The sequence below is a fragment of the Mus musculus genome, chromosome 9, assembly GCF_000001635.26.
Source record: "Mus musculus strain C57BL/6J chromosome 9, GRCm38.p6 C57BL/6J".
In the NCBI taxonomy this organism is placed as follows: domain Eukaryota; kingdom Metazoa; phylum Chordata; class Mammalia; order Rodentia; family Muridae; genus Mus; species Mus musculus.
In genome coordinates, this window is record NC_000075.6 from 35,412,668 (window position 1) to 35,521,494 (window position 108,827).

General features: G+C 43.6%; 2 protein-coding genes and 1 non-coding gene across 14 annotated transcripts; 2 read left to right on the forward strand and 1 right to left on the reverse strand.

Moving 5' to 3' along the window:
* The first annotated feature begins 8,860 nt into the window (after nucleotides 1–8,860).
* On the forward strand, nucleotides 8,861–94,985 carry Cdon (cell adhesion molecule-related/down-regulated by oncogenes). Of its 11 annotated transcripts, none has more exons than XM_011242581.3 (21): nucleotides 9,064–9,148; nucleotides 18,071–18,193; nucleotides 39,378–39,510; nucleotides 39,994–40,266; nucleotides 41,636–41,782; nucleotides 42,656–42,799; nucleotides 43,781–44,068; nucleotides 44,730–44,999; nucleotides 51,208–51,561; nucleotides 57,198–57,487; nucleotides 58,318–58,492; nucleotides 60,767–60,898; nucleotides 64,210–64,413; nucleotides 65,284–65,465; nucleotides 65,917–66,022; nucleotides 70,431–70,553; nucleotides 74,083–74,304; nucleotides 76,308–76,573; nucleotides 79,178–79,257; nucleotides 90,493–90,752; nucleotides 91,390–94,985. In XM_011242581.3, the coding sequence occupies exons 3-21, from the start codon at nucleotides 39,438–39,440 to the stop codon at nucleotides 91,551–91,553; spliced, it is 3,753 nt and encodes a 1,250-aa protein (XP_011240883.1). In that variant the 5' UTR covers nucleotides 9,064–9,148; nucleotides 18,071–18,193; nucleotides 39,378–39,437; the 3' UTR covers nucleotides 91,554–94,985. The 11 variants fall into 11 exon arrangements, 10 of the variants coding, with proteins under 10 accessions (XP_006510574.1, XP_006510570.1, XP_006510575.1 ...); XM_006510508.3 differs by lacking the exon at nucleotides 9,064–9,148 and adding an exon at nucleotides 10,805–10,949; XM_006510511.4 differs by lacking the exons at nucleotides 9,064–9,148; nucleotides 18,071–18,193 and adding an exon at nucleotides 8,861–8,935.
* LOC115487300 lies at nucleotides 62,218–62,379 on the forward strand. Its single transcript, XR_003948502.1, has one exon. It is a non-coding gene; the product is annotated as a U1 spliceosomal RNA (small nuclear RNA).
* Nucleotides 94,986–96,554: 1,569 nt separating the features above from the next.
* On the reverse strand, nucleotides 96,555–105,602 carry Gm1113 (predicted gene 1113). Of its 2 annotated transcripts, NM_001378295.1 has the most exons (12): nucleotides 105,418–105,602; nucleotides 104,078–104,428; nucleotides 103,537–103,812; nucleotides 101,706–101,981; nucleotides 100,966–101,214; nucleotides 100,126–100,383; nucleotides 98,567–98,857; nucleotides 97,935–98,231; nucleotides 97,178–97,300; nucleotides 96,896–96,920; nucleotides 96,734–96,786; nucleotides 96,555–96,652 (listed from the first exon to the last, which is right to left on the reverse strand). In NM_001378295.1, exons 1-12 carry the CDS (start codon nucleotides 105,497–105,499, stop codon nucleotides 96,555–96,557), a joined length of 2,379 nt encoding a protein of 792 aa, NP_001365224.1. In that variant the 5' UTR covers nucleotides 105,500–105,602. The 2 variants fall into 2 exon arrangements, with proteins under 2 accessions (NP_001365224.1, XP_030100623.1); XM_030244763.1 differs by lacking the exon at nucleotides 105,418–105,602 and having other exon boundaries at nucleotides 104,078–104,483.
* Nucleotides 105,603–108,827: the final 3,225 nt, after the last annotated feature.

The window sequence follows — 108,827 nt, forward strand, 5'->3', positions numbered from 1 at the left end:
ACTGTGGGGTTTCGCTGTTGTTTTGAACTTTGGTACTTTCAGCAAAGAGTGAAAAAGGAAGGCCATAAACCAATTGACTTATGGTTATTTTCCCTTCCCCCTTTTCAGCTTTAAATTGATTAATGCTTTTTTTTCTTTATATAAATAAGATCAAGTAAAATCCAAAGTCATGGCCAAGAGCCAAACAAGAGAAATTGCTGTTTAGACAGTATACCGTTAACAGACTGAATCAATCCGGTAATGATCACCTCTGACCATACTTACTGCCACTAACTGGGGCACCTTCTGATAGTTGCCACCCCACCCCCATCATTTGTAGCCCAAGAATATTCCAAAGGCTCATGACATTAATCTGAGTTGGTATCAAATTTCAGAGAGTAAATTTTGTATTCCTACTAGATAAGAGGAACACATAACTAAGGTTTCATAAGCTATAAGATACAATATAAATGTAAAGATTAATTATTATGATTAGGACGCCAAGACTCCTGAGCTCTTACCCACAATTCAAAGCTCCACTCTTTCTTGCTAACTTGTTTTGTAACCTCTCCTCTGTGACCCTTTGCTCCAACCACAGGGCGACTCAGGGTCCTGAGCCTTCACCTCCGTCTGCCTGTACCCCTTGACTCCTATTCTTACTTCCAGTCCTCTCTCTTCGAAAAGTTCCCCACTTCCTTCCCTCCTTGGCTGAAGCTAAGTTCCCCTTCCTTCTTGAAGGCATTCCTCCTCCACTGAAGTCATTTGCCTGAGACCTGGCTGTGCTAGGAGCTGGACACGCCTCCTTCAACCTTGAAAGACAGGCTGCCTTAGTGTGGATCTTGAATGCCCAAAGGCTCATATAATGGAAGCTTGATCAGCAGCCAGTTAGCACTACTGAGAGGTGTTGGAGCCTTAGGAGGCAGGTCTAGTGGACAGGAGTTAGGTCACTGGGAAGTGACCTTAAAAGTGACATTAGAACTCCTGCCCTCTTCTTCCTGTCTTTCTCTTTGCTTCCCAGCCACCGAAAGGAAACCTATTCCACACCATGATGCAACTGTGTCACCACTGGTCCAAAACAACAGGGCCAAGTAGCATGCTTCATTGAAACCCCAAGACTGTGAGGCAAAACCAACTCTCTCTTTCATTAAAATGATGATTTCAGGTATTTCATTCATCTCTGTTTCTCTAAGACTGACTTTTAGATTTCACTTATCTGTTTGTACCTGGTTTCTTCCAGTTAGTTCTGCCCACATCCTTGTAAATGACAGGATACCTTTCTTTCTGAAAGTCTATTATGGCAGACGTGGTGAGCCCTCAGGAGGAAGAGGTAAGTGGATTTCTGTGCACTCTAGCGCAGCCAGTGCCACACGGTGAGATCCTTTCTCAAAACGAAGACAACACAAGAGGTCCATAAATTTAAAAAATGATAATATAAAGTACTGTGTTGTATTCTGTTGTGCATATTTGCCACAGATTTCTTACCCGTCCTTCAACTGGTGGACATTATGTTACTTCCATGTCTTAACTATTATGTTGAAATGAGCATGGAGTGTAGATACCCATCCAACATACTGATTTTAATCCTGTTGGATGCATGCCTGTGTGCATGTGCTCATGTGTGCATATCTCTGAAGCAGAGTTGCTAGATCTTTTCATCAGTATAATTAATTATAGAAAATGATGGATTTCATCTGACACTTTAATACACGATGCATGCCTACAATATATATAAATTCACCTCTATTACCTCTCTTTCTAATAATCCCTTCTGCTTTCATGTCATCCCTTCCCCACTAGAAGCCACAAACAAAAGGGAAAAAAAGAGACGAAAATCTGCAATATTTGTGTTTCTGAGTTTTGCTTGTTTTGCTTAATACAATGGCCTCCATTTCAATCCATTTTCCTAAAACCCATGCCTGAAGGAAGGGAGATAGTGTTGTTTCTTCTTATGGCTGAATAAAGTCCACCCCTCTGTGTGTGTGTGTGTTGTGTGTGTGTGTGTGTATGGTGTGTGTGTGTGTGTATGTTGTGTGTGTGTATGTGTATGTTGTGTGTGTGTGTGTGTGTGTGTGTAAAGGGGGCACTGTTTATTCATACATTTGGTACACAGCTATTGTGAATAGAGCTGTGCTCATTGGTGTGCTGTTTTCTCTGCTGTGTGGTAGTTCTGTCTGTTCATTGGTGTGCTGTTTTCTCTGCTGTGTGGTAGTTCTGTCTGTTCATTGGTGTGCTGTTTTCTCTGCTGTGTGGTAGTTCTGTCTGCTCATTGGTGTGCTGCTTTCTCGACTGTGTGGTAGTTCTGTCTGTTCATTGGTGTGCTGTTTTCTCGGCTGTGTGGTAGTTCTGTCTGTACTCTTTTGAAGATCCTTCACACATACTTATAGTCGTAACTAGTTAATCTGCTCTGGCTCCTGGCTGGTTGCATGTGGTTCGCATCTTCCCAAGAGCTCTGGATTCACTAATGAAGGACACACACACACAGAAAGAGAGAGAGAGAGAGAGAGAGAGAGAGAGAGAGAGAGAGAGAGAGAGAGAGAGCGTGCATGACATTTAATTCTAGCTCAATGGCTGAACACTTCCTGAACCTCCCTGCAGCCAGCACAGCTAGCACACACTCCCCTCCGGTAATCCTTAGTTAACATTTTCTAAATCTATATTTTATCTTTGCTGTCCCAGACCCAGTCAGGGGAGTGGTCCTTGTTGCCACTTGCCCTGATTCTTACATGTCAGTGGGACCTTAAGTCTGATCTCTCTGCTCCCCTATCATGGCTATTCTGTCTGCTATTCTTCCCCCTTTGTCGCTTGCCCTGGAAATCTAAAAGTCCTGCCTCCATCTCCCTGCCCAGCCATTAACTGTATGGCAATTCTTTATTACCAATCAAAGCCAGCTGGGGGCAGGGACCCTCAGCATCTAGAAGCATAGCTTTTGGGAGCTGAAAAAAGACACAGCATTAGAACCAATTCCCAACCAATACCTCCATATCCGTTGAATTGCTGCTACCAGCATATGTAAGGGCTCTTCCCTCCCACCCCTCCCATCCCCCCACCTCCTCGCCAACATTTGCGTTCATTTGTTTCCTTGACAATCATCATTCTCACTGGGATGAGATGGAATTTCTGTGCACTTGGATTTGCATATCCCTGAGGGCTAAGGATGCTGAATATTTTTGATATTCAATAAAAATTCTAATAAACAATTTAGCTGAGCTGATAGAAAAGGCATTCTTACTGTCATGAGCCACTAATTACTGTATGGTAGAAGACCAGCCTCTCAACCCTGATGTCCTAGGTCTGCATAACTGCTCTGACACTGACTAGCTGTGTGATGTAGTTAAGGGATCTCACATTTCTGTCTTGTTGTTCCAGTCTTATATGGAGCTAATATTTAAACTAATACTTGCCACCTACCAAAGTGTATAAACACCATAATGATTATATCTAACTTTTGAAGTCGTCATTGTAGTGTGTAGTTTCTACTACCTTGCTTTAAGCTCTGGGAGGATTGAGCTACCAACTCCCACCCAGGTTCCCTTGGATCCACAGATAAAGACACACACACACACACACACACACACACACACACACACACACACACACACACACAAGGTCATTTTAACCTGTCTTATAGCTCAGTGGCTGTGCTCTTCAAAGCCTCCCTCTGCTAGCATGACCTTCTCTTTACTTCTTACTCAACACCTCTGAATCTGTCCTTAGCTAGTTCCACGGTTACCTTTCCCTTGCTCAACACTCCTAAATGTGCTCTAGCTTAGTTATGCTTTGAATCTCCTGCCTGCTACCTCAGGCCCAATCGGGGAAGCCAGCAATGGCCATTTCACCAGAGATCTCATATGGCTGGTGGCTCTATCTCCCTCTGAAGAACTACAAATTCTTTTCCTACTCTCTTTCCCCCTCTCCTAGCCTGCCTGCCGGATCTGGGAGTCCCACCTCTTTCATCCAGCCATTGGCTGCTGCTATCTTTATTGATTGATCAAGAAAGAACTAATTTGGAGACAGGACCTTCAGCGTTCACACAGAGATTCCTGATCAAAGCATCAGAACGGCCCCCGACAGTCACTAGTATGTCTAGCTTTTATCAGCCAAGTAAGTGCTCTCTATTAAATGCTTTTCTAGGCTTCATCTCAATTTCCCATTAACTCTTGGTATTATTGCTATCCCTACTTGGCAAGCAATGAAATGATATTCTAAGAATTCAAGACTCTTTAGCAAAGGTTTTATCAAAGTCGAATGAGGTAGAGTCACTACCGAGATGGGTATTGCACCCCTTTAATCTCAGTGCTTGAGAGGCTGACACAGGAGGGTCACAAGTTCAAGGCCACCTAGGGTACATAGTAAGACCCTGTCTCAAAAGACAACAGAACACAAACAAGCAAACAAAACCCCAAAGCCCCAGAAAATAAGCAAATGAGGTAGAACTAAAATCTGATTGTAGTTAGTCTTTGTTGTCATCTTTGGGGAACTAAGTGGTTTGGTTTTAACATTTACTTGGTCTCACCAAAGCACCCGGGTCCGACTTAAATTCCCTGGATGCACAGCCTTAGCATCTGAATGCCTTCCCACCTAATTGCTCAGCACCCTGGTACATCTCTTACGTTCTTGTTGGTCTCATTAGCATTCTCCCGTCGCTTGATTCCAGTGTCCCCTGACTGTCCCATTTTGATGAACTTAACACTAAGTCATTTGACAATACCACTGATGTACTTCAATACGTGGCAAGCCTCTGCTTCTGAGATGTAAACTCTGATCATAACAAAGAACTTTTGTCCCTGCCCCTGCCCCCCAGTCCTGTAATAACTGCTTTTTTTTTTTTTTAAACCTGAAAGCAACAGCCATGTCTTTAATCTGCCATTTTCTTCCTGTCTTACATTCTTCCTTAACCTTTTCCAGCTCACAGTCTGGATTCTATGATTGATGATTTCATTATTTTCTTGCCCTTCCTCTGTAGTGTTCTCTTCCTACACACACCTCAGGAAAACTTTAAATTTGGACTGCTCTGTTTTCTCTGCCTGAGTAGTTAAACTTTGATGGAGAAAATCCACACAGGCATGTAGGCTGTCACTATAAATTCATAATCCTCACTGGCAACCATGGCTCCAGTATCAGTAGCCATCTTGTGACTGATTTTTGGATTTCATATTTCAATTCTTATTTATCCTAATGAATGTTCTGAGCCTTTGACACCTTCCTCAAACATTATTCCCACAGCTTGAGTTCACCAAACAACCTTTCCTTTAAATTCATTAGGGGGCTTTAGTTACTGAAGGTTTAAAGACCTATCACTGGCTAGAACTTTCTGGAACTCCATGTTAGTCCTGAGTGGTTTCTTAAACTTTTGTGATGTAAACACTACTCTATACTAGCTGTAGATCGGATATGGAGTGCCCCTCAAAGAATGGTAGTAGCACCTGTAAGAAGAGATAGGACCCAGTGACAAATTTTTGGTAACTGGAGCAAAACTTAAAAGAGAATTCTGGAACCCAAGTGTCTTCCCTTTCAAGTTTTGCTTCTTGGCCCATGAAGTGTTGCTGCCTTGGCACAAGACTGTAGCAATGGCTGGTTATAAACTCCTGTCATTGTTACTTTTCTATTGTGACCAAAACATCATGGCAGAGGCAACTTAAAGAAATAAAATTCTTAGTTTCAGAGGTTTAGAGACCATGATGGTGGAACAAAGGCATGGCAGCAGGAATAGCTAAGAGCTCCCAACTTGATCCACAAACAGGAGGCAGAGTGAAACATACTTTTTGTATCCTGAAAGCCCACTTGACATACCTCTTCCAACAAGACCACTAGTCCTAAACTTTCCCAAACAGTTCCACTAACTGAGGATCAGGTATTCAGACATATTGGTCCCTTCTCATTCCAACCATGCTGTGATCCAAATAAACTCCCCTACTCTTTTGAAGTTGATTAAGTAAGGTATTTGTTATAATAATGAAAAACTGCCTAAAGCATACTCATCACTTTCAAATTTGTCTCTAGCTTGGATTTAGCCACCCAGTAGAAACTTGTGCATGAGGGATCCACAGTGCTATGGTTTAAATGTTAAGTGTGTTCCACAGAGTCTTGTGTTTGAACACTCGATCCCTAGCTGGTAGCACTGTTTTGCAGAGGTTGGGGGGTCCACTGGAAACTGGCCTAGCTTGCAGAGGTGGATTGAAGTTATGCCTACCTCCAATTGTGACCCAAGCTAACTTCCCACTTAGCACTGGGTTAGAAAGTGCGGCTGCAATCCACCAAAGCTAGAAGACTATTGTCATCTTTGGGTTTTTCAGTTCTCAATGGTCCAAGTGACACCAAATTTATCGTGTTTTTAGACTCTATCCCCATTTCCATTATTATTATTACTTTAGTCCTAGTTCAGTCTCTTCTGATTGGCTGGTTCTAAAGCAGCACAATAGTCCATATTTGTTTTCTATTACTAATAACAAAGAGCCACAAACTGGGTCTTTTGGCTCATGGTTCTGGAGTGTGACCTCTAAGGGCTTTATCAGGTAGGCTCCTGAGGGGGGCATAGGAATGGAGTAGTCAGAGACAGAAATGTATGTATACATTTCTCTCTGGTCTCTCTCCCTGCATTCATAGTCACCAGGGTAATATCCAAACCTAACCACTCCCCAAAGCACCCACCTATAAATACCAGCTATAATACACCTTCATCCTAATACCTCACAAAAGGTATTAAACTACAACGCACAAAGCTTGGGGTCACTCACACCATAGCAGGAAGCTTCCAAACCCTCAAACCTGTGCCTGTATCAATGTTAGATGATCGCTTTAAATACAATCTGATTATATCTCTCCCTCACTCAAACCCTGCATTGAGTCCCTAATCCCTGGAAGTAAGCCCTGTATCCTTGGTATAGTCTTTGTGGTTTGCAACCTGGCTTGTGCTTCTTTCTGTACTGCCTTCATCCCTTCTTCCCTGGCTCCTTAAGTTAAAAGAGAGCTTGAATTGCCTGAGCTGCATTACTCTTGCTGCTTTTACCCCTTTACCACCGTGCTCCCTGCGGAGGTCATCCTTGTATTCTTTATCACTGTTACCTGGCCAGTTCCTTCTCCCTTTTGAGGCTAGGTCCAAGAGTCACTTCTTTTGGGAATCCCTTTTTTTTTTTTTTTCTTCTGGAAAGAGCCACACTCCCAAATTCTAGACAGAGTTGGCTACATTGCTCTTATATGCCACAGTTCATTGTGTGGAAGGCGTGTACTTGTCTGTTTATAAGATTGTGAGTTCTCTGAAGCTTGAGATATGTAATATTTTTCTATGTACTCTTGTGTCTATTGGTGGCATGGAGTTAGTACTTAATAATTTTAACATACATGTACAAATGAACAAGTGGTTCATTAAATGAACAGCCTACAAGCTTGTGGCTGTCTCTCAGGTTTGATTCTGAGTAGCAATGGGCATAGTGATATTTGAGCAGAACTGTTAGGTTTGGGGTGGGAGGTGCCCAAGGTGAACCCCAGAGAAGCTGAAAGTGTTTGTAGTGGAGCTAGTGTCTAGGAGATGAAGAGGATTTTTTTTCAGAACACTATTAGACCTCTACTCTATGTGTGTAGACTTTAGTTTAGTTAAATCTTCTCTTTTCTATAGGAAGGTGTCTTTGCCGAATAAAAATATTTTATTCTATACTTTACCCAAATAATCTAAAACTAAGGAAAAAGGAAGGATAAGCCAGATTTAAGGCTTTTTTATTTTTTTCTTTCTTATACTTGATTTTCTTTCCAAGGTATTCAGAAAGACCCTGCAACCCCAACCAAAGCACAAAATTAAGGGTTTCGAGTTCGAGGCCAGCCTGGTCTACAAAGCGAGTTCCAGGACAGCTAGGGCTACACAGACAAACCCTGTCTTGAAAAACAAACAAACAAAACAAACAAACAAAAAAAATTAAGGGTTTATTCTTTTGAAGCTCAGTACAGAGTAGCTGTGACCACCAAGTATCATCATTATTAAAACCTTTTGAAGTTAAACTGGACATGGGATTAAAATAACAAAAAACTACTAATACTAATTATTGTTAAAAGTTACAATCCCAAGATGCCCAGCGAGTGGTAGGTTATTCTCACAGAATATCATAATCACACATACATACAAACATAGGAATTGTTTCTCCCCCTTTTCTATTTGGACAACTAATGTTCACTGAACTCAGATAACTTGGGGAAAGGTCCAACATATGAGTTGGGACTAATACTTCGGGGCCAAAATGCAAGATGCTTACACCAGGCGACACAGCTTTTCCCGATCTTAGAACTTTGTCACCTGTCCCAGTGAGGGCAAAATGGGTGAGCTGGGGAATCCAAGGAAGCTCCCTAAAGAACTAAACCTAGGGATTTGTGAAAAGGCAAAGGGACGTGTTTGGGAGCTGGAATCGCAACCGCTGGGTCACTATGGAAGAGCAACACAAGGTGGTTTCTCAAAAGGTGGGCGGGCGGGGCGGGGCGGGGCATGGGCGGGAACCCGGGAACGTGCAGAGAGTGCACCGGCCAGGAATGCCGTCTCTCCGGGGCGAGCGAAGGTGAGGGGAGAGTGAGTGCAGATCTGACGGGAGCCTCGGTGTCTCGCTCAGGCAGTTCGTCCTCTCCGGGTCTGCAGCACCGGAGCCTTCGGCTGCACTTGCCTGCAGCGGTGTCGGTGCGGACCGGGCGGACAGGTGGCGCGCAGACGCCGGCGCTCGGGGCGTCCCCCCTCGGCGCAGTGGTACGGCCCTGCCCGCCGCTGATCTGGCAGGCTGCGCGCGCACCCCGCGGCGGGGCGCGGGCCGGGGAGTCCTGGCCTCTGCGGCCCGCCTCCGTCTCCGCCGGTGCCCTCCTCCCTCGGCTCTGGTGCCGGGCGTCCGCGCGCTCCGCTGGGAGGAGCGCGGCCGCGGGGGCGCGCCCCGGGACTCCGCCCCCCAGCTCCCCTCCCGGAGCCCGGGTGCCCGGCTCGCGCGGCTCGGTACGAGACGGGGACCTCGCGCCGCCCCAGTGCCCCCGCCCCGCGTGAGAGGCGCCGCGCCCTCCGGCCGTCCTGCCCGGTGCATGGAGGGGCCCGTTCGGATCGCAGCCACCGCCGCCGCCGCCGCCAGCGTGCGGGGGGATGACCTGGGGGTGGCTCTCGGAGCCGGCTGCTGTGCAGGAGGTCTCGGGGCTTAGCCAGCCCTGCGGAGAGGTGCGGGGGTCCCTCGGCAGAGTCCCCGAGGGTGGCCCGGGGAGAGCTCGGGGCCGCGCGGCTCGGGAGCGGGAGGTCCTGGGGAAGCGGAGGCCAGCTTGCCTGCAGAGCGCTGGGGTCTAGGGTGGAAAGGCAGCTCAGGGATGCCCCGCTGCCGGCTCACCGCCGCTTCCTTGGGCGCGCAGAGCCACCTCGCAAGAGGAGGCGGGGTGAGGTGTCAGTGACACGCTGAGGTCTTCTTCGGTGATCTGCCAGGGCAGGTGGGATGCAGCGTAGCGAGGAGCAGGGGGCGCCGGCGCTTTTCCCAAGGGAGTTTACTCTGTCTTCCCTCTCAATCCCCGCAGAGTGCTGGAGAGAGACAGTGATTTATGTGTAGCGAGAAGCAAGAGAAATTTCCTGCACAATGTATCTTTCTCTGCCTTCACAGACTCAGTGACTTCCCAGCCCCAGGGAGTGTATTTTTCCTTCTCTTCTATAAAGCTTTCTGTGGCTCGCATTATCATTTACTAAATACTTTAAATACGTCGCTCTTTATTTCAGCCTGCAGCTTCAGACCTTTGTTGCTTTCTCTCCACTTTTAGGAATTTCAGTAATAAATCACCGAGGGGGATAGATAGACTCCCTTGCCCTTCGCTTTATTGTTCTCCCCCAACACCACCAAATCAGGTGGAAGGCTCTCCAGAAAGGAACTCTCTGCAGAATGCCTGCCTTTCCTCAACGGGACCACAGAGGGTGGCAGGTGTTTTAAGGGCAGGCTGTTCCCCAGTTGGGCTGTCAAATTTAGGGAACCTCATTAACAGAAAGACAGCCTTTGTGTCCTAAACCAGACACCTTGGGAAACAGGAGGTTGGACTAAAAGGTAACGTGAGATTTTGTCTCAGGCCAATGCCAGGAATGATGAAAGAGGCTGAGTTAATTCAGAGCCCATTCCTCACTGATACTATACCCCTCCAATTCCCAGTAGACATTTAGCAGAGCTCAAGGACTGTAGTCACAAGGAGGTGGGTAGGTGGCTGGAGAAGAGGTGCCTTAATTTTAATATAATTCTAGACATTCTCTTACTTTCTAAATAACTCTAACTTTCCAGTCTCTTTTTAGATGAAAATGTGAGCTATAGATGGTTGAACTTTTAGGATAAGATGAAGGAAAACCTTCAGAAAAATATCAAATTAGTGTTAAACTCGAAATAGCACCTTAGAGAGGCACTGAATACTGTAGTCTCTGTTATGCACATGTTGAAGTAAACTGCCACATACTTTTAGTTATATGAGAAGGATGGAGAAAACCTGTTTCATTTTGTAAAGACGTGCCTTGGGTGTGTGTTTGGCAGTGTGCAAAGGAGAAACATTTATATTTCTATAAAACACACAAATGTATATTGTTTAACTTTCTTGCAAAAACTCGGATACAGTATTTGGAAAATCTTTCTTTGAATGGTTTAATCACCCAGCAAAATCAATTGCTGGAGGTGCTGCGCTATTGTTTGTGTAGTAACTCACTAGGGATGCTTTGATTGACTGCTGTGGTTCCCATCAGCCTCTGCTGTGCAAAGTACTTAAACAGTACTGACTTTCAAGCAGGAAGTACAAAGAACCGGAGGATCTGACATACACGAATCTAGCTTGTGTAGGTTGCTTCCTGCATCTCCCTTACCTCTGGCGGATTTTGCAGGTGGCTTGACTTTTTGTGGGAGGCTTTAAGTTCACTTTAAGATAGGACCTCCCCTATCCTCAGGGCATATATAAAGAGCAGTGCCCAGGGATAGAAACTTGTGTCATAGGGTGGTGCTCCACAGGATCAGGTAAAGTGTAGTAGCTGCTTCTTATGCTCCCCTCTTGTTTTCCCACTTTGTGTGTGCACTCTCGTGGCTCTCTAGACAGCCCCTTTCTGTTTTTCTTTTTAATGGCAGTAGGATTTTTGTTCTTTGGGGTGGTTTCTTTGGAGAACAAGTAGACTAAAATTTGATGACTGTTTCTAAGTAAAATACTAGGGAAGTGATGTCAGGAATTAAACGATATCTTTGTGAAATCAAAAATATAAAGGGTAATGAGTTAGAAAATTTGTTTTAACGTGTGTTATTAGTTAACATCATGTGATCAGCATCTCTACTATGTAGAATTATAGCTAGGACAGTACAGTTACCTACCAGATAGTCATTCTTTAGCTTAATGACATTAATACTTAATAAAAACCAATTCAAATAGGAATTTGAACTCTAACTGTACTTCTTTGAAAGAGTTGTTTTTAATATCCGGCTATTTTATTTGTTTATTTATTTATTTATTTATGACTGATGCTTTTTTCAAGAGATTTTTTTTTACTCACCTAGATTGAATTAGAAAATGTTACATTGTTTTTATTTACACTTTTATATTGTATCCAAACTTTTGTTGTGTAGGTGGCCTGCATCCACTATGCACAGGAGGGGAGGGCTGTAATTGTTTACTGTTAAAATTAAGGGACTGGGCACAAGAATATACTTAACGTCACTTTTAAATACTGGAATCCTGGGTTACATTGAAATGAAAAGCTGTGGGTTTTTTATTGTTGTTGTTTTTAAATCCTTCAAGTTTTCTCTCATTGTTTGGGCACTCTCCCTCCATTGTCAGGCTTAAAACATACAGTATCATTGTCATCTGTCCCTTGAATAATGGTCCTGAGGTGATATTATTAATGTGGCTTTTTAAAATCAAACTAATTATACTTGCCTAAAAGAGCCACATGTGTGTGATTCTAGCTGCCTGGTGCCTTTTGAGAGCCCTGGAGACAAGCTAGTGAATAGAGCTGAAAATTCATGCTGTATTTGATTAAATGGAACAGACTCGCTGCTCCTTACCCCAGCAGGGGCTGTGAGATCTCTTGATCCCCGAAGCGGCTCCTAGACCCTGGGAATTCCATTAGCGAGCACCTGAGGAATTTCTGCCCTGCAGTGCCTTTTTTGTATGTGTGTATGTGTATGCGTGGAGAGGGAGCAGCACTGAGTAGTGAATGGGAGGGGGAGTAGAGGGGGCGGAGAGCAGGCTGCATTAGAAGGCTCCATATGTTAGCAGATCTAAAATCAAGGCATGACTTAACAGCTTATCTTGTAAGAGAAAAGCCCAACCCAAAGGCAGACTGCTAGTGGGGACTTTATTACAGGCAGGGCTGTGGTGGTGTGCTTTAGCACTGAAGCGAACCCTAGTGTAAGCACAGAGAGGCGCTGCTTTCTGCTCTCCTTCTAAGTTCAAGCGTATACATATTTGCAGCCTTGGTAAGTTTTTTTTGACTGCTCTTTGGATGAATATGTGAAAGGGTATTACAGTGTGCTTTTGCCTGTAAGGGCTGGTGTATTGTGTAATAATTTAAAATTTGAGAGCAAAGTCAGGCTTTTAATGGCAAGTCAATTGCCTGTGCAGAAATGAAATGCTTGTTTGAATGGGCATATTTTAGTTTATAGCTTTGTTTCCATATGATCTTGTTATGCTTCTTCTTCTTATAGAGTTTAAAGTCATTTCGTCTCTCATTTCTGTTAGCATTTAAAACGATTCTGTTGGCTTTCTAGTATTTTGAGCCATTCCGACTTGCCAGCAGCCCCAAGTAAATGAAAATAGAATTTCCAGAACCATTCTGGAGCAGATTTGTGGAGAAGCTTTGGTGTATCTCCTTCTGCCCGCCTCTTGCTCTGCCCTCCATATACTTTGGGAACGACTTTTTTTCAGCTTCCTAGCCCAGTTCCTTTTTTGTGTACTTTTCACAGAGGACTGGTTTGGAGTTTGTGGGTAGTATCGTTAATTGATTCTCATCTTCTGGGAATGTGAATCACAGAGTGAACAGTTTTCAGCTCATTTTGAATGTGGGGGCATGCTTGATGGCTGCTGAGATATGTTTTATTGCTATCTAAAATCGTGTAGATAGTGCTGTTCTTTTCTTCCCGTTCCCATGTAGCCCTGTACCAGGTTCTTACAATACCACATGTTTAGAATATCAAGAATCCCCCCTTTGAGAACATGTTTACTTCTTTTCCTCTGTCACCCCGGACATGCCTTTTAAGAAGTAGATTAAACTCTGAAGTCAGCGCCTGTTTGCCTTCACGGTTTAGTTGCTGTATAATATATTTTGATAGCCAGGGATAATTAAAAAACAGACAAACAAAACACCATTATAGAACATTTTGTTCTGCTGTATATGAGTTGGAATATGAGTAGGCGCTTTCAATTCTTGAATGTCAAGGATGTGCCGTTGAATAGAGAAAATGAGTGTGTAAGCTGCTTACGTTATTGAACTTAGGTTACACATTCTGCTCCTTTCCTTGCTGGAAGCTGTGGAGTTGATCTTATTTTTATGGTACTGTAATAGAAATTGAATTAAGGGGTTGACATGGAACTTGCTTTTCAGCTACTCCTCTTATTGTTTATGTGAGCTTAGGCAATGGTCTTGACCTAGCCTTAGATCCTTTATCTGTAAAATGGGGATTAAGTGGATAGGATATCTTCCCTCAGTGGGATTAAATGAGTAAAGGAAAGTAAAACATTCGGCAGATAGTAAAACTTCTATAAATGTTAGCTGCTGTCATTTTTATAGATTCCTCCAGCGCCTGTTTGTGTGTTACTTTGGTCCAAAAATGATTCCTTTCAAGTTCTAAATAAGGAGGAAGTCTTGTAAGTTTGTAACAATGTGTCCCGTGTAATTGCTACAACCTCATCTGTTAAATAGTTCTTCAACTTCCACTTGAGACGTAGAAAGCAGGTGGAAACAATGTGTGGAGCTTTTTCCAATCTAGGCAGAGGTGTGCCCAAGGGTACACTCCTGTGTGCAGCAGGTAGCCAAATGAAGTTAGGTAAGTACATTAGGTAAGCACTGTCCCATCTCTAGCGCTCCAGTTGCATTCAGTTGTCTAGGGAGTTCTTCCTCAGCCTTCCTCTCCCCCTGCAGCCAACAGCTGTGCTGCTGATCAGTTTTGCCATAGGGTCAATTTGCCTGTACTTGAACTTGGTGAAAGAGTCATACAGTGGCTGCATTTCTGAACGAGTCTTTATCCCTGTGCAGTTTACCCATGCTGTTGTGTGCAGTACTTATTCATGTGTTTCAAATTGTTATAGTCTTTTGTGTGTTTTGAAATTTATTTTATTGGCACCTGGGGTATATGGTCACTGGCAGAAAAAAAAAAAAAGAAGAAAAATAGCTTTAGAAAAAAAAAAAAACCAAAAAACCATGACTTTTTTTTTTTTTTAATAAATGTAACACTGAGTTGGAGGTAACTCAGTTACCTTTGTTTCTAATTCCATATACCAAATCCTCTGATACTACATTCATTTTCTTTTCTTTCTTTCTTTCTTTTTCTATTTTCCTGGAGGTGAAGGAAGGAGCTTCAAGATAGAGAAGGGAGTATATGAGCTAGGGTATGGTTTTCCTGTTTAGGATGAAGTTCCTTGATCAATACTTAGAATTTAGCAGAAATAACCAACTCAACTATAGGGTCCTGCTCGTTGGGTTGGAAATGTAACAGCAGAATGTTTACACACACAGATGTGACTCTGTGTGCAGAGACTGCTTTTTGATTTAAAAGAAAGTCTATCAAAAATTGAGGGGAGTAGAGCTAAGATGCTCTGCCCCGGGAGACGTTGAAGAACAGGGCCACACAGTTCTGTTGTGGAGAAGAGTTCTATCCAGTCTGAACAATCTCCGTACGTTGAGACTCTGTTTATGCTCGTTGAAATTCCTTAATATGGGGAATGAAATTTATCTCACAAGCAGTAAAACAAAAAAGCAAAGTAGCAGCAATGGATATGAAGGGTTTTGTTTGTTTGTTTGTTTGTTTTGTTTTGTTTTTGTTTTTCTCCAAAACTTGTTGGGGACCTGTTGTTGAGGGAGCCGTTTGTACTATGTTATTAGAAATGTTGATTGAGGGTTCTCTGGATGTTTGCCTTGGACATTAGCCAATCTTTCCCCCTCAGGAGACATTGTATTTTTCAGCATTTGTGAGTTTATTAAATCTTTCTATTCATAGCTCCTTGACACGGGTCATGTTTTACAGACAGCCATGGGGTATGAAAGGATCCCCCTGACTCCCAAGGAGCCCGTTATGGCCAGGGTGTCATTAGATCTGGGGACAGCTGTAGTGGCCATGTGTGGCTCATTTATTTAAAATTGTGTTTCAGATTTATTTTAGTTTTTGGAATATGAATGTTTTGCTTGCATGCATGTATGCATGTGCCCTTGGAGGAGGTTGTCAGAGCTTTTGAACTATAGTTACCACTGGTGGCTGTGAACCACCATACGGGTGCTAGGAACAAACACAAGTCCTCTAGAGAAGTAGCAAGTGCTGTCTCTCCAGCCCACATCTTTTTTTATGTAGGCAATTACAGATGCAGATTATGTTCCAAAGGAAAGAAATGACCAACAAATAGAGCCACCTCATGTGCAGCATGTCATTTGAAAGGCTGTGGATCCTTCTGTTCTATTTGTATATGCTAATGATGATGTATAAAGAGTCTCTTTTGTGGGTGAGAGACTGGACCAGTGACCTCTAAGAGCCTTTGTGCCAGGGTTCCATGAAATATGTTTTCATAGTGCAGATGGGCCTCATACTTGACATAGTATGATTCCAACAGTGTGTGTGTGTGTGTGTATGTATGTGTATCCTGTTCCCAAGTCAGTATGTTTTCCAAACTAAGCCTGTTTCTACTTGGCCTGCTCTATGCATTTCAAGTAAGATTCCTAATGTATTAATAGTCATTATGTCAGTTATTCTTCCTGGCTTAAAAAAAAATTATTGTAAGGGACAATAGGGAACCACGGATGGTCGTGCACACCTGTAAGTCAGCCTAAGCAATATACAGAATCACGGTCTTTAAAAACAAGGCAAACAAAAGAGCAAAAATGAAGATCAAATTGGGTTTCATAATGTTTGGACTTGTCAGTATCAAAAATGATGGTACTTGGCAGGTATAGTATTTCTGTGTTTCTGTCCGTCTCGTTACATATTTACTCCAACAAATTGGATGTAAAGAGTATCATATCCCCTCTTGTCATCCAGAGTTTTCTAAACTTTAATTTCAAGAGAAAGAAAAATCTCATGGAGCGTAAAAGGCCAGCTCCAGTGATGTAACAACAACAAAACGATCTGGGTTCAGATCATGTACTTTTAACTGTGTGCATAACTCCTACCTACAAAACGGCATTTTATGTTAATAACGGGTGTTTAGGCTGGGCGGTGGTGGGAGTCAGAGGCAGCCGGATTTCTGAGTTTAAGGCCAGCCTGGCCTACAAAGTGAGTTCCAGGACAGCCAGGGCTATACAGAGAAACACTGTCTCAAAAAAACCAACAAAACAAAACAAACAAACAAACAAAACAAACAAGGTATTTAGAATAGTTGGCAATACTGTATGATCTTGAATCATCAAAGTAATATTTTTTTCTCTTATAAGACAGGAAAATATATTTGGTTTTTACTCTTAAATTAAATTGATGATGACAATGATGATTCTACGTGAGTATCTGTGAATTCTGGGATGGAACCTCAGTCTCCAGGTTTGCTCTGCCAGCATTTTGACCTGCTGAGCCAACTCCAGCTCAAGGACTTACAGTTCTATATTTATGTGTGCATATAGCTACCCTCCTTCCTCTTTAGTCACTGGAAGCAGGTCTCACTCATGGCCTTTTCTTTCTGGGTATGCCTTATTTTCCCAGTTTCCATACCAAAAATCAGCAGGGGAGATAAAAATTTAAGGGGACCCCCCCAACTAAGACCCCCAAAGAAATAAACTTCATGACCCTATCATAAACAGCTACTAGTTCATCACCACCTTCCTGTCATCAAACAATCTATCCTTTGCCTAATGATGCTCTTCAACCCTAAGTGCCTGCTCCCCTTAAAAATCTTCAAGTCTCTGACATTTTAAAAAGTTTTCCTTTATTATAATTACATGTCTTATTTTAATTATGAGTGGATATATGCATGGGAATGCAAGCGGACAGAAGAAAACATCAGGTCTCCTGGAGCTGGACTTACAGGTAGTTGTGAGCTGCCTGATAGCAGTGCTGGGATCTGAATTTAGAGCAAGAGCAGTGAGTTACCTGCTGATCCATTTCTCTGACCTTAAAGCCTTAGATGCTCACGAAGAAGGAAGTGCACACTGTTTCGAGAAGCACACAGTTTTGCTGAGATGGTGTGGGTAGATTAAGTGTCTTCCTAACTCAATTCTACACATGTGCATCTCTGAAACCTATTTTCAAGCTACATTCTGATTGGATTTTCTCTCATTTCTAAACCAGTGTAGTTTTATTTACAGTTATTGAAAAATACTACATTTAAAAGACAACACAAAATACTCATGGAAGCAAATACAAAATGTAGAGCAGAGACTGAAGGAAAGGCCATCCAGAGACTGCCCCACCTGGGGATCCATCCCATATACAGTCACCAAACCCAGACACTATTGTGGATGCCAAGAAGTGCTTGTTGACAGGAGCCTGATATAGCTGTCTCCTGAGAGGCTCTGCCAGAGCCTGACAAATACAGAGGCAGATGCTCCCAGCCAACCATTGGACTGAGCGCAGGGTCCCCAGTGGAGGTGTTAGAGCCAGCTGAAGGGGTTTGCAGCCCCTTAGGAGGCAACAATATGAACCAACCAGACCCCTCCCTCACCCCCCAGAACTCCCAGGGACTAAACTGCCAACTGAGAAATACACATGGCTCCAGCTGCATATGTAACAGAGGATGGCCTTGTCAGGCATTATTGGGAGGAGAGGAGGCCCTTGGTCTTGTGAAGATTTGATGCCCCAGTGTAGGGGAATGCCGGGGCAGGGAGGTTAATAAAATGGGTTCCTACAGAGAGGCCTATGAGGAGGCAGGGCCTTGCTGGAGGAAAGTAGGTCACTGGGACATGCCCGTGAAGAATGTAGTTCTTGGGTTCTTCTTTTCTCTCTCCCCTGCTTTCTAGCTGCGTGAGAGCACAGGCTCCTATGTCATGGGCATCCAGTGCCGTGCTCTGCTTCACGTGAGGCCCGTGGAGGTGGAGCTGCTCACCACCATGGACCAAACCCTCTGAAGTCACGCGCCAAAAGTGAGTCTTGCTTGTGTTCTGAGGTGTTTTGTGCAGTGGTGAGGAACACCATGTTGAGGAGTCGTGGGATGCTAGGCTCTTTCTTCCAGATCCTTGAGTGATTTCCACACAGAGTTCTTCTTATAAAAATCAAGTGAAAACATGGATTTTAAATGCCAAGTTCAAGGAAAGATCATATAGTTTCCATTTGGAGGTTGAAGAAAATTTCAGAAAATAACAAAATATAGGTAAATGTCAGGAACAACTGGTGATGCTCTGATTTAGTCAGTTATTCTGAACAGTTTAACTATTTTGTGTATTTAAAGCATGCTTCCTTCTGTGTAACATCATTAGTGCCTGGGAGCTGAGGTCATGTTTTGCTTGTTTGTGTTTTAACTGCTTATTATTACAGGGGTTCCTTTGAGTGTGTAAATAGCAAAACATACATCCTGGCTTCTGTCTATTTGCCAGGGAAATTTCTGACAGTTACTAAGCTTTTGTGGTATGAGAACAGCAGCAATTAGTATTCTCTGTTTTATAATAATTTGGTATCTGTTCAGCGAGTAATCATATACATTGCCTGGCTGGAGGTAAATCTGGCAAGGGAAACGAGTGTTTAATGGATAAAATACTACTTTTATCAGGCCAAGAGATTATTCTAGTGACATCAGAACTTGGCAGCCTCTTTTCAGTCCAATAAAAAGAAAAAGCAGCTTGATGGGGGGTGGGGGGGGGGAGACATCTTCCCCCTGCCCATTTCTTTTGGCTTCTCTTCCTGATTTTGGCCTCAGGGAGTGTGTATAACAAAATAACAACATGGTGAGTCACAGGTGGAAGGTCTAGGGAGTGAATGGTTTTAGCTGGAACCGAAGGACTTATCAGTCAGTACCCATGTTCCCGTCTTGATGGCGATGAGGAGGGCAGGACAGGAGCCCCAGGAACCCACACTCGTAAAACGGGTTCCTCTTCATGGATTGACAGACAGACCATATGTAGCTGGCAACTTGACGGCATTTGGTGCATGTGGCAGGGTGTGGAGAAGGGAAGGCTGGGCGCAGGGATGGAGATGATTTCCAGTTGTTGGTATCCTAGCATCTGAACGTTAGCTCCAGTCGACCTAGGGACTAGAAAACCCCAAGAAGAAACGTTTAGGTTCTTAATAACTTCTAAAAACTTGGCTGGCACCCCACTGAAGACTCACTACTGTGCGGAGGCCATGACTTACCTCACAGTTACAGCCTACTGAGCGACTGCCATTTTATTATTTTATTATCACAGTGTTTATTAGGTGGGCATGTGAGTGGTGCATGTCTGTTTCTGTGTCTGTGTGCGCAGTTATGTAGGAGCCGTGTCTGCGGCATGCCATGAGGCAGAGGGCAACTATTATCTCCTACCTTGTGGGATCTAGGATTGAACTCAGGTCTTCAGGCCTGTGTACAAACACCTCTACTGACCGAACCATTGGCCAGTTATTTTTGGGACAGGATCTTGTTGTATGAGCAGGCTAGCCTTTGACTTGGGGCAGTTCCCCCACCTTCTCCTGAGTGGTGGGATTCCTGGGGGCTCTAAGATTCCATTTTAAAGGAGATGTTCTAGTTTTCCTTAAAGCCTTAGATGCTCTTGAAGAAGGAAGTGCACACTGTTTTGAGAAGCACACAGTTTTGCTGAGATGGTGTGGGTAGATTAAGTGTCTTCCTAACTCAATTCTACACATGTGCATCTCTGAAACATATTTTCCAGCTACATTCTGATTGGATTTTCTCTCATTTCTAAACCAGTGTAGTTTTATTTATAGTTATTGAAAAATATTTAAAAGACAACACAAAATACTCATGGAAGCAAATACAAAATGTAGAGCAGAGACTGAAGGGAAGGCCATCCAGAGACTGCCCCACCTGGGGATCCATCCCATATACAGTCACCAAACCCAGACACTATTGTGGATGCCAAGAAGTGCTTGTTGACAGGAGCCTGATATAGCTGTCTCCTGAGAGGCTCTGCCAGAGCCTGACAAATACAGAGGCAGATGCTCCCAGCCAACCATTGGACTGAGCGCAGGGTCCCCAGTGGAGGTGTTAGAGCCAGCTGAAGGGGTTTGCAGCCCCTTAGGAGGAACAACAATATGAACCAACCAGACCCCTCCCTCGCCCCCCAGAACTCCCAGGGACTAAACTGCCAACTGAGAAATACACATGGCTCCAGCTGCATATGTAACAGAGGATGGCCTTGTCAGGCATTATTGGGAGGAGAGATGGCCCTTGGTCCTGTGAAGATTTGATGCCCCAGTGTAGGGGAATGCCGGGGCAGGGAGGTGGGAGTAGGTGGGTGGGGGAATACCCTCATTGAAGCAGGGGTATGGGGGATGGAATAGGGTGTTTCCTGGAGTGGGGGGACCAGGAAAGGGGATGACATTTGAAATGCAAATAAAGAAACTATCAAGAAAAAAAAAAGACAACACAAATCCCTTTTGAGGCTATAACAAAAATAAAACAGATCCATTTTCTCCCCAGTCCTGGTTCTAAGCTCTAGTTACCATATTTTAAATTATTTTGTATTTTAGTTGGATTTTGCCCAGAAAATAAATTTTATTAATCTTGCTCTGACTATCATTATCTATGGGTCTTTCATATAAATTTCATCATGTATTTGAGTTAAATTCTTTTTTTTTTTTCTGGATTTCCTGGCTAGCTAAAGTTAATTTTGAGTCATTGTAACCCTGGTTGTTAGCCACGGTTTCCTATTAAGCTAGCAAACACAATTGTCATGATTTGTTATTTCTTTTGTGTTTGAGGATGTATTTTAAAAAGAACTATTGTCATAGTGGTTAGGTCTTAGAATAATTTCCCATTTGTTGCTATGACAGCGGCCACAGTGGGGTTTTAAATTATACAGTGCAGCTTGCAGAGGTTTGCTATCAAGCCTTTGTGGCATCAAATAAATTTTAGCTCAGGGATTTGACTATGTGTATATTACTTATGTTAATAGGAATATTTTAGTTAACCCCCAAAGTGGGCTTCTTAAATGTGAACTTACCTCCCATGCCCTTGGAAATGATCATAAAGATTATTTGAAGGAGCCTCTCAGTGTGTTACTTCTTAATTTGAGATTTTTCTTCTCAATATAGTAGATTACTAGGGGAAAGATAAGGAAGTGGTTAGCCCCATAAGCAGAAACTAACATTTGGTTAATTTCTTGTTTTCTTAGCTAGCTGTACACACACACACACACACACACACACACACACAGAGTTGAGAGAGCATATTTCACTAGTTGGAATTATAGATTTTAGCAGGCATGGAACCAAAACAAGAAGGTCACACATACTAAAATTCTATAGCTCTTCAGCAACCCAGAGTGAGAAACTGTTCTGAGCAGTTCTTGTACAAATACGGTTCTTTTTTTTTTCTTTATGTTGAAATGTGAGGGTTTTGGGGGCTGGGGGTGGGAGTGGACTTTAACATTTAGTAGGCAAACAAGATCCCCACTTGCTTATAAAAGTTCTTTCTAACTCACTGAAAACTACTAGCATCTTTTGTGTCTCAGGTCACCTAGAGTGAACGCAGCCTGTGCACTCGGGGAATCTGACAATACATAAGACTGGGACAAAGGAGTGAAGCATTGCTTTTGCAGAGCAAGGCTCTTGTCTGTTGGGGTGCCCTGCAGACTCCTAAGAATGGTGCCTCCAGGAGATAGGGAAGGAGAGGTACTGACCTAGTCTGGTCATTGCACGCACAGACAGGCCCAAGAGGAGTCATAGACACCCTGTCCTCAGGACCCCTGATGAGCAATTGCAAACTCTTGTATTGTGGTTCTTTTTACTCCTTATATAGAATACCTTTCTCCTTCCCTGTGTTTCTGATGCTGACCATCACTTCTTAAATAATCTCAACAGAGCCCTTTCTACTTTACACAGCATCTCACGGCTGCCTTTTCTGCCTCTCTGCTTATCAGAAATGCGTGAGATAGAGTTTTTGTGAGCAAGGACATCATGAAGGCCATCTATGAGCACTGATATCAGATGTAAAAGTTGTAACCCAGCTCAGAGTCAGGTAGCCATTCAAACTCTCCCTACTGAGTGCCGGCAAAGTATTATTTGAAATTTCTAGCTTTCTTTTAAAGACTTATTTTAGGTCAATGTGTATGTCCTTGGTAGATGAAAATTGTTAAAATTCTGAGTCTTTCTTTTGCCGTTGATAATTCTAAGCCACAATTTCTACATCCTAGAGTCGATGGACCTCACAGGAAACACTGAAATGGATTTTGCTAAGCTGAAATCAACTCCTCAGTCAATGTCTTGTATTTTATGTCCCTGCCTGGACCCCAGCTTTCTAACCTTTTCTTTGGAGCAGGGGAACCACTTGGATGTTCATTCATTTACAATATTGTCTGGGCGGAGTGTGAAGCTTCAAAGGCTCTCCCTGTTACAGTAAAAGCAAATGCAAAGGAGACATGTGAGAAGTAAAGTTATTTTTTTTTTCTCTTTATTGTTTGGTTGTAGCACAAATACAATCTCTAGATTGCTATGTTCTGCCTCTGATCTTACTGGTTATTCTCTGGTATTCTCTGTAAAATGTGAGTGGTGATATTGGGACCAAACTTTGCTTCTCATCTCTTGGTTATGTGCGTGTGCCGTTTCAAGCTTTGTGGGCTCTGAGTGATTCAGTGTCACCTTGGGCAGTTGTTAACAATTTCTGTTTTGTAATGCTGGCTAAGACAGAAGTCAGTGTCGAAGCGTTTCACCGTGTCTAATTGGTGTTGTTTTGGTGTAGCTCATCAAAATACTCATTTAGCTGCTCACTGACATGCTTTCAAATGGTTGAGAAGAAAGGGGAAAATAGATATCCTTAGGGTTGGAAGTTGCCCCTCCTCCTCCGGTGGAGAAAGCTGAGTTGTAATCACCGCCCAGTGCAGCTCCCAGAGCGAGGTGTGAGGTTGTTTATTTTCACTCCGGAGATGTATATACTGCAGAAGGAAAACTCTGGCCTGGCTTAACCTAAGCAAGTCATTACTTATCTACAATCTGGCAGGCAATTTGATTAAGGCTGACAGAGCTCATATAATATCAGAACCAGACCCTCCTTGTGATTGATGACGCTGGCCTGTGAGATTTTCGTTTTTTTTAATTTAAAAAGAAACAAAAAAACTGAACAAGGATGAATACTAATTCCGATTTGTATTTGCCAAGTATAAACTGTCTGATGTAATTTTATCTATAGTAACATGCATTAATATGCATGCCATATCTTAAATATGTCAGTTAAATAGTTCAACAGTGTCTTAGTTTTCAGTCTGCAGGTAACTTGTTTTTGTACTCTCTCTGGTCCTGGAGATCAGCCTGGAGCCTTGTGCATGGTACTCTTGCTTGGTGTTCTTCATGTATCCCCAGCTCTGCATTTGAGTTCCTGCTTCCTAGCAAAGCAGAGATTGCTTTGATATTATATATTCCTTAGTATAACGGGATTAACTTACAAAAGTAAAAAAAAAAAAAAAAACCCTAATAAAATTAAATCAATTTGGGAATGTTTGACTTTAAGTCATTTTCAACTCCTTGTTTTCTAATTATAAGAAACCTATTTGACCTTTGTAGTAGCGCATATCTGGTCCATGGAGGGTAGCTGCTGGCCTCTATACTGGTCTATAGGTTCCATGTCTCAGTCTTATTGACATGGTTTGGCCAGAATATGCTGAAAGTTCTACCTGCATTTTTCTGTGTAGCGCGTTGAGTCCGGCAACACTCCCACTCCCCAGCCCCCACCACACACAGAGAACCAGGAGTGCACACTTGCAGGAAAGCATAGTCATTTTTGTAGTGGTATTGAATTTGGACTCTGGAGAAAACATTGTACCACAATTCTACCAATGCACAGGTTTTAAGATACCCATTTGGGGCCTATAAAAGAGAGGATAAAGCTGGGCTATATTGCATTTATAGAGTTTTTGTAGGGATGTGGTCTTGAGGCTTTGGAGTTAGGCAGCATTTACAAGATTATTTTAGCTTTTATAATCTCGGGAATGCACATCTTGTATTTTTGAAAATAAAGTTCTTGCTTCATCTCCTAATGTCACTCTCAGCCTGAAGTTGTGAAGATGTGTGTGGTAGCCCCACTCCCTCCATCCATAACCCATAGTTACCTCTGGGAAGGTGCCATAAAAACTGACCAAGAACTACTGAAGAAAACAGTTGAGTCTTTCCCTTTTAGCTCTGATCTAACGACAGTATTTTAAATCCTAATTTCATACCCACAAATGAAGATGAAGTTTTATGTAAATAAATCAACAAATCGATGCTGCCTGCATTGACAGAAAACAACTAAATTGTCACTTGTAAGTTATGCTTAGTTTTTCCTTAGATATTTGCCACGTTCAAGACTGAAAAGCGGGTGTAGGTAAAGAGATCGACCTGATAATTATAGGCATATTCTAGTCACACTGTGTCAATAGGAGTGTGACACTTACTGTGGCTGGAATTTTGTGTGTGAGTTACTGTTCTCTTGTATACTGATGTACTCCAGAGATCTGGCTGCTTCGTGACTATGGCTATATAGTTCATATCAGAAACCTGGCCGTTGTGTGTGATAAAATCCTGCGTTCCACCCAGTACCTGTCATATCCCATATTATCCCAGTCATAAATATCTACATGAAGATAATCACACACGTACTGAGTGTATTTGGCTACAAGGCCTTATGAGCGAACCTAGTGTTGAGGTTTCCATGTATCCACTGCTGTTTCAAAGCCTTCTGGTGTCTATTCTGTAGACTGGTGATTCAGGTGCTGCATTGTTGAGTCTCGGGCCCCTGGGTATTCCTCAGTGCCATATTATATACTTTGCTAGTCAGTCCTCTTGGCACCTGTCTTAAACTATGTGGAATGAAAATGTTGGCTATGGGTTTTTAAAGATTGACATAAACACTGGCATAAATAAGTAATGCAGAAAATATAGATTCTTATTAGAAGACACAATTCAATGGTGAGGTACAGAGTATTAATAATGATTTCTCTAAAGCAGCTAGCAGCTCTCTGATAATGTTCAACCGTTTTTTACCGTTTCTTGTTGGCTTAGCAGAACTTTTTTAAACACACAGGAAATGGGTAGTTTGTCAAGTAACTATGTCTTGCATTGTACGTTTATTCATTTATCAAGTGTATGGAGACTTACTTATGGACAGTTTCTTCCCTGAGTTGGACTTACAGTGGTGAGCGAAACAGATAGAAATTCCTCTAGCATGGAGCTCACAGGGGTTCAGTGGACCCACTAGAAAATGGTTTTTAAAAGCTCTTTATTTTTACAGCTGGTTCATGTACAGGTGAGTGGAAGGGATAAGGATTTTTGACATACTCTCATCCCCAAATAATCTAGCCTAGGTCTTTTCCTCCTCTTGCAGTGTGGCAGTCAGATAAAGTGAGGGCTGTAGATTCCCTTCAAGAAGTTTCAGATCAGTGTGTAGGGAGATTAACTGGATAGTTGGGGGGCTTACTTACGTTGAATATAGGGTTGGGTGTGGAAGTGTCCTGCCTTTAAACCTCCAGCTTCCCTGAAGGATGCTGGGATAGGTAAGCATGAAAGTGCATGATGAGCTTGTGGTATGGCTGGTTCCCTGTGAGTGGCAGAGACCTGTTCTTCTGAGGGAAGCAGTGGTGCCAATGTGGGGGTGAAGGCATGTGTGTGTAGGAGAAAGCAGGCAGCCTGTTTCAGAAAGATAGCATCGAGCTGTGATGTAGTGATTTAACGCAGTGAACACCCAAGTCTTTAGCAAACAACAGTTATTAGTTTAAAAAATTAATATTCTTGCTTGTAGATTATGGCATTCATACACGGGAGGTTTGAACACCTCTCCCCTCTCCCCTCACCATCATCTTCTCTGGGGCTGTGAATTGAACCCACGGCCAACCCACGGCCATGTTTGCGTTAGGCATCTGTCCTGAGACTGAGCCACAATCTCAGCATCTGGGTATCCCCTTCTTAACCTGGCAGGTGTTGGCTGTAGTGTAAGTTCAGCAAATCATCCACACATTTGCTGTTGTTAGGATGTGGCTTCTTTGCTGTTCCTGTGGGCTAGGTGTTTGTCTGCAGATGCCTGGTAAGTCAGTATGATGCCTTTGTGTCATGTTTGGTTCTGCCTGGCCCCAGACTTCTGTTGCTTTTTATCCTCCTCCAGCAGAACCTGGGATACCTCAGCTAGTTTTAATGGCATGCTGGTTGTTCTGTATCCCGAGGTAAGGAGGCAAGCTCCTAAAAGGCCCTCTCTCTATAAAATCGTTGCTTTTTAGATGTTTTATTAGTACTGCTGCTGGTTATTTTAATTAGCAGTATGTTTTATTTGCACCCCCAGGTCGTTTGAGCCAAGATTGTAATTCAGATAAACAAAACAATATCTGATGTTCTGGAACACCCACACCTGCCATCTGGGCTTCTCCTCTGAGCTGCTTATGTTGGCAATGAAGCCAGCAGAGAGAAAGGAGGCGGTTATGTGGCGTGATGCGATGCCTCAAATGTAGATTCTTGGAGTGCTTGGTACCTGAGTGTTTTTCTCCCCCACCTTCAGTTTTGAAAATGAGTATCATTTGTTTCTATTTCTTTTATTAGCGTGTATTAGTTGCATATATTAATGTGTTTCTGTATAGGCAGTGGCATGCGTGAGTTAAATCCAGCTTGCTTTCTCCCACTTGAGTAGTTTTCAAATGGGTAATATTCTTTTGTTCAGTAATTTTCTTTTTAAAGATAACTCCCAAGTCTCGAGAAGAACTTTGCTTTCACTATATACACATTTCTGACAGTGTTTGTAGAATTCCATGGATGCCTCACTGACGGTTTATCCGTGACATGGTGGGTACCACTTACAGAACAAGGGTTTACCAGGCAAATTTCTACAAGCATTTTGTTTTTGAGTATAAAGTAAAGGGGGTTCCCTTCATTTAAGCTCTTACAATAAAACCATGAACTTCATGTCTCACACTTAATAAATAGCTATTGTTTGTTTCATGAGTACACATAAACTCTGCCTTGTTCATGGAAGCATTGCACTTCAGTGTTAGGGCTAAGGTTGCCTTTGGCTTGCTCTCCTCTTTCTCCCTTAGTCAGTGCAGTTTTGGCATTTGCTAAGGATGAGGAAAGATACATTGTGACAGGAGAGAGCTGCAGGGCACACTTCCCTGGTCTCTTTCCTTTAGATAGAGCAGTTACAAAATGTCTGTTACAGAATTCTGAGGCTGGAGAAATTATGGAGGATTTTTTTTCCTTGCAGAGAGAACTCCCATGGTACTAAGTTAGAGAATGTTCCCTCTGAACATTCTTTTTTCAGAATGCTTTGTTTTGTTTTGTTTTTAAATAAATTTAAGTAGTGATGTATGCATATGGGTGTGCATGCGGTGGTGTGGCTGTGGAGGTCTGACGACAAGCGTGTGGGTGGCTACCTCCTTCCACCTTTACCTAGGTTCCAGGACTTGAACTCAGTAGCCTGGCTGTGTAGCAACTGTCTTTACTCACTGAGGCATGGTACGGTTCCCTGCCTGGACATGCTTTTGTTCAAAAAACGTTTTTACTACATTTATTTAATTAGAGAGTGAGAGCGAGAGCGAGAGCGAGAGAGCAAGAGAGCGAGAGAACACAGACTGTTCAGATTCAATTATGTAGAATCTGGGATCTAGGATCAAATTCAGGTTGTCAGCATTGGTGGCAGGTACCCTTTCCCTTCTGAGCCATCTTGCCAATCCCTACGTGCACATAATTATGGAAAGGGTAACACACCAGCTTAGTCTATCAACCAATAATTTTGTTTTAAAACATTTACAAATGAAATTCTGTCTCTTTGATTTTTTTTTTTTTTATAGTAAAAACCTCTGAAATTTCCCTGGTTATATAAAAGTGTTAATGCCAGACATATAGCATTTTAGGAAATGGGGTGTCTATTATCTATCTATACCTATCAATATGTTGTCCAATTCCTTAGCCATACTTTATTTCTGAGGCCTTTTGGCTATAGACACTTGACATGGTTTCAGTATATGCCCAGAGTAGCAGTGAGCTGTGGGCTCTCTAATGGGTGCTTAGATGGTGTGAAAGCTCCGCCCCATGAGTGGACTAATGCCACCCGAGATCCGAGTTGTCCTATTTGGTATTGGGTATATGATGCCCCTGGTGCCTGTTGCTCCCTTGCTTTTCTTGCCTTTTGTCATGGAGTGCTACAGCACAAAGACCTCACCAGATACCACACTGATCTCTTGACCTTTCTAGCCTTCAGCCCTGTGAAAGCCAAAGAGATCCCTCCTCTTTATAGATTATCCAGTCCCAGGTATTTTGTTATAACAACAGAAACAGCCTTTTGTTGTAACATTTAAATGGATTGTGTGTGTGTGTGTGTGTGTGTGTGTGTGTGTATGTACACATGATGTATCCATGCTGGGCCACACATGTCATGGGCTGCATGTGGAGGTCAGAGGACTCTGTGGAGTCTCTTCTCTCTTTGGACTTTTATGTGGGTTCCAGGGATTGATCAGACTTAGCCGCCATGCTTGTGCATGACTTTATGGGCAGGACCATCTCTCCCACACTGGCCCTCTTGGTGGTTTTTAGTCAGAGGTAGTGGAAAAATTAAATTATCAATCCAATGTACAGCTTTCTTGCTATCCCCACCCCCAGAGAAAAAGAAAAGAAAGGAAAAGAGAAAAAAAAACCTTGTAAGTGAAAAAAAAATCACTATAAAACAAAACCCCTTCATGTTATACATGAAAGTCAACCATCACAAGTGTCAGGACCCACAGGACTTTCTATGTGAAAGTATACCCTACAAAAGTAAGACAGCCTGATCCAGTACTACTATGAAATATCAGTAGTAGATGCTAATTTAAAATTTTTATTTACTCTCATATTGCTGTTACTGTTTCAAGGAACTTGGAGCTTATCATGTATCGATTATAGTATGTTAAAACTCAGCCGGGCGTGGTGGCGCACACCTTTAATCCCAGCACTTGGGAGGCAGAGGCAGCAAATTTGTGAGTTCAAGACCTGGTCTACTGAGTGAGTTCCAGGACAGGCAGGGTTACACAGGAAACCCTGTCTCAAAAAACCAAAAAAACAAAACAAAACAAAAACCAAACAAAACAATAAACCCTCTTTATTCTCTTGATTGTTTTTGAAATATCCATTAATGAAAATATTGGGTTATAATACTGAGGTTGAGACTTTATGGGGTTAAACACAGGTCTAATAATGAGGATGATTTTTGTACCTCATCTATACATTGATGCCGATAATTAATAGAGAATTAAAAAAAATGTTTTGTGCCACGTAGCATCATTGGAATGTTTGTTTTCCATGCTGGCTCTTGTATCTGTGTCTGTGTGTACATACACATGTCTTGTCTCTGTATCCAGGTGTGTTTCTTTTAGCTACCTTGTTTATTGGTGCCCAATGTAATGTTACAATGAGGTAGCCTCTGGTTGGTTTAGGTTGAGTCTAACAGAGTTGTTCCAGCAAATTCCGCCTCGTTTCTTATAGACAGGCTGGCCTTGTGTCATTGATGAACTTTTAGGCTTTTCTGGTTGGATAAGCACTTCATGCTATATATAAAGTGCTGTATTTACAAAGACACTGTAAACTTAATTGACCTGTTTTCCTATTTTCTTGTTCATCAGGGCATTCATTGTAGCTTGATCATTATTTTGTTTTTAACTGCCTGTGATGGCAGAGTCTTTTAAGGTTTTCTGAAGTGCAGCTTTTCTTGGTATGGACCACTGTGCTTTTACGTATGCTTTGGCTTATCAGTCACGTTGGGCCCCTTATGTACTGACTAGGTGGTAATCTGTGATTGACTTGTGTGTCAACTTTTGAATAAGCCTGGAGAGCCCTATTATCAGTGCACAGCTGCTCGTCCGTGGTAGAGTGGCAGGTTTGATGAAGCTGTGTCTGACCTAATTCTCGTCACTAAATGGAACAAAGAAATCTAGGGGTCTTCAGTTCTTTTGTATAGCCAGGTTTAAAGAGGAAGGAGAAACCCTGAAACTACTAAGATCAGTATGTTCTAGATTCTAGAAATCATATAACTCAATAGGTAGAGAGGTAGAAAAGTCACCACGATAGATCTGTCCATCACAGGCACTGACCCAAGTCGTCTAAGAATTCTGATCCCCCTCCCACCCCCCGTCATTTATTGTTTCATCATTGCTTTGTCTGTATACTTTAGAATATACTTTATGGAAATTAGTTTCTCTTTAAGCTCCCCTCCCCATATTATTAAAAATATAACCTAAACCTAATCCAGTGAGGGTCGTGCTTTGTAACTGCCAAGGAAATTCTTGTCTCGGTGCATCACGTGGTCTAAGCGAAGCTCTGGACTTTTAAATAACAGTATTAATAATATTACCTTAGCATTCTTTTTCGACTCTTTCCATGTTCTTCCTTCTCATCCCCCATCAAAGGAGGCTAGCCAAGTGTCTGATGGCAGCATTACACCACCAGTCTAGTCTCTTCTAGTTTAGCTAGTTTGTAGCAAACTTAAAATACTTTTCTTTGACCATTTGTTTTGCGGTTACCATAATTCTGTTACTTTTTCCCCACAAAGCCAGTGCCAGCAGTAAACTGGAAAATCCACTGAGCGTTGCATTTAAGGCAAGGGTCGACTCTGCAGTTTTGCACAGTAGTTCCTTGAAATTCGCTGTATTTTGTCTTTTCATTGATCTTTCCCAAGTTGCTTTTCATCATTTCACCATTTGTATGCAAGCTTTGTAACCCTCCGGTACCTTCACGATGAATGCCAGAATTATCTGGATTCCACAATTCTTGGTTTCCTGTGCTCAGGAGCAGGAAGGCGTCATCTGTTAGAAAGAGGGAAAGGAACTCTTGATGTGTCCTTTTAAAAAACACACAACTTTTGTGAACAGAGCCTAAGCCTGCCCTTAGAGTTTCTTTTGGTGTCTAATTAGGACCACATTGACGCCTGTTGCAGCTGGCTGCTCCTAGCTGTTGCCTCTTTTTTCACTGTGACCCTTGATCCTTGTGACCTCTCGTGGGGTTAGTCTTAGGCCCTTTCTATTGTGTCGGTGCTGGAGTGGCTCATGCGGAGTTGATTATTTCTTTGCTCACTTGGCCTTTTTGGTGCCACGGCTCCTACGTCACTTCCATTTTTTCCCTTCTACTCTTGCTGGTCCTCAGTGGAAGGAGACACTTCTGCAGGCAGCAGGGTTGTTTGTATGTTTGTTTGGCTCAACTGAGACCCGGGGTGGGGGGTGGGCATTGGGGAAAGGCTACAGAATCTGTGGGTGCCAGCCTAAGGTTGATCTGAATGATGTCAGGGTCATTAAGAAGTGTGTACAAATGGCACTGTCCAAATTTCACACTGAGAGCGCTTCGCTCACCTAGAGAGCAGGCAGGATTCCAGAGTAGGTAGCTTGGAACCTTCCTATGAGATTGGCAGATTCCTTCTCCCACCTCCAGGCTATGCAGCAGGTCACAGAATCAGGGATGCTTTAGTTTGTAAGTGTATTTCCTCCCCCAAGCCCACACCAACCAGAATGACACACTATTAGATAGTGTGTTTGTTGTGACTAAGATGATGGCGCTTTCTTTGCTTCTCCTTGCCTCGCCCTCCTCCAGTCCCTGTAGTGAGATTACTGAACAATGAATGCCAGCTGTCTCCTTTTGGGGGTCCTCATGTACACACAGTGAGGAGACCGATCCAGCAAAGCCTTTGGTAGTTAGAGTGACTGTCTAGGGACGTGGAACATGTTTGATTACCTCGCTCACAGCACCTTTTAGAGGTACGTGAGAGGCGTGGGGAGGGTGGGACTTGGTGACATTTCAGGACTGGTTTTCCATCAAGCCTCTTCAGTCACATCCCTGGGCAACCGGTTCTGCCTCCCCCTTTTTAAGTCCCTCCAGCAGCAGCTTTGTTGGGATCCTTAGTCTTGAGTGAGGAGTTCCTGCTGCTTCAGATGAGGCTTTTCAGGACTCAGCCTGCCCTCCTCTATTAGGCCGGCAGTTGTGTTTGCTGTTGACCCCCACGTTTGTACTTTGCGCCACAAGTCCAATCAGCTCTCTTAGATCCCCACTTACACCTGTCTCCGCATCCCCACGGGCGCCCCCATCCCCTGCAGCACCTTCTGGACAGGAAGCACGAAGGCCCTGCTGCTTCTCATGGATTTCCTGTAGGAGAAAATGCAGACCGTCCACAGAGTCACTTTGTAGTCAGAGATGTAGCCTGTCACTCTGGTTCCCTCTTTCTGGTCAGAGCAGCCAGGAAACAGGAAGTGGATGGACAAATGGATCCCGGTGATGTCTGAGCTGCACCTTCTTTCCCACACTGCATCGCTTGTGAACTTCGTCCTGTCCATTTTACCGTTCATATCATTTAAATATGTCCAGATGTTAGGGGCAGTTTCTCTCATGCGAGCCCTTTTCTCTTTCCTACCTGCTTCCTAACTCGTCTTCGACCGTTTTCCACACTGTAGTGTAGATGGCACTTCACAGGTGCAAGGTCTGAGCGTGTCCTCTCCTGTGGAAAGTAGTCCTGTCAGGATGAAAGCCAGATACCTTAATGTGATGTGATATATATGTGTACGCATACGCACACACACACACACACACACACACACACACACACACACACACACACACGGTTTCTGTGTGCCTTTGTACATCTCTCGGAATATAATAACCCCATGCTCCAGCCCATAAACTCTCTCTATATAGATTCTGTGTGCACGCTGTCCATCCTTTCTGTTTATAATCTGTTCCTTCCTTTTCTTTCCTCTTCACCATTCTCCCAACTGATTCCCTAATTTGTTACTTTGATTTCATCTAAGTTGACCTTGAACCTGCAGCATTTGTCCTGCCTCCTCTGAGAAGCCCTAACCCCAGATCTAGGTGAAAGAGATCTGTCCTTCCTGTGTCACCTGTACAGGTGACTCTGTTGTTCATCTGTCTCTCCCTTCAGTGTCTTTATGTGTTGATATCTTTTCACACTTAACTGTGTTACACCCTGAAAACTTTCATTTCTTACAAACTCAGTCACTTATTGGAGGTGGTCTTCACTGATTGCAGTGGAAACATTACATTAGGCTCCAACTCGATAAAAGCAAGCTTTCATAGGTAAGAAAAAAAGAAGTCTACTGGTCACTGAGAACCGATTTGTAGAGGTGATAGACAAGAAGGACTATGGAGAAGTTCCTCGAAGGTTTTTTGCTTGTTTGTTGTAATGATTTTTAGCTGTCTTGTGTTCCTAGTTCACTTAAAGTTCCAGCAGAGAGAAAAGACAGCAGATGAAGTATGGCTGTTTCATGACCCTTAGAAATGGGGCCACGGCTCTAGACAGATTAGAACACTCTCACTGCCTTCCTACTTGGCACCGCCCACAAAGCCCCCTGTTTTTGAGGACAATGCAATTCAGTTTTTTAGTATGGTGCTTATGACGAAATGAATCAGAAACTGGTAGTTTCTTTAAAGGTGTAACGCCAACACATGACTTTTGAAGGGTTTTGCTTTAGCCTCTTAAAAGATACACTGCATAGAAAGGAACCATCCACAAAGGGAAAAAGCTGTTCAACAGCCACTGTGACAATAAAAATTGTTATCTGAATTGGTTGTAGTGGCACAAGTTTTTAATCCCTGTGCTCAGGAGGCAGAGGCAGGCAGATCTCTGAGTGTCAAGCCAGCCTGGTCTTCAAGAGCAAGTTCCAGGACAGCCAAGACTACCCAGAGATGTCCTGTGTGTTGACTAATCAATTGCAGGGACTTCTGCTACAAGAGATGGATTCTGTGACAGCTCTGTATAGGAAACGAAAGCTTCTTCACTAAATTATTTAAACATTTCGAATGAAGGAAACATTGACAGGTAATATGTAGGTAGTTCAATGTGGTTGTTTGTTTGTTTTTTAAATGTCTTGTGTTTGAATTCTCTGTAACTGTGCAGGATTAATCTTCCTGCACTTAACCGAGGTCTTCCCCTCAGCATACTCTACATTTTAGTTAGTGCAGAAAAAGATTTTTTGTTTCAACAGTTGCTAAATGGCACGTTTTGAAATTGATTGGAAATAGGAATCAGTTCTCTCTTTATTTAAGATCACATTTCATGAAGAATAAGATTTCCTTTAAAATGCAAACTAACTTAAAGAATTTCCGATTTTGAAGAACCATACTGATCCCAAAGCCAAGTTTTTGTTCACAATTAGGGCAAGAGAAGGAGAGGGGGGTCATTCAGAAAGAGCCTTGATCAGCCTTGGGGGACTTGGGGTGTGCTAGGGAGCAGGGTAATTCAGAAAGAGCCAATCAGCCTTGGGAAAGCAGACGTGATGCTTCAAAAACAAAGTAATCAAATCTAAAACCTCAGGAAGGGCTTTCCCCAAAGGGCTGTTCTGGCAGCATGTCGAAGAGGGGTTAGAAAAGCAGTAAGTTCACAACCTGAACAATGAGTTAAGCAAACTTTAGGGAAGTATTTCCTTTCTGAGCTGAGCTGAGGCGTACCTTTAGCCCCCTGCTGCCAGAAGAACCCAGCTGAACCCAGCATGGCACAGAAACTGTGGCTGTTATACACAGTCACCTGTGTGCATGGGGAGGGAAAGGCTCAAATCTCAGCCACTGAGGATACAGCAGTTCTCCCTTGACCCTCGTGATCCAAGGAGAGGAACTGTGCTCCGTGGTATCGAATCTGTCTGCAGTGTGGAGGAAAGAGTGGACTCCATTTCTAGACAAGTGGGCTGCTTCTTGTAGCTGCTCTCCTTTCTCTTTGGTGTGTGTGTGTGTGTGTGTGCATGTGAGTGCATGTGTGTGTGTGTGTGTGTGTGTGTGTGTGTGCATGTGAGTGCATGCACTGCCTAATTAATTGAACCTAGTTTATTTTACTGCCTCTTTAAGTTAGGAAAATAGCTGCATATACTTCTATTTTATATGTGATGGATGGAGAAAATAAAAGCAGGATGGGAGGGAGATTTATATTCTTGGACAGCAGATTGAAATTTTGAGTACCAGCAGATTTTGCATATAATTTTATTTTTGGAGAAACACATGTTATAAATTAAAACTACATAGTAACTACACAGAACGCAGTGATTCTTTGCCTTCCCTTTTGATGGATTTAGGGTTGAAAGCAGATTTTTTTCCCCATGATCTTTTTGTCATGGAAGAACAAAGGTCAACAGTGTGATGAATGTTTTCATGTACTTCAGTGAGTTGGTCAGTTATAGTTTATATCCACAGTTGACTTATACAGTACATCAATCTACACCATAAACCGAGGAGACAATTACTTAACTGTGCAGACAGTAGTTGTTAGGAATGATGCTGGAAACTGGTTTCTTTTGAGAAAAACACCTTGATGATATGTATTTAAAAAAAAAAAAATCCTTTGGGTCTGAAATGATGCTCAGAGGTTAAGAACACTGTCTATTCTTCCAAAGGTCCTCAGTTCAATTCCCATCACCCACATGGTGGCTTATAACCATCTGTAATGGGATCTGGTGCTCTCTTCTGCCCTGCAGACATACATGAAGACAGAACGCAGTAAAAACAAACTAAAATGTCCATATCCGTGATGTGGGAATTCTGCTTCCAAGAATATAACCTCAGGACACGTAGTTAAAAGAGTAACTAAAGATTTATGGACAATATTCACTCATATGCATGAGATGTATGTGCACAATATGGCTTATTTAAAGTAACTCTAAGTATGTGTAAGTTAAAAGTTAGTTTTTATTAAAGTAACTTTATATGGATATTAAAGTATTCAAAAAGGGTAATTTATCTATATTAAGTGTATCCACTCAACAGAGTGTATGGTGGTTTGAGTGAAAATGCCCCCCATAGACTTATAGACAATGGCATTGTTCAAAAGGATTAGGAAATCCTCTCTAGTCTTGGAGTGGGTGTGGCCTTGGAGGAGGTGTGTCACTAGAGGTGGCCTTGGAGGCTTCAGAAACTCAAGCCAGTCCCAGTGTCTGTTTCTCTAGACTTCCATCCTGCTGGTCACTAATGTCAGCAGAGAGGGTGAGAGGAGGCTGGGATGACAGACAATGTTGTTGAGAGAATGAGGGATGCTTTCTATCGAAGGTAACATAAGTGTCTGTAGGGGAGAGATGACATTATGGTAAGGCCACTGTGTGCAACATGGCAGGAGGAATAAAGGGGGAATTGTGTGTGTGCGTGTATGTGTTGGATGGAGGGAGGAAGGGGAGAAGGAGAGGGGCAGAGACAGTAATAATAGTAGTAATGCTAGTATTTGACAAAGATGAAACTTTGGAAAGTGACATAGCATTGGGTGACTTCTGTCCCATGCTGCTCATGGGTCTCCTCTGATTTGAACTGGTCTCACCTGTGTGACGTTTAGTGGCGAGGCTGATGTGAGATTCTGTTGTTTTTCTCTTCAAGTCACCTGACCTATAGATGACATTATCCCTATGGTCCTCTAACCTGAGCTCTGCACACACAGAAGTCAAGCCCACAGATGTTTAGTAAGAGCCTCTTGTGGATATAGGTTCTCTCTAACTTTCAAAATCACCTGAAGCCGGGCGTGGTGGTGCTAGCCTGTAATCCCAGCACTTGGGAGGCAGAGCCAGGCGGATTTCTGAGTTCGAGGCCAGCCTGGTCTTCAGAGTGAGTTCCAGGACAGCCAGGGCTACACAGAAAAACCCTGTCTCGAAAAACCAAAACCAAAACAAAAAAAAACCCCAAATCACCTGAGATCATGTTAAAAGTAACCTTGTGGCCAGGCATGATGGATCAAGCCTGTAGTCTGAGCATCAAGGAACTAGAGGTAGGAGGATCATTGCAAGTTTGAGGCTCGCCTGAGTTACATAGAGGGTAGCCACCACTATACAGTGAAACCTTGTCTAAAAGTGCAACAGAGCAGCCCAGTAGGCTTTATCAAGGAAGCTTCCATGTGATCGTATTTAGGTAGAAATAATGAGCTGTGAAACTTTTAAGAGCAGCTATAAATTAGGTCCTGTGCCAGGGTTAAAGTTCACTGTAAAGTCCGTGTCGCTGTCTTTTAATAAATAAATAGTTGAAGAAAGACTTGGCCAAAGGAAGAAACAGTCCTGCATGTCCGCATTTTCTCGGAGTGTCTCCTGTTAGCAAGTCAGTGAGTGTTTACTTAGCCTTCACCACTGCTGTCTGTCCTTAGCCTTAACTAGGATAGTTCAAATAAACCAGAAAAGTTTTCACACAACTGACCCCTTCTGCCAGTTCATCGGCTCCCACTTCTTAAAGGGGTCCCCGGGAAAAGAAATGGAGAGGATGTCCGAGATGGAGATCAGCTTGCCTTTGTAGGCTTTCAAGCCCAAGGCACAGGTGAGCAGATCCCAAGCCACTGACTCAGAGGCTCACTGCTATGCTTTCTTTCACTGCCCAGTTTTCACACGGTGAATATGGCCCTTCTTAGTGCAGACAACTGCTCACTGCTGAGCTGCTGTTACTATAGCCAGTCATTCTGTTAGGTTGTATTCCACAGTCCGTCTCCAGCCCTGGCCAACCAGGAACACAGGGCAGGATCTGCAGAGGTTCCTGATGACCGTGCCCAGCATAACGCCTAGCACAGAGGAAGGGTTTAGTACACTTTTGCTGATTGTTTTTAAAAATTAGGCATAGGAGTAAATAATGAGTGAAGGAACAAACAGGATAGTTAGAACATACTTAGTGCAGTGTCAGATTTTATGAAATATGATTGCACACATGGAAGTTTCATTATATTGGAGTAGTACTTTTGTTCTAAGGGACACGATAGAATGCTTTTTTTCTGGAAAGTGGAACTTTATAACATTAAGTATGCTTGGTTTTAAGGAGGATACATCATGTCATCAGATTAGACGGGTGAGAGCAAAGCAGAAAAATGTCCAGGCTTTAGAAGGAGTTGGCCATCTCTAGAAGATACATTGTTAAACCGACTCATTTTATTGGTATCTTCTCATTGTCCATTTCCCCCACTAGAATGTAAGGCTTAAACTTATGTCTGTTATTTTATTTCTATGTTTGTAATAAAAATCGCCCCACATCTAACTCTTAGGATGATATCTACTATTGAAAAACATTTGCTTTGTGAATGAATGATTTTGATACATATTTCTAAATTGTCTCCAAAAAGAACTCACTGGTCCTATTTCAGCCATCATCTATGTGGTGGTTTGTCTCCATGTCCTTGCCAGCCCTGAGATTTATGGACTTCTTGAAAGTTTTCTAAATGTACTCTACTGTCTCTAGCTTAAAAACAACCACAACAAAATCAATCAGAGAAAGCGCCTTTCCCTCGGGTGATATCTGTCAGAGCCATTCATCTGTCGGCTGCCAGTTTCTCCCAGTTTTCCTGCTGCATGGCAGAATTTGGGAAGTGTCTGTCCTTCCTTCTCTCCCTTTGTCTCCTGCTATCTACATGTCCTTCATTCCCATTAAGTTAGCCTCTCTCTGCTGAACCACTCTTGTCAACATTACGGGCCATCTGCATCGTACCCTTTGGATAGCAGCTGAGCTTACTCTGCTGACTACTAGAGGGCATTCTCCTGGGTTTGTCTTGTTCATTGCTTCTTTCTTTACATCGCTGTTGCTCCTTCTCTGTTCAGTCTCTAAAGGTGCTTGTTCTCCAAGCATATTCTCCATAGAAAGCCTGAGGTTATGTCCGATTTTCTTACATCTGAAATCTACATTTCCAGCTCTGACTTCTCCCTATGACTCATTTAAGCAACTTTGGACTTTATGGTAGCAGCTATATGCCCAGTTGATAATCTTACGTGTTCTTCAGGCACACAGAACTGCTTACTCTCCCCTTCACCTTGTATCACACTTTCTGGATTTTCTACTCTAGTAAATAGACATTCTTTATACTGTTTTATACCAAACCCAAGAGTTACCCTTGGCATGGCTCTGCACCTCAGACTTCATCTTCTGGCCTGTGTTAATTCCTTTGCTTCTGCTTCTAGATGGTGTCTCAAATACAATCAAATATCTTCATCGCCCACCTTGCCCTATCCATCTCTCAAGGGCCCAGTGTCTCTTGGTGCTTCTTTCTTGACCCACTTCAGTGTGATCTCCACTAGCTCTGAGTAGTTCACCAGTAGTGGAATATCCTAGTCCCCAGAAGAAGGAATAAAGCTTCTAACCCTTCTAGTGTCTAGTCTCTATGTGGATTGAGAAGACAGGGGTCATAAGGAACCTAAGATGAGGTGATCAGTTTAAAGATGCTGGGATTCTTAGCATTTAAGTTTTCTTTCTGTTTTGAATGTTTTTCAGTAAGCGGAGGCCTGGGCTTTCTCTGCAAGTCTTCCCAGCCTACTTCTGTAATTGGGCGATATGCATCCAGACCTCGGACCCTTATGGACATTGCTGTATGTTCTTGTGATTCTGTGTTCTTCTGTGAGCTCAGGTAAGAGGAGAATGATGAGGCCAGGGCTGATGCCTTTCTTCTTAATCTTTTTGCTTTATACTTATGTGAGGATGTGTGTGTGTGTGTGTGTGTGTGTGTGTGTGTGTGTGTATAATTCATTGAGCAGCATTTATTACCTGTTTACAAAAAACTGTACGGGCCTGGCATAATGGCACATCTTTAATCCCAGCACTGGGGAGGCAGAGGTAGTCGAATCTCTGTGAGTTCAAGGCCAGCCTGGTCCACCAATCAAAACCAGGACAGTCAGGACTCTTATATAGAGAAACTCTGCCTCAAAAACTGGGGGTGGGGGATGGGGAAGATGGACCTATGAATTATCAGGATTAAGAGCTACCACATATAGAGATGAAAGACTGTCTTGGTCATAGATGCAGATGAAAAGTATTTAATGTATTTTTTTCTCTGTTTTCTGAACCTTCCTCCTTGTATCTCCGGTTTACACCCGGGAACGTTCCGTTGTAGACTTGGCACCTTATTTTATTTCTGAGCCACTCTCTGCTGTCCAGAAGCTTGGTAGACCCGTGGTCCTACATTGTTCTGCTAAACCTGTTACTGCCCGAATCTCATGGTTGCATAATGGAAAACGGTTGGACAGAAACACAGAACAGATAAAGATTCATCGGGGGACTTTGACCATTCTGTCTCTTAACCCTTCCCTTTCTGGTTGCTACCAGTGCGTTGCCAACAACAGCGTTGGTGCCGTTGTGAGCGGCCCCGCAACAGTGTCCGCTGCAGGTGAGTGTAGTTTGATCTTGTTATCTGTTGTTTTTCTTGAAATCCAGGAGCTTTCTATTCTGTGCTGCATTTTTCATAATGGGAAAAACTTGGGGCACTGATGTGAGACTTGTATGCGTCCGAGTTCTTACCCTAAGCTTTCTTTGACTGCGGATAGCTGGGGAAAGATACTGGAACCTCTGTAGCCAAGCCTAGTGGCCTAATCTCTAGTCATAGTGGAGATGATTTCTATAAGTTAGCACAGGACAGTTTTCTAGTGTGGAGTCTGGGCAGTCTCTTGGAGCATCTTTTAACGCCCTTAATATCAATACAGACCAATCAGTTGGCTTTGACGCTCATTTATGTCATGCAGCCCTCCATCCTTCTTTCACATCTAATTGTTTTATTTCCCTCGATTGCCAGGGTATTGTAATTTATGTAATTTAAACCAGGCCAAGGGAGCAGGGAGAAAAAAAAAAAAAACTGACTGTAAAGAAAGGAATGTGAAGAATTGAACTTATGGAAAATCTGGAATGCGTGGTTTTTCTTAGTACGTTTGAGCCATCTGCCTCTCAAGTGGCGATGGCTGCCAGTAATGGAAAACGGCTTTGTGAGGGCACCCCTATTTACAGAACCAATCTGGACTGCCCTGGAGTAGTGAGTTTGTCATAACTGAGAAGAGTAAATGTTTTTGTAGAGCTGTGACCCATGCACAGCTCCAAGACACACACTGGAGGGTTGATTTCCTGGAGGCAGGCAGCTGGCTTCCTCGGGTGGTGAGGATAATGAAGAACCTGCTCACTCCACAGTGAACTGTTTAAACTGAGAGGAGGCAGCACCAGACCAGACCGGTGCATCCAGGTGCCGTGGGCTACTGTGCTTTACAGCAGCCTGGGTTCATTCCCCGAAGCCTGAACATCCCTGTGGATAGGAAAGGATTTGTCCGGACAGAATGGGAGTCAGTATGCTTTGCAGTTCTCTCTGGTGGCTTTGGAGCAGTTTGTTTTCCTTACAGCTCCCAGAAGGCAGTGGCTTTGAAAACCTCTGTGTCCTGACGTAGTTGTCAGTCCTCAAGCACGCCTTCTGCTCCAGCGGCTTTCTCATATGGAAAAACAAGAAATGTTATTTCTGGCTGTGGGGGTACACACCTGTAATCCTAGCAGCGGGAGGCTGAGTTAGGAGGATCACAAGTTCGAGGCTAGCTTCAGCCACATGATACTGTATAATGAAACCTGCCCACAAACAAACAAACAAACCAAAACCAGAAAACCAGAAAGATCCTGCCGTCCTCAGGACTGGGATCGGCTGGCACAAACGGCCATTTCACGTTTCCAATTTTTACGCTTCCTTTGAATTGTCTTGTATTCATTTGTTTACTTGTTCATTTCAGCCCTGGGTGATTTCGATTCATCAACAATGCACGTTATTACTGCAGAAGAGAAAAACACAGGCTTCATTGGCTGCAGGGTACCAGAGAGTAACCCCAAAGCTGAGGTGCGCTATAAGATCCGGGGAAAGTGGCTGAAGCATTCCACAGGTGAGTCCTGTTTGGGGTGTGCTCTCAGAGGAGGAAGCTGAGACAGCTGGTTACATTAGACTGTTACATTAGTACAGGTTACTCCCAGGACTCGCCCCATAATCTCCCAGTGCCTTATTTAAATACCACTTCTTTGAGAAAATGTCCCTCAGGGGCGTGTATAAATAGGATGATCTGTCACTTTCTTCCCTTCATTTGGTAAAGTGTATCACACCTGGTGTGTGCCGTACATGTTTTTGTTTGTTAGGCTGTTAGACACCCCTTTATCTGCCACCTCATCCTCCATACTGGAATGTTAAGTGCATTTATGCAGGGCCTTTGTCTGCTCTCTGCATTGCCATGCCATGACTGGCTGAGGACAGCTACTCCTCGTGTATTTATCGAGAAACATGTTGAGTAGCCAGTGGCTGAACACTGTGTGGCTCTAGGTTGTGATGTGTCCACATGGATTTGTGCTCATCGTGTCTTGGTTTTGGACTTTCTGGCTCTGTGACTGTCTGCTAACGGGTTTTGAATTGGGGTGTTGCTATGTGAGGATTGCTGGGCTTGTCTTTTCTTTCTCCTTTGTAACAAAGCTGCTTTGGCTGTGAAGTTACTGCTAGTCTTCTGTGTAAAGCTCAACAGTGGCTGTTAGTTCCAGCTGAGTTGTGGGGTCTGTAGGAAGGAAGAGCCTGGAGCTCTGCAGGTGAGGATGACCTTGGCCCTCTGACAGGCCTTCCTCTGCCTCTCACGTGCTGGGATTATAGACGTGTGCCTCCGCGTCTGATATCATGTGGTGGATGCTGGTGCTGAACTCGGGGCTTTGTGCTAGACAAGATTCTCCCAGTCGAATTGCATCCCCAGGCCCTGACTACATCCTTCTACCTTCCCCAGGGAACTACATAATCCTTCCCTCAGGAAACCTTCAGGTTCTGAATGTGTCCTCTAAGGATAAGGGATCCTACAAATGTGCTGCCTATAACCCTGTCACCAGTGAACTGAAGGTTGAGCCCACTGGCCGGAAGCTCCTTGTGAGTCGTAAGTATTTGCCAGGATGCTGGTGGCTTGGGAAGGAAGAGTCCCCACAGGCCTACCTCAGGCAGCATTGGCAAAGGAAAGCTCAGCACGGTTTTCAGTCCTGGTTTTATTTATTTATTTATTTTAACGTTAAATTTATTATTTTTCTTGATGCATGGGTATTTATTTGCCTGCATGTATGTTAATGCACAAGGTACATACCTGGGGCCCATAAAGGCCAGAAGAAGCACTCATATTCCCTGGAAGTAGACATACAGATGGTTGTAAGCTTTAATGTGAATGCTAGGAGTAGAATCCGAGCCCTCTGGAAAAGCAGCCAGCACCCTTAACCACTGAGTCATATATTTCTGTCCATTGGTGTGTTATGGATAGTCCTATACCTGTTATTATTGTAGTTTTTAAAGATTTGTTTATTTTATGAGTGTGTGAGTTTTGCTTACATACATGTATATGTACCATGTGTGTGCCTGGTGCCCAAGGACTGTATGAGATCCAGGCTTGTGAATTATGGATGTTGTGAGCCAGCATGTGGGTGTTGGGGACTGAGCCTGGGTCCTCTGAAAAAGCAGCAAACTGTTGAGCTATCTTTCTGGCTCCCATTTTTTAACATTAAAAAAAAAACCATAACAATCTTACAGCAGTACTAAACAAAGTGGTGGTTAACTGTGAAACCAAGAGATGCTGTGCTTTCTATCCAGTGTGACAAAAGCCGTGGCTGATTTGTGATTGTCACTGTGGAGCTGAGGAAGAGCGTAGTGGCTTTAGACTTAAAACCCCTATGTTTCCAAAATGCCAAAATAAAAAAAAATCCAAAATATTCTTATTTAGGCTATCAGAGAAAAATGATTTTGCTATGCATAGGGCCTCGTCACACAAGGGAGAATTGGAAGCAGCAGTTCCCCGTGGTGTTCACAGCCCAGATAAGGGAAAGGGTGGACACGAGTCATTTCTAATGTTATTTTGTTTCCCTTCCTTTCCCAGGTCCTTCCTCGAATGGCTTTCACATTCTTCACCCTGCTCTTTCTCAGGCATTAGCTGTCCTTCCTCACAGCCCCGTTACCTTGGAGTGTGTGGTGAGTGGGGTTCCGGCCTCACAAGTGTATTGGCTGAAGGACGGTCAGGATGCCGTGGCAGGAAGCAACTGGAGAAGGCTGTACTCTCATCTGGCCACAGCTAGCATCGACCCAGCGGATTCGGGGAACTATTCCTGTGTGGTGGGCAACAAGTCCGGAGATGTGAAACACGTCACTTACATGGTCAATGTACTGGGTAAGGTCTTTCTTATTCAAAATGGAGTTTCATTTTAAATAGCATCATTTTCCTAGTCTAACTGGTGTTTGAAGGATATTTGTGAGCGGAAAATGAGACATAGAATATTAAGAACTAGCCACATCAGTAGCCAGAACTGGGTTCATTTCTGTAAAGGGATGCTGAGTGGACTGTATCTCTGGGTGACATAGAACATTTGGCATAATGTGTTCTTGGGCCCTCATCCTCACTACATGCAAAGATGGGAGAGTGGTGCATGTGTGGTATGTGCACGTGTGTGTGTGTGTGTGTGTGTGTGTGCATGTGTGTATTGTGTGTGTGTGTGTGTGTGTGTGCATGTGTGTATTGTGTGTGTGTGTGTGTGTGTATGCATGTGTGTATTCATTGGTGTTGGAGTATATAATGAGTTGACCCATGTAAAAAAGCAGACTCTAATATAGTAGCCACATATTTATTTATTCTGCTGGTGAAAGTTAAAAGTAGATCTCTCAGTGTTTCTTGACCACAGCAGACAGAAGGATGTAAATAAAAAACACGGAGATTTCACTACTCAGTGCTAGAGGCAGATTCTCCGTATGTGTGTTACATGTGCCTGCTTTATTGTCAGAGCTTGCTTCTCCGTGTCTTATGTGATAGTTACACATGCCTGCTTCATTTTCAGAGCATGCGTCAATTTCTAAAGGGCTGCACGATCAGAAGGTGTCCCTGGGGGCCACCGTACATTTTACCTGTGATGTTCATGGGAACCCAGCCCCCAACCGCACCTGGTTTCATAACGCACAGCCTATCCACCCCTCCTCACGGCATCTCACTGAAGGAAACGTGCTGAAGATCACCCGGGTTGTCATGGAAGATTCTGGGCTATATCAGTGCGTAGCAGACAATGGCATTGGATTCATGCAGTCTACTGGGAGACTTCAAATTGAACAAGGTGTGCTTTTAGGTCATGTAATCACAAGAAATTTTACTTCATAGGCAGGCCTTTTTAGTAATTAGAAATGAAGTCATGTTTTTGAAAGAAAATCATCCTGTGACTGTCTGAGAACTAGGTTTGTTTTCCATGGTCCTTTGTAGTGACAGACTGGGATTTCCATGATGAAGCCACCCCATTTAATCAAGCTCATAGAAAACATTGTTTTAGGATAGATAGATAGATAGATAGATAGATGGATAAATAGATAGATAGATAGAGGCTTAATGGTTCACAGCATTGGCTGAGAGCACCTGTATGACAGTTCACAACCGTGTACACTCTAGCCTCAGGGCATCCAATGCTTTCTTTGTGCTACGTGGGCAGCAGACATATATAGATATACATGCAGACAAAACACCACACACATAACAAAATTTTAATGAAAAACTTGTGTCTGGGCTGTAAGTATAGCCCCAGTGGAATAGCAAGTGTGATTGACTGGGTTCCTGTAGGCCCTAAATAATACACTGTTGCAAAATATGCATCTTAAACACTTTCTAAAGGTATATAATATAGTAAAGTCTACAGTCTCTCTCACCCTCCCCATCCCGACCGCCATCCAATAGCTAGTCTTTTCTTTAGAACCAACTGGTTTTTATCAGTTTCTTGAATAAACTTCTATGCACACATACAAGAATTACACACTACAAGTGTGTGTATGTGTATATGTGTGTTTTGATTGTCTTTTAAAGGTGTAAATCATGCTAGAAGTGTTTCCTTTAAAACTTTTGCTTAACTATAGTTTGAACTTCTTCTCATATGATATACCAAACCATATTTTTATTCTTTAAGATAAATGGCTGCTTACAATTTCATTTTATACTTGCAGTCATTTGACTAGCATCTTGTTGATAACTGTTTGAGATATGATGAACTTTCAATTTTTGTCATATGTGTGAGTGTCTCCAAAAGAAACTCCTAGAATTGATCTTGCAGATTAAACCTATGTATACATTAGAAATTTTAATAGATACTATTGACTTTCTCTTCATAATTATCATGAGTTCATACTTTTGTGAGCATTTTGTATGCTGTTTCTTCACACTCTCACCAAAACATAGTAGGATCAATGTGTGTGTGTGTGTGTACACATGTGCTCATGGAGTCTAGAGGTTGAAGTTAGGTGTCTTGCTGAATTCTTGTATGTTTTGAACCTGAAATTCATTCATTGGGCTAAGCTGGCCGGGCAGTGACCTTTTGGGATCTGTCTCCTTAGCCCCATTCCCTGCACTGGGCTTGCAGATACTAAGTACACACCTGCACCCAGCCTTCATGTGGGTGGCAGGGATCCAAACTCATCCTTGTGATGACTTTGCCAACTAGGTTGTCTCCCAAACCCACCTTTTTTCACATTTTTATTATATTTTTATTTCCCCCAATCTTTGAACTCTTTTTTTTTTTTCCAAGACAGGGTTTCTCTGTGTAGCCCTGGCTGTCCTGGAACTCACTCTGTAGACCAGGCTGGCCTCGAACTCAGAAATCTGCCTGCCTCTGCCTCCCGAGTGCTGCAATTAAAGGCATGTGACACCACACCCGGTGCCAATCTTTGAACTCTTATGAGGAAAAAAAAATACTTTTTAGTCTGTACTTCTTTTATTTTGGGTAAAATTAGGCATCTTCCCATGTGTTTGCAGGACATTTAGACTTACTTCTTTACGTATTAACTGTCCTTTTGCCCATTTGAAAATTTAAGTTTGGGGTATTTTCCTTATTGATTTATAATAGGGAACTTATTTGTGGTGCAAGTTTTAAATATTTCAAAGTTCAGAGCATCCGTGTGAGACAACACCTCTTTGATCTTAGTATGACAAATTTAGAAGTTAATAATAAAAACAAACATTTTAAAGAAAAATTATCATGCATTTGGAAACATTAAATTACACTTCAAGTCATAGTGATAGCTTAAAGTACTTTAAGCTGAATGGCGATGAAAATGCGACAGATCAATGTCTTAGTTACTGTTACTATTGCTGCAAAGAAACACGGTAAGCAAAAGCAAGTCGGGGAGGAAACGGCTGATTTCTCCCCCAGTTCCGTGTTAACAGTTCATCAAAGCAGTGAGGGCAGGAACTCAAGGACAGGAAGCTGGAGGCAGGAGGTGATGCAGAGTCCACGGAAGCTGCTGCTTACTGGCTTGCTCCACATGGCTTGCTCAGCCCGCCCTCTTATAGAACCCAGGACCACCAATCCAGGTGGCACTACCCAGACTGGGCTGGACCTGCCCCATCAATCACTAAGAAAATGCCTTTCAGCTGGATCTTATGGAAGCATTTTCTCAATTGAGGGTCCCTCCTCTCAGATGACTCTAGCTTGTGTCAAGGTGACATAAAACTAGTCAGAACAATCAATCGTGCCCTGTGGGAAGACGACCAACGTGCAATTTAGGACTTTTATAGCCTTATGTGCTTACCAAAGAAAACAAGTAAGGTTGAAAAGTATTGAGTAAATCAAAGGAACATTAGATTCGAAGAAGTCAGAAGAGAGGAGAAGCAAAGCCAAGAGCAGAAAGCATCTAAGAAAAGAAAGGTAGAGCACAAGGTAAAAAGCATAGAAATTGGTTCCTGGTAAAGTCTAATCCAGTGGCCCAATCTCTGGCAAACTCAAGTAAAAAGGTGGAGATAAAGGGACAGTATTAAGAGAAGGAAATTGCAAGTCTCAATATAAAGATTAAAAGTATTAAAGTAATTGATAGGACAACATTACTACTATAATCAGCTGTGGTGTTAGCTCTGACCACTAAATACTTGAGATGATCAGTTTAGAAGGAAGAAAGCTTTATTGAGCTCACAGCTTCAGACATGGTCACTTGGGCCTGTTGCTTTGGGCCGATGGCAGGCAGTATAGAGAGAGCATCCTGGCTGAAGTAAGTCTAGAGGAGACCTGCTTAGGTCATGGCTTGGAAGCAGAGGGACAGAAAGGGGGCAAGTTCCCAGTCTCCCCTCAAAGGACACACCCCTGGAGACCTAACTCCTTTTTCAACTAGGCCCCATCTTGTTAAAATGTCATTATCACTCAAGCAGCCTGGCAGCCTGTTGACCAAGCTTTCAATTCATAGGCTTTTGCGGGGAACTCCAGATTTGGACTATAACGGGCAAATTCTAAGGGAAAATAGAACTTAGCAAAGCTGACTTAAAGTAAATAAAAAAATCTAAGTAGGTTTTTTTTTTTTTTTTCCTACAGCTATGGCAGAAATTGAATTAGGAGTTAAGTTTTTCCCACAAAGAAAACATCAGGCCAGATGGTTTTGTAGAGTAATAGACCATTCCAGATATTACACAACTCTTCCAGAGAGAAGGGGAAATGGAAAGTCTCTAGTCAGTATAATCTGAAGTCCAAAATCACAGAAAGATGGGATCAGAAAATGAAGCAAAGGCAGGTCTTATTTTTGTGAACATAGGTATAAGAATCATAAATAACATATCATCAAGCCAGGAATGTATAAAGAATACATGCCTTGCTGAAGCACATATTTCAGAAATCTGCCATAAAATGTATTGCTTATCCTATAAAGGAGAGAAAAAACATGATTATCTCATTAGAAGTAGGAAAAATGAGATAAATCTATGTTAGTCAGAAAAATGGAAATAGAACTTGATAAAAGATATCTAGCAAAGACTTAGATTAAAACATCTCTTACCATGAAAATGTATGAGAAAACCCAGCCAGTACAGAAAGACACAAAGAAATTAGAAGGAAGTAATTCAAACAGTTATTAATTTATAGTCAGTATTGCCATTATATAATATCCAAAGTGCTTGCTAGCTCTTACTTATATATTTTATTATTAAAATAGTAATATTTAGCAAGAAGCTAGGTGAAGACCTAAATAAGCACAAATGATTAGCCTTTCTGTATACCAGCAACAAACAGAAAATATTATTTAAAAATCTCTTGCATATTGGTAACAAAGCTACATATGAAGATGCATTCTAGGTTATGGATAGTAACATTTGGAATTATATGGTAATCTGGTCTTTTCAGACTTTTTCTGTAGATTTATGCTACTCCAGTTAGAATCTTACCAGAATATTTTGGAGACCTGGGCTCTACTGGCACCTGCCAATATCACCAGGACTTGGAAGGTAGAGGCAGGGGAATCAGGAGTTTTCAGGGTCATCCTTTGCTTTGTAATTATTTTGAGTCTATCCTGGATTATATGAGAATGCATGCATCTCCGTGTGTGTATGTGCCTGTGCATGTTTGTGTGCCTAGGCGTGTGTGTGTGTGTGTGTGTGTGTGTGTGTGTATGTGTATATATATATATATATATATATATATATATACCCATGAGAAAAATGATTTAAAAGTTTATAAATGTAAGCAGAGGACCCAGAATAACTAGAATATTCTAAAGGCACGGGGAACTTGCTGTAAACGTAAAGAGCCAGTAATAATTTCAAATGCATTATCCTGCTGCAGGAACAAATAGATGCTTTGACATGACAGAGTATGACAAAAGTCTCTAGATGGAAAGGACTAAATGGACTGGCGTTGTGTACTGGAGGATATCTGTTTCAAGTTTTGACTTGAATTTATTAATCATCAGAGTGAAGTAGAAAGTAAAATTGCCTCTCTAACTCACATAGTACATAAAGATAGATTCACAAGGGAAGGTTTTTGAGGGATGTGTTGGAGGGAACCTGTTTGACCTGTGAGTCAGTGTTTTAGCCCATCATGGATGGCATTTATGAATGGCACATAGACCTGCCAAGCAATGTACTGCTTCTTCAGTCCTCGGGGACGTACACGTTCTAGCCAGCGAGAGCTGTACCCATTCGTGTGGGAAAATTCAGAAACCATTGAAAATCCAGTGTCCTTGGATTTATCAGAGATGGCAAATAGGTCTAGAGAGAAAGAAATGTTCTGGAAAAAAATGTCTTCTGTATTGATCAATATTTTATTGTGGCATTAGTTAAAAATCCCTCCAGAAAATACCAGGACCAGGAGGGAAGACTTGGTGCCATTTTGATTTAGAAACAAAATGGTGTTCATGCCTATGATTAAAAAAAAAAAATGTCAAATTGCATTTAAGACAGATTTTTTTTTTCTCTCTCTCAGACTTTATCTAATGAGATTTCACCAGAACTGACTGTTTTCTTGAAGGAATATTATGTAGTTTTATGTTTCTTTACCTCTTTCATGTGATGTGTGTACTTACCCTTCTGTATTTACAGCAGTCTAGTAGGCACAGTACACCTGTTGGAATCTCAGTAGATTTGTTTATATACACTCCTTCCAGGAGGACAGGAAGTCTATGTAGGAAATTTGATGAATCTACAACTATGAAAAAAATCTACTTTTGAAAAATTGCACAGTGTAATCTGAGTGTGGGCACTCCTTTAATCCCTGAATTCAGGGGCAGCCTGGTCCACAGAGCAAGTTTCATGATAACCAGGGTCACATAGAAAAACCTTTTTTCCACACTGCTCCCCTCACACACAAAAATTACACAGAGCATCCTGCATGGCTTGGTGCTGGAGCCCTGAGGGGCTGGCGAGGGAATCAAGAAAGGGCAGGCACACACAAACACATTCGGAAAAGCTGGAATTGCATGGGTTGTGCCCACTCTACTGCAGGACACCTAGATGACCTCAGGAGGAGGATTTCCAGGGAGCAAACTCAGGCTATGGTCATCCCAGAGGCCAAAGCTGTTATTGTTTGTGTTTTTCGCGCATTGTCAGTATTCACATGGGTACCAGAACAAGGCTTTGCCAGTACCCTTAGCCTAACTCACCTGGGAATGCTTTGCAAATTCCTATGGGTTTTAGGAATTGAGGTCCTTGTAAGTAACTTGTCAGGACTTCACCCTCCCCTTACACATTTGCTTGGGGGCTTTCTCTGCTTCTCAGAATTATGTTTTTTTTTAAATGTATATGTGTGTGTGTGTACATATGTGGAGGTCAAAGGAGAACTTGTGAAAGTTAGCTTTCTTGCAATCATGTGTGTTGCAGGGATGAAACCCTGTCATTAGGATTGAAGGCACGTGCCTCTCTAGGCTCTGAAACATTCTGCTTCCAGTTGTCAGTTTTTCAGGGTAAAAGTTGAGGACAGAGCTAATCAGAAAGGGGATATCTTTGCAGTATCATTTCTGCAGTAGGATGAAGTACTTTGCAAGGCAGACACTATCATGTTCTAGTTTTGATTATGTAACTTGTGTTTCTCATAGACAGTGGATGGAAGCCTGTTATTGTCACCGCACCAGCAAACATAGAGGTGATGGATGGAGACTTTGTGACTTTGTCTTGTAATGCCACCGGAGTGCCTGTCCCAGTCATTCATTGGTACGGCCGCCATGGATTGATAACCAGCCATCCATCTCAGGTCCTTAGGTCCAAACCCCGAAAGTCCCACCTGTTCCGGCCTGGGGACCTGGACCTGGAGCCTGTCTACCTCATCATGTCCCAAGCTGGCTCGAGCTCTCTGTCTATTCAGGCAGTCACTCTGGAGCATGCTGGGAAATATACTTGTGAAGCTACAAACAAACATGGCAGCACACAGTCAGAAGCATTCCTCACAGTTGGTGAGTCATTTTCAGCATTTTTTTCCTCAGTAGAACAGTGTCCTTTTTAGTAGGGGAAAAGATGATTTGAAAGGTTATTTTAATGGATGTATGTTTTCCCTGTGGCAATGAAATGCAGGACTGTGTTTGGGGGGCATTTTGCTGTATGGGAACCAGGTGGGCCTTGGTCTCCATTTCACATTTAATTCTTAGGACTGAGCTCAAAATATAGTCTGTCTGTGTTATTAATGACTTGGGGCTTTGAAGGTACTGAAGAGGTTTTTTTCACATAGTTTTTGGAGGAGAACATAAGAAGCAAGATTCAAAGTCTGAAGGGTTATCATGTATTGACAAGAGACTTAGGGTCCTATCAGATTCCCGTATATGGCTACCTCAGTTATCTTTCTAATGGAATATGTAATGGTATTTATATTCCATTGCTTTGTCATGATGATGACTTTGCAGTTACACATGATGTTTGAAGTACTCCGATTCTGACCTTGTGTCAGGGGGCACGTTGAACAGTGTTCCCCAATGTTAAGGCAGTGGGTGGTGGAGTGGTTTATTAAGCTGGTTAGTTATCAGTTGGTTGTCAGTCAGCTGAGTAGATTGTTGCTGTGTTTGTCTGCTGAGATGTAGGGTTTCCAGTACTGTTTTAGTATGGGGACACTGAGGTTCCTGCCTTGGACACTCCTCCAGGGCTTTAAGTGACCTTTTTCTTCCCGGGCCCTCTGATGTCTCCTCTGGTTATAGAGCCTGTGGGATCCAGGTCAGTGTGTATCCTGGAGTTCATGTTCTTCTCTCTGGATAGTGGCTCTGGGCTCCAGAGTTCCCTGCTTTAGTTAGTTCCCAGGCCCTGCTCTCCTGGGTGTTCTTGCCTGTCCTGTCCTCCATAGATGTCCTTAAAGCAGAGAGGAGCCTTGGGTGGTCTTGGCAGAAAAGTACTGGTGCTAGAGTTGGCTGTTAACATTGCTGTTTGTTTGCTCTCGTAAACAAGGAGTCTCTAGCTCTGGATAAAGCTAGAGGCTAGAAGAGAAGTGTGCAGAATCTAGGGACCTGCGTTCTCCTATGTGAATGTGCTATGTGATGCCTGTTAGATGTGGTTCACTGTGTGGACATGAAGTCTGTAGGCTGTGCTGGAATAATGCAGTGTGCCAACCAGAGGCCAGTTGCTGAACACTGCTTCTTCTGATGCCGCTAATGTCCTGTTCATAGGATTCATATACAAGTCCAAGAGGCCAGGACAGGAAAGCTCTTACAATGGTGTCTGGTAATAGAAAACATTTTTATAAATTTAACATATTGGGTTATGAGTATTGCTGTCTAATTACAGATAAATTATCGTTATTCATTGTGGCAATGTGGTTATCCATTGTGGCAGGAAGAGGTAGTTATTGACTTTAATAACTTTCGTTTCAGGTAGAGACAGTTGAGTATTGTTGAATTTAGATATATGAACATGAATATATATATATATATGTATATATATATATGTATACATATATACATACACACACACACACATATATGTATGTATGTATGTATGTATGTATGTATGTATGTATTCCTCCAACTGGGTAAATAAGAATGGCACAGTTTAGTATTATTAGCTGCTAGCAGCTCTGTAGGAGATGCCTGGGTAGAACTTAGCAGGCACATGATTATTTTATGCAAATGTACTGCAGTACAAAGAGATATAGATGTAGACAGAACTAGTTATTTTTTCTTTCTCATTTTAAATATGAGAAACCTGAAACACTTAAATTTCATTATCTAACGTGCTTAGATTAGATCTTTAACATTCTCTGCTCCAGAATCCTGTCCCAGTAAATGCCGCTTTAATGAGCAAGAACCCGCTAGCTACAGCCTACCCACCTGGGCTTTTCCTATGTTCTAGAAGATTTAAGACCTGGTTGAGTCTATTAAAGCACAAATAGTACACAGTAGTGCACTTCTCTGCATAGAAACTCGAGCCTCGTTAAACTCTAGCATTAACGTCAGTTCCTTTGTTTATTGTGGGGAGGGTAAGCTATATCTGAAAGTGGGTGACAACTCCTTCTCCCTTCTTTCCAGACCTTGAGCTTTTGAGGACCTGGATGTATAGTATTATAGAGTTGAGTTGTATCTGCTCCGAACTTTGATGGGGGCTGGGCTAGGTTCCCTGCAGTGTGGTGTGGATGTGAGCAGTCACATGGGGACATGTTGGTCAGGTATAGCTGCATTTCACATTATATTAGTTTGTGCTCAGACGTATTAAGTTCAGTAACATTGTTACATTTTTTTCCTAATTCAAAAGCAGTCTACCTTTCAGCTGAGGGGGGTGGGGGATGGTTCATGCTTGGAATTGACAGTTGGGAGACTGAGGCAGGAATATTGCTACAAGGTCAAGGCTAGCCCAGACTGCGGAGTAAGAACCTGTCTCAAAGAACCAAAGCAAAGCAAATCTTTCCTTAAAATAAAAAAAAAAAAAAGTAGGACATGAAGCTGGGAGAGAGATGAGTGGGGGCACTAAGAATTGGAGGGTGTGGGAGGTAGTGATGGACCAATGGGATCAAACACAATGTATAATGTAAATGTGGAATTTACAAAAAAATAAGCATTATTTTTAAGATACAGAACTAGAATTCTGCCTGTCTTATAGAGTTCTTTTGAAGGCAAACTGAGAGATACTATTCATGAGCACCTGAAAATCTAGACAGTCCCCAATTGAAGATGATTCCACTTAAAAATTTTCCATTTAAAACAGTGATATGAGAGCGATGCACATGCAATAGAGACAACTCTTTGAATTTTGGCCTTTTCCTGGGCTAGCAAGAAGAGCTTTGGTACTCTGACACTGGGCAGTAGCAGTGAGCTGTTCCTCCCAGTCAACCATTCCAGACAAGGGGGATGTAGCTGCTATAGTGTGCTGTTGCTAAATGACAGTGTCCAGTGGTGTCCATTAAATGTATGTTTTCAACTTAATATTTTTAATTGATGGATGAGTTTATTGGTATAAAATGAAGAGTGTGCCTGTGGCCCAGATTTTTAAACAGTATCTACTATAATTTTTAAATTGTATTATTGCAAAATGTTGCAAATTGTTATGAAATATATATTTGTGACAGTAGAGATTACTCTGTTTTCCCCATTTTAGAAGTTGCGGCAGGCTGCCTTGCACCTGGAGTAACAGAAAGGGAGTTGTGATGCTCTTTCAGCACTTAGGCTGCAGAATGGTGTTATTCTTACACTTCTTTATAAACTGAGGCATGTGGTATGGAAACTCTTTTGTGGCCAGATACCACTTCCCAGTGGTCAGCTGCCGGGAGGATCCAGGAAACTACTAATGAAACAAGAGTCCTTCCCCACTATCAGGCCACAGCGACTCCCCTCCGGTTGGAGCTGGTTTTTCAGCCCCAGCAGGCACAATATCCACCCCGAGTGTCTACTCCTCTCTGACTCACTAGGTAAACATGCTCCTTCCATGAGCAATATTTTCAAGTTGTCTCAGTGAACTTAATTAGTTTTCTTCTGCACTGCTTCACACTGGCTTCTTGTTTTCTTTGGTGGAGGATGATTCGAGGACATTCTCTCATACGCTAACAGAGACCTGACCTTACACTGTTCGTCTGGGTCTTGTGGGATTTTTGTTAATGTGTTGTGGTTCTAAAATCACACCCACTTCTTTTTAGCAGAATTCTGAGGTAACCGTCGTGTGTTGTAGTCTCCGTAGTGTCCCCATGTCATGCCTTCCCTTTCCTTCTCGAAGGAGTGAATAGTGGGGACCTTTTGTTGCAGGTATCAATAGCACCAGAGAGGAGCCAAGCTGTCAGTCCTTATGATTTATAACACTGGCAGTCTGTCTGTCTGTCTCCACCGAGCTCTCGCACCTTCCCCGTTCTTCCCACAGCTGCCTGCTAACATTCTGAGTTTTGAAACTCCGTCTCCTCATCTGCACTGCAAAGCAGAAGAAAGCACTCCTTCTCCACCTGAAAACTGAATGAGATTATTTATATTGAATATCTTGTACAGTTCTTGGTATAAAAGTGTGCTCAGTAGTTTTGACTATTTGAATCCTTTTCTTAAAAGTCAAATACATTATTTTTACCTTCCTCTGTATAGTCTAAATGCTGTTGGAAGTAGGTGTTAAGACTTAGCTATCTTTAGTCTGGCAATTTTTAAGTGATATTTTAATTCATTGAGAACTTTATACCATTTATTTTGAACATAACTACCCTCTTTTCCCCAATTGTTCCCATAATGACCCTCTCTACCTTACCATCGTTTCCCACCCAACTTTGAGATTTTTTCCCCCCTATCAAGTGCAGTCTGTGTTGCCCAGATAGCTTTGGGAGTGGGATCGGCCCTGGTTTGTGGTTTACCTACCAGAGGCCACACCATTAAGGAAAACCAAGTCTTCCTCTCCCATGGCAGTAGCTCCTTGGCTAGTGGTAGGATTTTGTTTTACTTTCTCTATGCTGGGATTTCATCTGGTCACTTTACATCTACAGTCAAAAAGTAGAGAGAGAGAGGAAAGTTGGTACCCAGCTGGCTTTCCCCTTTCCTTTTTCAGCCCAGGATCCAGGTCCCCACTGTAATTAATGCAGCCTAGAAAGAGCCTCATGAAGGTGTCCAGAGGCATGTTTCTGTGGAGATTAGAAATTCCCGTCCAGATGACCCATCATAAGAAGGGTACCTGTTGATGAGTACTGACTGCCTGAAAGATTAGTGACACAGACCCTTTGCTGTTTTGTTCCATTCTATTCTGTTATATTAGCTACATGCAGCTAGGCTGTTCTTTCTTGTGCTTGTTTGCTTGGAGTTAGTAATTTGTAACTTGGCTATAGTCAGCCAAAGTGGCTTTATTCTGCTGTGGACTATTGCAGAAATGCTACCTCATCTCCACCTCTGTCTGGGAAATTTCTACATAAGACCAGCTGGCACATGCCTGTGTGGTGACCAAAGCCTAAGACAAAGTGTAAGCCAATGAACCAGGACTTCCTAAGGCTTAGGCTGAGATGCAGGGCTGGAGGGTACTGTGTAAGTAGAAATTCTGGGAAGGAACTTTGGAAACTAGCTTCCCAGAGGGTGTGAGAGCAATGCTGACCATTAAAACTCAACTCAACCCAAACCAAACAAAAAACAACAACAACAAAAAATCACATTTATTTATTGTGCGTGTGGGGAGGGGCCTACATGTGGAGGTCAGAGGGCAACTCGAAGGAGTTGGGTCTAGCCTATTCTTGAGGGTTCTAGAGATAGGACTCAAGTTGTCATGAGTGGTAGCAAGTGCCAGTTTCTTTGTTCACAGTGATGTTCCATTCCATTCACTCTCTATTGTGTTAAACTTGCCAAGTCTTTTTATATTGAGTTAGTAAATTGTTATTGCAGAACTTCAGTATTAATGCAGAGCTAGGTAAAAATAAAAGTCTGCTCACCAGCATCATGCATGCTACTGGTTCCCCAAACAACCCCTTTGCTTTCCAATGAGCAGACAGATTGACAGTAGACATCAGAGGTCACTCTGAACAAATCAGTGAAAGGTTACTCAGTTTAAGTTCTCAGACTCGCATTTGCTCCTAATGTCAGCATGGGTGCTGATATTAAGTGGGTAGAAGATGCTGGAAAAGTAAACTTCTTTAAGCAGTCTCCCCTTATTCCTCTCCCCCTCTGTGCAGTTCCTTTCGAGACAAACACAAAGGCAGAGTCAGTCACACCTTCTGAAGCTTCTCAGAATGATGAGCGAGACCCACAAGACGGTTCAGAGTCCAGCCTGCTGAACTTGTTTCCAGTGAAGGTGCATCCCAGTGGAGTGGAATTGCCAGCAGAGAGAAATGCCTCGGTCCCCGATGCTCCTAACATACTGAGCCCCCCACAGACTCACATGCCAGACACGTACAACCTGGTGTGGAGGGCAGGGAGGGATGGCGGAATGCCCATCAACGCCTATTTCGTGAAGTACCGAAAGGTAATCCATTTTCTGTTCTCATTCCTTACCCCTGGGTATGTGTGAGACATTTGCTCATTATGTTTTCCATTTGTGGTAGAGTAGAAAGTGAGAGTGTTCCGGAATAAGTTTGTCAGAGGTATCCTCACTAGTCATTCAGGATTGCCAGATCGTAGGATATCAGGATATCTGTCAGGATGGAGTATAAATAATTTTTCCGAAGTCAAAGTCTAATCCAAAGTAACCGTAACATTTTTCCTTCCTCCCTCCCTCCTCCTCTCTCCCCCTTCTTCCCTCCTCACCCTGTGCTGGAACTCAAGGTTTCAAGCTAGGCTAGTGATTTGCCTGGGGTCTGTCTCTGGCCTCCATCACTTACCATTTTCTATCAAACCTCTTGTTTTCATCTACTGGGCTTCAAACTCTGTAAGCTACTTTGAAAACTGTAATTCTGCTGTTTGCTAAGGTTGTAGAATACTCTTCAAATAATTCCTGTTGGGGCAAGGTCCTCTGACATCATCTGTGACCGTTGCATTGTAGGCTGGCCTCTTACTAGTACCAGACTCTTAAATGGTTTGGTTATTTATTTGGTCATGCTTGGGCCTCTGTGTGTTAATTCTTTGGGTGATAGATATTTCCTCTGCAAGCTTATATAAAGCAAAATTTAAAAGCTCCTCTTACAATCTTAATGAGATTAATACATTTCACAAGATGAAGGGCATTGTAGCTCTTGCTCATGTTAACAGATCACTTCTGCAAGCTCCTCTAGAATTAGATACAAGCTACTTTCTGTGTAATTGGGAAGACATGTTTTCTGCCCTCCGTCTCTCATGATTCTGGTTTCTCTTGAGCAGCTGGACGATGGTAGTGGTGCAGTGGGCAGCTGGCACACAGTTCGTGTCCCAGGGAGTGAAAATGAGCTGCATCTAACTGAGCTGGAGCCATCAAGTCTCTATGAAGTTTTGATGGTGGCTAGAAGTGCAGTTGGTGAAGGACAGCCTGCCATGCTTACCTTCCGGACCAGCAAAGGTGAGTGTCATCTGCTGTCAGAGTGAGATGGCTACTTAACGCCAATTTACTTGTGAGAATTTGTGAGGATTCCTATTGGATAGTAGAAATCCTAAGCTATACATCTATGAGCTATGCATACCCTAGTACCTTTTGGGAGGCTACATTTAGGTAGCTTTATTATTGATTCCAGTGTAATATTCCGTACATATTTTTGGAAGTGCAGGATGAGCAGCATCCAGATGGCTGAGGCAGGGGGATGAGAGACAGTCAGGTTGAGATCCAGCAGTGGAGCATTCACGCTGATGAAAAGGTCAAGAAACAACTGTAGACAAAATTCAGTTCGGTCCTGGGATTTTTCGACACTGACGGTGCACTGGGCAGTGTAGACAATAGACAAAGCTGATCCTCATGGAGCTCTCGGTCCAGGTGGGAGGAGCCTAAGTTCTAAGTATGTTAGGGGGCGGTGTTAACAAAGAACTAACTTCAGGGGTAGAGTTACTGTAAGTAGGTGGCCAGTGATGTGTTTAGTATTAGTCAGCAGCAAGATGTTTAAAGAAGGGGAAGTTGAAGGTCTCTATACATCAGGATGGTGTCCGTTCCTGGCAGACCGACTGGTGTCCACCAAGGCATGAAGAATGATGTGCTGAGTGTGTGCACCAGGAACACCAAAGGGCCCCTGCAATGTGTGTGTGTGTATGTGACAGGGTGCCTCGGTGACACGACACTCTGTGGAACTTGCCATGCCTTTCTGGTGACAACTCATGAGCTACGAAAAGATGGAACATTTGGGCCGGAGTTATGGAATCAGGAGTAGTGGAAGAGGGTAGGGTAGGGAAAAACAGAATAACATGAGTCGTACCATGACAGAAGTGTTCCTGGTGAGCATCTGGAGAGAGGAGTCCAGGTAGACAAGGCTATGCCGAGGTGGCCCACATAAAGAAAAATGCTTCAGGGATAGAGAGGGAAACCCTGAAGAAGCCAGTGCTAGAAGAGAAATGGCCTCTGGAGACTTACATGCGTGCATTTGGTGACTTTGGGAAATGACCTTCACTACTCACTATCCATCAGAAATGAGTACTTCCCATTTTAAATGAATCATCAGTAAAGTTTTCACTACAAGGTCTTAGTTATTCATAGTCTACCCTATAACTACTGAATAGCTGTTTCAGTTTAAAAACTAGAAAACAACAAAGAACCAGCTTCATTTTTGCTTGTTAAAATGTTAAAATTAGTATGTTATTTTCTGTGGAACAGCTTTAACAGAAACTTTCTTTTCTTTTTTTAGATTTATTTATTTATTTTATGTATATGAGTAAGTACATTGTAGTTGTCTTCAGACATAGCAGAAGAGGGCGTCAGATCACATTGTAGATGGTTGTGAGCCACCATGTGGTTGCTGGGAATTGAACTCAGGACCTTTGGAAGAAGAGTCAGTGCTCTTAACCACTGAGCCATCTCACCAGCCCTAACAGAAACTTCTTAATTATAATTATTATTTTGGAATGAATATGTGCATCGAAAGGAAAATGGGCTAATCAGCCTCTGCTCAGGTCCTCATTCAGATTTCTTGCTCTGGTTGTTTTAGTAGGTAAGGTTCTCTAGAGGAAGAGAACCAATGTAGGCACATAGACATGACCATAGACACACAGACACAGACATAGACAGACACAGACATAGACAGACATAGACAGACACACACAGACATAGACACACAGACACATACATAGACAGAGACAGACATAGATAAGACAGAGACAAGGACATAGACATAGACAAAGACATAGAGACAGACAGACATAGAAAGACATGGACATAGATGGGCATAGACAAGGACATAGACAACCTGGAAGATTTCAGGAGAGCTGCTGGTTCTCAGTCAGTGTCAGACGCTGACAACACTGGAATGAACAGCAGTCGCAGGATGAATTCACTCAGCAGCAACAGGGAAGCTGCCTGAGCAAATCTGGACTGCCAGCAGCCTCAGGGTGGGCCTTCAAGCTTTTCACAGGATGCTCCATTCTCAGCTGATTCTAACTTGTGGCACACTTACATCAAATCCAACCATCACGTGTGTCAATTAAAGTGGTACCACAAAGGCACAATTAAGAGTTCTAATAACAGTACTAGAAAAAGACAAAGCATTTGTCCTAGTTCCTGACACCAGCTTAGTATAAGGGAGATGCTGTGTTTAGACACAGACACATGCATCTTCATGGCTACTTATGTTTCATAGTAATTTTTGTTTTTATTTTGCACATATAAGCTTATTGCTTTTTAAAAAATACTTTACAGAAAAAATGGCGTCATCAAAAAACACCCAGGCCTCCTTTCCGCCTGTGGGCGTCCCCAAGCGGCCTGTTACTGCAGAGGCTTCCAACAGCAATTTTGGAGTTGTGCTTACGGATTCCTCCAGGCATAGTGGAGGTAAAGAGTCTTCATCTTGTTTGTTTATCAATGTCACGGTCCTGTTTCACTGTGGGGGAGGGGAGGATAGGGACATTAGTTATAAAGGTTGTGTTCTATCCTGCATAGCTATTTCTTATATGTGTGTGTATATGTGGTGTATGTGCATGCGTGCCTGTGTTTGGGCACATGTAAGTGGGTGTGTGTCGGTGTGTCTGCATGTGTGTGTCTGTTTGTGTGTGTATTCGGTTGTGTATGTGTGTGTCTCTTTGTGTGTCTAGGTGTGTGTAATGTTGGGGGTTAAACCCAGGGCCATGTGCATGCTAGGCAAGTGCAGTACCACTAAGCTACATGTCCTGCCTTCAAGCCACTTTTTGGAATTATACTAACATGGGACATGTCGAGAACATTTAACATTTACTACTATGATCTACAAGTTTCCTTGCTTTCCTCCTGTTTTTTATAGTTTACCATGAACTGATATCAAACAAAACAGATCCTAGTACTCTGAACTGCCCTCTCCAATGGCATGAACCTTCCTTACCTGAGGAGCCTCTCTTCAGAGCTGCTTGTCGGTTACTTAAACACGCTGCTACGTGAACAGCTGCACTATGAGAGTAAAGTCGACCCCTCAAAGGCGAATACTCTACTGTTTACTTAACCCAACATGTAGGAGGCACTAGCTGCCAGCAGAGCAGGGATGGAATAACCCTTGATCTGAAGGATTTACAGTGTAGTGGGTGATACAGATATCCGCGTACACACCAGTGAGCTGACTGCTAAAAAGAAGGGACAGCTGAGCCCATAGCAACAGAGTGGATCGTATGCACAGGAACACAGGGCAGCCAGCTTGTCCATTCTGCCTGTGCTTACATTCCTGGTATTCTGGAATTGATGGAGAGATACCCAGCTCACCCACTAGGCACAAAGGAGGGCATATAATGGTTTGTACAGCTGCTTGGCACTTGAGTGAAGCCTCAGCAGAGAAGAATGCTACCTCATATAGCAGACGGGCAGATGGTGCCAGGCACTCAGGGTAGAGATTAGATTTTGTTTGCTGTGACTCATTGCTGGTAGGGATGATGACAATATAAGGCACAGGCAGGTGCCCATGTCTTCTACGATACTTCTGTGAGGACACTTACTGCCTCACAGCCCAAGGACTCACATGGTGAATGAAGGGGAAAGGCTCTTACAAACTGTCCTCTGACCTTCATATGAGTGCACCTCCACATGTATGCTGTGTCCCATGTCTCTACTTATGTCACAACAAATAAATAAATAATAAAGTAAGACTTTTAAAAAATGTAATCTTTTCCTGAGAGCTCTGAAGAGCCCCAGTATTAACCTAGCAAGGGAGATACCCCAGGGTCATGGTTTCCCCAGGGCAAGGTTCCTATATTACACTTGGGTCTGTTGACCCCTATGATTGATTCCCCAAATGCTGGAAACTTGACTGTACAATTTGTGGTAGTGGGGGACTGCATTCACGTTACCCCCCTCAAAAAAAAAACCAAAAAAAACCAAAAAAACAAACCTCTAAAAGAGTTTCTTTCTTTAAGAGTTTTCTTCTCTTAGAGAAGAAGAAATGAGAAAGATAGACCTAGAAAATATGAAGATGACTTTAATGTATGGAAGAGGAGGGGAGGGGAAGCCGAGGTTAGAGTAAAGCGGGGAGGGGACAGCTGAGGTTAGGGTAATAGAATCTGTGTTGAATGAGAGGGAAGAAGCTTGGGTGCGGGCAGCAAGGAAGCATTTACAAGAGGCATGGATGGTAAAAGATTGTAGGCGAAGAGTATGGATGTGGGTGAAGATTATGAGCCTGGACTCCTCCGGGCTGAAATATACGTATGAAATTATTTGCTTGCTGGTTATAACAGCTTCACGAGGAGGAGATCATGTCTGCTTTCCAGATAAGGAGACAGGCTCCCAGGTTTCAGTGTGTAGACAGTGGCCGGCCGAGCTGCTGTTGGAGCCCACGTGGTTTTCAGTGCACCTGCTGTTGTTGCAGAGTCATTATGTGTTGGTCTCTGTAGACATGTTCTCCTCAGTAACTTTCTCTTCCTGTTTGACCTGTGGCATTTGGTGAGTGTGCGCCTTGCACAGTCACCCTGAGAAAGTCCTGTGATTTCCTGTAAAGATCTGCATTAACCTTTCTGCCCGTTCTGTTTCCATTGCTTTCTAGTGGAAAACAATATAGTAAGTATCATCCACAGTTACGTGCTAATGCTTTCTCCTGTTTATCCCTTAAGCCATTTGTCTTGTAAAACACCCTGGTTTTCTGTGTACAAATAACGATAGGCCTCCTTCCTTAGTGTCTTCACCAATACTGTGGCATTGGGGCCCAGGCTGCCCTCCCATGTCCATTTCAAAACTCAACTGGCTACACACCAAAAGGCCTACTGGCCTGCTGAGAACTGGATTCCACAGGATTCTCAGGCAGCTGATGGGGAGGTAGGGAGGCAGGGTGGCAGTTTACTGGGGTGCATGTAACTATTGTGTAGGCCATCCTTGTGGGACACAGGAAGGAAGCCAGTAACGACCACTAGACTGCTGGTTCAGCGAGGGAAGTTAGGCCCCTGATTTAAATGCAGGTGACCTCACTCCCAGTGGTTCCACCTGCCACAGGTTCTAGTCCTAACGTGTCACATAGGACAGCTCGTGCTCGGCAGTGCTCCCTGCAAGCTCTTGGACATGACTCTCTGACTTACTTTTCTCTGTGTCATCGTCTTTCTGTGGCACTGTTTCTGTCTTCCTCACATCTTCTCCCTCCCTTGTTACCTTAGTATTGATTTTGACATATTGTATCCATGCACGCACTGACAGGCTTGGTTTCAAATCAGCAATTCCTGAGACCTTGGGTCACCTGTTAAAGGAAAGTAATAGTAACAGTGTAATAATCAATAGGTTTTTGGCTTGGCTTATGCAACTTGAAAAACATTTCAAATAAGAAAACATTTGTGAGAATTGTTTATATGCCATAGCCAAAATCAAATAATTACTTGTATACTGCTTTAGCCATAAATCTAAAATAAAAAAGCATAAACCATCACATTCATTAACTTTTCCTTCTTTGTGAGTAAATTATATCTGTAATCATTTGACTTTTTCTTTCCTCCTTTCAGTTTCTTGTGTTTCCTTTCTTGTACATTTTATTTCCCACTTGCTTTTAGAGAGGACAGGGAGACAGGCTGTAATATTGTTAGTGATGACAAAAGGTTGCTGAGGGGCCTTTTAACACCAGGTCTGGAATTACCTACCCCTCAGAGGATTTTAGGTTATTCCTGTCTCTGACATCATGGTGACGGAAAAATAAGTGTTCCAATTTTCAGTCCCAGAGGCACCAGATCGACCTACTATCTCTATGGCGTCGGAGACCTCAGTCTATGTCACCTGGATTCCCCGAGCAAATGGTGGCTCTCCCATCACCGCCTTCAAGGTGGAATATAAACGGATGAGAACTAGTGATTGGCTGGTAGCGGCTGAAGACATTCCTCCTTCCAAACTCTCTGTGGAAGTTCGTAGTTTAGAGCCAGGTAATAATGCTTTGTTGTTGTTGCTCTTGTTGTTGTTTGTTATGATAACAATTTATTATTTTGAAGATAAAATATGAAAAAAAAGTTATATCAACTCTACCCATTCATGCACAGTATATATTTTGTTATATTTCTTTCCAGCCTTTTTTCCCTCAGTGTCTTTATATACCTTGGCATCTTGTCATAAATACAATTTCATATGCCTCATTTTATGTCTAACTTTGTAAGTGTATCATACTTTGCTTAACTATTCTTTTTTATTTTATTTTATTTTATTTTTGGTTTTTTGAGACAGGGTTTCTCTGTATAGGCCTGGTTTTCCTGGAACTCACTCTGTAGACCAGGCTGGCCTTGAACTCAGAAATCTGCCTGCCTCTGCCTCCCGAGTGCAGGGATTAAAGGCGTGCGCCGTTATTTCACTGGTGGAAATAGAAGCCAAGGCCCTGTCCATGCTAAGCATGCACTCTACCTCTGAGCTACATTTCCACCCCTTAACCAGTCTCCATTTCTGGATTTTAAATTGCTTTTCCAATCCCAATTCCTGAGTCTATTAAAAATATTATTTGTAAGAGAGAAAAATGTATAAATAAGCTTACACTTTTTGATTGGGCTCATGGCCATTTTTGCCTTTGGAATCTTGAATATGCACAAGTGTTGTAGATGTCTGTGTCTAACTTAGCTGGGAGAAGGCAGCAGTTTTAGATATGGGTGGAACCAAGTAACATTTTCTGAACTGAAAGCTTTCCAGCTTTGTATTTGGGTGATAAAGAAACTTGGTTTAGGATTTTAATTTATTCTTTAGATGCATCATAGCCTTGTTACAATTTTTTTTAAAATTATATGTGTTTTGTTTTTGCCCCATCCCCCAAGGTTCAATATACAAATTTAGGGTCATTGCTATCAACCATTACGGTGAGAGTTTTCGGAGCTCAGCATCCCGTCCTTACCAGGTGGCCGGCTTCCCAAATCGTTTTTCCAATCGCCCAATAACTGGACCTCACATCGCATACACAGAGGCTGTTAGCGACACTCAGATCATGCTGAAATGGACGGTATGTGAGCGAACACCTTCTTGGTGAGATTTCATGTCAGCAGCGTAGTGTTCTTATGGTGTGATGCTTGAAGCTGTTGAACATTTAATTGCAGAGAAATGGACAAGCAGTGAGGTTTGTCTGCAGCACATAAACTAAGAGACAGGGTTAAAAATGGCACCACAGTTTCTTCTGCTCTCATCCAAATGGTGCTAATTAACATTTTATGCTTTATTCTCTTTGAACCAGTGTGCATTTTTTTGAAGCTAATGAAGTGTGTACCATTTTATTTTTATTCAGTTTTGTAGTAAGCTAATTGCTCATATACCTTTGAATATCTCTGAATCAGGTTTAAAAAATGGTCACTGCATATACTGCAAAACAAAGCAAGAAAAACGTTGCCATACAGATAGGGAAATTAGGACATCACTTTTATTTTTGCTTCTGACAAGTCTTCGCTTCTGTTTTCTAGTATGTTCCATCAAGTAACAATAATACTCCCATTCAAGGATTCTATATCTACTACCGGCCAACAGACAGTGACAATGACAGTGACTACAAGAGAGACGTTGTGGAAGGTGAGTGTTTTGGTAAGATGGGGAGGTAGGCTAAACATCACAAACCCATCTTCACGGGCTAAGACTGGGTTACACATGAGCTGGTACATGCTGATGGATTTGTTTCCATGTAATCCAAATTTCCCAGTCTCCCCTCTCCTGCGACAGTGCCCTGATTTTGTTGCAGAAATAGTTATAATAAAAGTATGGAAGAAGATAATTTGTCAGTAGTTCATCTGAAAAAGATTTTGACTTTGTTTTTTACTTTTTTAATGACCAGTGATCTGAATGTATAAATCCTTTGGAACTTCTTACTAAATTAAAAAAAAAGAAAAAGTCTTGCTCAGTTTGTAGACCGCTATACTCGGACGATCGCATATCAAGCATGCTACCCACCTTTAGAAATGTCGAGGAGTTGGAGTGTTTTGTAGAGGAAACAAGCAGCAGCCCAGGTGTGAAGGGTGGCAACACTGCTCCTTGGCTGCATTTCCAGTACAATCTCGAACGCTGCCTGTGGCCTGGTAGCCTCTGTGACCACTGGCCCACGTCTCTCCCGCAGCCATGTCTTTTCACAGGGGATGTTGACCCCAGCCTCGGGTCCTCGATGCAGGATAGTTCCTGCTGCCCACCTTTCCCCTTTCCTAATGCTTTGCATAGGTATTCTCACACTCCTCTGTTGGAACTTTGTGTGCTTGTTCTCAGACCAGATCTTCCCTGAAGTTCTAACCCAAATTAAACCCTTTGTGCTTATTTCACAGCGTTTGATCGAAGTCTAGATATATGAGTATTTGAAATTATATATTTTTCTTACTAAATGTGAACTTACTTTAGGCGTGGGATCTTTGTTCCCTCTACTGGATTCCCAGCTCCTTCAATGGTGAGGCAATCAGTATTGGATGAGTTGACGGAAGTGTGAATGGAGCCCAAAAAAGCAATAGAGTGTCTGCGGATGGGTTGGAAATAGGAAGCAACATGAGAGCGGGGTTCAAACTGGCAGACTTCTGTGTGGGAGGGAAGCTGCTTCAGTCCAGACAGATGGTTATGAGGAAGTGATGGTTATAAGGAGGAGAATTTTCTTATATAAAAGTCTAGGTTCCCTCACAGTGTAAAAGGTTCCTTGGGTCTGGAAGCCTCGAGTATAAGCCGGATGCTTCATTCTTGGTACTATTTTAGATTGGGATTCTTGGTATTAGAGGAAAACTTCTTCCAAGCTCTGTTGTTAGTCCAGAAGTCTGACCTTTTGAGATAGTAAATGTCTTGGTTGGATGATCATGTGCTTCGTATGTGCCAGGCCCTGAGTTCTATCCTGTATATACATACATCCCTGTGTATACATATTTATACATGTGTATAAATACATATTGTAGCAAATCTTGTCAGAAAATTGCGTTGGGCCTAGGATTTGCCTTATGACTTCCTGCCATTAAGTAGTTTTTAAAAATCAATTTAATTATGCTATCTCATATCAAATATTACAGCATTTTGGGGACTTTATTTTTTATATTTATGAGTATTTTGACCACATGTGAATCACATGTATGCCTTGTACCTACAAAGGTCAGAGGAGGGCATCAGATCCCCTGGCACTGAAGTGTGGATAGTTAGTTGTAAGCTGCCATGTAGGTGCTGGAACCAAACCAGGTCCTCTAAAAAAATGATCAAGTTTTCCTCATTGTTGATCGATCTTTCCAGCCCAGGTAGGATTTCTTTTAGTACATATTCAATGGAGTTACTTTTGTAACATAATAAAAACGTTATAGACATGACTCTGTTTTGAATGAAAGAATGGTTCTTTCTCTTTTTCTGTAGCTTTCAGTGGCAAACTTGTTCTGTGCTCTCAGAAGTCAAGGTGGTAGCCATCTTGGGGGAGAGAAGGAAAAATGAGGACAGTGGGGTGCAGCGGTGTTCTCTTGGTGGTCTAGACATCAGGGCCTTGGAGGTTTGCTTTGTGAACATTCAGTGCAGTGTACTTAGAGTGTGTGTCTCTTCAGTTTGCATATTTTCTGTCAATCAAAAGGCTGTTCGAAAAAGCAGAAAGATAATTATGACTTCTGCATTTTGTTCTGTCCAAGTCTTTGTTTTAGTTCAGATGATTTAGAAGAATGGGGATATCAGATTTTTATTTTTAAAACTTTTGACATTGGTTAAACATTTGGCATAAGATGGTTCTAAGCAGAGCAGATGTTAGGTGACACGAGCAGCTGTCTGTGTCTCTCCTTCACCCTCGCCTTCCTTCTTTACCTTCTAGGAATCCCTGTGCATTAACGGTTTCTAAACTGCTCTTTAGAGGAATCTGAACTTTTCCAAACCTCCGTGATAGGAATGTGAGTCTGGGAAGAGCATTTAACAGCACATCATGTATAGCGGTGCTCATGGATGGGAGTCTCTCTTAGTTCTCAGCAAGCTTGTTTATAAATGTAGCACACTGAGCAGTTAGATGTTTAAGTGGGATCCGCTGTGCTGTGTAATTTGCGTATTGCTTATTTTCATTTCGAAATTCTTTCTGTGGCAGTTGGAGCTATTGGTTTATTCTTCCAAAACCAGGAACAAAATACTTCTTTTAAATATGTACCTAAAATTTTCTTAAAAGATTTGGATACTTATGTGTGTGTTGACCAAAATTTAGCGCCCCCCCCCCCTTTAATGAGTCCATTATAAAGACTACAGTAAGAACACTTATATTTCATACGCTGTCTGATCTTCTAATTCTTTGCCACATTTAGATAACTACAAATGTTCTCAGCTTGACAGTGTTTTTCTGTGGAGTATCTTTATCTTGTTAAGTGGAGTGGCAGGGACACCGGTGTGTAAAGCTTACTCTGCTGTGCAGCTCTGAGGGGGATGCTCTGCAGAGGGTGTACACTCACTGATGGGGCTTAGACCCAACAGTGCACATAGCTGCCTCACTCATCAAATATAAACACTCCTTCTCTTTACCAACCTATAGTGTTTGCTGTTGGAAAGATTGGACACAACAATAAAATATAAACCTAAGAAGGTGTAGATTGTAACTGTTTTCTCCTAAAAACAAGTCAGAAGCTTAACCCACTGTTACTGGTTCTCTGAAACCTAACTAGTTCTTTGGCTCTAATGGAGATGCTTGTGGATGGGAGGTAGCACCAGGAAAGCCCAAAAGGTAGAGTCAAGAAGTAGTCCTATGGGATGGTTTCGCATTTTAGAAATAGGCCCATTCTAGCTTCAACCAGTTCTTTGATGAAAGAAAAGCCAACCAACCAACCAAAACAAAACCAAAAACAAGTTGGGACAGAGGGGAGGTCTCTTTACAAGTATACACACACACACACACACACACACACACACACACACACAAGCATGTATGTATAAGTATATACATAAAGTCTAGAACCCACTCCTACAGCTCTGCAGAGACACTGGATCTTAGACAATCGGATTTTCTCTCCTGTAAGGTGGGAGTCTGTGTGAACGAGGGTTTTCTATGCTAACGGCTTGGAAAGGGGCTGACATGTTTCTGTCTGTGTTGAATTAGAAAGGAGCCTGTGATACTGGTCCTGACAGCCAAGCAGATTTGACTTACGCATGTGGTGTGCTTTTTTGTTTTTTCTTTCCCTTTAATTAATTCTTACATCAGTTGGTGGCATGCTTGGATTTCTAGGAAACACTGGACACAGTCTGAAGAGTCATTTTTCTAAAAGGGATTAAGAATACTTGAAGAGTTAATTAAATCTGGCAAAAGTGTCCCTGTTTATGAAACTTTGTCACAGATCCATGAAAGTGAAAACGGAGGGTGATTTACACTGGAGTGCTCGGTTTGGGAGTGTTTCTAAATGAAACCTTGGCTGCATGCCACAGATAACAGAATCCTAATAGTGGAGACACTTGTGTGGTTCTGAGACCCCGACTCAGAAGAAACGTGGCCTCAGGAGTGGCAGCTGAGGGTTCCCACTGCAGTTTGCCTTCTGTGGGATGCTCAGACCTTTATTAAGGTGTTTGACTGTCAGCCTGGGATGTGTCCGTGGCAATGGAAGAGAGTTCTGGGAAAGCCTTCCTTGCAGCTGCTTGCCTCCTCAGCACCATGCACTGCCTGCTGTCGTTTGTACCGTGGCTTTTTTAGCGGATGGGCATAGTGACCGGGCTTGCTGGGCTGAAATGAGGCTTTGAGATGTTTTTCCTCTATGCCACTAATTTTTAATAAAACCAGCATGGCTACCAATTCACAGATACCCTTTAATTAAGTTTATGTCTTCACCTCCTTTTCACGTCCTTTACAAGCCACTTAGTAGAAATGCTATTCATCCATGATGCACTAACGTGGAGTACATTTTTTTTTTTTTGTTCACAAGCTGTATGAAATGGCAAGGGATTCTATAAATCTCTTTCTGAAAATCCCAAATCGATGTCATGCAGGCTGTGTGATATCTACAGCTAGTCTCTCGTTTCTCTTCTCTAGGCTCAAAGCAGTGGCACACCATTGGTCACCTGCAGCCAGAGACCTCCTATGACATTAAGATGCAGTGCTTTAATGAAGGAGGGGAGAGTGAGTTCAGCAACGTGATGATCTGCGAGACTAAAGGTAGGAGAGCATGGAGGCTGGTGTCTCTCCCTGGCCAGTTACTAGAATTCCAAACTCTAGATCACGTGTTTCTGTGTGGGGAGTTCTGCTCTGGATGAGTTCCTAGATGAACTTACATACACATGTACCCTATAGAAGTCCATGGTGTCGGCTAGAGCATTCATCTAAAAACATGTCTCTGTGAACATTAGTGGTGCCCATTACTTCCCATGTGACTGTATGTAAGTCACTTCTTTTTTTTCTGTTCTCTAAGAAGCGAGTAGACATATTTGCTATCTACTTTCTATGAAAATTGCAATATTAATAGAACTGTAGAAAATTAAGAAGTACCACACATGTGTTACGGTTCTGATAATTCATGTCTGAGGCTGGGAACTTCGTAAGGAGAGGGGGATGCTAGCTAGTGTCAGTTCAGCTCTGTGAAGACCTGTGACAAGTGACATCACCATGATAGGAGTGCATGTAAGAGGGAGTGATCAGCTGCCAGAAAGCCAAAAAGGCCAGACAGGGGTCAGACTTGGTCTTTGATAACAGCTCTCTCATGAGAACTAAGTAGAACCTCAGCAGTTCCTTTTGAGTCAGGGATCCCGGACTCTCCTCTAGTCTCTCTGCCTTTTTAAGGTCTCACCACCTCTTAACATGACCACACTGGGGACCAGGCTACCAGCACAACAATCTGCTTAAATCGCTTTCTTGAATGACAAATTCTTTAAGTATGTGCTGAATTTTGCTTAAGTTTAAGGTAACAGTCACAGATTCTAAATTCTCACTCTAAACTCTACCTACACACACAGCATACCTATAAAAGGAGAAGACACACATAAGAATAGAGAAATAGCTAACCTGGATGTTTATAAAGCAGAACTGAAAGTCTGTGTGTCACCTTGAGGCTTTTCTCAACTATCGGTAACACGAAAGTCCCTGCTGGGGATTTCTGTTGTCTCAATGCTTAGTGAGAAGTAGAGAACGAGCTCTGAGGTCATTTAGGGCATTCTCTGTGTTCTCTTTCCTCTTTGCCTTCTCCTGGGTGCAGCACTGCTTATAGTGAGCAGATCTGGCTTTACATGTAGTCATGTAGAAATGCTAAGATCTGGCAATGCCTATTTCTAAGTTCCTCCTACTCCTCCTCTTCCGCTTCCTCCATCATCATCATCATCATCATCATCATCTTACACTGGGTCTTATATATGCCAGACTAGCCTTGCACTCACTACATAACCTTGAACTTGCAATCCTCTTACCTAAATGCTGAGATTATAGGCTTGCAGCATCATGCTCAGTTCATGGTGCTGGCACTCAAACCCAGGGCTTTGTGATATCCTACATCTTCAGACCTTAAGGAGGATCTTTTAAAGAAGGCTTAGGTAGCACGGAAGAAAGTTGTTGAGTATTCAGGGTAGCCATCAATGTCTGCTACAATTATTTTTATTTGAAAATAAGGAAATGAGTAAAAAGCAAGGGAACAAATACTTGAGGTTGAATTGCAAAGCCAGGCTTACTTCGCTCTCATAAAGTTTCAATCATGTGTCTTTCTGCTGAAAAAGTCTCCCGTTAAGTCCACATTAAACATCTGTTCACCTGGACCTGATTTCAACTTTCATATGGCTAACATATCCATGGATATCTCTATGAAGTAGACACTGGACTGGATTCATTCGGATGTCTTGCTTGTTTCTAGAGTGCTGTGATACTCAACATAATGAACTATGTCATCTCTTTACCAGGAACATTAAAACTTTTACCAGTCTGCTTCTTGCAGAGCACAGCAGTTGGTTCCCAGTAGCTATGTAGGGTGGTTCACACGTGCTGTAACTCCAGTGCCAGAGGATCCAACACCGTCTTCTGGCTTTTAAGGGCATTGGAGTGCGCACGCACACTCACGCAAACACACATACACACTGTCTCATAAATCTTGCCAGGCATAATAGGAAACAATTCTGGTGTAGGGTTGCAGCTCTGAGAGAAGGCATCTGCTTAGCATGTAGAAAGGTGTGTTCCATCCCCGGCACTGCAAAGAGGAAGGGACTAAAACAGTGTTATGTGTTTTCTGGTCATACAGTGGTGTTCAGAACAGCATACCTTGTTATCAGCTGCAGTTTACAGCCAGTAGAAATGTATTGACTGGGGGCTGCGAAGTCAAAGCAGAGTGCTGACAGTCTGGCAGGGACCTCCAAATGCTGTGTGGTGGAAGAACAAAGGAGCGAGACCAAACCAGAAAAGTCCAAATTCAAACCCGTTTCCATATGACCAGCCCACTCTTGTAATAACGGCATTGATCTGTCAGTGGGGGTAACGCCCTTACGACCTAATCACCAGTTCCACTTCCTGATGCTGTTAGCATGATGGTTAGGCTCCCACCTGGGTTTGGAAACAGCCAAACACAGGACTCTGTTACAGCCTTCAGATGAATCTCTGCTGTGTGGTTCGTGGGGTGGGGGCAGGGGGAAAGTGTTGGAGCAGTCAAGCTCAGAAGGATCCTGCCTCCCAAAGATGGGCTGTCAGCCACCATAGTCTGCTTACGACAGAGTGGGACTTTACTGTGACATTTAGAGCATAAAAACATGGGACTCACAGATGGAAGAATGGGATGTGGATCACACTTGTGGAATGGCATTTGTGATCACAGTTTCCCAGAGTGCCCATCAAGTAGCTAGGAGGACTGTGGTTTTATTGGGGATGCTTATAGGACACATGTATTTTAAAAAATTTTAATTTAATTTGTAATTCATTTTTTACACTCCATATTCCATTCCCCACCCCTCCCCATCCACCCTCCGACTATTCCACATCCTATACCTCCTCCCCACCCCACCCCATCTGACCTCTAAACTCCCTGGAGCCTCCAGTCTCTTCTCTTGAGGGTTAGGTGCTTCATCTCTGAATGAGCACAGACCTGGAAGTCCTCTCCTGTATGTGTGTTGGGGACCTCATTCCAGCTGGTGTATGCTGTCTGTTTGGTGGTCCAGTGTTTGAAAGATCTCGGGGGTCCAGATTCATAAGACTGCTGGTCCTCCTACAGAATCGCCTACATGTAGATACTATGGTAGTTCAAAGCTAATTGTTTAATGTTGAGAATTCCTTTTTTACACGGTGGAAGAATAAGACAATAATTCTATGTCTTTTTGAGAGGAAAATATATCACATAGAATAAGGGTTTTTATTTGTGTTTGGTTTTTTTGTTTGTCTGTTTGTTTGTTTTATATTTTTCTGTCCATAAGTTGAAGTATTTTATTTCAACCCTGGGAGTCTCTGCGAGTACAGTTCAGCAGATCATCATACAGCTGTTTAGGTCAAACCAGTTTGTATGTTTCTTGGCTCTTAGAATTTCTCAAAAATTTGTGGACCAAAACTTTGGCAGATCAAAATTTCACATTTGGATCCTTCTCTGTGACTCACTGGTGGTCAGATCGTCTCTGTAAGGAGTCTAAACAGACTGACTTGCATTCCTAGCCAGACCTCCTTCAGAGAGCCTATTTCGTAAGCTCTGTATCCACTCTAACTTAATTTTTAAAAAAAATATTCCATGCAGTAAAACGTGTTCCTGGAGCTTCCGACTATCCCGTGAAAGAGTTGAGTACCCCTCCCAGTTCCTCGGGAAACGCAGGGAACGTGGGGCCTGCAACCAGCCCCGCCAGGAGCAGCGATATGTTGTACCTCATCGTTGGCTGTGTGCTTGGGGTTATGGTCCTCATTCTTATGGTTTTCATTGCGCTGTGTCTGTGGAAGAGTCGCCAACAGAGCACCATACAGAGTGAGTCATTTATAAGTATTTCCTTGTATTTTTCTAAAGATGGGTAGAAAAAATATTGTCAGAATAAATATTGATTCCTAACACTCTCACATATTTGTGCCATGGAATGAAAGCTGTTAGCTGCTCTCCACTCAGGGGAGGTGACTTTAGAACCATTCCTGCTGGCAGCCGAAGCCTGTGGAGCATCAAATTAAATTGCCCAATAGAAATAAACACCAAAGCCAAAGCTAAGCAGGTCTCCAAGTAAATAGCTGTGTTGGTGCTGGGAAAGCCTGGCTTTGTTGGACCACCAAGGAGGCTCAGTCCTTGATCATCAGCTCTGGAATCCATGGTAGAAATGTCTTCAGGCTGGTGCAAGTCTAGTCAACAGGAAACAGAAATGGCTTGATGGAAAGGAAGGTAGTGAAGACTTTTCTAAGTTACTGTCACTGTGTGTCGTGAGCGGAGATAACACTGTCCTGCCTCTGTAACTGCCGGACCCAAACAACTCTGAGGCTGCATATTGTCTCCCAAATACATCGAGTAAAGGTAATGATGGTACTGCTTCAGTACGAGCAGTCTTCCTTTCCTGTCCCTAACCATTTGAAACACTATAACCACATCAAGTAGGGAGAGCAGACTTTGATGAGGAGAAGATTCTCCTGTTTGCCCAAAGAATAAGGAAATAAAAGAAAAGCAAGAGGAAACCAATAGTGATAAGTATTCCCAGGGACCACTGTCCACTTGTCCCCTTTTAAGTTAGTAGCTCACGAAAAATAGAACCATCCATTTTGGTTGGACAGCACCTTCCAAAAGAGGTGTTAATGCATTGGGGATGTCAGGCTGCAAAGTTTGCGCCATGTTTTAAATGGTTCTGTTGTGTTACATTAAATTGTTTGTGTGTTGAATAATAAGGCATTGTTCGAGTTATCTGAGCAAGATCAATCTGATAAGCAGTCATTTTTCTCAGTGATGATAATATCTTTACAAAACAAAAAGTTCTCATGAGAGTGTTTATTCAGCCATTTATGGCACCAGAAGAATCTCATTGTCTCCTGCTTGTCAGACATTGCTAAGCAATGGCGAGCAACCGAGGGCCTTCTCTGAAGGAGTACAGATTAGCTAGCACAGGAGGATATGAACCTGTGGGGAGAGAGCAGGCCAAGGACGAAGTTGGAGAGGACTTAGCAAGAACCAGGATGCAGATCAGTATCGTTTTGAGGTTACGATTCTTAGGATTGGTTTGGCTTTTCCTAAATGTATCTGGCAAATATGCCTCGGGAAATCAGAATTTGCTCAGGAGCTTGTAACCTAAGGACTAGAACTGCCTTTTCTGCCTTTGGTACCTCACACCCTTGGCATGCAAAATGACAGGAGATACTACTGAAGAGCCAGCAAATGGACACACATCATGCTGGTTTTTACCTAAAAGCACTGCTTCCTGCTGTTTAAAATGTTAGGTTTTTTTTTTAAGAAGATTTATTTATTTATGTGTATGAGTATTCTATTTGCATGTATGCCTGTATGACAGAAGAGGGCATCAGATCCCATAACAGATGGTTGTGAGCCACCATGTGGTTGCTGGGAATTGAACTCAGGACCTCTGGAGGGCAGCAGTGCTCTTAACTGCTGAGCCATCTCTCCAGCCCAAATGTTGGCTCTTCTTCCTCATGATTCTGACAGTTGTTTTGAGCTCTTGAAGTGTGTAGGAGTCTAAGCTAAGCACTCCTTGCTTGGAGGATTCGCCCCGCCACAGTCTGCTCCCTTGGGAGTGATTCCTCCCTGGTAAGCTTCCTTCTGTTAGCAGAGTCTGAGTTAACTCAGCATTCCAAGCTACTCCTCACTGTAAAGAAAAAGCCGCAGCAACTTTACCCAAAGCTTTGTGGGAACAGTGCAGCGTGTTTTAGTTTAGCCTTGCTTGTAGTTTCTTAGTGATTTCATGAATACAAGTTTTCAGCGGGAAGATTCTTCTTTCAGTGTCTGACTTTGCTCTTCCTTCTGGATTTGTTTGCTCTTTTTAACAGAATATGATCCTCCAGGATATCTCTACCAGGGGTCAGAGATTAATGGGCAGATGGTAGAGTATACCACTCTCTCAGGAGCAGCCCGGATCAACGGGAGTGTTCACGGAGGCTTCCTCAGCAATGGCTGTTCTCATCTGCACCATAAAGGCCCCAGTGGAGTCAACGGGACCCTGAGTGGAAACATAAATGGAGGCCTTTATTCTGCACACACAAACTCCCTGACCAGGGCGTGTGTGGAGTTTGAGCATCCTCACCATCTAGTGAATGTAAGAGATCTCATTATAAATGATTGCTTGTCTGGGTTCCAGTGTGGCAGGGTGCAAGGCCTAGTGAGCAGGCCTGACTTCTTTCACTACTAGAGACACCCCTGAGTCATGCGTGTAGGCATGCTGTGTGTCTCTAGCAGCTCCCGATCCAGAGTAGTCTTCATCGGCTTTCAGTCATCAATCATACCTGACTACTGTCAGCTTTTTCTAGCTTTAAATTATTTACCACAAAGTGGAATGCGGGCAAGAACACACTGAGAGCTATTCTTGAGACAAAATGGAACTACGGCTGAGCGAAGACCAAGCCAGATGGTTCATATTTGAATTACTCGGAGCTGAGTCTGAGAACTCAGTACTGTTAGGCTTGGCAAATGGAGGAGTGGACTGCAGCACTCCGAGATGCTCCTGAGTAAGGACGGGGTAGCTGCTGCTCCTCAGGGAAGAACAAGTTCCAGATTGGTACCTGCTGTTGTCATGCACAGTGCAGGCCCTGGTGCTACTAAGCTTCTTGATCTTTCAAAACCCTTGTAAATGTAGGGGAAATCACCAGATGCTAGGATAGCACTCAGGTTCTCTTTTCTTCTGTGCTGGAGATGGGACCTGGGGCCTCTCCCATAGCAGGCAAGCATTTTACCGCTAAGTCACCCGCAGCCTGTGAAAACCATGCCAAAGACCTCCGCAGGCTGCCAGCTTATGACTCCTGACCCATCATGAGTCTGGTTTTGTCCAGTATTTTTTTAAAACCCTATAACTTATAAGCTTTTTACATTTAGAATATTAGTATTCTTAAGCCACGAGAGTTCTGTTGCAAGCCCTTGAAACTTCCTTATTTCTGAGACATGTAACACTGTTTTTTGTGAAGGGACTAGAATGACTGGCATAGTTTAAATAATGCTGCATATAGGGCTTATGCAGTAGGAAGATTGATTCATTATATTCTCTGCCTGGGCATCCATATTACCTTTTAATCAAATAATTTGTTCAGTGGCTCAAGTTAATCATTGGTTTAGTTTTTACTGTTACTCTGATTACAAAGACATTTGCTACATCTGGAAAAGTTAAGGGTTGGTTTTTTTTTTCTTTTCATCTTTAATTTAGTAAAGATATTGAAATATTAGATTTACAAAACAAAACGTTAAGGAACATTTGTATCATAAAGCTAAAAAAAAAAAAAAAAAAAACCAAACCTATGACTTTGCGTGACTTTTGGATTTTTGTACATTCTACAAAGTGTATCATTACCAAAAGATAATAATTCCATTATTTTATGGAGCAACTCATGGCTTATGTTCAGACTTCCTAATTGGCTTTGTCACCGTTCCTAGTGCACGCCTAGCCTCAGTCAAGGAAGCTGATGGAGAGAGCATTCAACTTGGAATAGCGTGCACTGTTTCTAAGAGAGGAAGGAACCCTAAGGAGATGCTGCCCACACGAACTGATTTGCCACTTAGAGGATAGCTGCCCCATTAGGTGACAGGTTTAGAAGTTGTCAGCTGTGTTTCAAAACTTCCCATTTTCTTACTTTTCTCAAAGGGAAAAAATAAAGAAATTAAAATCTTACTAGTCATCATGAAAATCACTGATTTGATTTTAACAAATTCAGCAATTCTTATAAATGACAGCATTTTTCTGAACTGCTGGAGTTTGCCCACATGTACTGAATGTAGTCTAGGGATAGTCTTTCTGTTTTTCTAATCATTCCTGTTGTTAGGTGGATCAGAGTTATGAAAAGAAGTTTCTGGTCTTGGTTTGCTTAGGTTCTGGCTTTTGTTACAAGATAAATGAAATGGAAAGTCTTCTAGCAAGAGCAATAGCCTGAACTGTTCTAACCTCGAAGGCCTGCTTGAGGTTTTGGGTGCACTGAGCTAACGCCACCCCTGCCCCCTTCAAATTCAGCTCTGCTGTTTCTCTTCAGAAAGCAGAGCCCTGAATCTAAGGCCAGCCAGTCTGTAACTTCCTGTTTGCCATTCTGTATGTCAAGTGAACATTTTACAATGAGGTATGTGTTAATCTGGGCATTTTCTTTAATTGCTGAGCATTCTCCGCCAAAAGCAACATGGGAATATTAATATTCCCTCTAAGTCATTGCTGGCTGAGAGTCTACTCCATCTGGAAAGACATGACGTTTTAAAACAGTGCAGTCAAGTGAACAGACCCAATCGAAATAATTACAGGAAAACGAAGATGGGTTGATTTTGTGACATCATTCAAACAAACTTTACACCCTGTCTCTCTAACGGGCATCACATAAGCTTTTTCCATGACTGTTAGAAAAGAAAACATAAGTGGGCGCTTACGATGTATAATATGTTTTAAGGCATAAATTTGAAATACTAAAAGGAAGTGACTAACCTCCCTCCATTTAGTTGCTTTTTCCAACACAGAGGCACCTGGAAGAATGTAGCAGTTCAGCTGTAGGGGTATAGTGTAACATCGTGTGGGGCTCACTTGTGAATAAGTAGTATCCATTACATTGCTCAGGCAGTGTGTGACAACAAACCATGGACTCACTTGTTATTGACACGTGTCTGTGATTATTTGGCACATGGTCTCTGGCTTCTTCAGCTCCTTCTTTTCTTTCTTTTCAAATGTTGTCCTGACCAGAGTGGAGGAGTGTACACAGCCGTCCCTCAGATGGACCCACTGGAATGCATTAATTGTCGGAATTGCCGGAACAACAATAGGTATGTTCGTGTGTGCCCAGCCACAGTGCCGTGACCCATGCATTCTGTGCTGCTGCCTCGACGGTTTCCTAAACTTACCCTCTGACACAAAGCTCCACCACCCTCGGTGTAAGACTGTTAATGTTGTTCTTTCCTGCTCTATAATTGTCATCTTTCTGTGCCTCGGTTTCTTCAGACATGTAGTAACAATTTCTGAAGCTTTCTTTCTTCACACAGCATTGTTGAAGGGCAGGGTTCTTCTCTATATAAAGTTTTTGTCTTTTCCCATTTCTTATTTTCATGACTGTGCTGGGATGAGGATAAATGCAGTTGATCATGTTCAAACAGTAAGCAAAACAAAACAAAACAAAACCATCTCTTATCTATACCATAGTTTTTCCCCATAATAGTGATTTTCCTACTAGATTATGTTCCTCTTTCTTTCTTTCTTTCTTTCTTTCTTTCTTTCTTTCTTTCTTTCTTTCTTTCTTTCTTTCTTTCTTTCTTTCTTTCCTTCCTTCCTTCCTTCCTTCCTTCCTTCCTTCCTTCCTTCCTTCCTTCTTTCTTTCTTTCTTTCTTTCTTTCTTTCTTTCTTTCCTCCCTCTCCCTCCCTCCCTCCCTTCCCTCCCTCCCTCCCTCCCTCTCTCTCTCTCTCTCTCTCTCTCTCTCTTTCTTTCTTTCTTTCTTTTTCTTTCTTTCTTTCTCCTTTAATTCTTAAAATCTTAAGATACCTAAGAATTTTTACTTGGAGCATGGTGGTGTATGCCCTTAGTCCCAGTACTTAGCAGACATAGGCAGGTGATCTCTGTGAGGTTAAGGCTAGCCTGGTCTACTGAGTGAGTCTAGGGCACTCAGGCTACATAGAGAGACCCTATCTCAAAACAAAAACCACAACAAAATTGTGTGTCTCTGTGTGTGTGTGTGTGTGTGTGTGTGTGTGTGTGTGTGTGCTCATGGGTATGGATACACATGTGTGCATGTGGAACTTAAAAGCAACAGAAAATAGGCATGGTGACACATGTCTATAGTCTCAGTAACCTGTAGTTTCAAATTTTGGGAGCTGTGATCAGGAGAATTACAAATTCAAGACCAGTCTGGGATGCATAGTAAGACCCTGTCTCAAACACAAGCAAATGAAAATTTACCAGCTTTGACACACTGAATAGCAGAAAGCTTTAATAGTATTTCCTATAGCAGATATTTGGATAAGAATCTTGATTTTTAAAAAATAAAAATAAAAAAAGCTGGGCCTAATAGTGTAAGCCTGTAATCCCAGCTACTTGGGAGTCTGAGGCTGGAAGTTCTATGTTCAAGGCCAGCATGGTGTGGGGGTGCGGACTCTAAGCTCTTTCATATACTTCTGTACATATCAATTCCAAAGGACTGTTGAAGTTGCATAAGAAATCTTAGTTCTTTTCCGTAATGATGATATTGAATTACATAGTTCTAAAAACCCATCCCACTGCTGAAATCCTTTAACTTGAAAGCTTAGTCCATAAGAAAGCTGAGGGTGGCTTGACATTTGGATCATATATTATCCAGAGGGGTTCAATCTGTAGCTTTTAAATGAAGGAAGAGTTAAGTGTTATCGCTGGGAGTTAGTGACGTCAGAAGGATCTAGCCAGTCATGCAGTCTAAAGCTCGTCCTTTCAAGGCAGGCAAGCTGAGCGGGCTGGAATGAAAGCAAGCCTGGGCTATGCACGGAGACCTGTCTCAGAAAACAAAGAACACATTGTTTTAGAAATTCTCAGAACAGAGCAGTAAATCATTGCTACTTTTTGTTATTGACTTACCATGTAAAGGCTTATATATTAGCAATTGCTGGCTGGCTATTTTGTGTACTAAGAGTATTTTAGTTCTGTGACACTCATTTTGAAAATGTTCATATATCAAAGCTGCAGCTTTGTTCAGAGCTGTCACAGGTCGTTAAGAAACGTGTGAAATAACTTGTAAACCTAGGTGTGGTGACTCTTGCGAGTAAATCCGTACTTGAGACTCTGAGATGATCAGATTGCCATGGGTCAACTTAAGTTACCTAGCAAGATCTTTTTTGGAAAAACCACAGGGAGGAAGTTCATGAAGCTGGCTCACATACTTGGTGGTAATCAGGTGGTTTAATGAAACAGTGGTAGGCAGAGGTTTTGTGTCTTGAGTTGTCCTTTGTGGTTCTTCTGGTAGTCACAGACCTCAGCTCTCCTTACAAATTAGAGTCTTGTAATTTGGTCTAAGAATAAGTAGTCCTGTGTTTTGTCACTGCTTCAACTTGTAATCTTGGGAAATGTACACGGGATCTCAGAGTTAGCATCCTCATCTGAACAGCGAAGGTGTGTTTCAAGTATTGGAAGACTGATCACAGTACAATATAAAATTTCATAAAATATCTTTATGATGAGATTCCGTCTCAGCATCCAAAATAGATCATGTTTCTTTAAGAGAACTTAAATGACCGCTGGCAGCTTCGGTTTGGCCATTTGTATGCACATCTGTGTAGAATCCGGTGGTTTTATTATAAATTGTAATTGTATTTCTTTGGTTTTGAGGTTAGTAACTTCCTGAATTTCAAGTTTGTTTCACTGCTATCTGGAAACAGGTGAATTCTCTTCAGCTGTGTTTTTCTCTAGCTTAATGTTCTTCCTGGATGAAGGAACACACATAGACACACAGAGAGACATATATACACATGCACACACATACAGATACACACAGGGACAGACAGATACACACACACAAACACACATGGAGTAGTATTAATGAGTAGCTACCATCCTCTCCCAGAAACTAGAATTCTTTAAATTCCCATTTCCAACGCTGTGATTGACATTGTGATTGAGAATGGATATCTGGTCTGTCAGCCTAACACTTCTGTGACAGACACCTAAGAGGAACAGTTTTAAAGAAGGAAAGGAGACAAGCCTTGCAGCACAGACCTGCGGCAGGAGGATTTTAAGTTTAAGCCTGCCTGAACTACAGAGTGAGTTCAAGGCCAGGTTGGACAATGTCATGATACTTTGTCTTAGAAATAAAAATTTAAAAAACCCCAAAGGGCTGGGGACAAAACTCAGTGGTGGGTCACTTGCCTGCTGTGTGCAAAGCTCTGAGTTAAATCCACAATAGCCCCGCAAAGTGGGGAAATGTATCTCCCGGCTCACAGTCTCAGGACAGTATTTCTGTCACTTGACACCATTGCTCCTGGGCTCTGATGGCCGCCGGAGGTCATGAGGGAGCTAAGCAGCTCATGCCATAGTGAACCAAGCCATCCAGATCCACTGAGGCTTAGTCAAAGACTGTAAGCAGCTGGACAGCTAGAACTATGCCTTCAAGAACACAGTAGGCACAGTGTAGAAGGTAAGTGAGAGGCATTGTGGGTATGAGATTTTATAAATAAGACACTGTGGAAGAAGCTGGGCAAAGGGTCACCTGGTGCAAGCATCTCACTAGGAGACAGCATAGGAGACAGAAAACTAGGACACAACATGCCCCTTGCCCTGCTGGTGCTGTTTGAGATGATTCGGGGGTTAGCCCTGGAATTTTCTTTGTTATTCCATGGGTGCCTAAGAACAGGGCAGGGCTTCCTTAGAATCTTTCTGTATCGTCTTGCCTGCCCTGTAATTTGCTCCTCCACTTCCTCTGTCTTCTCAGGTTTAAAACCCAAATTGTGTTTCTTAGAGTTAAGAAACCAATTGTTGTTCAGCCCTGATGAATCCCTTTTCTCATCGCTCTGTTTTAGCAGTAACTCAGGATACTGAGGTTAACTCTAATGACGGAAGTGGAGTACTGTTATGAAAAGACTGGGGACAGACAGGATGTGGTGACACACATCTTTAATCCCAGCACTCAGGACACAGAGGCAGGAGGGATCTCTGTGAGTTTGAAGCCAGTCTGGTCTGCAGAGTGAGTTCCAGGACAACCAGGACTATGTTGAGACAGCTAGACCCAAACAAACAAATGAACAAACAAGCAGCAATAACAACAAAAAAATCCTGAACAAGCAAGATGAACAGCATGTCCAGCAGTCTAGGGGGAATTGTTACCTCCCAGGGCAGCCTAGGGTATGTAAATGACTATCAGGCTTCCTGTGTTCTCTTCTCAGGGTTTTAGTAGCCTGTAGAAAGAGTCCTGTGTAATGCAGCCCTCCAGGGAGCCAGTCCCCTCCACTGAGAATGTAGTTGAGAAACCACTGTGCTGGTCAGCACCCCCTCCACTAAAGACATAATTGAGAAAACGTTGTGCTGTTTGACATTTCAAGAGTTAAACAGCTTGTAATCAAATAAATCAAATCCTTTCTGTCTTTCTCTTCTCCTCAATTCAGACAAAACAGTACAGTTCTGGATATGCAATCAAATGTGGTTTGTTAGCTGCTTGGCTAGTCTAATGGGAAGGAATTGACGTTAAATTGGGTCTATTTGCCATCAGTCTTGGTAATTTGTAAGAGAAGGTAGAGAAGACACTGATGAAATTCACAGATGAGTGAATGGAGGTCCCATCAGGAAAGAATGAGAGATTAACTTTAAGGGTCCTAGGGAGACTGGAAATGGGCAGGAAGTCAAAATCAGCGTGGAAAAATATCTATAGTTCATCTGGGAAAAGAAGTCCAGGCCGAATGGCTGGTAATCAAGAGAAAGAAAGCCACTGGGGGTGGTGCCTAGAAAATCAGATATTACAGATGGCTGCCAAGGTTTTGTGTAGTGATAATCCTAAATGTCTGTATGTTCTCGGTCTGTGAGTGCCCTTCCATGGCTCATGTCAGATGTGCTCAGATGAAAATGGGATGCAGAGATGAAGCGAGGATATTAAGTTATAATAGGAGTCTCCAGAGAGGGTTTGATGGACCCAGGTGGTTGTTAATTGTCTAGCATACTTAAACTTCTCCTCTGCACAGGCTATTTTTTCTTAACCCAATCCTTCTCTTATTTCTGATCACTTAGCAACTTCAGAACTAACTATTCATAGTGCCAACGGAAGAAAGCACAAAGTCCAAGGTTTGGCTTTTCTTTCACCTATGGTGATCTGTCTTCTTTGAGGAGATGGAGTTACAGGCAGTTGTGAGCCTTCTGATTTGATGCTGGGAATTATATAGCAGCAATGCTTTGTTTGGTTTTGGTTTGGAGTTTTATAAAATGTGTGTGTGTTTATGTTTATTTTTGGGGTTTTTTTTTCTTTTTTGTTGTTTTCTTGGTTTTTTGTTTTGTTTTAGCAGCAATGTTTATAATCTCTGATACATCTCTAACTGTTCAATACCATCATTTTTGGAAAGGTTATATGTCACACACACACACACACACACACACACACACACACCCAATTCACTTCTTATTTCTAACATAGAGACTGGGGCCTGTTATCATGGAGTATTGCTTTTGGTCTTTAAGTTATAAACTGTTTGTAGGCCTGTTTGCCTTGTTCATTAATGTAATCTATCATTTATTGTCTCTCAGAACTTACTGCCACCTTTTGTGAAAAGTAACTGATAAATTAATTTCTAAAGGAAAGTCCCACCGAGATGCTGGGCTCATCACAGAGTCCAACTGTGTAGACAGTGAGAAAGATCATGGTCATGGAGGAGGGTCATGAGGGTTCTGTTGTACAGAAATGTATCTGCTCCCACAATCAAGGAGTAGAACAGCCAATAAGAGAGCTAGCAGTGACCAGAGGAAACAGCGGAGATGAACTATGAGTTGTGTGAACTGCAAAGTGCATTCTAAAAATCTTAAGGAATGCGCTGTTCTTTCTTACTCTGTGGAGATTTGTTCTCTTAATTTACATATTCACCGATATTCTGGCTATTGCCTTAGAAACTGTCTGAGAGCATTATCAGCAACAGACTCGGTTCTTCATGCTGCCCCTGATCACATTCAGAAGAGGGCTCATATCCCTCTCTGGACCATGTGCTTTTATCTCCACATGCCCAGCCCGAGTCCAAGCTGTTTTTCTACTGACAAAGACATCTGGAAGTATACTAACAGGGAGGCCATGCAATTGCTTGCGTTTGGTTAGCTAAGTGGTTAATTGCAGATTCTGAGTTAAGATTCAATGTACTAGAAAATTTTAAATCATTGTGGTTTATCATGGTGAAATCTGGGTCATAGCTACTTTACAAATGTAAGTTATGTTACCACCCATCCTACTCTGACCTCTGATGTGGGAGAGGTACAGTTCAAAGGAGTGTCTACTCACCTGAAAAGTAGATACTAAAGAATACTTAACAGGAAGTTATACTTTCTCCTGCCAAGAATCTGTCATTTCTAAATGTCTTTAATATGTGCTCCTGGCACGTTAGCCTACATCAATGGACGTCTCCCTGTAGAAGCTGGCCCTTGCTCTTCTGTGCTGCTGGCCACCAGTCCTGTCCCGTGGATGTAACTTTGTGCCACTCTGAGAGATGTTCTTTAGAAATCATGATGTTGAAAAGCCCTTAGACTTCACTCAGAAATCCCATCGACAGCTTGCTTTAAATTAAAGAAGAGCACAAGACAAGAGAAACCAGAAGGAAGAAGAGGCCTCTCTCTGCCTGGTGAGTCCCCGGCATCTTGTTATTTCAGCATGATGAAATTCCTTCACAGTTGCTGTATGAGTTCATTTTATTTGTAATGTTTATATTTATAGGGACCTGCCTTGCTTTTTTTTTCTCCCCCCAGATCCTGGCAAGTATGCTCTTTATTTTACCCTCAGCTGAATTTCGATTCTTTTACATGAACTTTTCTTTCTGGTCCTTCTTTGTCCTCTGAGTTCAGGCTCCTAGCACCTTACATTACCGTCAGATTCCCAGAGAAAGGGAAGCAAGAGCTAGAAGTTCACTTTAGCACGTGTGGCATCATCGAGGTCCAGTGCCTGGCTGTGCTTCTGTGACATGGAGGACAGTCCTTGCTGACCTCCTAGAGATTGACATTTAAGCCAGCTAACACTAAAACCAACAGATGTTAGAAAAAGTATCTAGTCACAAGTCAGTGTTGAACAAGGATGAATAACTATCGTTGTGATACAAACAGCAAAAGTGTAAGTGTGCCAGGCCCTCGAGCTTTAATATCCATGTCTTACCTCACATTAGGTATGGATTGTGAGAACAGATGTGTACTAATGAGCCTCACGCTGTTCCGTAAGAACTTACTTGCTTGAGAAAAGGTATATACAAAAGCCCAATTTTTAATGCTAATCATTTTTTATTTACTTTACATTTTTAAGTCCTGCTGTGCATCGTTTACTATGTGTTTGGCACCAGGTATCATAACTTTAACCAGAGTCTGATATGTGTTAGAACTCACACAAGAAGCTGGCAAGATAGGCTCTGGGGCAAAGGTATTTGCCTGGCAACCCAAGTTTAGTTCCCAGAATCCATAAGGTGGAAAGAGAGAAACAACTCTAGCAAGTTGTCTTCTGATTTCCAGATGTGGGCACATGTGTGTGCACACAAACACAAAAACACACACAAACTCACATACACACAAAAGGAAGGAAGGAAGGAAGGAAGGAAGGAAGGAAGGAAGGAAGGAAGGAAGGAAGGAAGGAAGGAAGGAAGGGGAAAAGAAAGGAAAGGAAGGAAGGAAGGGGAAAAGAAAGGAAAGGAAGGAAGGAAAGAAGGAAGGAAGGAAGGAAGGAAGGAAGGAAGGAAGGAAGGAAGGAAGGAAGGAAGGGGAAAAGAAAGGAAAGGAAGGAAGGAAGGAAGGAAAGGAAGGAAGGGAGAAAGGAAGAGAGAAAGAAGGAAAGAAAATTAATTCATCCTACTTCCCATATAGTACAAATACTTTAGAATAGTTTAACTTATTTCTTCCTTTAATGATCTCTTTATGGTCTTTTTAAAAGTATGTTTTTGTTCTAAAATAGTTAAAATCCTCCAAGGCTTTATAATTGATGCTTATCAGCAGGCAATAGCAATTCTAAATTTCTACCCCACCCTCTGTAGCTACTTGTTCATGTCTACATTTTCTTTCTTCCGTCTGCTGTTACTCATTTTCCTTCAGCCTGGAGACCTTCACCTCCTCCGTATTGTCACTGTCTACCAGAAGTCAGATTCCCCTGAACTGATAAGATGGGTGGTTGTGAGTCACCACGTGGGTGCTGGGAGCTGAATTCAGGTCCTTTGCAAGAGCAATAAGCGCTTTCCATCCTCAGCTTGCTTTCTCTCATTCTTGCTTTAATACTTGGCAGAATTGTTGTGTGTGTAACTCATGTAAAATGGTATAAACTCAAGAAGATGTTTTCTTCCAGAAAGGATTTACTTTTATGTTTAGCCAGACAGCTGGATGAGAGCCAAATTACTTGAAGCCCAACTGGGGTTGAACTGATGTAATGCTGAGGTTCATTTAGGCTTTGTAAAAACCTAGTCTAAAGGTTGGAAGATGGGTCGACAAGTAAAGTGCTCTTCACACGGGTACGAGGATCTAGTTCCATTCCCTAGCAACCGTGTAAAAAGCTGGACACAGCTTCAAGTGTACCTATGATCCCAATACTATGCAAGTTAGAGACAGGGGGATTGATGTGGTTGCTAGCTGCTAGCCTAGCTCCAAATTCAATGAGAAACCTTCTCTCAAAAGAAAATGTGGCGAGTAATAGAGAAGATACCAGATGTCCTCCTCTGGCCTCAGCATGCACAAAAGGCCATGTGCACCTGCACAGATAGCTGAGCATACACCACACACTACCACATTCGCACAATTTTTTAGGACCCAGCCTATTCCTGTTTCAGCCCTCCCTTTAGGATGTAGCCCTTGGAGGGTCCCAATGAAAAGCCTATGTTGTGATTCCTGGGCCTTTCTCTCTTAGCAGGCTCTGAACTCTGGTGTTGTCTTCCTAGCCCTGATCCTTGCAGAAGTTCAGCTCAGGTTCTTAGCTTCTCAGTACTTGATCTTGCAGAGTTTCATCTGCACTCAGTTGAGCAGGTGCCTTAAGAGCAACTGAAGGCTGACGGTCAGGTTCACGTTCACCTTCTCTACACCCTTAGCCACACAAGTACTTTAGTAACTCCCAATGCCTTGAATAGATTAGAAGTAAAATTTTTCTAGCCTTTAGTGGTTGTTAGCAGGACAGATATTATGCTATAATATAAGGAGCCAGGAGCCTAGAATTTAAATTTTAAGAAATACTTCCAATAAGTCACAGTAGCCGTTCTAATTCCCCTGACCAGAGATACTTCTGAGTTTTTAAAATTCTCCAATTTCATAATTAATACTAATTCCAGTTAGCACCTCACACCCTTAGCCCTTCACCAAGCCCCAGGTCTCTTCTACCTCCTTCCATATCCCAACATTTGGTTGTAACTGTTGGCTTCTTTTACCTCCGATGAGCTGGGAATGGGACCTCTGTTGTCTTTACCTTGTTATTCTCAGTTATCTTATCTAAAGTTAAAATTAGATCCCTGATGTCTGAATTTCATTAACTATATAATTAGTGTATTTTTTTATTTGAAATAAAAGTTGGATTTTTTTAAGTTAAAGACTCAATTTATTGACAGGTGTCTGGTTCTCTTTCAGACTCATCTGCATCTTCTTGCTCAGAACTGGTCTTGCCAACGACTTCAGCCACCAGAACCGAACTCCTTTCCTAATTTTGTTTTTGTCCCATGTGTTAAAGACGGAAATAAAGAATTCTGGTCTTCATTCTCTCAAATGGCCTATTTCAACCATGTAACTGCTCGCCTCTGTGCCTGTCCTGCCTGCCTTACATTAAAACATAACAGAGCCTCAATTTCAAACTTTTCTTAGTCCCAATTTTAGAAAGTAAAAAAAAAAAAAAAAAAAAAACAAAAACAAAAAAAAAACTACTAGTAACAGAGGACCAACTTGATATTCAACAGATGTCAATGATAAAATTTAGACAATTTAAGAATGTTTCAGGCAGAAACTAAACTAGAACCCACTCTTTTAAAGGCAGTCTGGGTTTCACCTGAAGTTTTTCTCCAGTCTTGGGGTAAGGGACCAAGAAAGAACATGTCAGAAAACTGAGTTCACCAACAGTAAAACAAACAGAAAATTCAAAGCGAAATCAAGTTTGAAAAGGAATTACTGGACATCCAAGGAAATAGAATAAGGTGTGTCATGGGGAGATACACCCGGACAGTAGAAGCAGATCCAGAGATGGCAAACAGTGGCATTAACCAGATAGTATACATATGTTCAAGGACTTACAGGAAAATAAATACTTAGGAAATGAACTTGTGGATGTTTCAGCCAAGAAAAAAATCCAAATAGAAACTTCAGGACTGAGAAAGCACGGCATGTGAATGGAAAGTGGGCAGGGTGATGGTGACAGCCATTGGAAGAGACAATAGACAACCCAAAGACCTGGGAAGTGGAGTTGCAGAGATTACCCAGGCTGAAGCTGGAGGCAGGAAATAAAAGTAGAATGGACTTGAAATGAAGTGATCAGTCCTGGCAGATTCCCAGTAAATTAATTTGACAATGGAAAAAGAAACCTTAAAAGAGCTGGCCGCTAAATGGCTAGTCTGTGCGGTTCCCTGCAGGGCTGAGGGGAAAGCTTCTCTGAAAGCTAATACTGACTGCCAGGTGACGGGGACTAGAGTCACAGAGGAGGCACAGCTGTGAACATGGCTTTGAGGGAGTTCTGGGACGAGGTTAACTGAAGTGAAAAGACCCACAGTGAGTAGGGACCAGAGTCCCAGGCTGAGCAGGAGGGAGAAAGCCGATGGGACACCAGCTTCTTGACTGCAAGTGCCGCGTCCCCAGCTACCTCCGGTCCTGTTGCCAAACCATCCACTCATGGTGCATCATACTCTTGAACCTGGATCTAGAGTGGACCTCTCTCCTTCGTTAAGTGGCTGTTGTCAGGGCCTTTGTCATAGCACTGAGAAAAGAAACCGGTGTGCCACCTGACGTCATGGGTTTTATATTGGCTGTCATAAGGCCATATCCCTCTTGTGGCCATGTGTCTGAGCTTTCTTTCCTTCCTTTCTCTCCCTCAATCCTTGCTGGTCTGTTTCACTTCTGTGTTCTGTATTTAGGAGCTAATTAATGAAATGGGAGTTGTTTTCTGCCAGTGGGCTACAGGAAGTGTGTGGGTTGGGTCATCATGGAAGGTTCTGTCCTTAGGTGGTTTGCCTTTGGTACATTTTCCTGTCATCGTCCACTACAACTGTAGTTTTCAGAGTCTTAGAATTTCCAGTCCTAATGAGTGAAATTAGTTGTTTTTCAAGCATAATTCTTAAGAGTTAGTGAGTATAAAATATTCATCATGTTTAAAATAAACTTATTTTAATCATTGATGCCCCTAAACACTCAGTTCTGTTTCTTGGCTTAAACTCTACAGGTGTTTCACCAAAACCAACAGTCCCCTTCCTGTGGTCCCAGTGGTAGCCTCTTATCCTCAGGGTGGTCTGGAAATGAAGCCCCTCAATGCCATGAAGGTGCCTGTGTGCCCAGCTTCCACAGTTCCTGACCATGGCCAGTTACCTGACGATTGTGTCAAGGACAGTGTGGCACCAATACCTACCCAGCATACTTGCTGCCAGGACAACATAAGTGACATCAATTCTGATTCCACAGAAGACACAGCAGAGTTCAGCAGAGGTACATTGTCCTCCTTCCGGTTCTAGTGTCCAGTGGGCTGAAAGCTGTATCAGGAAAGCCGTGCCCATGGTGGGCTCACAGAACACTTAGAAGACTGGGTGGGAGTGTTGGGCACTTGAAGAAAAGATAAAGATGGAGAAGAGATTTTTGGAACTTCGCTTTTATTATAACCCTCAGCCCAGCATGTGTCCCGTCTAAATACTAACCAGAGCTGACCCTGCATAGCTTCTGAGATTGAATGAGATCCAGCGCACTCAGGGTGCAATAGCAGTAGATGGCTCAGGTTGCTAATCCCATTGCATTGTAGGAAGTTATCCAAACAGGGTGGACTCATTAGTACCAGAGCAGAGGACTTGCTGGGATGGTGCGTTTTGTGAGCATGGCCCCCACGTTTATTTGAGCTTCCTGTAGGAACTATAAACTTTCTTCAAGATGCTTTCTTAGGGTCTCTTAAGAGGATCATTTTGATTCCAAATGACTTACACAGTAACTCATGAGAGTTCATTTTTTTTTTTAAGTGTACTTTCTTCCTCAGATTCAAACCAAATTTAAGCAGGACTTACTTTTGTGTGTTTCTTTATTATTCAACATAGTGTTTTCAGAAACTGCAAAGTACCCAAATCTCCCTGTTTTGCAGGAGACAGCAGTGGTCATTCTGAAGCAGAGGACAAAGTTTTCAGTTGGAATCCTCTTATTTTGTCACCTGTCTTGGAGGACTGTGGTGAGAAGACAGCGAGGTCTCCCCCTGGACCTCCTCTAGACGGGCTGTCGGTGGTCCTTCAGCAAGCCCAAGAGACCTGAGAGGAGTGTGAGCAGACCTCTTCGTGTTCCCACTGCAAGCCAGTAACTGTACCACACAGGCCTGGGGACAAACTGTGTGAAGGACATTAATTCAAATCAGAGAAAACCATTATTTATTTTTTGTAATAGTCATGTCATGAATGTATCTTAAAATGTGTGCCCTTTCATATTATTTATGCCTTACCTTTTCCCTTCTCCATTTCGTCCTGCCCCTGGATAGGACCCCCCCCCCGTTTTTGTTTTGTTTGTTTTGTTTTAACAGAGCTTTTCAATCATCTGGAAAACAGGGGATCACTCTGTGTCTTCCAGGGTCTTCCGTGGCAGTAGGAACTTGTGCTGGGTCCCATCCTCAGGCCTGTTCAGTTGTGGGGAGGAGGGTTGCCCAAGCCACTTCACATTTGTCACCAGTCATTCCTAGATGGAAAACTGTCACTTCTCCCGTGTCATCAGACTTTCTGGGAACATTTAGAAATCAACCATAGTTGTGATCATTTGTTTATAATAGCCAACCCAACTGACAGATTTTTTTTGACTGCCTTCCAGAAAAACACTAATACTGATTTATTTTCTCTCTGGCCTGGCTACGAATAGTGATCAGTCTTCTAGGTTTCAACCAGCCAGTGTTGTTATGAACACGGAAGCATGTAAAGTCTGTCTGGATTATTGTATTATGTAGACAGGGAACCAGACTCAGAAAGAAAATTAATTCCTTCATGGTCCACTGCTTTCTTAATTTACAAAATGGTTGTCATGAGTTCTTTGCACTGCTTGCAAGGGTATATAATACAAAAATGAGGCTTTTAAAGTGATAGTTTGAAGAGAAAGCTGTTACACGCCTCAAGAAAGAGAAGGGCTGAAGGGACCTCTGAGTGAAGCTCTTCCGTTGATCCTATAGTACTTGTGATGCTCAACTACTTGGAGACTGATATTTGTGTCACTTCTAACATAGACAGTGTCCTGGAGGATCTGAGTGAGCATGTGTGAGTCAACCTTCTGCCACTATAGCAAAATTCCTGAGGTGATTGTCTTATAAGGACGCAGGGTTATCTTGGTTCCCAAGCTTAGTTCTAGTTTGTGATTGAATAGACCTGTAGCTTTGGGCCTGTGTTGAGGGAGCACATCATGGTGGATATGCATGGCAGAGCAAAATAGCTTATACCACAAACCAGAAGAGGGGGAGAACGAGAAGAACAGAGTGTACAAGTCCCCCTCTCCCCCAAGAGCATGCCTCAGTGATCAGAAGACCTCACACTTCCCTGCTCAAGATTCTACCATCTCGGGAACATGTTGTCATGGGACTCAGACCTTGAACACAGAGATGGATAGGCCTTTGGAAAACAGTATCCAAACCAAAGCAGAATGCCGGGAAAGGCTTAGTTTGAAGAAAGGGTTTGAGGGCATTTTTGGATAGTTTTTCTGGTCGCTGTCATTATGAACAGTAACTGAGGCTTCAGTCAGCAGGATCCATGCAAGCAGTTACTGGTCTCTGAGTGACAAGGACATCGCGGCTGCCTTTGGAAGGCTTTTCATACAAACGTGTGAAATAGAAACCCCAGGTGCTACAAATGCATTTCAGTAACTTGAACCAGGCCCTGATGGATCACAGATCTGCTTTTGAATGGTGTATCCCTTGGGGGGGGGGGGGCGCGGGGGGGGGGGACAACAAAATTATTCTCTTTATGTGGAATCAGACAATTCCAGGATACATTTTGTTTTCATTTCCCACAAATTGCAGTGAAAGAGAATAAGATACTGTACTAATCAACTTTATATACATTTGTCAGTATTCCCTTACATATGTCTGTATCTTTTATAAATAGAACTGTTTGTGGAAATGTACTGTTTCAGCAGGGGCCACTACGCAAGCGTTCCTTCTGAAAAATGCAGTAAATAGAATTCCATAGCTGGGTAGCGGGCTGCTGTAGAAGCGAGTTCTATGATCCTGGGGTTCATGGCCATAGTATAAGAGATATGCAGTTAGTTTTGGAGGTAGTTTGTAGCCTTACATCTTGACTTGCAAAGTACGGTGTAGAGACCTACTGTGTGCTTTGCCAGTTGAGTTGAAACAAAGTTGTCTCAGAGTCGGGGTTTTGGAAAGCGGGAAACAAATGTCTGTGGGCAGTCAGTTGTTCACTGTAACTCATGAAACAGGTATGCTGGCTCGAGCCTTAGGTCAGAACTGCTTTTAAAGATTGAATTTGACATGGGGCTTGCCCATGAGGAAGATGAAATTCCTTTACCTTTAGGGCAATCTCATTGTGGACTGCTTTATTTATGATTAGTAACGCTGTTTTAAGTGTTAACCCTTTTATTGTATTTTATTTATAAAAATGGCTTTATATATTGAGATATATAAATATAAATATAAATCTATATAATTGCCTTTATATTTAGGAGTTTGAGTTCTCCTTATTGTGAGTTTCTGTGAACTTTTGTGCCCTGCACAGTCACCAGAAATGGTCCTAGTAAGTGTCACTTCCCCAGGAATCAAGAGGACATAGGAAAATGTGGGGGAGGGGTCACCAGTCATTCCAAAATGGAATGGTGCGCATTTGTGGAGAAACGATTGTTTATTAGCCCCCTGTTTTCTCATCTGACCTCCACAACAAATAGAGTAGGCATGGAATTCCCGGCCGACAAGTGAGCTAGAGCCTGCTCTGGAGCCTACTCTACCTGACCCATCACCACGCCCCCTTTACCTGCTTTCTGGAAGTGTTATGGTTCACTCTCCGTGGAACCAGTCCAGAACGTGTGCTGTTGTCCACCCCTGCTGCAGCTGGTGGGGCTTCCCTCTGTCCACCCGCATCTCAGACTGGCAGAGCTCTTTACCAAGTACTTCATGTTCGGGAATCTCTCCTTGATACTCTACCCTTACCCTCACCCAATCCCACCCTTTCCTAACCTCATGAAGATTTAACCATCAACTGGCCCACTGACCATGAAGCTGGTAGGGGCTCTTCGTGGTTCGGGAGAGCCTTTGTTCAGCATTAAGCTTCCCTAGTCCTAGTAAATCATGTCTCCTTTTCCTGGTTTTGTTCACCAATTATGTGACTGGCTCTGGTGACGGGTGCTGTACAGGGTACAGGTTAATTGTGTCATTCTAAACTGTTGAGGTGATCTCATTGTTAAACGGTTCTTGCTGGGTTCTCTTTGTACAGTTGTTACTCCAGGCTGATCACGTCACATCTCTGCGTCAGCTCCAGCACTACCGAGAGACTGTTCGGAACTGTCCTTTCTTTACCTGTATTGCTCGCTCTTACAGCATTGGCCCTGCGATGCATGCCTTGTGCTATATTGAAAAAATATGTTTTATTTTCCTTAAAGTTGTGCTGTTATGTGTGAAGTTGTACATACTCTAAGTGATGTAGTTTTGACAGGTTTTATTTGGTTGGCATGATTTTATATTAAAAGAGAATGCTGCTTTCACGTGCAGTCGCCTGTGAAGAGGGATACATACATACACACACATACACACACACACACACACCCCTGGGGACACAGAGTGGCTTGTGACTGAGAGTATATAAATGTCCTATTTGGAAATGTTCCAGAACCTCTGCCTTGTTGTTCTACAAAGGCCCTGTGAACACCCAAGGGCCCAGCCACCTCTCCCTTATCGTGACTCCCAATTCTGGGAGGGAGCAAGACTACAGCAGGTGTCTACTAGGGAGTCTGAGGGACCCTAACAGGAGCTTAGCTGAGATAGAGGATGGGAGAGAAGTGAGGAGAGAGATTCTTCTTTCCCATAGTGTCTGTTACCACAACCTCAGGATCCGTGGAATGTGAGCACCAGGATGGAATATAGCACCTCCACAGAAACTTGCTTTATTTCCCTGAATAGTGGAAGTCAGTTATCTTCCCTGACCAGAAAATCAACAGAATCCTTTCAGTCAGGTGTGGCCATTTTGTATTTCATTTCTCATAGTCAAATAAGCCGCTTTTAACTCTCAGGCCCCATCCTGAGAGCTACGAGGAAAGCTGAAACCCTTTTCTAATAAGGCCTAAGTGTGTGAGAACCAAAGAAGCTTCTTAGGTTTCTCCCCGTTTTCTGTCTCCTGTCAGGCGCCACTTTCTGTACTGCTGGCAGATCAGCCCCTGCTTGGCTCTGTCCTCCCTCCGCAGAGCAGCCCTGACTTTTCCCCCCTCTCAGCCAAACAAGCGCTCACTTGTGCCTCGCCCAGATTTCAGACTCACACTGGCAGCTGTCAGAGTGTGATTTTGGAACAGCCTCTGCTCTCTGTCAGCCAGCTCCCCCAGGCCTGGTGACTGGAGTGTTGCTGAATACCTCTGCTGGCACAGATTGCAGGAGTCTGGCCGCTGCGTGGTCAGTGACGCCCCTAAGCTGATTTGAACAAAGGGAACACATACCTAGGCACCTGGCTCTTCTTGCCAATAAAGCTTGACCCAAGCAACCATCTCAGAAGTTGTTATTGAAAGAGCTGTGCTAGACATTAGCTACAATTGAGTTAGGGATTACTCAACCCAGTGCTTTTGTTCTCTCTCTCTCTCTCTCTCTCTCTCTCTCTCTCTCTCTCTCTCTCTCTCTCTCTCTCTCAAGAGCTCAGCTCTTAGTTCCCTGGTATCAGAGAATATTCCCTGTACCATTTTCAATTGCTCTCAGATGCTCAGATGCCTTCCATGTTGTCTCCAGTTGTGGATTTTCCTCTTATCTGCCACAAACTGCGCCAGGGCTCCTTTTATCACGTGGAACACTGTAAGTGGGCCGTGGACCACTTCTCGAGCCTGGATAGTGAGTTGGAAGTAATTGATCTTTGAGTGTTGGATGGGGAAGAGAGAGTTGCTTCCTTAGTTTGTTTTTTGGGTTTTTGGTTTTGGTTTTGTTTTGTTTTTTGTTTTTCGAGACAGGGTTTCTCTGTGAAGCCCTTGAACTCAGAAATCTGCTTGCCTCTGCCTCCCGAGTGCTGGGATTAAAGGCATGTGCCACCACACCCGGCTGCCTCCTTCTACCTGCCTTCCTCGGCCCATTGCACCATTATTGTCCTATGGTGTTGCAGTCACTGTGATGGTGACATTTACTGGAGCATCAATGGATTCTTGTATAGGGTCTGAACTTGAGGTGGTAGATGCTGTTTCAGTGCCTAGAAAGAGCACAAGTGGACAGGGAAGAGCAAGGAAACCAGCAGAGGACTCGTGTAGTCATTGGCACAAATGGTGCCTACCTGCTGGGGCCTCGATGCTTTCCCTGGAGGCCCTCTGTTGCTGTTCGTGCTCCCTGAGGTGGGTAAGAGAGAGAGAGAAATGTTACGGGCATCTACACCTTCCTAGCTTTCCTTTCTAATTAAGAAAAGTCTGGACCCCATAAAGAAAAGTGGCACACTCACATAGGAACAAGCAGCCGACTCAGGCCTGGGGGAAAAAAAATGAAAGAACATTACTTGACCAATGCAGTGTGGACCACAGGAAAATGGCCCTCCCCTTCCTAGTGGGTTCCGTACAGAGCCTCAGGAGCCTAAGGGGAATGGCCCCAGTGCCTAAGGTTGGCTGGTCTTGATCCTCAAAGGATGACGTCACAGCATAGGAAGAGTCTAGATTCTCCTTCAGGTGTGTCTACACCTGGCCACCCTATGGGGTCAAACAGCCCATCCTTTCAGATGCCCACTCACAGGGGAAAGTGTGTGGGTGCCGGGCAGCATACTGGAACACCAACAAAGAGGTCGCCAATGCCACCACGACTCCTGTGCCTGCAGCTCCTAGTACAGCTGGGTAGGCACTGAAGGCAGGGTCCACTAGGAGGTGAGAGCATGGATGGTATTAACTATCCCATCAATGAACTTGGGCAAGAGAGACTCACAGGGTACAGAGATGGTGCTCTGTGCCTCCTAAAGGTTCTGCTGCCTGTCATAGAGGACCCTGGGAATGTGCAGTTCAGCTCTTTCCCATGGGAAGAGGTGTTCTGGTTGCCTTGTGCTGATGGTTGCATCCCCAGCCAAATTCCCATTTCTGGTAGAAGATATATAAGGATACTACTTATTTTGGCATCTTGGGGCTGAAGGAACTAGACCATAAAATAAGGAATAGAGGGAGCAACAGGAAGCTGAGCCCTCCTATTCCCTGAGATATGACTGAGGCACAGAATGGGTTCTTCATAAACCCTCAGCATCCAGTCCTTTCTCCAGTTTCTTCTGAATGAAACTGGATTAGGGGTCTGCTCCTATGCCTGGGGCCTCCTGAGCTGCCCTAGGAGAGTCAGGAAAGAGCAATATGAAAGGACAAAGAGGATGCATACACAGATAGGCTAGGGGACCCATCAGGATGGAGGCAAAGGGCTGGAGCATGATATCCTGTGAAGGGGAGCATGGGGCAGGTTCAGTTTCCTGGGGATGGGAGGAAGTGAGTTCCTCCCTGCTGCCAGCCCAGCACCTGGTGTCTTCACCTCCGAAGGATATCCTGCAGTGTGGTGATTCATAGCCAGGATACGGAAGGCATAAAGGACTCCTGGGTCCAACCCTCCCAGACGCCGGTCCCTGCTCTCTGGCTCAATGTCACTAGCGGCTACCTCCCAAGCACCAGCTTCTGAGCTGGGGACACTGGCCCTCTGCTGCACCAGAAAGCCTGTCAGGTTGCCAGGGCCGTAGATGGCCCACTGCAGCTGCACCTCTCTCCGTTGTCGCCTGTAGGTCAGTCGGCTGATGGTGACGTTGGGAGGAGTTGGATACCCTAGAGGGGAGCGAAGACGGAGATACAAATGGACAGTCTGCCTAGCAACAGCTACATGGCTTTCCCCTGTGGATAGACAGTTTTCAGAGATGAGAGACGGGATGGTGTGTGTATCCCTGAGCATCTTTAAACCTCACTTTCTCATTGATGAAATAAAGGAGTGTGGAATTCTATGTGCCTGTAGTATTTATGATTCCATCAGATTCATACTCTCCTGACCCATCTGGATCATGCTCTAGAAGATGCCCAAATTTTGGAAAGAGTTACAAAGCCCCCCGCAGCCACTGATCACCTGTATCTCTTACCACAGGGGCACACAAATCCTTTACACTCACTCAGGACCTCCAGCAACACACTCTGGCTGCTGTTGCCCAAGGCATTGCGGGCCACACATTGGTAAGTGCCCCTGTGGTGTGCTGGGTCAGCATCTCGGACTTGAAGGCGCAAGTGGGTACCCTCAGGGTGTAGTATGAATCCAGGAGTACTTCCTTCCAACTGCTGTTGCTGGGGTCCCAGCCAGAGGAGCTGAGCAGGTGGTGTACCCCGCTGGAGAGCACAGCCCAGCCAGGCCTCTTCGCCCTCCAGTACTGACACTCGGGGTTCAGCCACTGTCAGCTGTGGGACTTCTGCAAAAACAGAGAGGGTAAGGGTGGTAAGCAGCTGGTCCAGCTGTTGGGAAAGTGGTGTCCCCAGCTGTTGGGAAGGTGGTGGCCCCAGCTATTGGGAAGGTGATGGCCCAAGTGAAGAGAGGAGGCAGCTCTTCTTAGTCAACTCAGCTCTCTTGTTCAGACTTCAGATGTGGTCTTCTCTAGGGTCTGCTGGTCATTGCAGTGTTCCTGAATGCTCTCCCACCTCCCCATCCCAGCCTCTCCAACTTCAGGCAGGGGTCATGCTTACTCATTTCCCTACCAGCACCTAGCAGGTCCTTCCTGCACTGGCCTGACATCTCCTTGCTGGTACAGAACAGGACCATAGAAGGTACTCAGCTTCTGCAGGCCCCCAATAGTCAGGTGCCAGTGAATTTCTTACAATGGGGTTTCTGAAACTGATCAATGAGAAAGGTAATATTTTGCACTGAGGATCTCTTTAATGCCCCCAAAGTATGCTAGCCTCCAGGACTTTGGAGAGCAAATGGGAGATCCTTTTGTGTGTGATAACTCCTGTTTGCTCTCCTGGCATCTTAAATCTTTCTGTATTGGATTCTTTCTTTTCAGTTGTTCATAGATTGGGAGGGGGCAGGTGAAGACAGAAGGAGGAACCAAACTGTAGATAAAGCAAGGGACATAGGTAGAGAGAGCTTTGATACTTGAAACACCGAAGGCCAAGAATGTGATCAGCCACCTCCCTTCTACAAACGAGAAAGTGAGAAGAGCAGCCAGTGTCCCCACACCATTCAGTCCAGTGATGTCCTGTAGGGACCATAGCCACCAGCCACATGTGACCACTGAACACTTGAAATGAGGCCAGGACACATTGAGATGTATGGCAACTTATAAATATGCTGCATTTTTCAAGATGGTGAAATGAATGTTAAATAACCCATAAATAACATTGTTACATTGGAAAGAATTCTAACTATTTGAAATTAAGTTTTACCTCTTCTTACTTTTTAAAAAAATGTGGCAACAAAAATTACATGTAGCTCGTATTATATTTTTATTGGACATCACTGCCCCCAACCAACCTCTCTCATTTTATGGATTAAGGGGTAAGGGTGGGAAGGCTGGTAAAATGGTTGTATGTAAAGGAGTTTGCCACCAAGCCTGGAAAGTGAATCCATCTCTCTCTTGACTCACCTTTGTAGCCTAGCACTGCCCACCTCCAGAGCCCCTAATCCTGATTCTGAAGGACTTCCCCTGCCCAAACCCCAGAACCATGACTAGGTCCTGCTTACCCAGCCTTAGCCGGCAGTGGGAGCCAGGAGCCGTGAGTGGGTGGGAACCCTGGCAGGTGAACTCTCTGCCTGCCAGATCACTCTGAGCCTGCAGGAGGTGCACAGCCTGCGAAGAGCCCAGGTCACCCAGGGACTGCTGTCTGTCCAGCCAGCTCAGCATCGCAGGAGGTTCGCCTCCAGGCCACTCACAGCTCAGCATGATGTACTGGTCACCTACTGTGGCTGTGGTCCAACAGGTAGGACTCCCAGGAGGTTCCCCTGGAAAGCAATAAGATCGATGTGGCCTGTAGAAGGGGAAGAGCTTGGTAGACCCACCTCTCCCCTAGGTTACTTCTCCCCTCACTCTCAGTCCATAGCATTTATCCAGGGCTGACCATGGGGCAGCACAGGGGGGTGGGGTGGGGCCAAACACAAAGCAGCTACTCTATAAGTTGGTGAATGTTAGATAATAGGTAGAAAAACAGACAATCTGGGCCCTTTGAAGACAGAACCACAGTGGAGCTCTGTCTTGGGCATGGGTGTACAGAGGAAGAGACAGTGGCAGAAGAGAACACTGGCAAGAGAGCTCTGAAGCTCATTTCTAGATTAACATGTAATAGGCAGAAGCAGAATGTGAGTTTGAGGATGCCACAGGCCAGGGTTCCAGGGCAGAAACGGAAAAGAGCCAAGTATGTGATAGACAGGAAGCTGAGAACTAAATGTTACCATAATCTCCTTGTTCTCTGAAATTTCCCGGAGTCAGAGCTTAATTCCAGACCCCAGGTCCTTCTAGATGTCCCCTGGTTTGTACCCACACTGCCTAGAACACCAGCATTCGGGGTGTTACCTGTGTCTACTTACAGAGAGTGACCCTGCAGAAGATGGGCATAGCCAAGGTAGGGTGCTGTCCGGTACAGCTGAAGATGCTGCCATTTGGAAGTCCGGTGGTTGTATAACTCCAGGTGACATTGCCCGAGGCACTTGGACCAATCCCCTGGGGCCCTTCCCAGTGAAGTTGAGCATTTGGAAACCCCCCAGGCCAGGTGCATAGCAGGGTCACAACCCCAAGGGTGGGGAGCACGGCACAGGAGGGCTGCCCTTCAGGGGGATCTGGGTAGAGAGGTGGGTGAGAAGGAGCTGAAGCAGCTTTCCTTGCCAGTGCCCAGCAGGCCTGACCCAGGTCAGGGTGTGGAGAACTGGGGTGACAAAGGAGAAGGAAATAGGCAAGTAGTGTTGGTAAAGAAATGCTAAGCCTTCAGGTCCAGGAACAAGGGGTTAAAGGCTAGGCAATTCAAAGCTCCTGCTGGATCCCACACCCTTGGTTTTCATCTTTGCCCCTGGGCAGCTGGCCTCACTGGCATTGCAGTACCCCTCTCTGTGCCTCAGTCCAGGTCTTGAGACCGTGGGGACAACGACTTTGGGAAAGGACTGTGGAAGCCTAGGAGCTTCTCGTTTCCCAGCCTCTTCCCACGGTCTCCCCTAGCCTTTCCCTAGTTCTCCCCCACAGCCAACAGTTTGACACTGTTCCCCAAGGGGGCTGGAGATGGCCTGAGCACCTGGCTCAGCTCCAGATTTGGCTGCCCTCCCCACCCAACACTCACAGTAGATGATGAGCTGGACAGTGGTCTGGGTGTGGGTATCTAGGTGCCTGTTGTGAGCCAGGCAGGTGTACAGGCCCGTGTGGGTGCGGCTGGCACTGGCAATGATGTAGGTGGGCCCAGTGTGGATCTGAGAGTCATCACGGAACCACACATAGTGACTAGGTGGATTGGATGCAGCCAGGCAGCTAAGTGTCACCTCCTCTCTCTCACTGGCCCAGAACCCATCTTCAGAGAATCCCAGTGGTTCCACAGTGATCACAGGCTTGTCTGGACCATCTGGAGGACAAGGAAGATCCATCACCTCGCTCCACCCTTGCCTTTTCACTCGCTCGTGCTATTGCTGCTGATTCTCTTCACCCATTCCAGGAGCACATGGCACACACTGGCTGTCTGTATGCCCTGTCTGTGCTGGAGCCTCCAGTTGCTCAGAGACTGGGAAGGTTGGGTCTTAGGCACAGTACAGAACTGAGTGGTCAAGGCTGCTGGAGACAGGAGTCTCATGTTTGAATTGAGCTTGGAGCCCAGGGTTGGGCTGAAGCAGGGGCCTTACTAGACAGACAAGAAAGAGGTCGAATGACACCTAGGCAGCTTGCTATAGGTGTCCGGGACTGAGGGATTGCCTGAGGGATGGTTGGCCACTCCAGACTCCAGAGAGGAAGAAAAGATGCTGGGATAGCATTCTGAGCATAGACCCTACAGCCAGCACTGTTATTTACTTTGTTGAGTGCCTGACTTGCCCACTCCTGTTCTCCAAAATTGGGATCTCCACTCCTGACATTCTCTCCAACTCCCAGAGGGATGGAAGTCTCTGCCAGCCTCCTTTCTGCCTCCACCTCCTTCCCCAGATCTCCTGTTCAGTCACTAGTCCATGTTTTCCGTCTGTAATCCCCCACCCCCATGCGACCTAGTTCATGACTGAGAGGGTGCCATCTGCCCCTGCTCCTTAAAACCTCTGAACCACTGGGCAAGCTCACATACTCTTGAATATCAAGAGGTAGAGACAGGAGGATCAGGAGTCAAGACCAGTCTGGGCTATATAGTGAGTCTGAGGCCAGCCTAGACTGAAAAAAAAATGCAAGCAAATAAGCAGTCCTACTCCTCTAGACCACCACTGCTCTATAGATGCAGGGACCACTGTGTGGATTTAAATTGCTCATAGTCAAATATTAGTAAAAATAGCAAATTGAATCAAGCCACACACATTTTTATTTTAATATTTGAGTTATCCAAACATATCCAAACAACATTTCAATAGCTACTGAAGTTAATAGTTATTGTTGTGGTTTCTCACTTAAAGGATGTTTTCAAAATCATGGGTGTATTTTGACTTTACTCATAGAGTTCAAATTGGTCACACTGTCAAGTGACCAAAGACATACGTGTAGCCACTGTACTGACACTGGAGCATCCTTGTCCTTCTCCAGCCTTCACTTTCTGATTTCTAACTGGTGCCCTCAGCCTCAATTTGTGGACCAGCTTGCTGCCCTCTCTGCATTATGGCTCTTCTTCCTGCTCCTCCAAGGGGTCTGCTGCTCAGTTAGAGCCCTAAATACTCAACATACAGGCCAACTTTTCAGGCCACTCTCCAAGTTGTAAGTAAGCTCATGAATGCAACTAGACACCCGTTTTCCTAGAAGAAAGAACTCATGACCTTCAAAGGTTAAAAAACTTGACATGTTGGGCCCCAGTGGGAAAAACATCCTCTACTGTGTGCCTTTTGGAGTTCTGAAAGGCTGGGGAACTCTTGGGAAAGAATGTGGAGAGTTCTGACATGGGACGAGAGACTAAACTTAGGGGATAGAGGTTATCCAGTGTCCCAAGTCCAACTCACAGATGACATCTAGGAAGGCTCCATCACTCTTGAGCTGGTTGACTACGTTGCTCACACTGCAGGTGTACCAGCCTAGGTGGGTCCGGTTGACTGGATCTAGCTGGAGCCTTGGCTCTGAAAGACCCACCAGGACCTCTCCAGGGCCTTGGGGCATGTGATGGTGCCAGGAGAAGGTCAGTGGCTCTGTGCCCTCCCTCACAGCACAAGTAGCCACCACGGAGACACCCTCTACTGGGGATGGGTCATTCAGTTGCACCCGAGGCTTAGACACAGGCACTGAGGAGAAGACAGAGGAGCCTTTGGTTTGCTACATAGACCAATCAATGTTCAGGGGCCCTTGCCCTGACGTCCATGGGCTTGTCTGGACACTTAATCTGGAACATCCCTTCCTCCAAATCCCACATTTCCTCACTTCCAGGAGGAGTCACCCTTTAAATCTGGGACTCACCACATGCAACAAGAACGGAAGTCGCATGCAAAGAGATAGAAAACAAGAGGCAGGTTAGCCGAAGTCTGGCGACAAACAAACTTGGTGCCTCACCCAGCACGGTGAGCATGAGGTACAAGTAGGCTGTGTGGACCTGGCCACCGGACACGAGCAAGGTCTGGCACAGGAAGTGGCCACGGGCACCCTCTCGGAGCTCCTCTATCACCAGGCTGCTGTTCCTCAGACTCACGACCCCCAGAGCTAATGCCCCGGATTCCACCTTCGAAGAGGCTCCACTGGTGACAGCCACAGGTTGGAGAACCAGGGAACCCAGCGGAGTGAAGCTCCAAAGGACTGCCATCGGGGCAGGCCCGGTTCTACACTCTAGCTCCACAGAGCTGCCCCGCACTCCCTGGACAGACAAAGCCTCCTCCCCAGCGGTGTTCGAGGTTGGATAGGGTTGGCCTGGGAACATGGAGACAACCACGATATCTGTGTTGCCCTGGATTTCAAGGTGCATTCCACACCATTGCCTGGAGCCTTTTGTGTGTTCTGTAGGCCCAGGCAGCCCCGTGGACTATTGGGGCTAGTGGGTAAGAGAGTCCCTGAAGGAGCCTGTGGGGTTCCCTGTTTAGATGCTCTGAAGAGAGCTTAACTGTCATAGAGTGGCTTCCTGGAGCAGAGCCTCCCAGCCCCACTCCTGCCAGCGTGCCTTCCCCCATATCCATCCATCAAATCATCTGCGAAAAATATAAAATCGTGGGCTCCACTTCAGACTAAGGAGCTGGAATCCCAAAGTTTGAGAAGGGGTCAGGGATCAGAAGTCTGGGGGTTGTTTGTTTGTTTGCTTGTTTTAAAGATTTATTGCATTATCTATGTGTATGTATGGAAGTGTACTCATGTGTCTGTGTGAGTATATGTGCACTTGTTTGTATGCAGATGCACATGCAGAAACCAGAAGAGGGTACTGGAGCCCTCGGAGCCCTCCAGGAGAGACAGGTGCTTACAGGGATGCCTAGTTTGTTACATGGGCTCCAGGATACAAACTGACCTCCTCATCAACCTTGCTTAACCATCAGCTCATCTCTCTAACACCAAGACTGTTTTCAACAAGCATCTTAAGGTCAGTCTGATTAGGCTGATGACCATGGCAACCCTGGGGACGGACACCAGAGAGCTACAGAGTCTGGAGGTTTCTCTGTAAGGGTTCCAGACTAGGACTCTAGCTTCCTCAAATCCTATTGTGGCCCAGGGAAAAGAGAGCAGCTTCTACCAGTCCACCCAGCTCCATTGATTTATCAGCTAACAATGAAGCAGCACACTAAGTATTAGAGCGAGTACATGCTATCCATGTTCGCAGATGAATGGCATGAGTGGATGCCCTTAAATGACTATGTGAACACAAAAGGAAAGAAATAATGGGATGTGAGACAGGGGGTCTTTACGTCACTCACCTGAGGCCCCTGGATGCAGTAGGCAGAAGAGTATCAGCAGCCTGCAGCCTAATGGTCTGTGATGAGCACTCAGACCCACCATGGCCCCATCAGGGCACCTGAGGCTTCTGCCTAACTCCCAACTCCCTCTCTTCAGGGCACAGGAGTCTTGGAAGAATGGGGATCAGGCTCAGGTTGCCAACCTCAGCCCTCCTGATACCCCTGCTCTCTTATTACCCTCGCTGCCCTGATAACTCATGAATTATTTACCTGATAATTCACTCTATCCATAATGTAGGGTTAGGGAGGGGCGGGCCTGGCTGAGAGGACCTGTATACCCAACTGATTGATATCAGAGAGTGTCACTGAACGTGGGGGTGAATAAGGCTTATAGCTTAAAGACCTGCCACCTGCTCAGCATTGGTCTTCCAAGGGAGGGCCTAAGGTTTGGACCACATTGATAAATGACCTTCATCCCTTCTTGGGTTGGGCCCCTCCCCCCATTTTGTGAGAAGAGACTTAGTAGGAGGAGTCAAACATAAGCAAAGGAGTATGGGATTTCAAGAAGTTTCCAACTTCTTGGAACTTTGGTAATTTTATAGATAAATAGATCTACACACTAAGTTAAACATGCATTGTGAACATTGCATGAAAATTTATATTAGTATGTTGTGAACATTTGGATTTTGGTAATGTCCTCTTCCTTCCTTCCTTCCTTCCTTCCTTCCTTCCTTCCTTCCTTCCTTCCTTCCTTCCTTCCTTCCTTTCTCTCTCTCTCTCTTTCTCTCTCTCTCTTTCTTTCTTTCTTTCTTTCTTTCTTTCTTTCTTTCTTTCTTTCTTTCAAAGATTTATTTATTATATTTATTTGAGTACACAGTTGCTGTTTTCAAACACACTAGAAGAGGGCATCAGATCTCATTATAGATGCTTGTAAACCACCGTGTGGTTGCTGGTAATTGAACTCAGGATCTCTGGAAGAGCAGTCAGTGCTCTTAACCTCTGAGCCATCTCTCCAGCCCTGGTAATGCCCTATTTCTTGATTTCGGTAGGGCCATAGTTCATAAAGCCTTAAAATTTTATGTACTTTATGTTTGATATGATTCACACATCTGTGTACATGAACACATACACATATAAGGTGAGCCTCACCTAGTATACAGTAGATGCTCCAGACTGGGTTTAACTGATGAAGTGTGGCATCTGGTGCTGCAGTAGAACAACAGTTTTCTCCAGGGTTCTCTTATTCTTCACCTTGGGTATCTGCTATCATGACCTGCTGCCCTCATGGTCTTTGAATGACAGTTTGACATGGGGTCAGATTTTTCCATCCTTGTTGGCAGGGTTGAGGGGAGGGTGATATTCCTGGACCCCAGTGAGACAGGAGATCTGATGTCTGGTGTCAGGTTCTGGTGACAGGATCACTGTCAAGGCAAATGCTAGGCAGGTTCTTCTTGGGTCCAGAGATGTTCTTTGTGGCACATTGACCTTTTACATTTTGCCCTAGGATAGTAGCCCTGAGAACAGACTCTAACTCCCTTTCCCCCAACCCACAGCCAAGGTCTCCTGTGCCCTCTTAGAGTCTTGAGCCCCCTCCCATCTCCTCAGCTCAGATGAGAACCAGAACAGAAGGTTTTTTGAGACTCAGATTCTGGCTATGTAGTGAAGACAGATGTGCCTGATCCAGAGACCAGTTCCTATGGATCACCCGTTTTGATCTCCATGTTTCTCAAAGTTGGAATCTTCAGAACCTCATTAGATGCTGGAGAGATTGCTCAGTGGTTAAGCACTTGCCAGTCTGAGAACTGGAGATTGGATCCCCAGAACCCACATAAATGTCATTCAGGCATGGTGGCCCACCTATGATTCCAACATCAGAAGGCGGAGTCAGGAGATCCCCAGAGCGAGCTGACTAGGGAGATGAGCTCTGAGTTTGACAGAGAGATTCTGCCTCGTTGAATAAGATGGGAGAGTTATGGACGCTTATTCCTGACATTAATCTTAGGACTCCACATACACAGGCATTGTCCCCTGCATGTGTGCTCCCTCAAATGCAAACATTAACACTCACATGTGACTAAAATGGAAAAAGAAAAACAATTAGATAATTTGGGGGCATAGTGGAGGACCTCGTACTGTCTTCCACTGAAAGTATTCAGTAGCCTGACTCATGTAAAACTGAGACAGTATGAATTAGGAATTTTCTACAGGATGCTCCGGCCTGTGAGAAAGGTTTGTGCTGCCCCAGAAGTTACTCTATTCTGTCTGTAAAATTAGTCCCGATTTCTTTTTCTTATCTGGGGGCAGCAGGATCACAGAAGATTCAGGTGGGCTTCTCAGTTCACACACATTTTTAAATAAATAAATGAATGAATGAATGACACCCTAGGAGAGAAAGTTGGGGGGAAGGGGATATTCTTCAGTTTTCTCTAAGGAAATAGAACCAATAAGGTGTCTGTATTTTATTTTAGTATAGACTATTGTGTTTGTGATGACACAGGGCCTTCCACATGCTAGCCAAATGTTCACCACTAAAACACACCCTAGACTAGGAACACATCCTAGGAAGAGATTTGTTATAAAGACTCATTTCATGTGATTCCTTGCACAGATAAGCTGTGATACCCAAGAGAGCTGGTTTTTCCTTGGGAGTCTGAAGGTAGGAAGAGATGGATGGCATAGGTGTTTCAACAGCTCCATGGGGAGGCTGTGCTAGGCACATTTTCTGAGCATGCTCAAATTCTTCCCACTCTTGTTGTCCATGTGCTGTCTGCTCTTATACCATGGGTCACTCTGCCGAGTTACTTCTCTTCTGATGAATACTCAAAATCCTTCGAGCTATATACAGTGTGAGGTGTTTATTGCTCCTGTTAGGTAATATGTGTTGACTATTAAGAAATGATTGCACAGCTATTATCTTGAGCCTTTAACCAGGCTCGTGAGGAGGGCTGGGAAGACCTTGTGACATCTGAAAGGACATGGTTCTTCAAGCATTTCCTTGTGTCTCTTGACTCTGTAGCAGTGTGAATGACACAGGCACCCAGGTTTCCTACTACTGCCTCCCACTCCTACCTCTGCCCTGCCACAGGCAATAGCTACACCACACTGGCTGTTGTGAAACTCAGAGCCAGGTTAACTCTCGCCCTTTGGCCTCTTGTCTTATCCTCACCTCCCCACCTCTTAGAGACAACTGCAGACTCAGCCTTTTGTGCTGTGTGCTTTAACCCAGCTCTCTTGCCTGTCGTAAGCATTTTGGAACGGGACTCTGCAGTATCAGGGCTTTAGAGGCAGAGTGTGGAGGACAGGGATGGCTGGAGCAGGAAGTAGATGCTTCTGGAAGTTGATAGCTTTTCCATGTGCACCTTTTGGAGGCTAACTTGGGCCCCTGGGGACACCAGCAGGAGACGAGCTGAAGAGCCGGAGAAGACATGGGT

Coding starts and splice junctions, on each gene's coding strand:
- Cdon (XM_006510511.4), top strand. CDS start 39,438: ATGCATCCAGACCTCGGACCCTTATGGACATTGCTGTATGTTCTTGTG. Junction 65,466..65,916: donor AGATCATGCTGAAATGGACG/GTATGTGAGCGA, acceptor TCTGTTTTCTAG/TATGTTCCATCAAGTAACAA. Junction 70,554..74,082: donor GATGATCTGCGAGACTAAAG/GTAGGAGAGCAT, acceptor TATTCCATGCAG/TAAAACGTGTTCCTGGAGCT.
- Gm1113 (NM_001378295.1), bottom strand. CDS start 105,499: ATGGTGGGTCTGAGTGCTCATCACAGACCATTAGGCTGCAGGCTGCTG. Junction 96,921..97,177: donor GCACCCACACACTTTCCCCT/GTGAGTGGGCAT, acceptor TTTTTCCCCCAG/GCCTGAGTCGGCTGCTTGTT. Junction 96,787..96,895: donor AGTCGGCTGCTTGTTCCTAT/GTGAGTGTGCCA, acceptor TACCCACCTCAG/GGAGCACGAACAGCAACAGA.